This window comes from Cryptomeria japonica, chromosome 4, assembly GCF_030272615.1.
Source record: "Cryptomeria japonica chromosome 4, Sugi_1.0, whole genome shotgun sequence".
NCBI lineage: Eukaryota > Viridiplantae > Streptophyta > Pinopsida > Cupressales > Cupressaceae > Cryptomeria > Cryptomeria japonica.
The window spans coordinates 328,156,515-328,300,693 of NC_081408.1; the positions used below are offsets into that span (position 1 = coordinate 328,156,515).

At 36.6% G+C, this 144,179-nt stretch overlaps 1 protein-coding gene across 1 annotated transcript; it reads left to right on the top strand.

The window, feature by feature from the left end:
• The first annotated feature begins 3,886 nt into the window (after nt 1–3,886).
• Nucleotides 3,887–94,551, top strand: LOC131063568 (phosphoribosylamine--glycine ligase). Its single transcript, XM_057997421.2, has 4 exons — nt 3,887–4,494; nt 25,902–26,272; nt 55,679–56,209; nt 93,961–94,551. The coding sequence occupies exons 1-4, from the start codon at nt 4,128–4,130 to the stop codon at nt 94,369–94,371; spliced, it is 1,680 nt and encodes a 559-aa protein (XP_057853404.1). The 5' UTR covers nt 3,887–4,127; the 3' UTR covers nt 94,372–94,551.
• Nucleotides 94,552–144,179: the final 49,628 nt, after the last annotated feature.

Below are 144,179 nucleotides of genomic sequence, written 5' to 3' on the forward strand. Positions count from 1 at the left end.
GCCACACACCTAGATATGAGCATTGTAAGAGTGTTTAGATTTGTTCCAAGAAGGAGCTCTTGAAATGTCGAGACTAGAATGCCTGTCGCTCTGGTCCTTTGCACTTTTCACCATCCAAGGGGGAATTTATTCATCTCTGTAAATAAAGCCAATTCTGAATATTGTTGATTTGTACCTGTTCCTGCGCACACTAGAGAGAAGAGAAATAGGTTGGGAATAGGGGTTTGCCTTAGGTCAAACCCCGATTTTAGAATTAACCATGAAATAGAAATGAAATGTAATTGAATTGCAGTAATGGAAATGATCTTCTTTTGAGGGAGATGTTGAATAATATCTAAAACACTAGGTTTACCTTTTAATGGAGTTTTGTTTGTCTCCACAAGGAATTAGGATTTCATGAAGTCTTCAAAGACATAGAAAATGAATGCCAAATCCAATGCTTGAAAGAAGACTGATTGCTTGCTCACTTGAATTTGAATGCTTGTTTGCTTGAATTGATTGCATGAATATCATATGTGGCTATCAAAATGAGAGGGGTAGACCTCCTTTTATACATGCTTTCAAAAAATAATTTAATTTTCCAACATGAGCCCACACAGGATAAGTATCCCCACTCAAATGATGTTAACATCGAGGGGCCCCAAAATAGGTCCTAATTGGGAGGACCAGAGCGCTAGCATCCTGGTCTTGACCAATCAGGGGCACAAGAAATGGGGTAAGAAAGTGTGCATTCCATAAAAAATGAGTTATTTGCATGGTGTGAGTAGAATTAGGGCTCCGATGAGGCCTTAGGATAGGAACGCCAAGGTGAGGGCCTGAATGAGGACAAAATTGTAAGGGAGTACAATTTAGGACACTACACTATTAAAAGAGGGAAGCACTGGATTTTTGTTGTAAAAAAGAATTATATAAACAAGGGATTGACTGCCTGGACTGGAAAGCAAGTTACTTAGACTTATAGAGGCTTCTTGAGAATGTATATACTATCTTTTTTCGTAACAAAGAAGTTCCCATAGTAGTCCAATGTCTTTATCTTGAGGAGAGAATGATTGCAAAAAAGTATTTTTTTGACATCTATGTTTATTGGACTAACAAAAATTCTTTCTTTTGGACATATTATGCAAATCCATAAATATAGTGGGTTGTTGTGAATATCCATTCTTTATAAAATAACTCTTGCTTGAGGAAATAACATATAGATAACACTTTTGTTGCTAATGTTGCACGATGGATTTAAATTGTTCATTGCTAAAGCAATGCAAAATTAGAAGTTTTGAGCTCTTAGATTAGAATAGCTTATGAGTAAGTAAAAAATCAAGGATATTTACATTTAAAAATAAAATAAAAATTGGATATATAGATATGCTAACTGTATGAAATGGCTTGAGTAGGCTGCATGCCAAAGAGAAAACTAAACACTTTCAAATGATCAAGTTAATGCAACATATGGAAGTGTCAAAAACTTCATTAAGAATCTACAATGTTGTCAATGAAGACAAATAAAAGACAACCTTGAATTCCTATAAATGCATTTACGAAACCCTTAATATCAAAATCTCTAGTAAGATCTTATCAACTAAAGAAGTTGGGAAGCAAAGCATAAAAAAGAGAACCAATTCTTTAAGTGACATTTTTTTAAATTTTGAGATGTTGAGGGTAATGATTAGGGATCAAACACTAACCCCCACTTATTCAGATGAACAAGTTTAATGATCTTCTGTTCGAGAATTCTCTAGATGGATTATGCATTGGTTGCCAAAGGTCGGGTGATCCCAATAAACTGAAATTTACAACTAATTGTAGCAACAATCACCCTATCCCTTCAAAGGCTTAAAGTCTAACAGGAAAATTAAACAGCATAATGCTTAAATTTCATTCTAAAAGACAAAATTTTGTCCAAACTCACATAAAAAAAGTAGAACCACAATAAATAAACTTCAAAAGTCTTGCAAAAGCTCCAATCCTCATAATTTTTTTCACATACCTATCAAAAAGTTATGCCTTTTTGTCGACTAAAACACCTTATTGCTTTCAATTGAGTGCTATTTTTTTCTCTTGCAGAAAATGGGAGTTGACATTAAATTTAACATCAACTTACAGGGAACCTCAAATTGCCCAAATTAAGTTTAATTAGTAGGAGAAAGAGAACCTCTTAGTAAATTAGATAAAAGAGATACCATGACAACTTTGCTAAAAATTATTAAAATAAGTAAAAGAAAGAGAGCCTCTTTAGTGTAAAAATATCCTAAAGAGAGCATACTGTTGAGTCATAGAAATTATAGCACAAATTATAAGCAAAAAGAGAACATGCTTTCCAAGTTTAAGAAAGGAGAAGAAAAAAATAATGTTACTTACCCCCATTGTACAATGATAGAGTTGTAGTCCGAATAATCCTAAAGGTGGAAACATTAACTTAGAAGGCAGTTGGATCAACTTGCCAATTTTCTGCGCCAAATTTGTTGTTGCTACTACTGCTTTGGAAGACTTAGGATGGGGTCCTATGGAGGGGGGCAACCTATAAAATAGAGCTAGAGCTGCTAAGATTTTTTAGGAATATTTTGAAGTTGGCAGTCCCATGAATTTTGTATTGCATTTCGGCTTAAAATTTTAAGCTCCTAAATTTAAGGATGTTTGTAGTCCCATGAACTTTGTAGTGCAGAACAACTTAAGTTTAAACTCCTAAAATTAAGAAAGCTACTTGTAAATAAATTTAGTTTTCCCTCTAAAATTCATATGATTGACAAGTGGCATAAAATATTCTTAAGCTGGTGGGACAATTTCTAGCCCCGCCCCATTTTCACCTCCTTAAAATTTTTGGCCTAAAAAGTAGGGGCTCCTATTTTTTGGGAAAAGATTCCAAATAATCTCGTAGCAAAAAAATAATTTCTTCATGGGACCACCTCTCCCTTAAAAATAGAGCTTAAGCCCCCTCCACGGGTCCCTTGCCTTAAAAGGCACTATAGTGGTTGTGGTGTTGCCTGTGGTTGTAATGGGTTTGCAAAAGACCTTTGAGGATTGACATTTTCTTGGGTGGTGCGATGAGGCCGTGCAGACTTGAACCTCTGACAATAGGGCTATGACTAAACCCAAATGGCTATTTGGAATGGTGGCTTTGGATGGTGAAATATTGAAAAGTGTGTTAGGAAAAGTGGTATGTGAAGGAATGGAGTGTAGAGCGAGCTCTCCTCTTCTCTCAAGCAATGCATTTATGACGAAAAGCCCTAGCAATCTTCACAACCATCTGATCGAAAGAACAATAGCCGATCATTAATGTGACAAGAGATCCAACGACTGTTTGTTGATTGTGCTTCTTTCTAATTGAAAGTGTATGTGTTTCTTAGCTTTCGTTTTTATTATCGGTAAGTTTGAAATATCTCGTGCCAATATCTTTTATTTTTTAAATTATTATAGAACTTCTAATATGTTATATGATATCTCTATTATAGAACTTCTAATATGTTATGTAAATTTAATGTTTTGATTGACCAACAATATATTTTCTTATAACACCTACCAATCAGAAAAAATAGAAAAATCAATAAACAATAAATATAAAAAATAAACCACTGCCAACTATAACATATACTTAATTCTAATTTCCCAACCACTGCCAACTATAACATATACTTAATTCTAATTTCCCAACATAATTTCCAAATTATCTATTAACTGCAAAGAAGTGAATGAAAACATTAATTTGTGCCTTAAAAACATAGACAAAAAAAAAATCAAAGTGTCTCCAAAATAAATAAAGAGAGATTTCAAATACTTGAAATACTGTGTTATATTTTCTTAGAAAACCAAAACAAAATACCTTTCTTAGGCTCTTACTCGATACACCTAAAAATGATGTCTTCAATTTTTTTGGCTACTATATAGTCCTCACTCTCAATGGTGGTGATAAAGTTGATATTCTCTTTACTCCACTGCAACAAGCTTTATGTTTAACGACGGGGCAGCTCAGTGTTTAAAAAATGTGGGGGTCTCTGTCATTGCAACTACAACTGAGTTTATCATTTGCTCAGCGGGGGAAAACGCAGGAGCAAGGCCTGGAAGAACAGTTTTCCAGCTGCAGTACTTATAGATTTTCAGTGGAATAATCATATTTAGTTACATTTTATTGCAAAATGGAGTGCTTTGTTCTGCCCAACTTCAAGTGTCTCCAGAGCCGGCCATTATCTTCCTCTTCTGTCGCTTTTGGTAGGCATTGCATTTTGAAGCCTCCGATGGTCCCCAAAATAAAATATTGCTGTTATTTGCCATCTTTTGGAAGTAGGGTTTATGCCAGCAAAACATATAATTTTAGCGCAGCTTATTCAAAGAGCAACCAAGAAGGAGTAGGAAAAAAATGGAGCACTGGCAAAAATCCGTCGCAGAAAGCAGAGGATTTGTTCTCAGTAAACTCATCGAGCCCTTTCAATGTGGATTATTTAGGCGAAAGCACCAAGGGAGACATGAACCTCACGCAAGCCGATCGTCTTGAGACAGAGTCTGGTTTGTTCCTGTTTAAAACCTTATTCCCATGATAGTTTGTGTTAATGTTTTACCATTTGCAGCTGATCGAAAACTCCAAGAATCGAAACCTTGTTTTATTTTTTTGGGTTATATGTTAAAATTCTTAGAATTTTGTCTACTAAATGTATAACTTGCAATACAAAGACTTGACTTCTCTGTTTTCATTCGAAGACTAGAATATTTATTGTTGGCAGAGTTTTCATTTGGTAGAACGTACATGGACTCCGTTCGTTCCACCCCTGGGCTTAGAGCTACTTCGAGCAAAGGTCTTCAATTTTAATAGCAATTATTATTGATAAGAAGACTGAAGTCCATTGAGCATTTTGGAAAGCTGTTGCCCTGTGTACTCCCTACAAGTTGGGTGTGACTCACACTCAAACATCCTATTTTTCGGTGCCTCTGGTTGATTGAACATTCCGTGGGCAACCACTATTCTTTTTGACACCTGCTTTGGTTGGGATGCGATTGCTTTGCCCCTGCTTTGTTTGGAGTCTAGTCATTACAATTGTAGTTACATAGTTATCGAAATCAGACTCCGACTCTGCAAAATTGGTATTCCAAGCTGATTCTAATTCAACAAAAAGAACTCAGCCAAATCTTGGCAAAAGACTCTGTTGCTCCAAATAAAGTCATTGACCTGCTGACAGAAAAGGATTTTTGTTTCTCAGTTTTCTGGGGATGCCAAGTGCCATAATTGAATTTGGAGATTCTGGCTAAAACATATAGATATTTGCCGAAATTCAGAGACATTACAGCAAAATCTTTTGGGGTGAAAGCTGCAAACCAAAAGATTAAGACCTTTTTGAATAACGGTGATTCAATCGGGAAAAAAATGATGTAAAAAATTATAAAAAACACAAAAAAAGAGAGGAAAATAACCTGCTGCTTTTTAAGTTTAAACACATTTCATAGTATAGAGATATGGAGAACTAATAAAATTGAGGGTTTACCCCATGAATTATGGAATATAGATTTTTGTCATCTATATCAGTGATTACATTGCATTGCACAATGCATACTGCATAGTACATAATAATAATTAAATGGTAAGAGTTTTCAAAGTTTCAATTGTAATTTACTTTGTACAAAGTCAACTTACAAACTCAATACAAAGTTCCAATAAATCAAATGTAGTCAATGACTCTTTTTGCTACGAAGAGAGCTGCACTAGAGGGCGGCCAGTCTTTATGAAAAAGCTCTTGGGTTGGAGCTTCTCTTAAGTTGTTCAACTAGATCATTATCAAGGTTGGCCTTTGCTAGGATATCAAAATCATTAGGATCAAGAAAGACATCATCATTTGCAATACACTCAAAATCTTGTTGAGGTCTGTAGACATCTAAATTTGTCCACACCTAACCATGCCAAACTTTATTCTATACCAAGCATTAATTAATTTATCTCTTATCCTATCATTCACCTTAATTAAATAAATGTAAGTTTAGCCCTTAATTAATAAATGTAAATTTATATAATTAGGTTCAATCTTATTGTCATATCCCACAAGAATTAAATAAATGCAAATCATTTATTTGATTCCCCTTTTCCATCTCAAATTTAATTAGTCTATTAGTTAGTTAAAGTGAAGTAATTAACTAAGCGAATCCTTTGCACATACTTAGGTGTGATTAATTCAATTAATCACACTTATCTTAAAAAGTTACAGTGAAATCTTGACCATTCATTTGATCAAGAAAATCCTCAACCTTCATTTAGCACATTTGACTTTCACACGTGTGAGAAGTCACATGTTTCTATCTCCCTTCACCATGTGACCTTTCACACATGTGAGAACAAACCCTTGTCCAAAATTCTCTTTACAAGGTGGCCTAACATGTGTGAGATAACAATTGTCCAAAATTCTCTTTCCAAGGTGTCCTCACACGTGTGAGAGAACACTTGCCCAAATTTCTAATCCCAAAGTGTCCGTAGAGATTTGTGAGAAGACGATTGTCCTTGGTTTCTCTTCTCCTTATTTCCTTTCACACATGCATGAGAGGACTTTTCCTCCATATTTGGTTTTGGTCAAGCCAATCCTAACCCTTGATCTTTCCTCAATCCTGCCCACTCTCAAGTGCATCAATCAAGTGATGCCATTTGCCAATCCTTCATCAACCCTAACTTCTCATGAATCCTCTACCATTGATTTTTAAATCAAATCGCAATTGTCTATTCTTCATCTTCAACATCTATAAATCAAACCCTCTTCAAACCAAAATCAACAATCTTCATCACAAAGGCATGAGGTTGGTTCTCCAAGCAACCTACAGTCCTCTTTCTTTCATCCATTCTATTTAGAACACATCAAGAGGGTTAAGAGAGCCATCTCTTGACATTAGGCTGATAGACTTATAAAACACTGAGAGGGGGGGTGGGGGGGTGAATCAGTGATAGCAAAAACACTAACACTTTAAACACAGACCAGTAAAAACAATTAACCAGCTTACTGAAGATTATGCATGCAATCCAAAGTGTTATAAGAGCATTCACAACAAGTAAAACATTCACCATAACACAAGTGTTTATACGTGGAAAACCCAACTGGGAAAAACCACGGTGAGATGGGACTCACAAGTTAACTATCTGCAGAAATAGGTAATTGACCGGTTAAGGTCTACAAAGTGCTCTGTTGGGAGCGAATCCTGTTAAAGATCCCAAAAGCCTTGTTAGGAGCTATACCCGGTTAAAGGTAATACCCTGCTAGGAGTAACCTCGGTAGAGGATTTCAAACCCAAACTAATGGATTACCTAGTTAGAGAATTTGTACAATAAAGCTTGTTAGAGCTTACCCGGTTAGGGGATTTAACTGCTGTAGTGATTAGAAAACAACAGGTGGTATGATCTAGAAATAGCACATCTTGCTTGTATAGATCCTTTTCTGCTCAATCAATACTGCATCACCAACATACTCTGCAACTCCCTCAATAAATCGCATCAACTCATCACTTGTATCTTGTATCATGAAAATAACTAATCACAATGTCATTTTATAGACATTAGATTTCATGTCGGCTCAAGAACCTCATCACAATTTCCTAGGTTCAGTGTATCTAGACAATCTTCCATAACACATCACAAATCATCGCCAAAAATTTCGGTTAGAGATAACTCATCACGACCAGTGATAACTCATCACACAATCAGTGAAACTGGTTGGAACAACAATACCGGTTGAGAGTTAACTGCTTCCAATTCACAGACCGATTGTCCTTCATTCGCTTCCTTGCATCTCTTCGTTGAATCCCGAAATTGGTGTCAGTGGAATTGCCTTCTCTTCATATACCGGTTAGACACCTTCATACCGGTTGGACATCTCTATACATATGATACCGGTTTGTCTTAGCAATATGACAATATGAACATATGTGTGTGAGTATATATGTGTTCCATCAATGACAACACATAAACTCATCCAATACAAAAATCATTATCAAGCCAAAAACCAACAATCTTCATCACAAAGGCATGATGTTGGTTCTCCAAGCAACCTACAGTCCTCTTTCATTCATCCATTCTATTTAGAACACATCAAGAGGGTTAAGAGAGCCATCTCTTGACATTAGGCCACACTTCTCTTCATGCTTAATCCAAGGAACATTGATGGGCAAGGTAAAAGGTTATTTGCTTACATCTATCTTTGTTTCCTTCTTGTTCTCTATTATCTTCATTTTGCCATGTTTGGTGGGACCCTCACTTCAAGATCTAATCCATTTTCAAGTTTTTTTTTTGATCTAATCCTAATAAAAAATGTGCGATTTTCACAATTTTTTTGCCTTTTTGGATGGAAAATCAATTAAAGAACCATGGTTGCAATTTATTCAAAAGGTCATGACTTTTTATCGGAAAAAACTGCAAAACTTGGCAATTTGTGAATTTTACCATTAATTGTGATTTTTTGTGAATTTTGCTTCTATGATTTAAAACATGCATAAAATGTGGAAAACTAACGATGGATCAACATATGTTATGATTCTAGAATGGCAATCAAGCATTTGAAATGTTTATTTTAAAACATTTAAATTGTTTCAAAGATTGAGGACATATCTATTCATTCTTGGATTTTGGCTCTTCTCTTCTCTTGATGATTAGATACAAAGCCCTTAAGCCATAGTCACATATCAAGAGAAAAAAATGTCATTTATATGACCTATGCCCTTGTTAGGAACCATCTAGGGTATTCACTATATCCTTGGTTTGACATACATTGCATGCCCCATCTCCAATGCCCACTAGCTATCTTGATTTCTCACCAAAAGAATGCGCCATGCCAAATATCCAAGCTTACAAAGAACAAAATAATTTTTCAAGGGAGTTAATCAATCAGCATACCCTTTCAAATTCTTAATAACACCACTTAATATTTTAATAATATACATAGATGTTTTATTTAATAACTTTTGCCTTGTTTACATAAATCAAAGGAATATTAATCCTTGTACACATTTGGGTAAAAGTTACATAATAGCTTTTGTGTGTGCACTAGGAGCCTAAGGAGGGATTGCAACTAGTGGCATGAGCTATGGTTAATTGGGGGTGATCATGGGATATGCTAGCACGATAGCCTTGGGACTAGCTTCCTTGCGTGAATCAAGTTGTTTTTTTACTCTTGTTGAAAAAGAGAGTGCATTTGCTAGAGTACTTTTAAGTTTTACCTATGACTTCAATCATCATATCTATGTCGAAGTTTAGGGCCTAGAGATGGTACATTAAAGTGGTGCCATCATGGAGCTTGATCTTGGTGGGGATTGCTCATTCATTTTAGCTTGACCAAAAGTTGAAATAAATAGTTTTTCCATGGGGGCTTGCTTGATGTTGGTGAGCTGCTCTAGAATATAAATGCAATCATTGTGCTCTTTTAAACATTCATAAAATAACCTGCCCAATCTATCTTTGTTGGGAATGCTTCTTGCGAGAAGCCTTTTGAATTGGTCCAAATTTCTACCCTTGAAGGAAGTAGAGGGTAACCCGAGGACCACATTAGCCTATGTAATGTGGTGCAACACATATTTTTTATATTGTGAATATGCACTATTAGGGATAGAGTTGTTGCTCGAGAAAATGGGCTATGCTTTAAGTGTGGAAGGTGGGGAGTACCCCCAGTGAGTGAGGTTCAAAGAACTTTTGGCATTTCAATTGACAAAAGGAAAGTTCCTCACCATTGTGGGAGTTGAAATAGCATTGTGCCAAGCTGCCACAAAGTGAGAAGGAGAATGGGTTTTTTTTGGATGAGTGGAGTGGCAATTGTTTTACTTGCAAATAAAATCCAGCTTCTAATTGGGAGTTGATTGCTTTTGCATGGATTAAATTAGTCGAAAAAATTTGCAAAAATTTGTAATTAATAGGTGCTTTGCTTGGGTGCCAATTTCTTGATTTTAATTGGCTAACTTGTTTTTTGACCTTTTTTTTGGCAATTTTATCAAAAATTGAGGGTTTTTAGGGTTTTTTCCTGATTTCTATCACAATTTTTCTCTAACCCTAAATTTAATCTGATTTGTCCCTATTGATTGAAAACTATTGTCTTTCCAATTTATTCCCTAGAATAATTTTTGTTATGATGACTTGAATCATGAATGGTAATAAGGGAGTTCTTTCAATATCATTAGCTGATTTGATCCCATTTATTGAACTCATTATGTTGATCTATTTTTTGTGCTTTAGAGATTCATTATTAAATCTGCCTCAAATAGTGTTCCTTCATGGTTCCTATTCAATGATGCGCCCCTACTTTCCGATGATTTCCTTTTGAAGTCTTGGTGAAATTGAATTTTAAACTTTCTTGGGATAGGGGAAACCTGCTTAGCATGCTTCAAATTTATCTTAAAGCAACAATCCTCATTATTGGGGCAAACCCAAATCACTTACCTCTTTAAGAATGCAATTTAATTCCAATTCAATGTTGACCCACTTAATGTTCCTACTTTTTAGGCTCGGGTTAACCAGCTACCTCTTTGCCATACATTTTTCCCAACAATTGCTTTCTTTATAAAGATTTAGAGTTTCTCTTTAATGATAAAGATCATGTTAGCATGATAGGTGCAACTCTCTAGAACTTGTGAGGAAATACCAATGAGTTTGACAAGGCCTCAATAAAATGAACTCCTAGATGTTGCTAGGGATTATCCAATGCGTCCCCAATTTTCCAAGTAGCCAAACTCCATACTTGTAGTGCATAATCATTATGTAGAGGCAAATGGACCACTATTTTCTTGGAGATGCAATGCATGAGGTACCTTGATGGTTTGTGAAGCAACATTCTCCTAATCTGTTTTGAGCTAGAATCTCCTTCGAAGTAGTTTGGTAGAAGAATGTATAGGTCTTGGAAAGGCTATACATGTACCAAAATATTTGGGTTGACCAATTTAGAATGTTATCACTATAATTCAAAGGTTCCAAGTATCCTAGGTTCATGTTGTACCCACTAGATTTGCATCTTGGCCATTTAAGCAAATCTAGGTAGGAGGTTATAGGATTCTTGAAGACATAGTTCAAAAACTCAAATTGTGTTAAGCCTGTGTTCCATGGAGTCTTAGGATGAGGGAATAGGGGTTGGGTCTTGGGGATATGGGGACCAAGGGCCTAGATTTGGGGATGGTAGTGCAAATATATGTAGGACTTGAAAAATTAGTTATAAAAAATATGTATAAGGATTAATAAATGAAACTTTGAAGTACTAACACATTGCATTGAAAATTAAAAATGTCAAATATTAGTATAATATTATATTACATTCAAAACTCAAATACAATTGGCTGATGATTCAATGCCTCTAATCATCCCCAAAGTCTTTGCTGAACTCCTCATCACTCGAACTATTGGACTTGAGTTTGAGCTCCTTCAAACCAATACCAAACAACCTTGTCTTTGGCGCATCATCATCAACCTATGTTGGCTCCTCTCACCCTACATCCCATCAAGTTCTTGGACTCTCCTTGTATGCAAGTGTGTTGCTGTTAGTGAGACACAAAGCACTATATACAACTATAGGCCTCTTCGCCCTCCTAAAGGCAAGCCTGTTCCTCTTAATATAGTTGATGAAGCTATAAGTAGACTGGTTCCTCTCAACAAAAGAAGAACTAGAATATGCATAGCCCACCATAGAATCGAGTCTTCTTGTAGCATAGTCTTCTCTCCATCTAGCTTGGGCTTCTCTAAATATCTCCTAAAAGTTGCAAATCTTGCCCACTCAATATGAATTATGTTGACACTATTAGTATCACGCATATTCTGAATAGGCTTAATGAACCCCTCCTTTACTTAGCATCATGTATAGGGGTAAATTGTCCAAGCCTTTAAACATGCCACTTCGATTTGAATGCATAGGCAATCATGTGCAAGGGAGTGTTGAGCTTCTCTGAATATGTTCATTGTAGAACTACAAAGTGGGTTCTTTCTCTTGTATAATGACCTTCATTTGGCGAAGCATACTATTAGTGCACTCATACACCTCTCCAAGGTTAAGTGCATTTATGTCCGATATCTAATGACTTCGAAGATTAGAGTTTTAATGGAGACAATTTATTTCACATTGGTCCAAAAAGTGTCACTCTTCACTACCTCTTCACCCTCTTCTCTTGGTTTGACCTAGAATTGGGCCATTGATTCCACTCTTTTATCATGCTTATTAGTTGCAATGTCCCTTGCAACTAGAGCATTCTCATTAAGAGAATGAATTATGATGCATATCTAGTTTCCACAAGTTTCAGAAACTTTGTCTTGGAGAAGGACTTGAAGATTGCATGTGAAGTGTGGTGGTTGCTGTTAAACATTTGCACATCTCTAGCATCATTAACTACCATTTTGATCCAATCATTTTTGCTTGTGTCCGCGAGTGCATAATTCATGACATGCATGCATATAACAAAGAGTCCACCAAATATGCTTGTAGGTTGCCTCAATAAACTTCCTTGCAACTTTGCATACAGAGGCTGTATTTATCACTAATTGCACCGATTCTATGGCCCAACTTCCCCCATAACATCTCTAGGATTTGGAACATAAAGTTGACATTTTTGTAGTGCTCTAAACAATCGACAATAAGGAAGTAAGTGCACTTTGTACATGTGACCATGACAATGGTTCATGTCTATCCATCCATTTGGAATAATTTCATGTCCCCTTCTTTCCATCCTTAATCTGCCCAATTTTAAATAATAAAAAAAAAAATAAAATTAATAAATATAACATACAAAATAAAAATTAAGAGTTAAAATTCAAGTTTAAAAGTGGTGCTCAAATTGAGCCATGGGAGCTATTTCAAGTAAATAATAAATAAAAATAATAAATAAAGTGAAATTTTCAAATATAAAAGTTGGCACCCAATTTTGAGCCGTGGACTCATTCTGCCCAGCTGATTTAAGTTGATCAGCAAAGTCTTTTGGAGGACATGAACAGAATTTTGGTGAAGTTTCATCGAGTCGTGCAAGAAGGACAAAAACCCTTAATTGCACCTTCGAGGTTAGGACGAAAACCCATTAAATAATTTAATTAAAAAACCATTTATTTGACTCAAAAGTGCAAAACCCTTTGCTTAGGAAAAAAATAAATAATTTCATTGAAAAACACTAGTATAAACCAACAATAAACTTTCAAAAATTGAATTCACTGCAAGTAAAATTATATATAATGTTTAGAAATCTATTCTTAAAAAAATAACACGCTAGAGCTAACTTACATGCTTGGAGAAAAAAAACAAAGAAAAACCAAGAACAAAAAAAAACTGATAAACCTGGAAACCTGAAATCCATCAAATCTGTCTTTCAAATCTACTATAAAATCCTTTAGAGCTGGTCTCAAGGATGCATAACTGCCGTATGAGCTTCAGCTGTGAGTGTCTAGGGATAAATAGGTCAAAAACATGTAGTTTTTAGTGTTTTTCCCACATTTGCTGCACATCAGCAAATTTTCTGCATGGATTTGAGGAGTTTCAGCAAGTAGTCCCTGATTTTGTGTACTGTGGCTCGCCGAGTACTTGGCCAATTTAGATTGTGAATTTTTGCTAAGAGTACTTGGCTACTCACTGAGTTTGTATGCTATGCATTGATAATTGCCTTGTCTAGAAACAGCCACTTAAATCTTTTAGTAGGTCTCATGGCCAACTGGATAGAAATTCCTATGCAACAAATCTTTGAGATCCTCCCAACCAGTCACTACTGGGTTTTTAATTTTTCTTGTTTCTTTTGTGTAGATTTTAATAAGCTTTTCCTCCATACAAGAGTGCACCCAAACATTTTGAGACATGCAAAGAAAATTCTCTGTCTCACTCACATTGTGCACGCTAAAATATACATCAATTTTTTTTATCCATGTTTCTAAAATCTGTGCATCTTTGTGTCCCTCAAAAGATATGATTTCAATATTGGGTTCAAGTTTCAACTTTAAATGGATAAATCTTGGGATACAGATAACTTTATTGGACTTATTTTTCATTCCAAATTGTTTCTTGGTCATCTCCCTCTTCTCCATTGTCTCTAATTACAATTGTTGGACCATTAGAATTCGCTGCCGGATATTCTCTTGTTGTTGAGTAATACACGTTTTGTTTGTCATTACCCTTTTCAAGTTGCTTCTCAAGTCTGTCATTTAGGCAATTCAAGTCTTCCATTTTCACTTCTTTGTTCCACTTTCATGTCCCCACCTCCAGATTACCAGTTACCAATTCCTTGTCTTTTGAGGATATTGCCACTGTCATACAACTCTCAAATCGGTTACCCAAAGAGTAGCAACTCGACTTTGATACCAAAATGATTCATAATTTCATCAAACAAGTTGTAGAAGTGAAGGAATCACAGAATAAACTATTTGTCTACTTGATTAAACACAAATGATAGTTAAGTAAGGGAACAATGTTGTATTAGAACAAAGATACTTGCTGGAAAATTGCAAACTACAATATTAAACACAAAATTTATTCTGGAAGCATCCTGTTGTAACGTTTCCACACATCGCCCCATTGCAAATGGGGACGGTCACTTTTTTCTGCTTTCTAGGATAGTGGTAGAGTCTTTCGCTATTAGCCTTTGTGTTGAAGAAGCCAGTGAGTCAAAAGTTAATCAAGTCAGGATTGTCTCTTTAGGATAGAGTGAAGTCAGTCAGTTTTCAAGGCTTTTGGAATGGATGACTCATCTTTTGCTTGCAAGGCTAGGAATGAAATGCTTGGCTAAGGCACTGACAGTCACTTCCTTTGCCCTTCCTTGTTATTGACTGCCTTCCTTTGCCCTTCCTTGTTATTGACTGCCTTCCTTTGCCCTTCCTGTGAGATGTGAAGTGAGGTGATGTGAGATGAGGTGTCAAGTAAGGTCAATTCAAACAAGACTAGTGAGGAGGTTTGATAGATGAATCCCTTGGATGAAATTTCACCAATTATACAAAATTTCCTTACCATCCAAGAGGTCTGATTGTACTTTGTTGAGGGGCAGGTCGCATGGAAGAAATTTGGTTAAGTGCATAAAAATTTCCTTTGCTCCCTTGCTGGAGTGAACTTACTTCCATTGCCCCTTGGTAGTGTTGATGTGTTTTTTAGGCACATGCAAACACATAATAAAATACCATAAGTATCTTATCCTCTCTTGAACAAAATCTCTCTGATGCTGAAGATTAGCTTAAGGATCATTCGAGAAGACTCCAAGGTTCATGTATGTAGGATCACTACGTGTGGATAAACTTTGTTGGTCATTGTGATTGTTGTTTCATCTAGGGGCATTTATGGTTTGAAAAGATTTCATAAAGTGATTGTAGACGATATGCAATGAAGTTCTTTCCTAAAACTACTAAATGATTATAAAAAAAATGGCAAAAGATGAGGGTTTAGAGAAGTTCTAAGCTATTCTAAAATGAATGAATGAAGGATGACACAAGTGAAACTCAACTAGTTATAGCATCACCATACATGAACAACTCCACTAGAACTAGTGCAATCTTCTAAGGATGTTTGGGGATTTTCAAATCGCTACTAATCATAGACACCACTAGTTGAATGCATATCAATGATTGAGCAATAATTGAACTTAAACAATTTTAAGAGTTCTAGTTGACCACACAAGGCTCGCTTACAATCGGCAAGAAAGCTAGTGGTATGGATAACGAGCTTCACAATATATCAAGTGCAACATTCCATCATTAAATCTAATGCTTAAGCTAACATCAAAAGATTGACTTGAGAAGATAAAAAAACTACGCAATAGGCTTCAAGGATTGAGCAAAACACCATAGCTTCAATGTTTTATTGATCCAATAGCCAAACAACAACAATTTTTTAAGTCTTTCTCTTGCCACTATTCTACCACTATTACTCTCTCTTCTATTATTTTCTATTCTCTAATGCTATTGCTATTATATTGCTATCATTATTAACCATTACAAATGAAATGAGTGGAGTTTATATAAGACTCCCAAATACAATGAAGGGTCGAGATCAAATGAAGATCAAGGGCCAAGATTTTGCCGCCTAAACCCTAATTAGGGTTTGATACAAATGAAAACCCTATCTAGATAATCATTATCATGAATCAACCAATGAGAAGATAACATGTGCCGACATGGAAATTGAGGAAGCATCCTCCAATAGGAAAATGAAATGCCAAGTGGGATCATAACAAACTCTCTTCTAGAACTTTGTTCCCTTTCTCCTTTTCCTTTCTTGCATATTCAATGAATCTGGACGTCATACTTTCAACTTCAGAAATTGGAATCTCAGGTAGATTCTTCATTCGTTCTTCTAGTTGGATTACCTCATCAAAGGCTGCAAGAAGTGTTATCTCCCATCCATGCTCAAGTTCTTTTGTCTTATCAATAAGGAACATAATGGTATACATCTGATCCAACTGTTTTTTTATGATTTGTCCACCTTCTCCCTGAAAGATGACTTTTATCTTGTCCTCCAATTCTTGAATGTCCACATCTGTTTCAATTTCTGCCCTTTTGTCAAGAATGACACCCATCACCTCAATTATCTTGTCATGAATAGGATGGACGGTATCTTCAACTTGATTACATCTGTTACTAACGTCTTCAAAAAGGAGTTTCTTCATTTGAAGCAAAGTCGACCATTGTAACAGATTAGGAGTTGATTCTTTTCTAATTACCCCTTCTTGTGCCAGTATATGTCTAGGTGCCTTTCTTATTGCTTGCAATACTGGGATGGTGACACCTTTAGCATGAGTGAAGGCATCAACTGTCACCATGAGGTTATGAACTATCTCAAGGACACTAATGGCTCTACCAAGTATTTTCATCATATTTCTCACAAACTTATTAGCCATTGTGAAAGATTTATTGATCCATGCATCTAGAAGTTGTGCTGAGTTTGCTATCTTCTCCATATGATTTACCGATTCATGAGGAAGCATTAGTGGAGGTGTGTTTGTTGGGTCATATTGCCTTAGTGGTTCCTTGAACTGATGGAAATAGCTCCTCCATGCATTTATCTCTTTTTCTAACCTTTTGTTCTTCTCTATTTCAGCCTTTAGCTTCTCATTGACTGCCTTCACTGAATTGGTTGCTTCATCCATGGCTTGGTCAGAAGTAAGTGGACCTAAGTCAAATGTCTCCAAATCATATTCATCTGCCGTAATCTCATCCTCATACTTATCTACTGCCGGAGTAGTAATCTGTATCTTCCTGGAGCCCGTATCATCTCTTATTACTTTAGACATCTTTGAAGCTTTCTTCTTTTCAATGACTTCTTGAGGTCCATTTAGAAGACTCTCCAAATCAAATGCTTGTTCTTCTTCTTCCGCTATCACCTCCTTGGCAAGTCTTTCTTTGAGCCAGTCGGGGATAGAAGATCTTCCTTCTTTTACTTGCACTTCTTCGGGCAATGGCTCATTTCTGGGAGGGGAAGTTACTTCATTATTATCTCCTTGTTCACTGTCATCACAAATCTGGATATGAAGGGCCGGATTTGATGATTCTTGTGGCCTCTTTCCTTTATCTTGTCTATCATTCTTGTCATTTTGTATTATTGACAAAATTGATTCATCTACTTCATGAACCATGCCTTCATCTATCCTTTGATCCTTGCCTTGATTTATTTCTCTCTCATGCCTAGAAGAAGCACTAGGAGGCTGATCAGAATTTGTCTTTTGCTTCTTCTTGGATGTCTCTTTCTTTCCTTGTTCATTCTTCCTCTTCGATCCTTTAGAATGAGAAGTGCTCTCACTTACGCTTGCCCTTTCTTCTTCTTTTGTCCTTGTCTCCAAATTGACCCTCAATTTCTGATGCTGAATATCTACCCATTTGCGTGTGCAAGTTAAGACTTGATTCATCAATTCCCTCAAATCCGTGACTTACTTTTCATCCCAATTAATCTTTATTCCTTTTTCTTCCATCTCATAGGTAGATTGGATATATCTACCCCTATCTTGTGCTTGGTCAGCCACTCTATAGACTTTGCATTTCTTGATAAGATCAAGAGGCAGTTGAGAGTTCATCTTCTTCTTTATCTCCAAGTCATCTTGAGCATTCATCCAAAAGTCTTCTACTTGAAACACATGTTTATGCTTTCTTCGAGCCATTCTTCTATATTACCATAGGGATCAAAGTTATCTCTAGAAGCAAATGGTGTAAATGAATAGAGAGATAACTCTTGCTCGACACTTTCAGCTACTTGAAGGGAAGGACAAACGTCTATCAAATTTCCAAGTGAAATGGAATTAGTGATGACACCTCCATGTTTGTACCTTAATGACTTGGTACATGATAACAATTGTCTTGCCACTTCAAGTATTACTACCCTTTCTGCTGGATAACGCGACAACATATAAGGAGGAGAAGGACACCCTTGTATCCTTATGTATGTGAATTTGGGAAATTGAATGAACCATGCACCATATTGTTTGACAAGTGCTTGTGCCTTCGGAGACAATCTTTCATGGATTCCACCTTGTAGGATCCTAGTGATGTGCATTGTGAAAATATCATTGACTGTTCTATAGTGTTGCTTAGGTGGGTGATGCAATATTTCATAGGAATCACAAACCCTTATCTCTCTGGGCCTCCTTCCAACTTTGCCTCTATGTGGTAGTCCTGCATATTCATAATTCCTTGCTAGAGAATATATGACATATGAGCTCATGTGGAATGACTTGGTGGGAATTAACCTTCTGTACATCTAGGCTATTACTAATGATTCTTGCCCAATTGATCATTCCTTTCCCTTGGATGATTATTTGTATGAAGAAGAACATCCATTTGTCAAAACAAAAAGCTTGAGGAGCACCTATAACTCGGCTAAGCATGGTGATCAAATCCCCAAATTCCTCATGGAAGTCAATTCGGTGTGGGCCATTAGGTATCTTATTTAGGTGAGGTCTACTCTTTTGCAACCAATCCGTATTGATGACTGCTAGGCATGGATCAGGATCATCTTCATAAATTGACTTAGCTCCTTCCAAGCTTCTATAGATCATGTCCCTTTGTTCTGGTAGGTGGAAAGCTTCACTTATGGCTGTTTCTGATAGGTAAGCAAGAACGGTTCCATCCTCGGCCACAATTGTCCTTGAGTGTAAATCATAGTGTTTGGCACACTCAATCTTTAGTTCATGATATCTAACTGCAGGAGGGAAGCCGGCTGCCTTGATGATGCCGCTTTCTATTATCCTCTTGGCTATAGGTGATGGTTTGCCAATATATGGTGCCTCACGAAACTTCTTCACATTGAAGTTCCCAAGTTTTGTATCTCCAATGTTGCTCCACTGGGATGTGATTTTAGTCTCCAAGTCATCACTCCTTTGATCCTCTTTGATGAGAGCCTGTCGGGAGGTAGATCCACTTGCCTTGGGCGCTGCCATCATTTACCTATGAGATATGTTCAAGTTAGGATTTTGGTGAATTATCAATGCATTGAAGCCTATCTACTTGCGCATGAACTGAACCTTGCATCTAAAATATAAAATCAATTGCTAAATAAGACTGATTTAACTCTATACATGCATCCTAACTTGAATGAATTGTGATTTTCTGCCTTTAATCAGACCTGATTTTTGATCCTAAATGCAAGCCTTACCCCTGATTTTGATGATTTCCTTTCAATCAAAGGACTGACACTAATTAATGAATTCACTGTTTGAATTATTGATCGATATGTCTCCAGCTGAGTACAATTTGCTCCCTCTTTGATTAATTCAGGTGCTTTAAGGTGAATTCGACTTTCTAAAACATCAGATCTGTATCTTTAATGCTTAAATTTGTTTGTCTTGATCCTCAGGTCTGCACTTTTAATGTCCAAGTTCGCCTTTGTGCTGGAGCAATTCACTTATATTTTAGTGAAATTTGCTCATGAATAGATAAAATTCGCTTCCTTGCTGAAGAAGTTCACTCAGCCTTCTCTCAAATTCGCACTTGAAAATAAGAAAATGCTTGAATTGATGGTTAAAATGAATATCTTGATCCTTCTTTTATAGGCACTTAGGGTAAAAGAGGTGTCTTTTGGAGTGGAAGGCTGACTTAATCTAGCAAAAATTAAACAACGAATTATCTTCCTCATGCTGGCCGACTTAACACATTAGAGTTCTCCCTTTTAGCAATTCAAATTTTCAAATGGAATTTTGGCGCCAAAATGCTTGCCTTTGAGAATTTCGCTTTGGTACCTTGGCAAGGTACATGCAATGATAAGAAAATTCGCTCTTGTACCTTTGCAAGGTACGTCACCTTGATAAAAAATTTGCTCTATGTCCTTTCTAAGGTACATGACCTTATATTGCAATTCGCTCCAAGACCTCTCCAAGGACATGACTTGATAAAAATTTCGCTCTATGTCCTTCGCAAGGACAAGACTCAAAAATGAAAATCACTCTTGGACCTTTCCAAGGACATCACTTGAAAATCGCTCTTGGACCTTTCCAAGGACATCACTTGAAAATCGCTCTTAGACCTTAGCAAGGACATAATCTTGAATTTTTTTTTTTGCTCTAGGATCTTGGTAGGGTACACATGATTCACTTTTGTCCTTCGGAAGGTACATGACCTTAATCAAAAATTTGCTCCATGACCCTTGGAAGGTACACGGCCTTGGTCAAAAAAAAAAATAATCACTCTAAGATCTTTCTAAGGTACGTGACTCATTAGGGAAGTTCAAACTCTAATCTTAACAAGGTACATGACTTCAACAAATTTGCTCAAAACCCACTCTTAAGACTTCAAAATTCACTTCAATTTTTACTTGGATAAATTCGCCCTTGATCCTCAGCAAGGTACTCCAGTTAGCAAAATTTCGCTCTGGACCCTTAGGAAGGTACACCGATAAGTCAAAGTTCGCTCTGTGTCCTTCGGAAGGTGCACACATGCTCGCTCTAAGACTTCTCCAAGGTACACATCTTCAAATTCGCTTTGGACCCTTAGCAAGGACATGAAAATTTCGCTTTGGATCCTTTGGAAGGACATGACTCAAAAATGAAATTCGCTCCTTGACCTTTCTAAGGATATGACTTGAAAATAGCTCTTTCACTTGGTTGATTTTGACCTTGAGTTTTCCAATCTGTCCATATGAAAGCATTATCAATTCGACCCTTAAGAACACCTATGGAGGAAATTCGCTCTTTGACCTTTGGAAGGTACATGCCCTTGGTGAAATTTTCGCTCTAGGACCCTGGCAAGGACATGACTTGTTGAAAGAATTTCGCTCTAGGACCTCAGCAAGGTACAAGGTCAAGGGACTAAGGCAAATTCGCTCCAATGAGGGAGCAAGGTACACGGTCTTGATGAAAATTTTGCTCTCAAGTTAGGACAAGGTACGTAACTTCATGAATGACTCTTCACTTAGCTCTTTCACCTGACTTTACTTGGTTTGTTCAATCCTCAAGTCCTTCATCTTCGAATCATCCTTGTGACACTTGATGACCTACTCCAGTCCATTCACTAGAAGAGAGCAAAGAGAGACTACTCCTAGACAAGGCAAAACCTTAAAAAAAGGGGGGCGGTCCCCATCTTGATGGGGCAATGTGTGATGTGGTCACAACAGGTAGGAGCGGCTTTACTTCCATTGTTCCTTCATAGGATTGATATGACTTCCATTGCTCCTTAAAAGAAGCGAACTTCCTTCCCTTGTCACCTAGGAGGCCCAAGATGTCTTGAATTGCAATATGGGACCTTGGTCAACCAACGAATTTGATTTTCAACCAGCAACCTGAGAATTTGACAAAGTATGTGAAAACTTCCTTTGCGAACTTCCTTTGCGAACTTCCTTTGGCCTTTAGGAGGAGCGAACTTTTGATGCACTTCCATTTCTCCTCAATTGGAGTGAACTTCATTTGCTCCCCAATTGGAGCGAACTTCCATTGCCCCTTGAGAGGAGAGAACCTACTTCCATTACTCCTTCATAGAAGCGAAATGACTTCCATTGCTCTCTTGTGAGAGCGACATGGTTTTCAAGGCGTTATTTGAAGATAAATTGATGAACCTAGACACATGGAGAGTAAAACCTCAAGACATGAATTGATGAAGAGGTGATGGAATGATGCTAAAAGTTTGAAGGAACTTCCTTTGCTCATCAATTGGAGCAAACTTACTTTGCTTATCCATAGGAGCGAACTTCCTTTGCTCATTCATTGGAGCGAACTTCCATTGCCCAAGCATAGGAGCAAACTTCCATTGCTCCCTTGAAGGAGTGAACTTCTTAGTTTGCTCATTATAAGAATAAGTATTTTGGCGCCAAGGTTTGCATTTGAATGAAAAATGTTTAAAAAGCAACCAAGTCAGCCCTATAGGAAATAACGTTTTTTGTGCTAAACATTATCAAGTCGGCCTAGGAATAAAAAGTCACACCCCCCACGCTTGATGTATATAAATATTAATTCAAAAGGTTCATTTCAATCACCATTTCAAAGCGAATTCCTTCTTCAAGAAGAGCAGAGCAGCGAGTTTGATCATTAGAGCAGCGAGTTTGATCCTTAGAGCAGTGAATCTAATCACAAGAGCAGCGAATTCAATCATAAGGGAGGCGAATTTGATAATAAGAATGGAGAATTCAATCAGAGGTGCAGCGAATTGGATCAAGTATAAAGCAAATTTGCTCATCCACCTTCAGCATCAGTGAACCTCTTGAATATTATCAGTCACATCTTTTGATTAGGTGCATCAATTCAAGGTCAGGATCAGACTTGAAAGAGGCATAATTAAACTTGATTCCTTGTATTTGCCAGTAACCAAATGCATTTCCAGATTTGTTAATGAGTTTTGATGTGATAAGGGTGTGTTAGATTAAGTTTATTCTATTCCATCATTATGATTCAATATGTTTTCTTTTTCAGGTTTGATGGGAAAATGATGATGAACATTCAGGACTACATCAATAATGATGAAGGATTTTAGCCCCAACACGCATCAACATCAAGATAAGGATCATAGCACAAAGTCTACTTTCCAAAGGGAAAACTTCACAAGACCACACAACGAGATTGCACCAGAGGGAAGTCAACACGCATACACTTCACTCTCTTAACGATATACTTCAAGCTAGAGAGACATATCAGCATGAATATCCAGATGGAGAAAATGCACAAGGAAGGATCATTCAATCATACCAAGGCAAATCAGCATTGTGAAGAGTTCATCATATTCAAGGGTTAATAAAAAATCAAAGCTCAACAGTTAAGATGGAGGTGAACAACATCAGCAAAGCAAGGGAAAATCAGCATCAAGGCAAGATAGGCAAGCAAGGGTAGAAGGTTGACTTGATTATGATAGTGCCATCATTATCACACCAAGCATTGAGATGTTAAGTATCAAGAGATATTTCTAGAGGCATCAACACTCATTGTGATGAGTCTACAAGTGTAAGTTGAGGTGGCATCTTAGTCGTCATTCCACCAACTAGAGGAGTTCCACATCAGCATGTCTAGATGCAATGCACTTGATTCATCTTATGAAGACACAAACTCCAATGTACCTACCCTCACTATCTATTGGTCAAATATTCAAGAGAAGACATGTGTCCAAAGATTGTAATTATTTCATTGGCCGAGAAGAGTTTGTTGTAACAAACCCTAATTAGGGTTTCTATCATGTTATCTCGGCCATTGATTGTGAATCAATTTGAGCCACCTATTGTAAAGAGCTATCTATAAAAGGCTCACTCTCCTCATTTGTAAAAAAAAATGGTTAATAGTGAATAGTGAATAGTAGATAGCAGCTAGAGTAGAGTAGGAGAAGGCAGAAATTGTCGCCAAAGTTGTAAATAAACTTCCTTTTCATTGAAGTTATGGTGGAATGTGTTGTTTCTTTACAAGTGCATGGTTTCTTGTTGGATCTTCATGTTTGATGAATAATTAGATGAATATAAGGAGTTGTGAATGATTAATGATGAAATTCATATATCCATACCATTAGCGATTTACTGATTGTAAGTTTGCCTTGCGTGGTCAATTGGAATTCTTAATGAGCTTAACTTCAATTGCTACTTGCCTCATTGATATGCATCGTCTTGATGGTGTCTATGTTGTTGGTAGTGATTTGAACATCATTTTGCTCTCCTTAGAAGGTCACGCTAGCTTTGTGGAGTTGTTCCTTGATGGCGCACCGGAGCTTAGTTGAATTTCACTCAATCATTCATTGTCTTTTGCATTCTTAGGAGTAGTGTAGTTTTCCTAAACCCATCTCTTTTGCTCTTTTTTATTTTCCAAGCAAGTAGTTAGAATCTAAGTTCCAGCAATTCAAGCATTCAAGTATTCAATGTAAGTCCCCTTGGATTAACAACAATCACAACGACCAATTGAGCTTATCCACAAGTCGTGACCTGACATTAGGAACCTTGGAGTCTTCCATTTGATCACATAGTTTAGCATTTGGGAGGACTTTCCTCAAGAGAGGATAAGATACTTTTGGGTATTTTATTCTGTGTTTGATTGTGCCTAAAACACACATCAACACATCCCATGCCCCTCCCATTACCCACCTCTCCGTGCCTGAGGGAAAAACCAGCTGGTAATAGCTAAGCATTGATTATTAATCTTAATGAACTACAATGAGGGGATCCAATCAAATTTCTGTTCCTAATGCTCACTGTCCTGTCGTCTACAGCTGAATTCTCCTTTCTCTCATGAACACAGCAATCTAGAAATTCTCCAAACCCTTGCACCATCTTTATGACAGCTTCTTATAGATAGATGTTTTGACCCTTTTGCATGCATTAGAAGACTTCAATTGGGAATTGGAAGTGCCAAATATCAGTTCATTTAAAATTTTCTGTTCCCTGCATCATGACAAATCTGCTGGTTGTCATAAGGCAATGGTTACAAAACCACTTGTTTTCTGGAGTTCTCAACTTCTGGATTTCGTTGAAGTGGTGAAAATGATTGAATAGTTTGCATCCATATGGATCAGTAAGATTCTAATGTAGAAGAAGAATTATGCAAGAGAGAGGCTAAGCATTTGGAAGCAATCGGCAAAGATGGACTTTCAAGAAGGATTTTAAAAGTCAATATAGTACAAATTGGGACACAAGAAATTACCATTAGAATGTATTCAAAGAGGCAAATGTAAAAAAGGAAGCAAAGAAATAGATGAGATGATTCTTTTATACGGGTAAAGACATTATACATAAATCATTAATGGGATGCTTGGAGTGGTTCTAATGGGTTCTGAAACCTGCTTTGCAATGCTGAAGCTAAAATTACAGGTAACAGCTGTATTATCAGTTAGAATTGATTGTGAAAATGGTGTTCTATAAGGTAGACCACAATTGCTCTCAATATATTCTCTTCACTCAAGTATGTGGACGATGAGTTTCTTAAAACTTCTGACATCATTGAGTATGCTAACTTCTTCCACTTGTATTTATGTTATGATTTTGATGGATAGAATACTGTAATTTCATGATGTTTACTTTGACAACAATTATTAATTACTGTATTTGCATGGTATTGAAATAACTTACAAAATGTTACAAATGCAAACATTAGCATTGCTTTATTTAGGAATTTATCGACCTGAAAAAACTTAGTTCTGTAAACTAACAAGTAACAAGCGTACATGTATTTAATGAATGTACAGTAACATGGATGAATTTGTGTAGCTACTGACAAGAGTCTACTATACTACTAATTTTTTCTAATTTTATCTTGCTATTGACTATAATTCAAACTGATCTAAAAAATCGCTTATTATCAAAATTATTTCTGTTCTCGTTCTGCTGCAAACCTCGCCTATTAATTGATTGGCACAGTTTTAGCTATGCAATATCAAGCATTCATGTTTGAAAGTTAAATATGAATTCTCAATAACCCAAGAAGCCACTGATAAAACATTGAATACCAGTCATGCATATTTTAAAGAATGCTTTCTTGCCAGTGATTCTGATTTGGAACTGCTTTAAACTTCTCCCATTATCGCATGGTTTTTCTTATTCTTTTTCTATGTTGTGATAAGATTTAAATTTTAAAGATATATTTTTGTGCAGGAGGGGTGGTCGTATTAGTCATTGGAGGGGGAGGTCGAGAGCATGCACTTTGCTATGCATTGCAACGGTCACCTTCTTGTGATGCAGTGTTTTGTGCGCCTGGAAATGCTGGCATAGCTGATTCAGGAGATGCGACTTGCATATCAGATTTGGACATTCTTAATGCTTCAGCAGTTATATCATTTTGTCAAGAGTGGGGAGTTGGATTGGTTGTAGTAGGTCCAGAAGCACCTTTGGTTGCTGGACTTGTCAATGCTCTTGATAAAGTAGGTATCCCTACTTTTGGTCCTTCTTCACAAGCAGCAGCTTTGGAGGGGTCAAAGGATTTTATGAAGAAGCTGTGTGACAAGTATTCCATTCCTACAGCCAAGGTTCTCTTACTAATTAATATTTTAATCTAGCCATTGTTCACTTTTTAATTTCGAATTTAATCTTACTAAATGGAATGTTGTGTATGGTTTTGAGATCAGATTTACTTTCATTTTATTGATGAGAAACTATCAGGATTTAGTATACTTGTTTTGGAGTTTGATTATGAATTTCAATATTAATGTTGATAGCTATGAAGCTTAAAAGTGATAGTAGGATCTCAGTAAAATTGAAAGATTTTTCTTTACTATTACTGTGCACTCACTAGAGTTATAAACTTGTAGTTATAATTTGCAGATGAGATAAAGCTCCTAAAATCCTCTAACTTAAGAAGTTCTTCTTGACTGTCATTGCAAGTCTAACATGATATAGCTTGCAGCAGTTGTGATGTTTCACTGTTCATCAACTAGCAGTATAGTGTAAAGTTTAAACTATTGTTTTGACATATTTAATGCTATAAAATGGGAATTTCTACCTTTCATTTGTAATGGTAATGGGGCCAACTTAAATCCAAGGAATCAACTGTTTTCTATGTTATTTCCTTCGAATCTTGTTTGCAGTGGGTCACTGGTCTCCGTTTTATCCAATAGTGGGTTTGTGTTTAGATAGTTTCTTTCCTTTGATATCTAAAATTCTTGCTTGCAAGGTACTACCATTAATAGTTTACTACTTGTATCTGAGGCAAAAACACCAGCAAATAGTTATTTCCTTATTGCAAACCCCCCTTAAAATTTTGTATGGTGAGAATATCTGTATATCTTGTCCATAGTTGGGTGTCTTGGGTCAGTTTAATTTAGGTTTAGGTTTAGTTTAGATTATAAGTTGCTTCCCCTCCAAATTTGAAGAGAAGTTTGTCTTCACACATTGTTCTGTTTTGTGATGTCTCGAAAGAAACAAATTAAAACATTGATAGTTTTTTGTGACTATATTATGGAATGAAGTGTATCTTGCTGTGGGAAAGTCAATTTCATTACCTTGAGTTGAAGTGATTTCATCTTGGTTGATATGGTTATGCTAGATCACAGAGGGAGACATGTTTTCATAATTCTGTTTTTGGACTCTCGATCATGTTTATTCAAACAAAGGAAGTTCTTGACCAACAGTCCAAAACTCATCAAGATATTTTCAGCGTTGGACAAAGGAGCCTTGCCAGACAATGGGTGACAATACTCATAAGAGCAATTGTCAACCGTCGCTTCCTTTGTTACAGGGAGCCAACATTGATACATTGGCACTTGTAGAGCATAACAATTTTTTGCATGGTTCAGGGAAGTGTTTTCTAAAGTTTCATGCTCATGTCACTTAGCATCTTGATTCGCATATTGCCACCTCCACCACAACATGCAGTACTCTGGGAGTGACACATAAAGATGTTACAGTGTGACTTTTTGTTGAAACCTTGGTTTTAAGTATATTGGAATGTTTCCACCATCTTGTTCTCAGTTCAATCACCGGTTGGAAGATCATGTGTGAGATCTTGTCATGTTTTAAGCTTGTTGAATAGGTCTATATTTCTTTTTGGCCAATTATAAAATACAAAGAGGGAAAGAGAGATAGCAATGAGACCATGAGAGAGTTTATTGTATGATTTGATCTTGTTGGTAGAAGAGAGCTACTTAGAAGCCTTCTCTGAAAATTCTCCTAAGTTGTTTTATAAATGCACTTCTATTGGAAGTTGCCTTGATGATTAAATCTAGTCAGATTGATGAACTAGACGAAGCTCAGGTGTGAGCAACTAAGCTTGAGGATGACATGATTGCTATTGGGAAGATCAGGAAAGGTTCAATTTGACCATTGTTCCAAAGTTCCGTTGATCCTCTTTTACATAGGGTGGTGACTAACGGGACAAACATGAAAAGACAACTTCAACAGAATTTTCCATTTCAACAACGTCAGGGACATCATCACAGATATGTTGGTCCTTCCAACATGAATGACAGATTCAGGTTGCCTTCTCTTCCTACAAGGCTCACGTTAGAGGCATCTCCTAAGGGCAACTTGAGAAATTTTGAAATCCCTAGAAAGAAAAGAAGTAAAACCAACAAACATAATCTTAGCAGATTTGAAATCCATCCTACAAGAAAAGGGAAACCTAACCTATCAGATTATTGCTATGGAAAGAAATACACTCTCTTTAGTTGGAACTCCAAACTAATTAACAAATTCTAAACAGATAATCCAAAAGACAACAATACTATCTTAAAGGATTTGATCAACAGATCCCTTGTACTCTTAGTAGAGGATTCTTTGAATTGGCCACATGCCATAAAAGGTGTGCATGCATTAACTACAACTTATGGCCTAGAATAGATACATTCTTGTAGCTGCTCCTACATGGAGAAAATTTGATGGCTAAAAATATGCAGAGGATGGATACGCCCAACAAGAGTTCCCAACTGTCAAAAAACTGCAAAATCCATTCATCATCATTTCTTTGTTGTCCATTGGCCAAAACAAAATAAAGGAAACGACATAGTTGTTTGATCATCATTCCAATATCTGCTTCAGCGAGTACAAATAATCACATGCAAAGAATTTTTCTTCAACATAAATATTCTTCAACAAATGGATAAGATGGCACCTAGATTTATATTGTGACAACCATATAAAGAATGAAATGCTGGAATAGTTGACAATGATGCTTAACCCAATAATCAAATTATTTGTAAAATAAAAAATCTAATGTGCAGCTTAATAATTCTATAGCATTCATACCTCCAAAAGAATGTATGATTCAACAAATATGATGGAATACCAATTCGCTTAAATGTTGAGTATCCAATTCCACTACATATTAACTTGGATAAGTATTCAATCACCACAAGATTGAATACTAATCCCAATGAGATACTACAAATTAAATTATGATGGAGCATTTAAAAATAAGTCGGGTTGACTGAGATAGGGGGCACAGTAAGAATTAGAGATGGGGAACCAATGATTTGGCTCTCCTAGAGTACAGGAAAGCAAACACATAATTATGCAGAGCTGTCTGCCGCTTAGGTGAGTCTCAGTTGTCCTTCCAACATAAAGTTTTTTGATACAAATTGAAGGAGATTCCAAAATGATAATTGATATCATTAAATACTTGAATTGGGAAATTAAATTCTCTTTCAGAAAAATCAATATTCACAAGTTCACTAGAGCATTCATAATGCCATCTACTAGATATTAATACAATTGGACAAAAATACAAAATTTCCAGTTGATGTGAAAGAAGAGACCTCACAATTGTTTTGTAGATGTTCTTTCCAATGAGACAACTATTCCGTAGCGAGAATAGTCATCTATAGATAAAAGCATGGAAAAAGATAGAATGCCAACATAACTAGACATGTGGTGGACATTGAAAAACTACTTCATGAACTGCTTGACCATGAATAAGTGACAATGAAAGGGATGGACAAGGTTTACAAATGTTAGGGGTTAATTAAACTTATCATTAAAATCGTTGTTCATTGGCAACTTTAACATGTAATTAACATCACACAAATGTCACACATGTAGTTGCCACTAGAATGGTATTTTGCCCAAAAGACATCAAGGTTGGTATAAGTGCCCATTTACCACAACATGATGGCTGCTTGAGTTAGCTTGGAAAGATAACATGGTTTCTGTAATTTACGGTGCATTTTTTACACATTTCACTCTTAAGTACAGGTCCTTAGTTGGTCTTGAACTTTTACCAAGGTCATTCTTTATTTTCCAAATAAATGGAAACTAAACTTTTCTAGCTTATTATGATTAGGCTTCTTGATCCCTCCTAACACTGTATTTGTTAGAATGTGAATGTACTAGATGAAACTCAAGATCTCAAATTTTAAGGTAAAAATAATAATATAGCCTTCCCATAGGTAAAACTAACAATTACATAGCCTTACTTTTCTATTAATGCTAAGGGCCCCACACAAATATTTTCGTGGGTTGGTTAAAAATCCATATCGATGTTACATATTTTTGCTGTAACTAACTTCAATGCCATCGCTTTATCATGAGAAAAGATACATTCAACTCCAAGCCATTGGTTCTATAAAGTTTATTTCTTCGCTGTTGCTTTCTATGTTAACCACTTCCTGATGATGAATCTTTTCCATCATTTTACCCACACATACAATAATCTAATTTCATTCAGAGATCATCGATGTAACCTAATGTACGCTATAGCCCTCCCATTATTCACCCATAGAAACTGAAGCCATATACAGATTTTTATGTTCCCTTCCATGCATTGGTCATAGATAGACTAATAGACACTTGATATCATTATTTATACATGGAAACTATAACCAGTCATAAAACTTAACCAATTTATTTTGTTATGTTCTACTTATTATTTATTAAAGAATGTTGATTGAAAGAGCAAGGCACAACAGTAGTGGTGATCTATGTAAATGTTATTCAATTTACAATTCAAGATGGAAGTTATATTCAAGGTTATTTTTCTATTCAAGTATATGTTAATTCACAATATGATAAATCTGATTATTATCCGGTATGTTGCAGATGGAGAAGGAGCATTTATTAATTTCGATGTCCTTCCTTCATTTTACCGATCGATATATATATGCAAACATAGGAGATCAAGCAATACCTTGACCGACATGACCGATCAAGATATTACTTGATTGTGCCTCTTCAAACCATAATCGAATTAAACCGATAATCAGTGTGTATGCATTTAATATTAAACCCGATACCAATCGGTGTGTTAGCATTAACAATAAACCTGATACCAACCGGTGTCCTGTGCATTACGATTAGTAACCGATGTTAATTGGTATACAAACATTAGTTAAGAACCCGATTTGTTAATCGGGATTTATATGCCAGATTATATATATGAATTGAGGGATACGATCATAGCTAGATCGTATATCATGCATACAATCGATGATAAATATATAATGATTGAATCATGATCATAATCTCATGTGTATATATAAGATAACTGAAGTCTTATCATAGTCTATCGATGAGATAGATGATTGAATGAGAGACTTCATTTATCTCTCATTCAATCATTTATCTTACCGAGGCTATCATGTATCAACACTCCCTCTTAGCTAGGGAAGATAAATGGAAGACAACATATCTAGTATCATATTTCTCATTATGGTCTTATAATCTTACTCTTTAAGGAATCATATCACCTAGACATGTGACATGAAGTATCATCAATCATATGATACAGAAAATCACATCACCTAAGCACGTGACATGAAGTATCACCTAAATGCGTGATACAAACATTCATCACATCAACTTGTGATGACAAGATATCACCCAAGCACGTGATATTAGTATTGCCTAAACACGCAATACTTTAAGAATAGCACATGAGAATAGTTAAATTCTCAACTTATCCAAGTTGTGGTATGTGCACTAACATTTTATCCAAATGTTTTACCACAACACAATCATGGCACATCCATGGCATACTAGAGATCCAACATGATAACTGGTTTGAACATTATAAGATCATCACCTTATAACGTCTACATACAAGTGTTCATTATCTGAGAGATTGTCACCTCTTAGACATGAACACAGGGGGTTAAACCCATAAAAGTCCTAACATGACAAAGAAGTTTACACATAAAACATTTTAATAAGTATAGGAGTACAAAGCAAATTAAATTTCAATCATACCAAGACCTTTTCTGAAGTGCTCAACTTTCACCCTTGAAAGTGGTTTGGTAAGAATATCTGTTGTTTGATCTCCTGTACAAATGTATTCCAACTGGATCACATTCCTATCTACCATGTCTCGTACATAATGATATGGAATCTCAATATGTTTGGATCTGTCATGAAACACCGGATTCACTGAAAGTGTTATACAACTTTGGTTGTCGCAATGAATAATTGTAGGCTTCATTGGTTCACCAAATAACCCCACAAGCAGCTTCCTAAGCCATACTGCCTCTCAAGCAGCCATGGAGGTTGCAATGTATTCGGCCTCAGTGGAACTCTGAGCTACTGATGACCGCTTTCTGCTAATCCAGGATATCGTGGCTGAACCTAAACTGAAATAGCATCCTGAGGTGCTTTTCCTGTCAGTTACACTTCCAGCCCAATCTGAATCTGTGAATCCGTGTAGATCTAGATCAACTCTCTCATATTTGAGACCAAGTTTTAGGGTACCTTGTAGATATCTCATGATATGTTTTACTGCTACCAGGTGTATCTCCTTTGGTTCACACATAAACTGACTCAAGGCATTAACTGCATAACAAATATCTGGTCTCATATTTACAAGATACATCAGGTACCCAATCATTTGCTTGTATAGAGTAGGATCTGAGGGTTGTGATTCTACTGCTGCTTCCTTAAGTTTATGAAGGTTTGTTTCCATTGGAGAGGTCATGGGTCTGCAGTTTAGCATTCCAAATCTCTTCAAAATGTCCAAGGTATACTTGCCTTGGTTTAGTATAATGTTATCAAAATTCTGCCATACTTCCAAGCCTAGGAAGTAATGAAGGAGTCCCAAGTCTTTCATATCAAATTCTTTAGATAGATCTTTCTTGCATTGATCAATAAGGTGATCTTCTCCTGTGATTAATAAATCATCAACACATAAAATCAATATTAGCATATCACCTTTGTTTTGCTTGTAGTAGAGATTAGGATTTGTATCATTTTTAGAGAAGCCTAGTTTTGAGAGAAAAGTGTCAATTCTTTCATACCAGGCCTTGGGAGCTTGTTTAAGCCCATAGAGAGCTTTCTTGAGTCTACACACATGAGACTCTGCATCATAAATTTCAAACCCTTAATGTTGCTCTAGGTATACTTCTTCTGAGATCTCACCATTAAGGAATGCTGTCTTAACATCCATGTGATGTACTTTCCATCCCTTTGCTGCTGCAATGGCTAGTATAGCTCTTACTGAGGTATATCTGGCTACAGGTGCAAATGTCTCTTCATAATCTATTCCTTCCTTTTGAGAGAACCCTCTAGCTACAAATCTGGCCTTATGTTTTTCAATACTGCCATCTGTAGCATGTTTGATCTTAAAATGCCATTTAGAAGAAACAACAGATTTTCTAGTTGGCCTAGGAACAATCTCCCAAACATCATTCTTAATTATGGATTGATACTCCTCAGACATAGCATTCTTCCATACTTGATGTTTAAGTGCATCTGATACATTGTTGGGTTCATTTTTAGAAAGATCATTCATCATAGCTAGTGAATTTGTTAGGCCTTTTGCTTTCTCTGAAGGTTCCTGAAGGAGCAGCAAACCTCTGAGCTTCTTCTACAATTTTGGTGGCCCATAGTGGGCTTTTCTTGAGATTTTCTCTAGGTGGGTTTTGAGTTTTACCTTCAGTTTCCTCAAGATTCTCCCTTTGAAGCTCAGGAGCAGGATCTTCATCTATGTTAGGGGTATAGGCTTCAGGTTCTATTGAGCTTTGGGCTCTTTTGAAGGCTAAGTCTTCTTCAAAGATTACATCCCTACTTAGTTCAATATTCCTTTGACCAAATATATAGATTCTGTAGGCCTTGGAGGTTTCACTATATCCTACAAGTATTCCCCTTTTTTCAGAAGGCTCTAGTTTTAGTCTTTTCTTTTTAGGTATATGAATATAGACAGGACACCCAAATATCCTAAGGTGGCTGATATCTTGCTTTATTTTAGTAAAGACTTCCTCAGGAGTTTTGTCTTCAAGGTGGGAGTGAGGACATCTATTTTGTATATATACATCAGTGCTTGTTGCATCTGCCCAAAGATTGGTATTTAGATTTTGATCAAGAATCATGGCTTTGGCACCTTCTACAATTGTCCTATTTTTCCTTTCAGCTACCCCATTTTGTTGAGGGTTATAAGGTATTGTAAGCTCCCTCTTAATCTCAGTGTTTTTACAAAAATCTTTAAACAAATATGAGGTGTATTCCCCCCCATTGTCAGTTCTTAAAGTTTTAATTTTGTTTCCTGAGTAGGTTTTTGTTAGTGATTAAATTCTTTAAACCTATTGAGGATCTCTTCTGATTCTTTACACTTCAGAAAGTAGATCCAAGTTTTCCTAGAGTAGTCATCAACAAATATTACATGATACAAAAATCCTCCTAGAGAGGGTACGGACATAGTTCCACATATATCAGAATGAACTAACTCTAAAACTTTGTTTGTTTTCCTAGTACTATTCTGGAAGGCACTCTTAGTATTTTTACCTAGGGCACATCCCTTGCATGCCCCTGAATGATATTGCTTTAATTTGGGTAGACCTGTGACAAGGTTTCCCATTGAAGATAAAACTCTAAAATTCAGGTGGTCTAGTCTTCTATGCCAAACTTCATTAGCACATGTGGCTTCATGGATTAGGGCTAGGTTGGGTTTTGTGCACAACTCATACAAATAGCCTTGTCTTTGACCAATGGTTTTAGCTTTCTTGATAGATGAATTCTTTGGCCAAGCCAACACTCTGTTGTCCATGAAGGTCACTATGTACCCATTATCCTCTAGTGCTGATATGGAGACTAGATTTCTCTTGATGCCTGGGACATATAGTACTCCTTTAAGTTGCAATGATACGCCTGACTTCAGTTTGATGGTGCATGTTCCAATTCCTTTGACCGGATGTGTGGAGTCATCTCCGATAGTCACTTCCTCATCATTCTCTTCTATCATGGATTCTAGTACTTCTTTAGACCCTGTAATGTGTCTGGATGAGCCATTGTCAATCACCCAAGAGTTAACCTTGTTTGATGCTTGGTTTGTAAGTGTTGAGTAGAGTACATACTTCTCGGAGTCATCTTCTCCTTTAGATTTTCCTGTTTTGGCAAATGTGGCTTGTTGTTTGGCTCTTTCCGAACATTTGGCAACATAGTGTCCGAATTTGTCACATCTGTAACATTGAATCTGTGAAAGATCCTTCTTGAAGGTGTTCTTGCCATGACGACCTTTCCTCTTCCTAAATTGTTTCTTCTTGCTTTTCTTATTGGAGTTTGTATTTAGGACTTGAAGATCTTCATCTATATTCTTTTGTTTGATCCCTTTCTTATTTAACCTTGATTCTTCTTGGAGATAGTCTGCCTTTAGCCTTTCAAACTTTGGAAATTTATCCTTTGCACTGATGCCTTGGACGAATGTTTCCCATATACTAGGCAACCCATCTAGAGCAATGAGTGTTAATTCTTTGCTTTGGATCTCATATCCAAGGGTTGCTAGCTCATCCCTTAGGGCTGATATCCGCATGAAGTAAGCATTGAATGACTCCCCTTTGATCATAGCTATATGATTTATTTCTCTCTTTAAAGCCAAGGTTCTACTAGCATTGGATATCTCAAATGCATCTTCAAGTGCTTTGAACATGTTGTAGGCCGTTTCATGTTTCCTTATGATGGGCGTAATATTATTCCTCACCCCATCAACTATGATTTTGATGGCCTTTTCAATTCCCTCTATCCAAGTTGCTTTGTCAGGTTCAGTCTCAGGTTCTGTAGTTTCAGTTTTTACAAATGATTCGACTTTATTTTCTCTTAGAATCATCTTAATTCTGAACTTCCATGCTGAGAAGTCATCTCCTCCTCCGATTCTATCTTCGTATTTGATGGTGCTAGCCATTTGGAGAAATGTGATGTTGAATATATGTTTGTCTTGAATTTTCCACAAAATTGAATAGCCTTAGGTTCGATTTAACTATAGCTCTGATACCATGTAAATGTTATTCAATTTACAATTCAAGATGCAAGTTATATTCAAGGTTATTTTTCTATTCAAGTATATGTTAATTCACAATATGATAAATCTGATTATTATCTGGTATGTTGCAGATGGAGAAGGAGCATTTATTAATTTTGATGTCCTTCCTTCATTTTACCGATCGATATATATATATATATATATATATATATATATATATATATATATGCAAACATAGGAGATCAAGCAATACCTTGACCGGTCATGTCTATTAGACATGACCGATCAAGATATTACTTGATCGTGCCTCTTCAAACCATAATCGAATTAAACCGATAATCAGTGTGTATGCATTTAATATTAAACCCGATACCAATCGGTGTGTTAGCATTAACAATAAACCCGATATTAACCGGTGTCCTGTGCATTACGATTAGTAACCGATGTTAATCGGTATATAGACATTAGTTAAGAACCCAATTTGTTAATTGGGATTTATATGCCAGATTATATATATGAATTGAGGGATCGATCATAGCTAGATCGTATATCATGCATACAATCAATGATAAATATATGATGACTGAATCGAGATCATAATCTCATGTGTATATATAAGATAACTGAAGTCTTATCATAGTCTATTGATGAGATAGATGATTGAATGAGAGACTTCATTTATCTCTCATTCAATCATTTATCTTACCAAGGCTATCATGTATCAACAATCTACACCATTGACATTTTCATTCTATTCTTGTTTATTTTGTTAGAAGGAAAATGTAGCATTTGTATAATCTCTTCACTTACTATGGTGAAATTCTCACTATCTTAATTAATGCTTAATTTCTCTAGTTCTAGGTTCTTTCTACCTTCGACATTCTTGAATGGAATTTTTTTAATTTTTGCATTAAGATATGCTATGTTAAAAGCCAAATGCTTTTGCATATAGTTTTTGAAATCATTTGCAATAAAAGAAAAATATCACTTCCAAATTCCTAATGAAACCCCAACCTTTTTGGCTTTTGGTTCAGCCAATGGAGACAAATGCACTTTGGCTGGCTTTAGCAATGGCCATGGCAATATAGGACAAGGTGCACATGGAAAAGGGGGTTGTGATGGCCAAATTACTGGTAGATCAGTTCGTTGTGGGAGGCTTGGAATGGGGGACTAAAGGATTGAAATTGGCGGCCCTCAATATTGGTGTGAAGACTAGAATCAAACCATGCAAAGAATCCCACAATTTTGTGAATAGGATGCTGTGGGTGTGGTAGATGGAGTCTCCTTTTCTCTTGAAAATTCTTCCTAGAAAAATTTCAAGTTGGCCATGCCTAGTTTTTTCATGGAGGTTATGGCTCATCCAATATTGCTGCCACAAGATAATTAAATCAAAGTTGTAGAGGATCTGAAGGGAAATTTGTCAAGTGGAGTTTCAAATCAAGGATTGTGGATCAACAATTTTGTGGAAGGATGTGACCATAGCTTTGAAGTTCATTTTCATGCAAATTTGAGGTCAAAATCATATAAAAGTTTTTGATTCACTAGGCTAGGCAAATTTCAAGGATTTTGGCCTAGTTTGAAAGGGCTGCACACTTGGGCAACAAAAGAATGGGAACAACTGATGAAAGCTCAATTCAAATTTTTTCCTCGTGCTAAAGGATTCTTCATTATCTATTGCAAGATTGAAGAAGATATAAATGCCATTTTAGAATTTGGGCTAAAGTTTAGGAATAAACTTTTCCTATGCCTAAAACTATGGTGGCCCTCTTTTGATCACAATTGCAATGCTTGCCACAATTCCAGTTTGGGTGCATTGCCCTTATCTTCTATTACAATTTTGGCGAGATGCAGCGCTGAGGGCAATTGGGAGTTCGTTGGCAAAATCTTTGCATACTTCAATGGATACTAAAGATCAAGTTCATACTACTTTTATTGATATTCGTGTTGAAATGGATTTGAACAAGAGCCATCCCAAGTCAATCATGTTAACAAAAATGGATGGAGCTTCTCTTAGAAGCTAGATTGTACCAACATCCCCTTAAAATGTCACATGTGCTTTGAATATGGACATCTTGCCATACATTTTTCAAAAAGGATTCAAAATGACAACACAAGAAGCAAGCTACATGGTAGTAGGATTCAGAGTTCCATCACTATTGGATTCATCTAGCCCTTACAGAAAGAGTGCCCTTGCCACTTGATGGAAAGGTCGCCTCCTTTGATGGGGGGCCAAGTGTCCATGCATTAGCAATAAGTGTTCTACAAATCAATCATCCCTCTTTTGGTCACACAATGGTTGATGAGGATGACAACAATCTTGAGGATGACTTCTTCTTCATCAAATTCCTCTTTTTTTGGGTGAGTATCCCTCTTTTGTATTCATCACCATGAACTCGCTCTTTGAGGCTCTTGGAATGACTAAAAGGAATCCTTCAGAATCCACATGTTGGCACCATTTCTTACTACCCTAAAATGCAATTTTTTTGTAAGTCTGGTGCCCCCTTTGTTGCCTTGGCCTTGCTTTGCCTTGCTTTGCCCATCATTTATAACTGATTAGAGTGCTCTTTAAATGGGCAACTGTAGTCAAATTGGTGCTTAGTGTTGTGTTTTGCCTCCCTTACATCCTTTTCATGTGCCTAAAAGGCTCAAAATCAGCAATTTACTATTTATTTGTTATTAAAATTTAGATTTGTAGCTAGTGTGTGCATATTTTGTTCTTTTGGGGGTAATCACACACAATTTTGGTGCATCACCATTTCCTTTATTCCTTCATTTTTTAGTATTTTCATTTCCCTCCCCTTCCCCCAAGAATTTTTAGACAGTGTTAATATAGGGATGCCAACCCAAATTTGGAGGTTTGAATGTAGGAGAATTATGCTCAAGCCTCTGATCTTTATGCTCTAATTGGTATTTGTTGTGACCATTTCACACATCGCCCCATTAGAATGGGGACCCCCTCTTTTTCTTTGGTTCTGCCTTTCTCTTAGTTAGGTTTTCTCTCTACTTGCTAGGTTTGGAGTGAGTGAGTGGTCGCCTGGGCTGGGTAGATTAGGGTTTCTCTTCGAGAGCTCGTCTTAGGGTTTCTTTCAAGCTGAGTCTAGCCTGGTTTTGGGAGGTCATTAATTGTTTGCGTGGAACCCTAGGTTTGCCTTAGTAGAGCTTTTCCTTTCAGGGGAATGAAGATGGATAGACTGAGGAAAAGAGATGGTAGGTCTTAGGTTGGGGTAGGTCTGGAGTGATGGTTTTCTTGTCATAGTCTTGTTTTCCTCCAGGTCCGAGTCGATTAAGCCAAGTCAGTGGTCAGGGAGAGATGGAAGTGGCGATTTCAAAAGTGGATGAGCAAATGCGCTTGATGATGACTGAAGGAGTTTTGAAAGGATATCTAAGGTTTGAAGTATCAGAATAATGGAAGTTAGCCTGGAAAAGGAAATTAGCTCCTGACCCTTCCAAAGGGTCCAGAGCGAAAATCTATCTTAGACCTCATTCCCTTCCTTGTTTGACCAAATTTTGATTTGCAAGGTATCTTGAAAGGAAGAATGGACATGTTTGACCTTTGGAAATGTTTGAAAGCATTGAAAAAGGAAGGATTTTAGCCAAGAGGGTGAATTTCGCTCCTGACCCTTCCAAAGGGTCCAGAGTGAAATTCTTGGAAACTCATATTTTCTTCTTGGAGATGGTCAAATTATTGAGTTTTATGGCATGGTTAGAAGGGCTTTGATGTGTTCTTGCCTTTGAATATGGTTGAGGTAATGGAGTCGTCAAAACAAGCCCAAAATAGGAAATTCGCTCTTGACCCTTCCAAAGGGTCCAGAGCGAAAATCCTAAAACCCATCATTTTCTCCAAAATTTGTGCCAAGCCATGCCTAGACTAAGGTGAGGGATGCCCTTGAATGGATTGTTGTCTCCAAAAATGATGATTTTGGGCTAGAGGAAGAAATTCGCTCCTGACCCTTCCAAAGGGTCTAGGGCGAAATTGTGCAAAACCTATCTTTTCCCGTAGTTTCATGCCAAATCTAGTGTGGATCATGATTAAAGAAGGCCTTAGGAATGACTCCAAATTGCCAATGATTATCAAGATTGAAAGAATTGAGCCAAATGATGAAAATCGCTTCTGACCCTTCCAAAGGGTCCAAAGCGAAAATCCTAAAACACATCCTATTTTCAAAGAGTTTGTGCGAAGTCAGGCCTAGATCAAGTCAGGGATGCTCCTAGGATTGCCCTTGACTAGTTTGTTGCCTTCAAATATACTAGTTTCAAGCTAAAAAGTGAATTTCGCTCCTGACCCTTCCAAAGGGTCCAGAGCGAAATTCTTCCAACCATCCTTTTATCCAAATTTTGAATGAAGTCAGGCCTAGACTAGGGTGAGAAAAACTATTTGGAATGCCTTGGAAAGATGTTTGACCATCCAAAGATGCATATTTTGAGCTAAAATTGGAATTTTGCTCCTGACCCTTCCAAAGGGTCCAGAGCGAAATTCTGGATAGGTCCTGTCCCTGGCTAGGTTTTTGAGCCAATTTGACCTTTTAGGCCTTGTGAAGATCAAACCAATGTTGCCAAGTTGGGAAATGGGTTCAATGTGAGGGAGTCCAGATGAAGTGAAGTGAAGGAAGTGAAATTGGGTGTGAATAGGCAAGCAAAAGGTGAATTTCGCTCTTGACCCTTCCAAAGGGTCCAGAGCGTAATTCATCAAAATCACTATTTCCCCATTGTGTCAAGGCAAGATTTTGAGTCCTAAGGCATGAAAAGACTAGAGGGAGGTTATTCAAGCCTTCCAAGGTGAGTTGAAGTGAAGGAATACAAGCAAAGAGAGAAATTCGCTCCTGACCCTTCCAAAGGGTCCAAGGCGAAATTCTCCAAATCAACCATTTTCCCCTTGAATGACGCTAAAACGTTGATACCTATGGCATGGTTGAGGCTGGAGAGAGATATTCTTGCCTTGAAGGGTGAATTGAGGTAAAGGAAGTGTAAAATGAAGCCTAAAGAAGGAATTTCGCTCCTGACCCTTCCAAAGGGTCCAGAGCGAAATTCCCATCATCACCTAATTTGCTCATGTGAGAAGCTAAAAAGATGGATCCCTAGACTTTGTTGAACTAAAACAAGCATATGCTCACCTTCCGGAGGATTTTGGAGTAAAAAGCGGGGTAATTGAGGCCTAATCAAGAAAATCGCTCCTGACCCTTCCAAAGGGTCCAGGGCGAATTCTTCACCTTGTTTAGACTGTGACAAAGGCAAGTTGTAAAGAAATAATGACAAGGTTGTGAAGATGTTGATTAATGGAATAAATACAAGCGAGAATAATCAAACAAGCCTCCTTGGGATGACCTAAACCATGGACATTCTAGTGTCTAAGGGAAGCATCTTCTACATTTACCTTGTCTCTTCAAATAATTCACATGAGAATCTCTTCAAGGCACATTTTTTCCCATTTTTTCACTAAGCCTTGTCCTTGATTAAATAAAGCAAATATACCTTGATTAAGCAATTCCTAAAATTGGCAAAATAAAAAAAAAATCAACCTTTAGGCTTTTGAAATTATCCTAAAATTTAAAAAATCCACATTTTTGGCGCTCAACACCTTTTTTTTGCTTTAATAATCAAGTCGGCCAGCTTGTAGAGGGATTTTTATTTTATTTATTTATATATTTATCAAGTCGGCCTAGGGGTAAAGTGAGGTGAGCGCCCTATATAAGAGAGGTGTGTTTTGAAATTTTTAAATCATTCATTCACTTTCATGCGAATTTAGAGAGCAGACCTGAAGGTGCGAATTCCAGCAGATTTAGGGATGCAAAATTGAGTAGATTGAATGTTAATTTCCAGATTTTGGAGAATACTTGAAGGCTGGTTGAAGGCGAACTCCTTGCTGGAAGCTGATTGAAGGTTGAAGCCATCATCAAGGAGGACTTGAAATCCAAATCAAACACCTTTGTCCAGCAGATCTCCATTTTCTTCTATTCATTTTTCAAGGTTGATTGCTAAAAATCAAAAGGAAGGTATGTATAATCAGATTTTGAAAGCATGTTGAAGATTTGATTTAATTTGCTATATCAATCCTTTGTAAGGTTAAATCTTTTACAATCTGATTCAATTCACAATTAATATTAACTTGAAAATTCATAATTCTAAGGATTTATCACATTATTTTCAAATTAATATTTATTCATTTCCTTGAAAGGTCTTAAATCTCCTACCTTAAGGTATTATGCTCAAACCTAACTTTAAGCTTGTTGTGTAGGTATCAAATGACGACCCCCAAGGCCAGTGGATCCACTACCCGACAGGCTCTCATCAAGGAGGATCAGAAGAACGATGAATTGGAGACTAGGATCGTGTCCAAGTGGAGCAATATTGGAGACACCAATCTAGGAAACTTCAATGTGAAGAAGTTTCGGGAAGTGCCCTACATCGACAAGCCGTCACTTGTTGCGAAGAGGATAATTGAGAGTGGCATCATCAAGGCTGCAGGTTTCCCTCCTGCAGTCAAGTGTCACAAGTTGATGATCGAATGCGCCCGACATTATGATTCGCATTCAAGGACGATCGTAGCTGAGGATGGAACTGTCTTAGCCTACCTTTCAGAGGAAGCTATAAGTGAAGCCTTTCATCTCCCAGAGCAGAGAGACATGATCTACAAAAGTCTAGAAGGAGCTAGGTCTGTGTACGAGGATGATCCTGATTCCTGTCTGAACTTCATCGATAAGAATTGGTTGCTCAAAAGTCGGCCTCGCCTAAACAAGATTCCCAATACACCGCACAGAATTGATTTCCAGGAAGAATTCAAAGACTTGATAACCATGCTCAATTGGGTTACTGGTGCCTCTCAAGCCTTCTTCTTCGACAAATGGATGTTCTTCTTCATACAAGTGATTATGCAAGGACAAGGAAAGTTCAATTGGGCTAGAATCATTAGTAATAACCTGGACGTGCAGTTGAGGAGGCTAGCTCCTACCAAGTCATTTCACATGAGTTCATATATTATATATTCCTTAGTCAGAAGTTTTGAGTACGTAGGGCTACCACACAGAGGAGTTGTGGGAAGAGGACCTGGAGAAATAAGGGCTTGTGATTCTTATATTCAACTACATCATCCACCAAAGAATGATTACAAGCTAATCAATGATACCTTCACGATGTATATCACCAGGACATTGCAAGGAGGGATTCACAATCGATTGTCTTTGGAAGCACAGGAGCTTGTGAGGAAGCATGGCGCATGGTTCATTCAGTTTCCAAAATTCACATACATCAGAGTTCATGGATGTCCTACACCTCCCTACATGTTGTCGAGATATCCTACAGATAGAATAATACTACTTGAAGTAACTAGACAATTGGCAGCTTATGCTAGAGCATCAAGGCACAAGCATGGAAATGGAATTCCTGTGCCCATCCTGCTAGGAAATTCAATTGAAACATGTCCTAATTCTCAAGCCGCGGAAGACGCAGAGAAGGAATTATCTCTATATTCATTCACATCCTTTGCTAGAATATTTCAATTTGCAATATAAAATCTAAAACTCAAAATATGGTGTTGCAAACTTCCAAGATATATCGCCAATAGCATAAAGGAGGTTTGAGCCAGTACCCATAATGACCAGTCGCTCAGGCAGAGAGGTATGATCGAAAACTTGCTTTAGCCACAGGGAAACCAACAACTCCAGAAAACACACCACACTTCGAAAATATTGAAATAAGCATTGGAAATGTCACAAGAATACACCACTCAGCTAGGTACTATATCTCAAGTACGAAACTGGTAATACTAGGGAGCCGCACTCCAAAGCTTCAAAGTTCATACGCCAATCCAACAACATAACGATGCAATTTTTTCAAGATGCCAAAATGAGAGCCCAAGGCTCATATTTATAACTTCATGCTTCCCCAAATTCAAATGCAAATGGCCCCCAAACTCAACTCAAACTCCTTCCATTTCATTTCAAGTCTTCACCCAACATGGCGCCCACTTCCCTTCTTCCTAGGCAAAGTTCAAACTTTACCTTTGGTGGCGTTTTTTGCAACATAAAAAATATAAAACATGAGATGCTTTATCGTCCCAAATTGCCACCAAGAATTTCGTCATTGACTTAGGAAAATAACACATTGATATCAGATAATTATTTTTCCCTAAGTCATCCTCAATACATTTAATTAGTAAATACGTATATTTAAATATTAAACCTTAGAACAAGGAAATAATATTTAATAAAGTCACTTATGACTCCCATAGTGATCATCAACAAAACCAGGATGAAGCGGAGTAAAGAAGACAAAGAACTGCTGTAGGATCAGGACCTTGTCCACTGCGAAAAATAGAAATGCTCCATACTGCCACTTACTAAAAATAGTAAGTCATGAATTACCCCTCCAAAAAACATGATCTTCGCACCTAGGTACAGAGCATGGAAAGCTCAGTAAGACATCATCCAAACAACCAAACCCTAACTTACTAAAAATAGTAAGTTCTCGCTTCACCAGCGTTTGGAACCCTAATTCTCCATTCCACATAGCCTACGGGTCTCCGGAATAGGCCAATGGACCACTGAAAGCACATCATTGAGAAGGGACATTACACTCTCCAACCATCTTTCACTCACAAACATCCTCTTCAGGTTGGGCAATGCATGTAATATGCTTTGTAAGTTGAGGAAATTAGTGGAAAAACGTGTGAGTCCTCAACGCACAAGATCCTTACCTTCAGTGTGTTGTCTCATAAGCTCCAAGACCCATGTGTGGTGTTAGATGTACTTTGTGATTTCCCTTCCATCTTCAACCACATTCTTCACCCAACTAAGTTTCCCTATGTCTTCAAGGAGCAAATCAACCCAATGAGTAGCACGAGGGCTCCAAAATAATGTTAGATGCCTAGCCTATAGAAGTTTACCGACTGCCACATATGCAACTGCATTATCGGTCACAACTTGAACAACATTTTGCACTCTTACTTCGGTCACCACCTCATCCAACATGTTGCACAAGGTTTCTACATTCTTCACTTCATTTCAGGCATCAATTGATTTTAAAAATACCTCCTGTCCCCTTGAAGCAACTAGAAAGTTGATGAGTGTCGTATTCCTACTATCCATCCACCCATCAGATAAAATGTTGCAGCCATTCCTTTCCCAAATCCTCCTTTGTTGTTCCACTAGCTAATGTGTGCTTTGGACCTCAATCTGCAATAATGGTCCACTCAACTTATAACGACTTGGGGACTTGAACCCCTTACCTGCCATGGTCAATCCATTGACCAATTGCTCCCAATATGGAATATCAACAATACTAAATGGAATATTGTTGTAATACCAAAATCTAGCCAATGCCACCTTTGTCTGCTGATGCACTTCCTTATTCCATGAAGTACCTAACAATCCAGGTTGAGCACCAGGAGTGTTATGAGGAACTAAAAAGACTAGATGTATTGCTGCCTACCCCAATATGTTCTGACCCTATAGATCTAATATCTCTCATTGGGGCTGCCATTGCCTCTGCTGTCCTCTTTTTTTCTACCTTCTTTTTCTCAAATTCTGAAAGCCTTGCTTTTGCCTCCCTTTGAACCTCTTCAGGAACATTTTCAGATATCGTAATATTCTGTCTAGTGATCTTTGCAAGGTGATATTTGAGTCGGTGTATGCCACCGGTTATAGTTTTTGTGCAATGGTTACAAATAACCTCTCTTGCCACTGCACTTGGTGTGCCATGTTTCCACAAAGGATCCCTCTTTCTACCACCACCTCTAGTTGCACCACCTCTAGTTGTAGAAGCCATTGTCTTTTATAAAAGTTCGAAAGAAACCTAGCAAAAGAGACCAAACATGGATCAATAAATATAAATTGAAGCTGAACACAAACTACAATTTGAACACTAAATGGTCACAGCCAAAGCACTAAATCAAAAAAGGTAATTATAAATTGATGATAATGCAGGTTTTATAATTTTCTTCCTTATTTTGATTTTGATTCTAATGAAGTACACATAGTTCAACTTCATATTAACATTCTAATTAACATTCAAATTCTGATGATAATGCAGGTTTTTTAGTAGTTCATATTAACATTCTAATCAGAATCTGAACTATGTAATCTTAATATGAACTATGAACTATGAACAATTAATCAGAATTTGCTTTTTGCATTAGAACAGATTTTAATTGTTCATACTTCATACTTCAAGTTCATATTAGTAATTTATGGAAACTTATATTATATCATAAGAAGCTTATATTACTGTGCAACTAAAATGTGTAAGCCGTAAGGTACTATTTTTGGTTGCAACTAAATATATATTCTGCAGTTATATACTTATATTTATTTGTGAAACTATATTTATTTCATTCCGTCTTAATTTATATGTTCAAATATAATTATATAAGTATTTTAATCATGTTTGTGAAACTAAATATTAAAAGCATGTGTGTATCATTCGGTCTTAATTTTCAAACTATATTTGTGAATCGAATAAATACAGTTTAGCTTGTGACAGTGAAAATATAAATTAAGAAATACTTATATTTGAGAAACTATATTTGTGAATGAAATAAATATAGTTTAGTTTGCGAGTGGATACTAAGCATGTTTGTGAAACTATATTTATTTCATTCGGTCTTAATTTAGTTATTTGTGAAATACTAAGCATGTTTGAGAAGTACTTATATTTGTGCAACTATAATTATAACTTTATTTCATTCGGTCTTAGTTGCAACCAGCAATCGATTTCATTAAATTACAGAGAGGAAAAAGAGACAAACCTGGAGGTTGGAGGCAGAGCTATATGAATGTGGTCGGGTGTTAGTGGTGAAGGAAGTTGTCGCATGCTTTGGCCGAAATCGCGTTTTTATTTTCGCGCGTCCTTTTTACCAAAGTTGCATTTAGGGTTGCGACTTTTTTTTTTCCCGCCTTTTTTAAAATGCGATTTTTCACGATTTTTTTCGCTTGAAAGTCACGATTTTTTTTGACTGCCAAAGTTGATGCATATTAACTTAGCAGCACGATTTGAAAAATTCTATATAAGCATGGAGATACATTTCATTTCTCACGTGTGAGTTTCAAGCAAGAAGAGTTGGAAAACAAGTAAAGTCATACTTAGTGAATTTTTCATCATTTTCATGAAGCTTTTCAGGATGGTGGAGTCAAACAAGGCGGCTACCATCACCAGGCAGGCACAGATTAAGGCGGAGATGAAGGGCTTTCTTCCGGTTTCCTAGATAAATTCTAGGTGGAAGGAGATCAGCAATACAAATTTGGGCACATTCAATCTGGCTGCCTTCAAGACCAGAATGTTTGGAACAACAGGATATAATCCATCCCCAACAACTATCAAGTTTGTCTAGAGTGGGATTGTTGCGGCAACTGGTTTTCCTCCTGCTATTCAGTGTCCAGATTTGATTATAGAATGTGCAAAGCATTCAATCTAGAGCGAAAGACAATTTCAACGTGAGATGGCAGGCTGCTGGCAACATTGACTCCGAAGTCAATTGGTGAAGCTTTCGGAATTCCTTCACACCATTCCATGACATATAGGACCATTAGCGAAGCTCAAGCAGTGTATGATGTCCTGCCAGGTGTGCTGATATAATCAACAAATAGTTGTTGCTGAAGCTTAGGCCACATGTCTCCGAAATGCCAAAGACTCTTACTATCTTCGAATTCAAACAAGAATGTGTGGACCTAATAAAAATGTTGAGCAGAGTCATGGGATGTTCACATACTGTGAACTTTGAAACGTGGATGTTCTTTTACATTGGCGAGATCATGAATGCCAATGGGCTATTAGATTGGGCCAGATTCATCAGTCATTACTTGCACGAACAGTTGAGGGATTTGAAAGAAAGGAAGTCCTAATCCTTCTTCATGAGCTCCTACGTAATTTATATGCTTGATGGTTTGCCAACAAAAGGAATCATGGGTTGCGGACCAACATAGCTGAAAGTACATGAGTGTTATCCTCAGCTGCATCTTCACAATGTTAGTTCTTACAAGCTCGCAAATAACACCTTCACTATGTACTTGACAAGACTTATGCAAAAGGAATTGCACACAAGGGTGTCGCCGCAAGCTAGGGCCTTGGTTCAGAAGTATGGAGCCACGTTCTTTCAATTTCAGAAATTCACCTATATTAAGACGTAGGGATTCTCATTCCAGTCATACAAATTGCCAAGGTATCCATCCGACAAGCTGGTACTGCTAGAACTCATGAGGCTATTGACAACTTATGATCAATTACAGAAGAAGAAGAAGAAGAAGAAGAAGAAGAAGTCTATTTAATTCCTAGTTGTCCTAGGTGATTTCGTGGAGGTGTGCCCATGTTTGGAAGTAGCTGAGAAAGCAGTGGAGGAATTAGCATTCTATTGCCTAGCATCTTATACATCTAGACTTGAGTATGATCCTTATCGCCAAATCAGAAAGGTTGCTAGATTGAAATTCATACACAGATTTCACTTAGAGGATTATTGGGCAAGTGCCAAGGATGACCTTGAAGTCTGGAAGAAAATGTATTCCAGACTGCCTCTTGACACCATCTGGATAAGTGAAATTTTCCAAGTGCCGGATCAAGTGAAAGAGGATTTGGACTTGACCCAACTTGAATTTGAGAAAGTGAAAGATCAACCCATTTAGCTGTTAGACTGGTCGGAGCTCGAAATTGATGTTTTGAATATCCTGGCTAGAACTATGGTGAAATTCACTAAACACTGGGTTAATCGACAGATAAGGAAGTTGAAGGAAGGAAATGTTCCCTTGACCTGTCAATTGATGGGAAGTCTAGATTCCCATAGTGAAACAACTGAAGGATATTTGTAGATCCAAGTAGAAGGAGAAGTCCGACTTGATAAAGGGAAAAGTGCTCCAAAGAGGCCAAGGGCGGCAAGGAAGAAGGATGTCCAAGAAGTGAAAGATCAGCCCATTTAGCTGCCAGATTGGTCGGAGCTCGAAATTGATGATTTGAATATCCTGGTTAGAACTGTGTTGAAATTCACAGATAAGGAAGTTGAAGGAAGGAAATGTTCCCTTGACCTATCAATTAATGGGAAGTCTAGATTCCCATAGTGAAACAACTGAAGGATATTTGCAGGCCCAAGTAGAAGGAGAAGTCTGACTTGATAAAGGGAAAAGTGCTCCAAAGAGGCCAAGGGCGGCAAGGAAGAAGGATGTCCAACAGGGAGTTTAGCAGGAAGATCATCATGAAACCCATCAGGAAATCAATCAAGAAGTTCAACAAGAAATACAATAGGAAGAACCTCTGCCAAAGAGAGCAAGGATAGAAAGGGTGCAGTCACCAACAAGTTCTTCCAGTGTACGACAGGTAGAGATGTTCGTGCAGGAAAATCCAGCGGATCCACCTCCAGGCAATACTCCAACACCGAATATATTGAGCATCAGTGCTTCACACAGAACCAATCAGCCAAGAAGTCAAAGACAAGAAAGTCTTCCACACCAGGAAGAAACTTGTCAGGATAGTTTCGTAGAAGCCATCCTTGGCAAAATGGAGGAAGAATCACAGGAGCAAGAGCAGATGGAAATCCATAGTCACTCCATTCCTGCTCCTGATTGGTTGATGGATAGACTAAGAAGGGAGCCTGAAAAAGAAATTGATTCAGCCTGGGAACTAGAAGAGTTGTTGAAAAGGATGGATCAGCCGACAGAAAAGAAGGCTCCTCAGAAATTTTCCAAGGTTGTGAGGGATGAATTTGGATCCCAGACCTTGCACATAGCTGAGCCTGCGATAGATAAGAATAGGAATGAAATTAGGCCGGAAGATTATGAAATCAGATAGGTTGATCTTTGTCATGCTTCCACGGGGCAAGTAATTGAAGACTTCGATGGATCTTCCTTAGCCATGAAAGAAAAGATGCTGGAAACGAAGGCAAAATGTAAGATGCTGAAGGAAGAAAATAGAGCCTTATGTGAATACATTAGAATTTTGAAGCAGCTGCTTAGGGAAGGAAGTCCCTCATTCATTCCTCCTTCTTCCCTCCCTAAGGAAGTTGTTGATGACACAGAGGTGATCAGAGCAATGGCACAAAATTCTAGGGAATGGGTAAAGGATGTCTACACTGTAGCAGGAAAATTCATTGAAGACTTGGCTTAACTTCATTCTAGGTTCGTAGCCCTTCTGAATAGATTGGAGGTAGCAGAGGGATTGTGGGAAGATGTTCACATATATCAAGACTTAACCATTCCGCGGCTCAGGGCTCTAATGAAGACTTTGAAGCAAATACTGGTTGATGGGAAAGTAATTCAGGAGAACGAGGTTTATGACTTTCCTCGATGGTTCTGTATAGTTTGCTCAGGAAAGAATGCCTTTGACAAATTCAACATGGAGTCTTTAACTATGAAAGACTCAATCAGAAGGGTGCAGGAAGAAGTCATCAGTGCAATTGAAGCACTGTTCGCAAAGAAGCTAAACGAGGATGGAGTAATAGTGAACTACTTGAAAGCTCAGTTGCACGAGTTCTTCTTTGTAGGTTCATTCACTAAGGAACATTTTGCAAATGTTTCTTTATTTTCCAGTACGATGAAGAAGACATAGGAAATCATGATGGAGTGGGAGAGCTTCTTTTCCAAGAGCGAGGAGGAAATTACCTTGATGGAGTTTGATATTGAAAATGTGCCAAGTGTCTCCATCGAAGAGCTGGAAGCCGTCATCAGTAAATTCATTGCGTATGCAATTAATGAACGGGATAATGGTCCTCCATTCTTGGACAAGAATCTTTTGACTGAGTAGTGGCGTTGCATTTACTATTGGAATATTTTTGGCTTAGTGGCGGCCCGGTCAATGCATGTTGAATGCATGAGGAATCTTTTTGCATGCATGCGTCTTATTAATGGTTTTATGACAGATTTTTTTTGCATGCAGCCGTCGCATGAAGAATGATGGGCATTTATTTCTTGCATGGGAATATTTGTTGTATTTTGGGCAAGTTTGATGTAATGGGGTGCATTTAATACACAAATGGATGCCATTTTTGGGCTTATTGAATTAATTGTGTATGGGCTTAATGGGTATTAAATGTTGATTCCCACCTTGTTGCATCTTGAGTGGAGAATCTTTTATGGAAAAACCTAATTAGGGTTTGCATGTAGCCAGGGCCAAAAGCCTATATAAAGGGGTGACCCCCCTCATTTGTAAAGGAGGAGAGATTGTTGTCGGAGATTGTTGCTAGGAGTTTTTGAAGCAAACACTTAATACATTGTTCTATTGTTGGTGTGTTCTTGTGTTGTTTTGAAGCTCGCATGGTCTCACTGTCTTCGTATAGATTAAATTTGCTTTCATGCTGGTAGATGAACTGGATTTGATAGGATTGCTTGTTGCAAAGTTTGTGCTCATACTTTTGGTGTGCAGTTGATTGTTGCATACTATGCAAAGTTAGCTTGAGCCTCTGTTATATGTGTATGCTTAACTTCAATTATCAATGGAGATTGTTCGATTTGATGGTTTCCATTGGTGATTTCAAAATCTTTAATACACCCTTTGAAGATTGCACCACCTTTGTGTAGTTGTGCTCTGCTTGCAAAGCAAAGCGTGGTTGGATTTTGCATAGGTGATCTCGTCTCCTTGTTCGTAGGATTAGATTAGTCTTAGCTTAGTTTTCTAAACCCTTCACCCATTTACTTTTCCGCACATTTCAAACTCAAAAATCCAAAAAATAAAGCTTCATTGCAAATCTTTCACATAGAAATCCTTGGACCCGTAAGTTTGCTGAGATATTATGTGAGCATATGTAAGGCCCCTTGGGTTAACAACAAACCCATCAACTAACTGAGTCACGTCCATGCGCAAACGGAACCTTGAGATTAGCCGTTTGATCTTTTTTTGCAATCTTAGCATACGACCTGATTTTAAACAAGAGAGAGTGAAGTGACCGTTGGAAACTTTATTTTTGTATACGGCATAGTCCTAAAAAACATGTGAACTGGAACAAGTGATAACAATTAAAACAATAGGAAGATTTAAAAATAATGGAAATTTCAAATATTTATATGATAAGGCATTCACCATGTTTAGTATATAACCATATTATGAAATATTAGAGCTGAATTGAGAATTCAAAAGTTGAAGTACAACATATCAATGTCTAATCATTTGGGTTTTCATTGTCAATTTGTATATACAACAAACCAAAAGCCTAAAGGATACAACTAAAATATGAAAAAATGGAGACAAATAGATTTTCTGTTCTGATGCCTCTACCTCATCTTGGCCTAAATAAAAAATAGAGTTCGAATCTAAGTCAATGGCAATATGAGGGATTGCCTTGCCCAATGGAACCCCAACCAGTCCCTCTAGTGCCTCATCAATATATATGGCATCTTTAGGATCCACATCTTGATCAATCTTTTTGTCGATACCAAGGAGTGCGTTAATCCTAAAGTTGCAAAATACGATGCACAACTACCAATTTCTTAGCTTATTGAGAGATAAACCTATTCCTTTTGATTGAATGAATGAAGTGGTATGTGGACCAATACCTCTTTGTAGTAGTTGAATTAGGAACCTATAAAAGGAGGTGAGTGGCAAGAATCCTCAACTCTAGTGCATTCTTGCCATCCCATGTACCCCATCCAATATGGTCAGATTCAGCTAATGTGGTCCAATTTCTGCACACCTTTCATTTGGTACTAGAAGATTGACAAAGTTAAACCAGTACATTCAAATCACAATTGCTTCTTCATAGCTATAATCTTTTGAATGACCTTCATGTGCCCTTTTCTCACCTCTTCATCATTATTAGGAGGCCCTTTTCTAGGCTTTAGCGCATACCATTTGATATTTATAGCATAGGCTAACATAGAAAAGTGGGGTGTTCATACAATGGGTTTGATATGCTCCTCATATAATCCCAAATTAGGATCCCTATTGTGAATTGCTTGCTTCATCTGCCCAATCATGTTATGTCATTCAGTGAGATGAAGGAGCAAACATATTTATAAAGGAGAATTCAGAAAAGAATAAGATTCAAATGAGAAAATGGAATGCCCAAAATCTTCAGTTAATGTGCATATGCCTCATATATCTCTTAAAGACTAGGAGAGTTTGTATCAACATATCATATGAGCCTCACAACATGTGAGATAAAGGAGCAAACACATTTATAAACACAAATTTCAAAAAGAATAGGACTCAAATGACAAAGTGTACCGCCCAAAATCTTCGGTTAATGTGTATATGTCTCATATATCTCTCAAAGACTAGGAGAGTTTGTATCAACATATCTTATGAGCCACACGACATGTGAGATGAACGAGCAAACACATTTATAAACACAAATTTTAAAAAGAATAAGACTCAAATGACAGTGTACTGCCCAAAACCTTCTGTTGATATGCAACATTCTCTAGTTGTGTAAAATGAGGGAGTTTTTTGCTCTTAGGTGTAGGTTTAGAGTTGTTGTAAAGGGGTGTGGGGGTCTTTCTGATGCCTCCTCCGCCTGCCCCCTCCACCTTTTTTTTTTCATTTTTGTGTTTTAATTTTTTGAAGAATTTTTTTAGGATAGGTTGTAGCTGTCCTTGGGACAGTTAGGGATGTCTAGGCAGCCCTTGGTCATCCTAGGTACTGCTAGCTATTCCTCATTGTTTCTTGCCATCGCTTGTGATTTTTTCAGCATATTGGAATTTATTTATTTATTTTGTTTGGGAGGGGATGGCCCTAGGGACATTTCCTACCCATTGATGTCTCAAAAATGTTGCTAGTGCGAATTCCCTTCCCATGGAAAATAGTTTGCAGCACATTCTGTTGCTTCTTTATCATTGAGCTTGACCACAATAAATCTATTTACAAGATCATCTTTCTCATAATTTAGGTTACTCAAGAAATATTTTCATGGTCATTGTAAGTTTCTTAAATCCCACACTACCCCATTGCAAACTACAAGTTGCAAATGGACTCAAGATGGATCTACATGGACTAATCTTCCTATAATTGAGAGGTATTTTGCCATGTGTGTTATAGAGCCTTGTTTCTATATATTTGGAAGATGTGATCTCATGCTTGTTCTTTGTCACCTTCATGATCCTTTGAGGGTTGTATCCCTCATAGGTTTATCTATAATTGAACTTAGTTCTGATGGTTCAGGTTTTAACTACTTTAGGCGTTTCTTGTTATGTTTGTATTCTTTAGTTCCTAGTATTTATTTCTATGTTACCAGTTCAGGTATGGGTATGCCGATACAGCAAAGGTTTATTGGGGGTCAGGTACATTTGTGGAAAAAACATATAAAATAAAAATTAAACACATATTTTAGCCTAAAAACAGAGATTAAGTTAAGATAATTACATTACATTCATATAATAAACAAAACAACCATAAATTTTTTACAAGATTGTATGTACCTTAATATTGAAAGCTGTAAACCCTTTTGTGAGTACACTTAAAAGCGCTAAAAAGAAAAAGATTTGTTGTTTTTTAATAATGTGAAGCCAATAATAATTGCTTTTTAGAGAAAAATGCAGCAGACAATATTCTCCAAGATTTGCTGTAAAAGTACAAGCCATAAAGTCTCCCAAGAGCTGTACAGTGAAAGAGCAGCATATGAACTTAAAACAGCAGCAGCTTTTACGATAATAACACCAACACCAAAACACCATTGTTTTTACTGAAAGACTCATCAGCTTCTTAACTGTAACTACAAATACGATGCTTGGTTACTTTTTATTCTTTTTGTGAAATGTGATAACAAGATAAAAAATTAGAGTGTGAAGAAAGAGAGAAAAAGAAAGGAACAAAAAGAAAGAAAAACAAAGAAAGAAAAAATAAAAATAAAAATAAAATAAAAGAAGTCCCTGTTTGCACCCACCAGAGTGGACCACGAACCCAGATTGTGAATGAACAGGACTTGGAGCTGGGATTTTTTTGAGTAAACCGTTAGCATTGGTTTATTTACTTTTCATAACCTTGGATGTGTACTTCTCTAATGTAGCTGATGTGCTTGTGTCATTTTTTGACATTAACATACTTTCTTTATTTCTGTTGTTCTTAGGCATTTGGCAAGGGTATTACTAATTACATTCTTCTCCATCTACGTTTTTTTAATTGCCTCCAAGTTGCCATCCAAAGTTCATTAAGCTTCTCCTTTATGATGATTTCTATTGAAAGCCTATGCATTTTCACTTGCAGTGGTTATTGTGATATTGAATAATCCTTCTTATTCATTAGCATAATTGATCAAGAACTATCCAATTCTATGGGCAGACTTCCAAGCATATATAAATTTTGTACGTTGGGGTATGTCAGTGGACTTAGTTTACGGATCCTGGAATTCCAAATAGCCCATTCATCATTCAGGGTGTCCTTTAGGTTATAAAGAATAGTTGTCTTCTGTTATGCTTATTAATGCTTTGAATGCTGAATACAATATTTAGAGCAGTTGATAATTTTTAAAATTTTACACCACAGTCCTCCCTTGAGGACTTGCAAACACATTTCCATGAGTACTAGGTCTTCTGTATTGGGTAAAATATAAGTAATGTAATTTGGTATGCATTTTCATGCTTGCAACTTTAACAAGGCCTCAATGGAAATTCATTAATAGCATTTGTAATCGAATCTGACTTTTACCTTAAATGTATTATGGACAGTGATCTATAACAATCCCTAAAACAGGTTTTGATATACTTGTTCAATCTGAACTTTGAATGCCATGAGATTCAGTATTGACTTGTTATTTAGTTTCAATCACAAAACTCTTCGTTGGTGAGCCTATGCAATAATTTTCAAGTACAAAGCATATTTAAGTCTTGCATATCTGAAATTTATTACTAACTTATACAGCATTTATTTGCAGTACAAAACTTTTACAGATCCTTCAGAAGCAAAAAAATATATACACCAAGAAGGGGCCCCAATTGTTGTTAAAGTCGATGGTTTGGCTGCTGGGAAGGGGGTAGTTGTTGCTGAGACTCTTGAAGAAGCATATGATGCAGTTGATACCATGCTTGTAAAAAAACATTTTGGGTCAGCAGGTTGCCAAATTATTGTTGAGGAGTTTCTTGAGGGTGAGGAAGTTTCATTTTTTGCTCTTGTTGATGGTAAAGATGCTCTTCCTCTAGCTTCTGCACAGGACCATAAACGTGTTGGTGATGGAGATACAGGTCCAAATACAGGAGGAATGGGGGCATATTCTCCAGCTCCTGTTTTGACAAAGGAACTTGAGTCAGTGGTGATGAAATCTATTATTCTTCCCACTGTTAAGGGAATGGATGCAGAAGGTTGTAAGTTTATTGGAGTACTCTATGCTGGGCTTATTATTGACTCCAAATCTGGGTTGCCAAAGCTGCTAGAGTACAATGTTAGATTTGGGGATCCTGAATGTCAGGTTAGTGCATGTTCTACATCGGTTTGTTCTACCATGGGTTCCATGATAGAGTTTTCTGTGAGAAGTTATTTTATTGACTCTGTTTGTTTGCAGTTGCACAGGGATTTGAGATCTGTGGTCTATTCTATGCTTTTGTATTGAAAACATTGATATTAGATTTTGGATATAAAAAGTTCATGACATATATCTTTGTCTTTGACGTGGGAATTATACCCCATTAGAGGATATGAAAGACCAATGGTGGCTTTTTATGTTATTGACTTTGCAACCTTTTAAAGAATGGTGTATAAAGATTGATTTTTTCCTGATTCCACAACTATAATCACACCTTGGGTACTGCAACTCTATCACGGAAAGCCTGATGCTCCCCATATTTAATTTGTTTACATGATTGTACTTTCCATGATATTTTATTAGTTCATCATAGACCACATGTTAAGAAGTACACTCTTATATACCAAAAATGGCTGTGTGTTGTCATCAAATGATATATGTCAATAGAATTTGAGAGATGCATTTGGTCTTAAATTCTCAACATCTTGACAGATTTTTGAATTCAAATCACTATGAATGGCTGTAAAGACTCTTAGTTTCATTCCTTCTGTGGGTTCAAAGGGATTCTCTCAGTTCGCTTCTCTTCATCATTATGATGGAAACTTGTTTGAGGTCGATTCAGCATGCTAAAAGACAAGGACAATGGCATGGACAGCCTGCAGCTGACGGAGGACAAATATATAATGGCTTTCAGTTTTGTTGATGACATTGTTCTTTGCTCTATTTACCTCAACACAGAACTCAAAAATCTATAAAATATCCTAGAGAAATATTAAGTGGCCTCAGGCCAACTGATTATTAAGGAAAAATAAAAACATTCAGTGTATTCTTTTGCAATATATCCCCAGCAAAAAAGGTGGGAGATCTTAAGATTTCGAGGCTTTAAGGAAGACAAGCCTCACTCTTATCTTGGCTTCTTTATTCATTCCAATTATCAATCTTCCTAATGGGAATGTTTGAAAGCAAAAATATCATCTAGTTTGAATAAATGTATACATAGATGGTTGCCATTTTTTAGGGCATTCCCAACTCACAAGAAGTATTCTCTAAGCTATTTGAGTTTATCTTATGCAGCTTCTACCCCTCTCTGATAGTCCCTCAAAAGCTAGAGCATTAAAGTTCTAATATGACACAAATGGGAGAGTGTATATTTTAGAGCTGTTCTTAACTTAGAAGGGGAAGCTTCTTGTAACACGAAGTAACCTAAAACCCTAATCTGAAAACATGTGCTTGCTTTCAATAATCTGTACAAGTGTGTTTTATGGGGTTATTCATGCATAGCACACAAAAGTGTGTCTTTAAGCATGCAATACAAACAAACCTAAAATAAAACTTATTTTTTTTTGTTCTTAAGCAAGGGCACAAGTTGATTCAACACTTTACTCAAGGTGAGAGGTTTTTATCAGTGCTATTCAGGGACGTGTTCCCTACCTTGGTACCCCTATTTCATACAGGGGACGTTTCAGGGATGCCTAGGAAACATACCCCTTGTCCCCTTTAATCACCAATCATTAGGTACGTTTTAGAAAAGTCCTGAAAACCTCAAGGTATGCTAGGGGATGGATAGCCATCTCCCAAACAGTTGGGGAACATCTAGGTGTCCTTTGACCATCCTAAGGATGGTTAGCTGCCTCTTATGACCCAACAAGTTTTAAGTTGATTTTTTTTTAAACACATTTTAAAATTAATTAAAAAGCAATGCTCCCATAAGTTTTGGAGACAACAAGGGGTGACAAGACGTGTTTCTGGTACGAGGGTACTTTTGGGCCATATTTTACGGGATGGCAAGGGATGACTATTAAAAAATAGGGAAAATTTTAAAACTATAGAGAAATTTCAAATATTCATATCATAACATTGATAGGGCATTCGTCATAGACATTATAGAAGCTTAATACATAATATTAGATTTGAATTGAGATTTTACATGAAAATTGGCAAACAAATTTACATAATTGAAATGCTTTTATTGTCAATGTGCATACATATTATAAAAGAATAATAACAAAATGCCCAAAGTCTTCAAGTTTCAACTTAATATGACAAAAAAGATAGAGAATATATGGCTGTCCCTAATCTAAATGAGCAGATGCAACTTGTAGGTATCGGAGATCAAGTCTGAGTCACTGCCATATAAGGGGCTGGCTCAAGCAATGGAGTCCCAACCAATCTCTCCTGTGGCTCCTTCTCATCGATTTGTATAGCGTCTTTGGGATCAACATCGCAACATAAGGCTGTCTGATGATACCCAGGATTTTGTCGATCTTGTAGCCGCAAAGCACTATATGTGACCACCAAATTCTCCAATTGTCTAGAGGTAAGGTTGTTCCTCTTGACTGATTGGATGAAGCTATAAGTGGACCAATTCCTCTTTGTAATAGAGGAACTGACACTGTGAAAAAGACAAATGGCAAGTAACCTCAACTCTGGTGCATCCTTGCCATCCCACATCCACCATCCAATAGGGTCTTTTTGAGCTAATGTAGCTCTATCTGACCTTGCCTCTTGTTTGCTGAAGGTTGGACCATGAAGATTGATAAATGCAAGCCATTTTGTGCAAAATAATGAAGATTTGTCTTCAATATACATTTTTCAAAGGGACTTCATGAGCCCTTCTTCCACCTCTTCATGAGATGGAGGCACTCTATTAGAATTAGCTGCATACCATTTGTGATTTAGAGGATAGGCTTCCATATAAAGTGGGGTGTTCATAGTGTTCCACTATCGTGTCGCAATGGGCTTAAGATGCTCCTTGTAAAATTCCAAAGTAGGGTCCCTACTATGAATTGCTCTCTTCATTTTCCCAAGCATGCTATCAAAGGTCTTATAAATCTCTCCAAGGCTATGAGAGTTAGTACCGGTGTATCTAATTACTCACACAATAGGCTCAATGAAGGAGAAAACATATCTGCAAGTGCAAACAAGTCACAAAAATAGAAATCTTCAAAAATAATGAAATCATTTTACAAGTTAGAAACGCTAATAAATTATTGACATTTTAAAAATTAAATAATAAAACCAGCAATTTTGTTACCTCATTGTGGACCATTAATCATCATCAAGGATTATTTGTTTCACACTTCTTCCTTTTGGTGTGCTTGCCTTTGACCATCTACCCCATTCTGCATTAACCACCATTGATTGCAAAGCCTCTTGGACCTCAAGCATTGTCCCTAACAAAATGAAGTAGCTGGTATATCTAGGGTCCACAGGCTTAAGGAATTTTTCTCTAGACAATATCTTGAACAAAGCAAGTGATGTGTGATGGTTGCAAATGAACATCTGCATGTCTCTAGTCTTTGACACCACTTTCTTCACCCAATCTATCTTCCTAATGTCCTTTGAGGTATTGTTCAATCCATCAACACGACATGGGGTCCAAACAATGTGCTTATAAGCACCCTCCTTAATCAAGTTAGTTAACTTACACACAAGGGCTGAATTGGTCACTACTTGCACAACATTAGAGGCTCCAACCTCTTGGATGGCATCTTTCAAAACTTGAAATTGGAAGTTTGCATCCTTCATTTTCCTCGTACAATCAATAGCTCTTAAAAAATAAGAGCAAACTGAACTTGTGACAATAAAATTGATGAGTGACCGATGTTTGATATCGGCCCACCCATCCATGATGATGGAGCATCCATTTTTTATCCATTTTTGTTTCATATCTTCTATTAACACACCTTGGAATATTCTCTATCAAGGAGAGTGGTGCATAGCTTATATTCTTCATGTGGAACAAATGAAGGACCAACAACTACCACATCTTTGAACATTTGTTTAAAATATGGTGAATGTGCCACCTGAAATGGTATGGCATGAGCATAAAAAAACTTAGCATAGAGGAATCAACCACATCTTGTAATCCAACATCGTCGGATCTTGTAGGCAATGACATATTAGGCTGCAAACTCTCGAATGGAATTCCTTTTTTTTCACCTCTCCCTCCAAATGCAATCTAGTTGCCTCAATCTTCTCAGGAGTTATTTATTCACAACCTTTCACCCCTTTACCACCATCCACAAAAAATGACAATAAACTCTTGTATAGCTGCTCCAATATTCTTTTTTGCACAAATGGGAAAGTTTTTCTCTACTCCCCACTGATTTTTTTTTTATCCTTATCAACTCGTGATGCAAATTGTAATAGAAGTTTCTTGGGGTCAAATGGGCCTTTTGCATATTTTTTGAGGAATTCAGGAGGACATTCAAATGGGTTTGAACTTGCTGGCCCTGCTATACTCCCACTCCCTAAAGAACCCCCAGTGGCTGCCATAATTCTATGAGTTCTACTTCTAGGTCTACTTTCTTGCATTTGAACCTCAACCTTCTCATTGTTACTACTCTCATTGCTGCCTAATTTTTTTCTGGTTAAGAATTGAAAAGAGAGTTGCAAGTTTAAATAAAAGAAAAAATAAACTCACAATGCCTTTCTTATGTGGTAAATTTTTTTAAAAAAACTTGAAAAAATGTAAAACAAATTGAAAAACAAATGTAAAATGAATAACTTACCTCTAATTTAGTGGTTTTGATGCCCTAGTCTCCTCCTTCAACTACTGCTCTTCAACACAAGTTTGCAAATGCCAAAATGAGAAAGTTGTTTTGATGAATGAATTGATTCTGTTGATGTGAACATCATTCTCCTTGCAGCCAGAAATGACTTAGTCACCATATCCCTAGGTGAATTCAGAATAGTGATGGGAAACCATGTTAAGGACCTGCATGCTTACAATCTGAAACAAATTAGAATTGCTAATAATGTTATTTTCTTCCTTCTATGTAACACAACTGTGCAAAACAAGGCTAAGGAAAAGGAAATGAAAAAGATGGCGGTGCAAGAACAAAGCTCTAGTGACAGTAATTAAGAAATCTAGTTGTCTTTTTCTTTTCGCTTAGTAAATGTGACCTTAGGGGTCACTATCTTTCTTAAATATATGGAAATATGAACAATAGTTTTGATTGGTCATAACAGTTAGGCATATAGTTTAAAAATGAATGATAGTTTTGATTGTTCATAACAACTAGGCATATAGTTTAAAATTTACCAACCTAGTAGCAAAATGATAGAGCTGAAGTTTATTGTACTATACACAAAAACCCTAGTATTCTTTAACATCTATAAGACTACATTTGCCAGTAAACCATTTGTTGGACTGCCCAGAAACCCTAGAGTCAAATACATTGTTATACATTTATAGGCCTAGTATCGAAATGGCTGCTCAAAGACATGTCTATATTAGTAGTATTTACTTCTTTACCCGTCGTTATGCGAGTTGTTTGTTAGGAAAGACACCATCCAATCAAGCCCTTGTTACACCTTAATCTTGTCACTTTCTTGAAGATGTCAAGATCCATCTTTGCCTTGTACTTCCTTTGGCCTTCCTTAGCTGGCAACATAGTCAAAATGAATGGATTCCATGCAACGGAGGTAGAACCTAGAGAGGAGGAAGTACCACAAACAATAGGTAGACCTTGACTTGGAATCACAGTCAACAAGATATTCTCCAAACATCTCAAAATATTCCTTTACACTAGCACCTTCCCCATTTTTCTAGCCATGTCAATGTCTTCCCCCAAATCCAACCAAATTGCAATAAACGTAGAGAAAGTTTCCAAATTTACCTTGTAGTGATGATCAACAATTAGAATTTCTTCATTGAGGGCTCATTGTAGCATGCAAAGAAGCAACCTTGACTTTGTTTTGAATATTTTCATCAAACTTAGCTTAGAAATGTGGCCCAGGAAAGACATCGGTTGATTTGGGCATGTTAGCCTCACATTGGTTTCCATGATGAAATAGGTGGTGGGGCTACATTAAAATTCAATATTAATTAAAATGGCTTCTCAATTCATCCAAATTCGAAAGACATTGAAGTGAGGCCCCATTTGACTTGTGCTAGGAAATCATGAATCTATGAAGCTTGAGCTTGACAACAATAGCAATGATGGATCGTATCATTCGCCTTAGGCAATCTTTTGGTTTAGTCGGGCTCCATCTAGTAATAATTGGGAGTTAAATATTTGAAAAGATATGCCCAATCCTCGATATTCATGTTTAACTTCCTTATCACATTACATTCTATAAAACGGAGTGGGCCCATAGTACACATGCACGCACGCACAGGTATTTTTGCAAATATGTACACGCATGTGTGTGTGTGTGTGTGCGCGCGTGCGTGTATTAGTGTTTATATGTATATATGTATATATTAGTGTTCCACAAGGACATGTCCCCCCCAATAAAACACACATTTCTAAGATGGAGATGTTTTGGAGACTTGGGGGAAATATCCTCTCACTGCACCACCTCAGAGATGTCGTTGGGATGTTGGGGACGTTGGGATGTCCTTGAAACGTTTGGGGGACTCCCAAGAGTCTCCCAACAATCTTGGTGATGCCTGGGAGTCTCCCATGGCTGGATGGCCAAAAAGGCATTTAAAAAAAACTCAAATGTTTTTTGATCCCTATGTCCAAGGCCGAACACTAATGACCTATGGGCCCCACTTGAACCCCACAAACTCTATAAAACACCCTCAAATCCTCATTTCAATTCACATAAACAAATCAACAAACTGATTGTGTAGTGTGAGAGTGAGAGCTGCAAGTGCAAGGTGAAAGGCTTAGGGTGAAGTGTAAGAGGGTTGAGGAGGAGCAAGAAGAGTTTGGGGACAATTAGGGGCCTCACTTCACTCCATTTTGTTATTTTGAACATTTGTAATCATAATTTTACTCATTGAAATTATCATTATGAAATCTTAAATATAATATAAATTTCAAATTTGACATTTTCGTTGTTCAATGTTGAAATGTTAATGTTCACTTCAAAGTTTAGTAGTTTCTAAGTTCTAGTTTGCAAAAGTTTCATTTTTAATTCTTATACTTATACATCTTTTAATAACTATTTTTCAAGTACTATATGCATTTTAGTGCCGCCACTTTGCCACTGTTCCCCCACCATTCCACCGCTGTCCCCAAACTTAGGCACTTGGTCCCCCCATCCCCCAAAACCTGTTCCTGCGTCCCCACATTGGGAGCTTCATGGAACTATGGTGTATATACACACACACACACATACAAACTTTTATATATGTATAAATATACATATATACATATACAAATGTGTGTGTGTGTGTGTACACACAAACTCACAAGTCTAAAACTTAAGAGGGGAGCTCTTGTGGGGCCCATGCAACAAAACCACTTACATACAACACATTGAATACACAATTTTAAACACATAAGAGACATGTGACAAAATATGGTTCTAACTAGGTGGTGTCAATGTTTACAAGTTTCAACATAACTCTAGAATCTCTTTCAATGGTATTGAGAGAATGTGTGGCGAATGTGTGGCTTGGCACATGGTAACACCTCTCACTTCTTACTTTACAAAACCTGTATCTTGCACACTTGATCCCACATCAAATACATCCAAGGGAAACATATAGCCAAAGCAAAAAATATCAACATGTTACTCAATCGTTTTACAAACATGGTGTAGACAGACATCTCAATTCCTGAACAATGCTTAATTTGTTAGTCCGATGGTAAGCACAGTATTCAATATGATTTAATCTGATAGAATAATCAACTATCACAATCTGATAGAATCATTAGCATAATCTATCAATCCCTATAAACATAAAAATACCGGTGTTTCTCATAATGTTAATTAGCATACAAGATTGAGTTAATGCTTGGCATAAAAATTATATACAATAAGTGTAATTTGGGTTGCAAAATAATTTGGCCTCACACTTTCATTATTGATTCCAATACCTCTAGATTCAATCCGCAGAAAGTTTGTACCCCATTCCTGTCATAATTATAAAATTAATTTTGATGGTGCTTCATACCAAAATCATATGGATGCTGGTATTGGTAGCATAATTTGTGACTCAAGGAAGACTTTTGATTTACTTTCATAAATATATTGAACCCCAAACAAACAACATCGCAGAATTGTATGCAACTCCATTGGGAATACTCTTCATTCCGAATAATCTTTCCACAAAATTAGAGGTCGAGAGGGGTTCAGTAGTTATTGACAAATTCTGTGCATTAATGAATGGTCATTTTATGGCATTAAACTGGAAAATGCATTCTTTCCTAATTGCAATTTTAGACAATTTGGTTCACTTTATAGATGGTTATTTGCCAATTCAAGTCAGTGTATAAAGTAGCCGATTCTCTACCAAATGAAGCCATTCAGGATTTTGGAGGGGGTTATCTTCACTTTTTGTGACACATAACTCTTGTTTCATTCTCTAAAGTATTAAAATTCTCCCTAATCCGTATCATTATGGTACTCTTACTCTTGATTTCACTTTCCACCACTATCACATATATTGGCCATTAAATCTTTGCTTAACCTTGAAGCTTTACCTGAAATCCTTTTGTCAGTTTTTGTTTTTTCATTTCCTTATGAAATCTTGCCATCTCACACATTTGTATTGCACACACTATAGGACAAAGGCAGATGGGCTCACCACAAAACTACAATATTTTTTGTTTGTATGTGTCAGTGTTTGATCTTCCTCTATGTCCCGCCTTCCATTAGCTTAGTCATGACCAAGCTATACCAAATATTCTTTCCTCCACCTAAAATTATTTTATTCCTGTTGGGAATAGACTTCAGCTTATATTTTGGAACCATCTCTTTTTGTTACTGGCCACCATCTGGACCTTTTTGACTCTCCCACTCCATCATTTCTGTCACCTAGAACCATAAAGTAAGGCATGTTCTCACCCACATTGTGTCCTTACTATTGCTAAAGTTGTATCCTGTGACATCCTCCCTAACAACCAAAACACCTTATGGTATGTGGGAGTTTTTTCTATCATCATGAATTTCACTTAACATCCTACCTCCAACTCTATTGACAATAGCTGTCTCATCAATTCTGCTGTCTTCATTCTCTAAATGACATCTGCCTGAAGAGGCATTTAAGCATCAATCCGTTGGCATTCAACATCTATCTCAAGGGACACTTATTGGATGCATGTCGGCAGACAGATATGGAGCATTAATGGAACACTGTGTAGTAGGAATGACTCAATCATGCTAGTTCATCCTTAACATGATGATTAGTTCATCTATATTGTCCAAACATGCCCTTCTTAACCACAATAGAAGGACACTTCTCTTCTAAGGAGCATAGAGTGAGCAAATACTCTAAAGAATGCTTTTAAATTATCTCATATTTTGCCAAGTTTCTTCAGAAAAAAATTGTAAAAATATAAGTGGATATCTTGTGGAAGCTTTCTTAGGTTATTTCAAACTGATTTTCTTTCTCTAGCCATCCAAATTGCAAAGAGAGGATTGATAAGAAGACATAATAGGCTCTTAGCAAAGTCTATAAATGCGGACTTGCACCTCTGTAAATGTCAATACATCAATGTAAGTAGACTTGCCATGAATCATGATTGCTATCTGTTGATCGTGTTTTTGTGCACTATGCAACACAAAATAAAATACTAAGTATTCTATCCTCTCTTGAAAAAAATCCTCCCAAGTGCTAAACTGCATGATCAAATGGGATGATTCCAAGGTTCTGAATGTCAAGTCTTGACATGCTCATGGATAGACTCAGTGATATGATGTGATTTTGCTGGAATCACAAGGGGACTTATGTTGAATCTTGAATGCTTGAATATCGTTGGAACATGGGGTTTTACTTAACTAAAAAAGAGCAAAAGGATAAAGGGTTTAGAAAGCTGATCTAATCCTAGGAATGCAAGAGTGTTGGACAATCTTTGGTGAAAGTCAACTAGGCTTTGCTTTACCATGCAAAGCAACAACTCCACAAAGTTTAGTACGATCTCCTAAGGTAAGCATATGATGTTCAAATCACTACCACGAACATAGACACCATTAAGACGATGCATATCAATGAAGAAGTAGCAATTGAAGTTAAGCTTGGCTAAGATGGATCCCGTTGACTATGCAAGACACCTTACAATCAGCAAAGTGTTAGTAGTATGGATGTACGAATTTCACCATTGATCATGCACAAAGTTCTTCAATTCATCTAAACAACATGAAAATTAAATGAGAAGTAGAGACCATGCAAATTTGCTGAATCAACATATGAAGTTCGCCATATCTTCAATGAAATTTACATGTTTCTTACAACAATGCCTTGACAACAATCTCCCTTTTCTCCTACTCTACTCTAGCTATCTGCTACTCTCTACTAACTATCAACTATTATCCTTTACAAATGAAGAAGTGGAGCCTTATATAGTGCTCTCATTACCATGAATTGCCAGGATTGAATCCACAATCAATGGTCAAGATTGAAAGATAGAGACCCTAATTAGGGTTTATTACACCCATTACAAAGCATTTAATGCTTGACCAATGATAAAATTACGTTTCATAGGACATGCCCACTTTTGGTAGTTATCCTCCTCGATGAATGAGTTAGGTACATCGAACCTAGACGCCTCAACTTGGAATGATGTGATTGGTTTTGTGATAACTAGGTACCACCTCAACCACTTGATTCTTGTAAATCATCACAAAGGTAGGTGATTGAGACATATCTCTTGATACTCAAAATTTCCAATTTCAATCATGAATGAGACGAAGGTAGGAGATATTCCCAATTGCCTCAGCTTCTAACTTTGATTAACTCTTTTGGAACTATCTCCCTGATGTACTGGCAATAATTTTTGGATTTCCGAAGGAAATTCAAGATTGGGAAAATATTTTTCCTTTAGCACTTGCTCTTGTGCTTCCTTGAATTTGGAATACCACCTTTCATTCAACAGCACTTTTGAGGGTGTTAACCATTGCATATGCATTTTGCCGGGAATAATCATTATGTTATGTTGTAGTATTATGTTATGTTGTTGTATTATGTTATGTTGTCGTATTATGTTATGTTGTCGTCGGTAATAATCGGTTACGGCAGTCAGTTAGTCGTCCCGAAGGGCAGTTGGACATGACGATTGGTCGCACCCCTTCGGGTATTATATATTGCATACCATTCCTTCTTGGTATCATCATGATAGTCGTGTCTAATGTAATGTTATAAGAACTTGATGTACATGGACTGTTGAATTAATACAGAGACTGGTTATTTAATATATTTCCATTATGTTCTGTGCATTTACTTTCTGCGTTTAATTGTTTACCCGTATGCGGCAAACAATGCATGGGATGAGGTTATGACAACTCCCTCTAGCAAGGTTACAATGTTCCTTGTTTTTGCTTTGAACATACTGATGTTGATGTGTGAGTCCCCCACACCCTGGTGAATTTGATGTTGTGAAGCAACTTATCTTGGATACTTAATTTTTCTAATGTTGTAAAGCCTTCTTTGTCTTCTCATGTCCTTAGGCTTGAACACCATAAGCTGATCCTCAGCATGTCCTTATCTCCCTCAAGCGATGAAGTCCCTCCTTCCTTGCTTCTATAACCTGGAAATAAACACATCTTGATCAAGCTATGGAAGAAAACAATGTCACTCTTTAAATCAGAAATGAATTCTCTTTGTTTAATCTCTAATTTCTTCATATTTCAAGATCTGATTCACTGGTGTTTTAAAGCTTGATTTGTCATACTTCAGTCTGAGACCTCACTTTTCAGGTCTGATTTGTATCTCAGGTCTGAGACATGTCTAATTTTCTTGTGTTTGACACCTGATCCTTATCTATGTGTCCCTGGGAATGGATTTTAGGAGCAATTGGAAGTCACCTAAAGACTGATAGGAGATTATAAGTAGCACTGGCAGTGTTTTCTCAAGAAGTTTGGGCATTTAGGTGGTCACAGGAAGTGACACTGGGCAGGTCGGAGATCTAAGGGGTCACTGACAATGACAATTTGGATCTTTGATAAGGCATTGACAATCATCATAAGGAAATCAGACATTTGGAGGAGCACTGACAGTCATGGTTTTGGAGGTGAACTTGCCCTCATCAAAAGTGATTGGGCTTTTCAATAAGCATTGAGAATGGTTTTAGAGGTGAACTTGCCCTCATCAAAAGTGATTGGGCTTTTCAATAAGCATTGAGAATGCTTGCAAGACGATCATGTATTTAGCCCATAGTTGGAAGTAAAAGCTTCCAACCCTGCTTTCTACACCAGTTGATTATTACCCTTGATCATTCATTCAATCAATTTTGAAAATTGCTCTGTCTTCACCTACTTGATCAGATTTTTCAAGGTAAACTAGGGCTTCAGTCAGCATGGCCGGAGGTTTTGTGCCCCATGGACTGGGTATGAGGCATTGGAAGTTAGGACTTTTCAATGAGCATTGACTGAGAAAGTTCGGGGTTTTGGGTAGGCATTGACAATGACGTCTTCCTCCTTTTCTCTTTTCATCTCCTTCAACATTTGATCACTTGCATGATACACTTGATCTTCGAAATCATTCATCTCCTAACAGCATGAAAGAGCATTTAAGTGTTCATTGGAAGTCTCCAAAGAAGTTCGGTGTTTTCAAGGGTCAATGACAGTAAGTGCAAGCTGATCGGGTATTTGCTAGGTCATTGACAATACCTTCAATTTCGCTTGATGATTGACCTTAATCCTTCCTTCATCATACTTGACACATTGAATTGATCTTTCCTTGACCGCTAGCATGATCATTGACTTAGACACCTTCATCTATCCTTGGGCAGGGATTGTACCAAGCACTGACAGTCATTGAAGGAGGTCATGGATTTGAGAAGGCATTGACTTTGAGAGGTCGGGCTTTTGAAAGGGCATTGACTGGAAGTGCTCGAGGTTTTCACCCCTGATTGATAGTGACTAAAAGATGTTAGCCTTGCTTGCTCAATCACCTCAATCTCATCAAACATCAAGCATTTACCCTCAAAAATGTTTATCTTGTGAAGTAAAAGGGGTTCTTCATCTAGATCGAACTTTCAGGGGCCACTGATTGTACAAGGAGGAGATCGTAATAGTCGGTTCCTAATTAAATCTAAGTAAATTTTTATTTAGATAAATGCAAGTCTTAAGTTAACTATTATGCATTCAAACAAATTGCCATTTATATGAGTGCAAAGATGCTACATTCAATATAAGGTAAGATATAAATATGATCCACAAGTTATGAAAAAGAATGACAAAATGGATAAATGTTCTAACCAATTAGTTAGCGAATATATGAATAACCATAAATTAGTGTGTATTAAGAACTATGAATGCTTATGCTAATTTAACGACTTTTACAAACTAAGGATAACTTAAATTAGCACCAATATAACTATTCAACATGAGCGTCAAGCAAAAGACAACGTATATGTAATGGTTCATGCGTATGGTTAAAGTAAACTTAGAAAAACTTAAAGTAAGCATCAATTTAACCAAGCATTCATGAAATGAAGGAAAACTAAGCATGAAAGCGCACAATCCACAAATCATGCACAAGGACACACGTTAGTAGGTTAGTGCTTAGTAGTTTTCCTTACTTTTTTGTTAGTTACATTCTCTTGGCGATTTCCTGTCACATTTTTTGACAGTAGGCCCATAGGCCCTTTACATATCTTACATAGCTTACATAGCTTATATCATGAGACCACAGTTGGTCTTATTACAATGATTAAATAATACAACATACTTTTAATACATAAGATTTTACAATGATATACATGAATCTTTGTCTTCGGATGTAGCCTCTTCCTTGCCATTGGACTCGCCTCCATCTGCAATCTGGAAGACGAACATATGACCCAGGTGTTTTATCCGCCCAACCAATCAAAGTTTACGTTTCTCTGTGCTCATGACAAGCTCCTGTCCCTCACGACGGAGTATCCTAGCAAATTGGCATCAACCTTCGTGAATGGAACCCGTGCGTGCATGTAGTATCTAACAACCAACCTGTTGAACTTAACTACATGTGTTATGGCAGGGGGTTAATAAATTATGTTATTTGGCCAAATTAACCCTATTGGGGTAGGTGTAATCACCCTTCCCTGTTTACCCCATAATTAAGCACATCTTTCCGGAATACATCCATCTTTGACAAAGAAATTTACCCTTCTTGATTAGCTACTTTCCTTATTATTGTTTTGATCATACCCCAATTTATAAAATTTTACAAACACAACCTACTTATTTATCTATAAATATACATATAATTCGGCTATATAGTTATGGTAGAAACACTAGTCCTATCAACCAAAATAAATCAAGGCTAATCAATCAAATATCAAAAAGGTGGTAGGAGGATTATCAAAGAAAATCGGCCAAGGTAAGCATGAGAGGGGGATGATAATCTCTTCTACCTGAAAGGCAGTCTTGCAAAAACTAATCATTAAAACTCCAAGAGAAGGAATCGAATAAGCAAAGTATATCAGCAAATAATGATTTGAAACCCACTGTTAGTGCAGGTCAATCCAAATCAGCAAATGAAACAACAAACAATCAAATCAATCATGATAAACTTGCAGAATTTAGAAGGTAATGACGACCAACAGTTTAGATTTGTAGCTCATATTCTGCAGATCACTTTAATGTCAAAAGATTATCTCAGATGCAAAAGATGAAACAAAGGGGGGCGATAAGTCTATACTATCTGGAATCGATTTGGCTTTGCTACATCGATTTCCCCCTCAAATTGCAAAAACCAAACCCTTCAAAGTAAAGGAAGACGCCTAAACCAGCACAGTCAATCAAATCAACAAGGTTGAAATCTGCAGAATGAGGAAAAATAAGAGGGCGATAGAACAGTTAAATCAATTTACCTTGCTGTTACGTGGAAGGAAGAGGAGGTGAGGCGTTAGAAACCCAGCAAAACGACCTTTCTTTCAGCCCTCCGCACAGTCGATATCCTCTGTAGCACGTGGGAAGGAAGGGAAGGCGTTAGAAACTTGTTTCCAAACTGCTCCTTACTGTTCGATTTCCTCTTCTTGACAAATCGACCCCCTTCCAAGCTAACATGCAAACCAAAAACAACCACAGGAGAATAGCGAAAATAAAAAGCAAAATAAAAGATTTAGAGCCAGATTTTTTTGGACGTACATATTGTTGATGTGTTTTTCATGCACATGCGAACACAAAATAAAATACCCAAAAATATCTTATCGTCTCTTGATCAAAGCTACTCAAATGCTGAAGATTGGTTTAAGGATCACTTGAGGCAACTCCAAGGTTCTTTAATGTTGGGTCACGATGTGTGGATAAGCTCAATGGTTTGATGTGATTCTGTTGGAATCACAAGGGGACTTACCTTGAATTGTTGAATGCTTGAATCGTTGGAACTTAAATCCTAATTACTTGCTTGAAGTAAAGAAAGAGCAAAAGGCATTGGATTTAGGCAGTCTATTCTAATCCTAAGAATGCAAGAGAATAGGTGAATGATTCAATGGAATCATACTGGGCGAGGTCTCACCATTAACTTGATTAATTTGACACAAGCTCAATGCAATCTTCTAAGGTGCAATTCAAAGATGTTCAAATCGTTACCATCAAACATTGATTGCCATTCAAGTCAATTCATAAACAATGGACGTATAACAACTTGAAGTTAAGCTTATATAATTCTAATTGACCACGCAAGGCACTCTTACAATCAACAAGAGGCTAGTGGTATGGACTAAACAGATTCCACATAAATGCATTCAACAAATTCTTCCATTCAATCTAATTATCATCTAACATGAAGATCCAACAAGAAACCATGCACTTTGTAAAGAAACAATACATTCCACCGTAACTTCAATGGAAAGGGAGTTTATTTACAACTTTTGGCAACAATTTCTGCCTTCTCCTACTCTACTCTAGCTATTATCTACTATTGAACTATTCTTGAACTACTAACTATTCTATTATTCTCTTCACTATTCTTCTAAACTATCTATTCTTCTATTAACCTTTACAAATGAAGAACTTGAGCCTTTTATAATGCTCTCAATACAATTCAATGGCTTAGTTCAATTTGAGATCAATGGCCTAGATTTTACAATGAAAACCCTAATTAGGGTTTGTTACAACAAACTCAATTTTGGCTAATGAAATAATTACAACATTTTGACACATGTCATCTTTGGAATATTCCACCAATAAATAATAGGGGTGGGTGTCTCGGAGTTTGTGCCATCATGGACGAGTCAGGTACATTGCATCTAGACATGCTGATGTGAAACTTATCTGATTGGCAGAGTAGTGACTGGGATGACACCTCGACTTTGCACTTGTGGACTTGATTCGTCATTATGAAGGGATGTTGAGAGATATCTCTTGATACTCAACCTTTCAAGTTTGTTCAAAGTAGTGGTGATGGGAAGCATTGATGTAGCTGAGTCATTCCTCCATCCTCGCCCGCTTGCCTTGGGGTGATTGTGTGACTTGTTCTTCACACTCCTTTGATCTCTTCATGTCTCCATGGTGCGGTGAGAGTTGAGATTTCTCTTGGGTATTCTGTGCTTGTAAATGAAGTTTCCTCCTTTGCATAGTGGTGTAGATCTTACAATCTTCCTCCTTTTGCTTTGCAATCACCATCATTGATGTTTTTTGTATTTGCTGTTGAAGTTTTCCTCTTGAGGACGTCCTCTTGACCCTGACATTGAAATTTCCTCCTTAGAACACTTGTTTTGATCCTCCTCTAATGTGATCCCCTTGATTTCTTTCTTCATCTCTTGCAAAAAAAACAAATGAACATCAAACACACATGACATATAGCCTCTATAATCTCTTAATTTGATATGATTTCTGATTTTATGTGATTTGCAGGTTTGATAAGTGCATTTAGAGACAATTCGCTCTCATGAAGGAGCAATTGAAGTGTTTTTCGCTCCTAGAGAGGAGCACTTGAAGTAGATTTCGCTCCAAGGAAGGAGCACTTGAAGTTTGCTCCAACCTTGATGCACTTGAAGTTCGCTCCAATCTTGATGCACTTGAAGTGATCTTCAAACTTGTCATTGAACTTGCTTTCACTCATTTCTCTTCATTCTATGAGCTCAGCCTTAAAGCTTTTAGCCATTCATTGATGAAAACATGACAAACTAACCTTAGGGAAGGCCTCTAGAGGAATTTCGCTCTGAGAGTGGAGCACATGAAGTAAAATTTGCTTCATCTGGGATGCACTTGAAGTTCGCCCCAATTCACATGCACCTGAAGTTCGCTCCAAATCTCATGCACCTGAAGTTCGCTCCAAATCACATGCACTTGAAGTGATCTTCAAACTTGCCTTTCATCATCTAAAACTCAAAATTGTTCTTTTCCAAGCATATGAAGACATCAAATCGGCTCAAGGAAATGATCTATAAGCTGTTTCGTATCTTATCTTGAGCAAATGAGGCAAATTTGCTCCAAAGTTCATGTACTTGAAGTTCACTCCAAAGCTCATGCCTTGAAGTTCGCTCCAAAGCTCATGCACTTGACGTTCATTTAAAATCAGCACTCTAACTCCCCTTTGCTCACTTACACTCACTTTCCCAACTTCAATACGTCATAGCATGCTCAAGATGAGGTCTTAGGAGGAACTTCGCTTTGAGTCTTGAGCACATGAATTCGCCTCACAAGGTGTGCACTTGAAGTTTGCTCTAATACTGGTGCACCCGAAGTGAAGTGAAACTTGACACTTAGTGATTTATCGCTCACTCTCCATTCCATCCATTCGTGTTTGTTGAAACTAGGCTCACGGTGTGTTCTAGGAACAACTTCCCTCTCAACTAAGGGCACTTGGATAGCTTGAAAATGCACTTTTGAGTTGAGTCTTATTACTGTATGCCTTAGTTTATGCCTCTATATACTATAAGACCTCAAAACTCACCTTGCTTATGATTTCACCTTCAACTTGAGGCAAAAGGAGTGAAATTCGCTTTGAGAGGGGCACTTGAAATTTTGGCAGACTTAGTTAAATTTTGCCTCTAGAAGTCACCTCTCATTGAAATACATTTGAGTCACTTGGATGATGAAGGAGATATTGGAATTGTTGACTATGCTTGATATAAAGGGTCCCTTCATTTATTCACCACTTCATTTCACCCCTCATAACAAGGGCTATTCACCTGACTCTTGGCTTCTTGACCATCTATATCTCTCCAATGCAAAGGTTAATAGCTAAGGACTCTAACACTATCTCGGAAAGCAGAAATAAAAGTGGGGGTCCCCATTTGCAATGGGGCGATCTGTGAATACCTCACAACACGTACTTGATAAGTGGCTCTATATTTATAATTGTCTTTGGCATATTTGCTAGTTAAGAAAGTTGATTGAGAGTAGGACTGGATTGATTAGCCAGTCAGGGAGAGGAAATTTGAGAGTTGACAGGAAGTTGCTAAGAGTTAACTCCATCAAAATTTGAAACTCAAGAGTTAAATTTAAAACATGCTTGAATTTAAATGTCATTAAATTAATATTTTTAATTCATTTACTTATAATCTCTTATTTAACATTTTAATTTAAATTTAATATTTTATGCTTCAATTATATCATAATATTATTTGTTATCGGCTTCCTAAATCAAAATTAATTTGTTTAATTTTTACATGTGTGTGTGTGTGAATGCATAGGCCACATTCCTTGGGTTATTGCTGACGAGCTAGGAGACCCCTCCTCGGTCATATGTCTGCCTTCGACAGTCAATCCTGCATACAGCTCGCGCTCAATAGAGTCGTCATATAATTTTTTTATTATCATCACATAATTATCATTAAATGTCATCAATAATATCAACTAGCATGATCAATAATCATCACATTAACATAATGTCGTTAAGCACCAAATATAATTAATGTCATCTAGCATTATAATGTGGAAAATAGTGTCATCAAACATCATAATGTCAAATAATATCAATTCCTAACTAAATAACTTAGTCTAAAACTTATTTGTCTAAAATGGGTTGTGACACTGATTGAATGAGGTTGGGCTTTTGAAGGGGCACTGACTGTGGGATGAAGTAGGTCAGACTTTTAGGGGGTCATTGACTGTGTCGTCACTTATGCAATTTCATTGATAGAGACACTTATTTCATCAATCTTAGGGCCCTTTGTCATCAACACACCCTCATCCTAGTTGCCTATGCTTTGACTATCCTCATCTTAAGCTTCCTTGAACTTTCTTTGACAACCCTCCATGCTTAGACTCAATTTCATCTTTGATTTTGGAGGCATATAACATTGATGATTAAATGAAATGATCATCCCAAATCGCTTATCTCCTAAGCCCTGAGAGCTAACTAACCTCACTCCAACTCAAAGAGAGAGACTTGACTTGATTAGCACTAGACAACCTGAGAGCTACACTACCTCAAGTAAAAGGTTAATAGCAAAAGACACTACAACTGACCTAGAAAGCAAAAAAAATTGGGGGTCCCTATTTGCAATGGGTCGATGTGTGAAAACGTCACAACATCTAGTGCCAACTCGAATAAATGTCCTTGAACATTTCAAAGATAAAGACCCAATCGACACCTAGAACTTTCGGAAAATTAAACCCAACCTATCAAGAGACTAGGAAACATACGCAAGGTGGATGAAGAATCCCAAACTTGATCAAGGCACTTATTCTTTGATTACCCATGTGTGTACACATGTTTTCATTCCGACTCACAAGGACACCGTGAGTGTTAGAATCCGTTGTGACTAGCTATGTGGTTTGTCGTAACTTAAAAAGTATCCTAGATAGAGCCTCATTGCTAGTGAATGTCTGTAGCCCCGACGAGGTTATTGCTGTAATCTCACGAATATTGCTCCATTGTCAATCGGGCGTCCATAACCCCGATGGAGTTACTCGCATATTCCCAAAGCGAAATATTTTGATATTTCATTTTTATTTCCATCTTTCTTCTCATTTAGCTTGATTTTTCTTTCTTGCTAATTTTTCTTTCTTTTGTTATTGACTTTCTTTTCTTTCTATTTTTTTGACACTAGGCTCGTAAGCAATGAAGCTCACTTGGTTTTGGGAATTACAATGTCGTTGAAGTAGGATTTGAGATTTTTCACTAGCTACGACCTCACCTATGAAACCACAATGACTTAGAGCAATTTGATTAAGTGTGTAAAATATAGTAATTAAAAGATGTCGGTATCACGACACAATAAGTGCTTTCCTTCCGAATCAAGCGCAAGTCACCAAATGATAAAGCTGGAGAGGAACAACCTCGGATTCAAAAGCACTTCATAAGTAGATATCCAAGAAATGGACTGAACATAGGATCCAAAATATGCCAGTGTATGAGAAAACAATGCAAACGCCTTCTCACAAACAAATGTTCCCACTCAGGACACTTAAACTAAGCAACGACTGACCAAAGCAAACTAAACTAATGGAAACCAAACTAAGCTACTTGAGCCACCTAAGAATCTTGAACCAACTGACTCAAGGAAAACTAAGAACAAGGCTCAACAAAACGACTAAGCTAAAGCACACGAAAGGAAACCTACTCTAAGACTAAACTAAGCTATGTACAAGGCTCTTAGAATGGAGACGACTCACAAAAGCGACATATATACATGACATGATTTCTCAGGATATATAGCAAGACCATAACAACAGTGATGGTTTGAAGCTGAGCAAATTCATCGTTAAACACGGAACAACAGGTTTTCACAATGCAAGTTTCATATTCAATCAACACCTCATGCAAGATAATCAATTGAGGCAACTCATAGGGACCGTGATTTATCCAAATGCAAGTTGTTTTTTCTAACCCCCTATAATCAAATTCATAGTAACTTTCAAAAATAGGATCAAGGAAAGAGACAACCTGACGCTGTTTGTGTTCAAATGGAAACTCTTGCTTGCCATCCATTAGTGCATCGTAAGAAGAGAGATTATCATTTGCTTTAGGAGACTGCCTTTGGCGGTGGATCATTCCACTTGCATCCATGGCATGTTGATTCTCACTTGCAAGTTCCTTTGGAATCCTTAGGACCGGAGCTAGCTCAAATTGCTCATCACTCTTCACTTCCTTGGTGACAACTAGTTCAATATCTTGCATAAACCAAGCGTCCTTATGAAAATCCATAAGCATATCTTTGAAAATGAGGGTCTCCTTGATTAGCTGATCTTCAAAAATTTCCTCTAGTGGTTTCTGATATACAATCTCAAGTGATAGCGCCCCTTCGAATTGTCCATAGTTTTTGGCCCTCTTACTTCAATAAAGCTTGTAATTTCTTCCTTCGGGATGGCTTGAAGCTCCTCAATTGTCTCTTTTTCTTGTACCAAGATTGGATGCTCACCAAGGGTGTCGTCATCTTGAATAGCAGAACACTCAATTCCTTGTTCTTGAAATGGTGAAGCGTCAAGTGTGTGGTAATCTTTCAAGTCACCTATGCTTCCCCGTTACATCTTCCTTCTCAATCTCTTTATGATCTTCACAAGTGTTGATGGCTTGTAGCACTTCATGCCTTGATGTCTCCCAGCATTGATCTTCACTTAACACAATCTTGCTGGTTTGAACATTTTCAATTATTTCCTTAACTTCCTTGGATATAAGGTTGCCCTCAACTGTGATGCATTGACTACTTATCTCATTGTTTCCATCATCTTGTAATTCATCCAATAATGCTTAAGGAGGTCAGAGTTGATGATGAATCATGCCTCTTGCAGCAATTCGTTTGTCTTGGAATGACGTTGACAGTGACTCCTCTTTTACTTTCTGCATGAGATCTTTCAACGCCCCTTCGGATATCATGATGGTGATGATGTCTTTCAGTGCCCCCTCAAATTGTTCTTCATGCTTGGACTCACTTGTGGTAACTTGTAGTTCTCTACTCAACATCTCCATATGATTGTTTTCCTCTCCAAGGACACCTAATATTTCCTGTAATTCATTCTCAAGGATCTCCTTTTGTAATATGAATGAAAATTCCTCAAGGAATTCCTCCTCTTGTGATGGATGTGAATCACCGTCTTCCTTGATTGCCGGATTGACACCTTGATCATCGCTTGTTACTACTTTTGTTTCAACTGGCTCACTTACACTATCTTCTTGTGGTTCTTCCTCTTGGGATGAAGTTGTCACGTACTCCTCTTTAGGTGCAAGGTATGGAAAGCTATCCACTGCAATACATTGATCATTAAGTAGACTTGTGCCATCGACTTGCAGCTGGCTTCCTTTACTGTTGGGTGATGTAGCAGTGCCTTGTTCTTGTGTTCTTCTATGCTTGTTAGCTGCACGGTATACACTCCAAGCCCTATTCATGATACACTCGTCCTCAGATAGGATTGGCAATCCGAGCTGGCATTTGGCTTGATTGATAATTTTTGCACCATGAGCAAGTGAATTCGGAGTGGGGTGCATTGTGAATCCTACAACATGATGGTAGCAACATGCATTCTAAACAGAGTTCACCTTTCAGAACGATCTGATTTTCGATCATCGATATGAATCGTGAAAGAGGATCATTGCTCTTTGGGACACTAAAATTGTTTGATTCCACCTCTAGCTGGGGGACATCCCAAAAGAAGATCTTTCATTGTATTTCCGATTTCATCCTTGACGAGAATGTCAAGCAATGTATTTCATCATGTTCACTTGTCTCATGGATTCTACATTGCCTAGGCGATGCAAACTCGGGCAAACGACGTGGACGAAGCTATGCATTCAGTCTCCACCAAAGTTGAAGAACATCGACTTGCTGATCATCTTGGCGATGGTGCTGCCCTTCCATTGAGAAATCTTTTATTTTGAATTTTCTGGTTTTTTGAAAATTTTTACTTTTTTTTTGATTTTTGAATAAGAGAGATCTATCAAATCTCAAATTTGTCTTGGAAGCTCAACTAGTTTCAGCTGCGTGAATTGCTTCCTTTCTTTTGCAAGTTCGATTGACAACCCAACATTCTTTCCTTCCTCTTATGATAACCCTATAGAGCGTTGAGGATGACTCCACTGATCTTCCCCTGGATTCACCTGCTCAAAAGTTTGCATTTATGTATTCACTGTCATGCCCTCATTTGACACCAATTCTATTGATGGTGTTTTTTATGCACTATGCAACATAGAATAAAATACTAAGTATTCTATCCTATCTTGAACAAAATTCTCCCAAGTGCTAAATTACTTGATCAAATGGGATGACTCCAAGGTTCCAAATGTCAAGTTTTCACGTGCTCTTGGATAGACTTAGTGTTATGATGTGATTTTGCTGGAATCACAAGGGGGCTTGCATTGAATCTTGAATGCTTGAATATTGCTGGAACATGGGGTTTTACTTAACTAAAAAAGAACAAAAGGATAAAGGGTTTAAAAAGCTGATCTAATCCTAGGAATGCAAGAGCGTTGGACAATCTTTGGTGAAAGTCAACTAGACTTTGCTTTGCCATGCAAAGCAAGAACTACACAAAGTTTAGTGCGATCTACTAAGGTAAGCATATGATGTTCAAATCACTACCACAAACATAGACACTATCAAGACGATGCATATCAATGAAGAAGTAGCAATTGAAGTTAAGCTTTTGTGTTAAAATAGGATTAAATTTATATCAGACTAATATTATTTGTTCAATGTGCAGATTTAATATCGAGAATTCTAATCCTTCAAGATGAAAGTCAACAATATGTTAATGGTGCTGGAGTTTAATTTCAAACACTGTATTTGCTGATTCAATGGAGAGAGCATAATTTTCGATTTCTATTATTTTCTCCTTTGAAATCGGTTTGTACTTATATCTTCAATAGGGGCACATTATGTGGGGACATGTCTCCACAATGTGGAGGCATGTCCACACACAATGTGTCCCAAGGGATGCGTTTGCCTAAAGATTTGTTAACTATCATTTAACTAATTCAAAAACACAACCGCCGATTTATTTATAAGTTCGATATTAATAAATGCGAACATGAATGTTTGATCAATCAATACGATCATGCAACCTTGAACTCGTTGGATGTATTAAGCCTTGGATATCCTTCGACGATTCAAGGCCAGGAGAAAAGACAAGGATCTGATCACATACAGATCAGAATGGAGATTCGTTCAGGCATAGAAAGACGGCATGAAATATGATTATGTTTTATTCAAACAAGAATGAAGTATGTGTGTATGTATGTCAGTTCACATGGTGGACTGACATACATACATACGTACATGTTTATGTAGGATTCATATTAATTTGTCATTCCAACGTCTGACCGATGCTATCATTCATCAACACTCCCTCTTAGCTAGGGAAGATGATTAAGTATGGAGATATCACCTAACTCGTGATATTGAAGGATGAATTAAGAACATCAAGTCACATGACATTCTTCACATAAACATCCTAGTTATGATATGTGCACTGACATCACGTCTCATGATGTCTATCATAACAGGTCATGGCATTTCCATGGATATTACGTCACATAATACCCACCATGATCATCTCATAAGAAGCATAATGATATTCAACTGATATCAAATCTCATGATATCTATCACTAAGCCCAAGAGATATAAACTATCATGATATGTCCATGAATATCAAGTCACATGATATTCATCATGATAGTGGATAGATCCTTGTAAAGTCGTCACCTTACAATGATCAATACAGGTGTTCATTATTTGAAAGATTGTCACCTTTCAATAATGTACACAGGGCAGGCCCATAAGTCATAGAGTCACACATATGACAAAAGAGTTTACACTTTAAACATCTTTATTTATATTAATACAATAGAAATTTAGAAATTATTTCAATAACTTACATTTCAATCATACCAAGTTTCTTCCTGAAGTATTCAACTTTTACTCTGGGGAGAGGTTTGGTAAGAATGTCAACTGTTTGATCACTTGTATTAATATACTCCATCTGGATCACATTCCTTTCTACCATGTCTCTCACATAGTGGTAAGGAATCTCTATATGCTTCGATCTATCATGGAACACTGGATTTACAGACAATTTGATGCAACTTTGATTGTCACAGTGGATGATAGTAGGCTTTAGAGGCTCTCCAAATAATCCCACAATTAGTTTTCGGAGCCATACTGCTTTTCTAGCTCCCAAAGATGTTGCAATGTATTCGGCTTCTGTTGAGCTTTGTGCTACTGAAGACTATTTTCTGCATATCCAAGAAATCATAGTTGATCCCAAACTGAAGCAACATCCTGTTGATGTGTTTTTCATGCACATGCGAACACAGAATAAAATACCAAGGTATCTTATCCTCTCTTGAACAAAGTTTCCCAACTGCTGAAGATCTCGCCGAAGGATCAATCGAGGCAACTCCAAGGTTCTTGTATGTAGGGTCTCTACGTGTGGATAAGCTTCTCACGGTATGATGTGATTTTTGTTGGAATCACAAGGGGACTTACATTCGACTGCCTGAGCGTCTGATTTACTTTGGATACCACTGGAACGTGGGTCTTTACTTGATCCCAGATTTTGAAAAAGGGAAAAAAGATAAGGGTTAGACGGGATCTATTTCTAATGCTAAGAATGTAAGAGCAATGAATGACCTTTGATGAAACTCTAACTAAGTCTTGCTTTGACGTGCTAGGATCATCGCCACCAGGTTAGTGCGATCTTCTAAGGATGGCTTTATGATGTTCAGATCATTGCCACAAGCATAGACACCGTCAGGTTGATTTATATCAATGAAGAAGTGATAATTGAAGTTAAGCTTAAGTTGAATGATTCCAGTTGACTATGCAAGGCAAGTCTGCAATCAACAAACCGCTAGTAGTATGGATATACGAATTTCATCGTTGATCATACAAATTTCTTCCATTCATCTAATAACATGAAATCAAATTTGAGAAGTATAAAGACCATGCAAATTGTTGAATCGACACATAGAATTCATCATTTCTTCAATGAAGTTTACATGTCTTTTGCAACAATGTTTTGGCAACAATCTTTGCCTTCTCTTTCTACTCTACTCTAAAATGCTACTAATTATTGACTATTATCTCTAACTATTTCCTATTCTCTGACTATTAACCGTTTTCTATTAACCTTTACAAATGAGGAGCCAGGGCTTTATATAGAGAGTCCCTTACAAATTGATGGCTCTGATTGATTTAGAATCAATGGCTCGGATTAAAGGATAGAAACCCTAATTAGGGTTTGTTACAACAAACTTCCTTAGCCAATTAGAAAATTACATTCCAAGGGTGAGGACCGATAGGAAGCAGGGTTAGGTACATCAAAGTTTGTGCCGCCTCCAGTAAATTAGGTACATTGAATTTGGTCATGCTGAGGTGGACCAATCTGACTGGAGGAATGATGACTGGGATGCCACCTTGTCTAGTACTTGCTCGTTCCTCTTTTGATTTTCAATTTGATGATGCTGAGAAGTTAACTTTGATTAACTCTTCTGAAACTATCTGCTTCTTCAACGTACCCTTGCATTGACCTTGGTTGATCCTCCTTTGTCTTTAATGTGCTTGATGAACGGTGTGCCTTTCTTTGACTCCCATGTGTCTGATGAGGTTTCCTGACTGTCAAGTCGTCCTTCTCTGGAAGTACACTTTGCCTTGAAGTGTTGGCAAAGCCTTTCTTTGTTATCTTGTGGTAGAATGAGGTCTTGAGGGTAACTTGAACTCCTTGAACACTCCCAGTCATCCAATGCTTCAAAGCACCTTGAGTCTTCCCCTTTTGCCTGTGGAATGTCCTTGATGATGATGGACTGGAAGTGGTCGTCCATGCCCTGGCTTGGTCTTCTTTCATCTACAAAATAAACCAAGGATGATTAAGGACACATAATAAATTCATTCAACATAGCATTTTCTACCTTAAAACATCAACAAGAGTTATCAAAATGAAGTTCGCTTGAGATCCTTCCCAGGGACAGGCCCCATAAAATTTCGCTCTAGACCCTAGCCAAGGACAGGACCTATAAGGGATTTCGCCCTAGACCCTTTGGAAGGGTCAGGAGCGAAATTTGCATTCCAGGACAATTCTATCACTTCTTTACTCCAAAATTCCTCCCAAGGCAAGCTTATGCTTAGTTTTCTCTTCTCCAAAGCCTAGGGATCCATGTCCTGACCTTGGTTATGGGCAAGTTAGGTGAAATTGAGAATTTCGCTATGGACCCTTTGGAAGGGTCAGGAGCGAAATTCAAGCTTTAGACTTATTTCTTGACTTCCTTCACTTCAATTCACCTTACAAGGCAAGAATACCTCACTCCACCTTCAACCATGCCATAGGAATCAATGTTTTGGCTTCACTCAAGGAGAAAATGGTTGATTTGGAGAATTTTGCTCTGGACCCTTTGGAAGGGTCAGGAGCGAATTTCTCTCTTTGCTTGTTTTCCCTCACTCAACTCCATTTCTCTCACTTTGTTATTACTTGATTCTCCATTTGAATCCTTCTCTCAACTTGACAACACTTACTTGGCCTCAAAAATGGCTAAAAGGAGAATTTCGCCAAAAACCATGGCCAGGGACAGGACCTATTTAGGATTTCGCTCTGGACCCTTTAGAAAGGTCAGGAGCGAAATCCTTGTCCAAGCTTAAAATCTTCATTTCTGGAGGCGACAATCCATTCAAGGGCAATCCTAGGGGCATCTCCCAACTTCTCCCACCTTGGTCTAGGCTTAGCTTGGCATAAAAATGAAAGGAAAAGGTAGTTTTAAGGAATTTCGCTCTAGACCCTTTGGAAGGGTCAGGAGCGAAATTCATATTTTGAGCTTATTCTTTCATTCCTCTCACTTCCATTCACCTTCAAAGGCAAGGTCACGCCACTTCACACCCATCCAAGCCATAAAAACCAAGGATTTGACTTGCTTTGAAGGGAAAATAGGTGATTTTAGGAATTTCGCTCTGGACCCTTTGGAAGGGTCAGGAGCGAAATTCATGATTTGGCTCAATTCCTTCAAATTTGATAATCACTAGAAAGTCAAAGTCACACCTAAGGACACTTCCAATCCTAATTCACCTTGAACCACCCTACACTTGGCATACAATTGAGGGAAAAGAGTGGTTTTGTGAAATTTCGCTTTGGATCCTTTGGAAGGGTCAGGAGCGAATTTCTCATTCTAGACTTGACTCTTCATCTTTTCAATCCCAATCTTCTTTGCAAGGTAAAATTTCATCACTCTTCACCCAAGGAACAAGGTTTGAAGCCCAAGCATGGAAGCAAATGAGGTTAATAAAGAATTTCGCTCTAGACCCTTTGGAAGGGTCAGGAGTGAAATTCATGTTTTAGGCAAAATCTTCATCTCTCAAAGCGTCCAACTACCTCTCAAGGCAAGAAAATACCAATCCACCCTCCAACATGCCAACGCCTAGCCAAAACAAGGAAGCAAATGAGAGTTATAAGGATTTTCGCTCTGGACCCTTTGGAAGGGTCAGGAGCGAAATTCCTATTTTGGGTTGATTTTGACTACTCCATCGCCTCAATCCAATTTTCAAAGGTAAGAACACATCAAAGTCTTTCCAACCATGCATTAGAAGTTCTAAACTTGGTCAAGTTAAAGGGCAAAGTAGCGGAAATATGAATTTCGCTCTAGACCCTTTGGAAGGGTCAAGAGCAAAATTCATCTTTTAGGCTCATTTTCACTCTATTTTCTCCCTTCTCTGGCTTGGATGTGACTTCTTAGGCCTCCCCTGATCTTTATCAAGCCTAACTTGGCATTCATTTGGAAACTTTGTGAAGAAAATAGGGTTTTACAAGAATGTCGCTCTGGACCCTTTGGAAGGGTCAGGAGCGAAATTCACCCTTAGGCTCAAATTTTGACTTCATTTTCTACATTTCTTCATCCAAACAAGTGAATTGCCTTCAATAATACCTGGGACATGGGTTAGCTCCTAGCTTGGGTCAAGGTAGAACGACTTATGAAGGAATTCGCTCTGGACCCTTTGGAAGGGTCAGGAGCGAAATTGCTCTTCTAGGCTCAAATTGACTTCTTTTCCACTTGGCTTTGCCTTAGACTCAACTCTTAATCTCTTTCCTTGCCATAACCTTCGCCAATTTTCTCAACCACTCATTGACTTGAACTCAAACGAGACACAATTAGCAAAACTAAGCCCAAGGAAGACCTTGAAAGAAACCCTAACTCGGAGCATCCACTGACTCGCCCTAGTTCAAACAGACCCAGCTACCTTAGTGATCCCCCTGACCGCGCTCAAAATGCAAAGGCTAACAGACAAAACCCTAAAAGACCTAGGAAACAAACCCTAGAAAGCAAAAAGTATGGGTTCCCATTTGCAATGGGGCGATGTGTGAATACGTCACAACACATCCTGATGTGCTTTTCCGATCAGTCACACTTCCAACCCAATCGGGATCAGAGTAACCATGTAGATTTAGATTATCATTTTTATATTTGAGTCCAAGTCCAACAGTACCTTGAAGGTACCTTAGTATATGCTTAGCAGCAACAAGATGTATTTCTTGAGGTTCACATATAAATTTTCTCAAGGCATTCATTGCATAACAAATATCCGGTCGAGTGTTAACCAGGTACATCAATGACCCAATTGCCTGTCTATAAAGAGTGGGGTTAGCAAGTCTGGATTCTGCTGCCGCTTCTTTTAGTTTATGTAAGTTGGTTTCCATGGGTGTTGACATAGGTCTGCAGTCCCACATTCCAAATCTTTTCAGAATATCTATGGTGTATTTCCCTTGATTTAGAAAAATACCATCTGGTTTCTGCCAAACCTCCAATCCAAGGAAGTAGTGTAAATTGCCCAAGTCTTTCATATCAAATTCTGATGCTAGGTGCTTCTTACATTGAATAATAAGATGATCTTCTCCTGTAATTAGCAGATCATCAACATATCACCATTAATTACTTTAAATAAAGATTTGGATCTGCATCATTTTTGGTGAACCATAGACCCAACAAATAGCCGTCGATCCTCTCATACCAAGCTTGGGGAGCCTGTTTAAGTCCGTATAAAGCTTTCTTTAATTTGCACACATGTGAAGCTGCATTATGAATCACAAAGCCCTCAGGTTGTTCTAGATAGACTTCCTCATCAATAGCCCCATTCAAGAATGCAGTTTTCATGTCCATCTGATGGAACTTCCATCCTTTAGCAGCTGCAATAGCTATGATTGCTCTAACAGAAGTATACCGGGCAACAGGTGCAAATGTCTCTTCATAATCAATACCTTCTTTCTGTGAGAATCCTCTGGCAACAAAACGTGCTTTATGTTTCTTTATACTGCCATCTGCAACATGTTTGATCTTGAAAAGCCCTTTGGAGGAGACAACAAATTTCTCTTTTGGTCTAGGAACTATATCCCAAACATTATTCTTTACAATGGATTGGTACTCTTCTATCATAGCATCCTTCCAAACTTGATGCTTGAGGGCCTCTATAACACCAGTAGGTTCATAATTTATGATTTCACTCATTAATGCATCATATGTCGATTTCCGAGGAACCTTGCTCTCTCTTAATGTTCCTTTGGGTGCTGCAAGGATTTCTGCTTCCTATATCATCTTTTTGGCCCAAAGTGGTCTCTTGTGATTATTTTCTGGTTCCTCTTCTTGAGTCTCAGGTGGAATCTGACTTTCATTTGTAGTGTCATCTGTATACTCCCTCTGAAACTCAGGGGAAATATCTTCTTCCATCCTTTTATGTGAATCAGGTGTTTCTACCCCATCTGATCTCCTGGCCTCCTGAAAGGCAATGTCTTCTTCAAAGATGACATCTCTACTTAGCTCAATTTGTCTTTGTCCAGGTATATATATTTTGTAAGCTTTTGAGGTTTCACTGTAGCCTACAAAAATTCCTTTTCTCCCAGGAGGTTCTAGTTTCAGTCTCTTCTCTTTGGGCACATGAATGTATACTGGGCACCCAAATATTCTTAAGTGATTAATATCTGGTTTTACATCAGTAAAGGCTTCTTCAGGAGTTTTATTTTCCAAATGTGAGTGAGGACATCTGTTTTGAATGTATACGCTTGCATTTGAAGCTTCGGCCTAGAATGAAGTTCCTAGGTTTTGATCATAAAGCATAGCTCTGGCTGCTTCTACTATGGTCCTGTTTTGCCTCTCAACAACTCCATTTTGTTGGGGATTATAGGGTACAGTAAACTCCCTCATAATCCCTGCATGTACACAAAACTCTTTAAAAATTTCAGAAGTCTATTCTTTTCCATTGTCAGTTCTAAGTATTTTAACTTTCTTTCCGGAAGAATTCTCAGTGATAGCTTTGAATTCTTTAAACCTATTAAGGATCTCTTCTGATTCTTTGCACTTTAGAAAGTATATCCAGGTCTTCTTGGAGAAATCATCAATGAAAATTACATAATACAAAAATCCCCCTATGGAGGGTACGGACATGGGTCCACATAAGTCAGAATGAACTAATTCTAACACAGCTTTAGTTTTACTCAAACTATTAGGAAAAATACTTTTAGTATTTTTTACCCAAGGCACATCCTTTACATGCCCCATTGTGAGTTTGATTCATTTTAGGTAGTTCGGTTACAAATTTATCCATGGAAGTTAGGGCATGAAAGTGAATATGGCCTAATCTTCGATGCTAGATCTCGTTAGAGTCAGAAGTCTCATGTATGAGAGCTTGATTCGACTTAGTGCAAAGTTTGTAGAGGTGTCCTTGCCTTATGCCTATAGTTTGAGTCTTTTTTATGGTTGAGTTCTTTGCCCATGCTAGGACTTTTCCTTCCGTGAATGTAATTCTGTATCCGTCATCTTCAAGGGCTGATATAGATATTAAATTTCTCTTAATACCTGGCACATATAGTACTCCAGTGAGTTGAATAGTGACCCCGGATTTCAATTTGATGGTACAGGTTCCAACTCCTTTTACTGGATGTGCCGAATCGTCCCCAATTGTAACTTCTTTGTCAGATTCTTCCATCATGGTCTCTAGGTGATCTCGGTATCCTGTAATGTGCCTAGATGATCCGCTGTCAATTACCCATGTATTTAATTTGTTTGAAACTTGATTGGATAATGCTAAGTGGAAGGCAAATTTCTCAAAATCATGGTCTATATTTGTCTTCCCTGTTTTAGCAAATGAGGCTTGTTGTTTTGTCCTGTCAGGGCACTTGACTGCATAGTGTCCATATTGGTCACACCTAAAACATTGAATTTGTGATAGGTCCTTATGCTTGGATTAACCTTTTCCATGATAATTTCTCTTCCTTTTAAAGTTCTTCTTCTTCCCTTTCTTATGAGAATTTGTGTTGAGTACATGGATATCCTCATCTATGGATTTCTGCTTTCCCTTTGTTATTTGCCTTGACTCTTCTTGTAGACAGTCAGATCTTAATCGATCAAACTTGGGGAGCTTGGATCTTGCGCTTATTCCTTGAACAAAAGATTCCCATGAGTTTGGAAGACCGCCTAAGGTTATTAGAGTCAATTCCTTGCTATCAATTTCATAACCAACTGTTGATAGCTGATCCCTTAGTTCAGTGATTCTTATGAAGTATGCATTGACAGATTCTCCCTTGTTCATACTTATATTGTTGATTTGTCTTTTTAGGGAAAAGGTTCTGCCTGTATTGTTTATTTCAAATGCACTTTCAAGAGATTTGAACATAAGGTATGCAGTTTCATGTTTTGCCAATATAGGTACAATATGATCTCTGACTACATCCACTATAAGTTTCATGGCTTTCTCATTGCTTTCAATCCATTGAGTTTTCTCAGGTTCATTTTCAGGCTCAGTTTTCTTTTCTTTCACGAAGGAGTCTAATTTATTCTCCTTTAGAAGCATCATGATTCTTAGCTTCCAAGAGATGAAATTGTTGGCTCCTTCAAGTCAATCTTCAAATCTGATCATGCTTGACATTTTGAAGAATGAAGTGTGACTGTAATATTGAATAAATAATGGTCTCATATCTCAAACTTAATCTTGGATCTTCCTTTACCAAGGCTCTGATACCATGTTAAAATAGGATTATATTAATATCAGACTAATATTATTTGTTCAATGTGCAGATTTAATATCGAGAATTCTAATCCTTCAAGATGAAAGTCAACAATATGTTAATGGTGCTGTAGTTTAATTTCTAACACTGTATTTGCTGATTCAATGGAGAGAGCATAATTTTCGATTTCTATTATTTTCTCCTTTGAAATCGGTTTGTATTTATATCTTCAATAGGGGCACGTTATGTGGGGACATGTCTCCACAATGTGGAGGCATGTCCACACACAACGTGTCCCAAGGGATGCATTTGCCTAAAGATTTGTTAACTATCATTTAACTAATTCACAAACACAACCGCCGATTTATTTATAAGTTCGATATTAATAAATGCGAACATGAATGTTTGATCAATCAATACGATCATGCAACCTTGAACTCGTTGGATGTATTAAGCCTTGGATATCCTTCGACGATTCAAGGCAGGAGAAAAGACAAGGATCTGATCACATACAGATCAGAATGGAGAATCGTTCAGGCATAGAAAGACAGCATGAAATATGATTATGTTTTATTCACACAAGAATGAAGTATGTGTGTATGTATGTCAGTTCACATGGTGGACTGACATACATACATACATATATGTTTATGTAGGATTCATATTAATTCATCATTCCAACGTCTGACCGATGCTATCATTCATCAACATTTTGGCTAAGATGGGTCCAGTTGACTACGCAAGACACTTTACAATCAGCAAAGTGTTAGTAGTATGGATGTATGAGTTTCACCATTGATCATGCACAAAGTTCTTCCATTCATCTAAACAACATGAAAATTAAATGAGAAGTAGAGACCATGCAAATTGCTGGATCAACATATGAAGTTTGCCATATCTTCAATGAAATTTACATGCTTCTTATAGCAATGTCTTGACAACAATCTCCCTTTTCTCCTACTCTACTCTAGCTATCTGTTACTCTCTACTAACTATCAACTATTATCCTTTACAAATGAAGAAGTGGAGCCTTATATAGTGCTCTCATTACAATAAATGGCTAGGATCGAATCCACAATCAATGGTCAATATTGAAAGATAGAAACCCTAATTAGGGTTTATTACACCCATTACAGCACCCATTACAAAGTATTTAATGATTGACCAATGATAAAATTACATTTCATAGGACACATGTCCTTCCTTGAATATTTGACCAATGAATGACGAGGGTAGGTAAATCGAACTCTGTGTCCACATGTCGTAGTTATCCTCCTTGATGAATGAGTCAGGTACATCGAACCTAGATGCCTCAACTTGGAATGATCCGTACTCCCTTCCCTTTGTGGGCAGCAACGTATATAATGCAGTTGTCCTTCGCCCGTGATTGGTTAGTGATGACTAGGCGCCACCTCAGCCACTTGATTCGTGTAACTCATCACAAATGTAGGTGATTGAGACATATCTCTTGATACTCAACATTTCCAAGCTCAATCATGAATGAGACGAAGGTAGGAGATATTCCCAATTGCCTCATCTTCTAACTCTGATTAACTCTTCTAGAACTATCTCCTTGATGTACTGGCAATAATTCTTGGATTTCCGGAGGAAATTCAAGATTGTGAAAATCTTCTTTCTTTAGCACTTTTTCTTGTGTTCCCTTGAACTTGGAACACCTCCTTTCATTCAACGACACTCTGGGATGAGGTTATGATGCCTCCCTCTAGCAAGGTTACAATGTTCCTTGTCTTTGCTTTGAGCTTGCTCATGTTAATGTGTGAGTCCCCCACACACTGGCAAATTTGATGTTGTGAAGCAACTTATCTTGGATACTTAATCTTCCTAATGTTGCAAAGCCTTCTTTGTCTTCTCACATCCTTAGGCCTTAACACCATAAACTGATCCTCAGCATGTCCTTATCTCCCTCAAGCGATGAAGTCCCTCCTTCCTTGCTTCTATAACCTGGAAAATAAACACATCTTGATCAAGATATGTAAGAAACCAATGTCACTCTTTAAATCAGAAATGAATTATCTTTATTTAATCTCTAATTTCTTCATATTTCAAGATCTGATTCACTGGTGTTTTAAAGCTTGATTTGTCATACTTCAGTCCGAGACCTCGCTTTTCAGGTCTATTTTGTATCTCAGGTCTGAGAAATGTCTAATTTTCTTGTGTTTGACACCTGATCCTTATCTATCTGCCCCCGGGCATGGATTTTAGGAGCAATTGAAAGTCACCTAAAGACTGATTGGATATTTAAGTTAGCACTGGCAGTGTTTTGTCAAGAAGTTCGGGCATTTAGGGGGTCACAAGAATTGACACTGGGCAGGTCGGAGATATAAGGGGTCACTGACAATGACAGTTCAGACTTTTGATAAGGCATTGACAATCATCATAAGGAAATCAGACATTTGGAGGAGCACCGACAGTCATGGTTTCGGAGGTGAACTTGCTATCGTGAAAAGTGATTGGGCTTTTCAATAAGCATTGACAATGCTTGCGAGATGATCATAGATTTAGCCCTTAGGTGGAAGTAAAAGCTTCAAACCCTGCCTTCTACACCAGTTTATTATTACCCTTGATCATTCATTCAATCAATTTTGAAAATTGCTCTCTTCACCTACTTGATCAGATTTCTCAAGGCAAACTAGGACTTCACTCAGCATGGTCGGAGATTTTGGACTCCACTGATTGGGTACGAGTCATAGGAAGTTCGGACTTTTCAATGAGCACTGACTGAGAAAGTTCGGGGTTTTGGGTAGGCATTGACAATGATGTCTTCCTCCCTTTCTCCTTTGCATCTCCTTCAACATTTGATCACTTGCATGATATGCTTGATCTTTGAAATCATTCATCTCCTAACAGCATGAAAAAGCATTCAAGTGTTCACTGGAAGTCTCCAAAGAAGTTTGGGGTTTTCAAGGGTTAATGACAACAAGTGCAAGCTGATCGGGGATTTGCTAGGTCATTGACAATACCTTCAATTTTGTTTGATGATCGACCTTAATCTTTCCTTCATCATACTTGACACATTGAATTGATCTTTCCTTGACCACTAGCATGATCATTGGCTTAGACACCTTCATATCCTTGGGCGGGGATTTTACCAAGCACTGAGAGTCATTAAAGGAGGTCGTGGATTTGAGGTGGCACTGACTGTGAGAGGTCAGGCATTTGATAGGGTACTGACTGGAAGTTGTTGGGGTTTCACCCCTCACTGACAGTGACTAAAAGATGTTAGCCTGCCTTGCTCAATCACCTCAATTTCATCAAACATTAAGCATTTACCCTTAGAAATGTTTATTTTGTTAAGCAAAAGGGGTTCCTCATCTAGATCAGACTTTCAGGGGGTTACTGATTGTGCAAGGTGGAGATCAGACTTTTCATACCCCACTTACTGAATGAGGTCGGACTTTTCAAGGGTCACTGACTGTGGGATGAAGTAGGCTGGATTTTTAGGGGGTCACTGACTGTGACCTCACTTATGCAATTTCACTGATAGAGACACTTACTTCATCCATCTCAGGGCCCTTTGTCATCAACACAACCTCATCCTGATTGCCTATGCTTTGACTATCCTTATCTCAAGCATCCTTGAACTTTCTTTGACAGCTCTCCATGCTTAGACTCAATTACATCTCTGATTTTTGAGGCATATAATGTTGATGATCAAATGAAATGATCATCTCAAATTGCTCATCTTATAAGCCCTGAGAGCTAACTGATCTCACTCCAACTCAAAGAGAGAGACTTGACTTGATCAGCACTTGACAACCTGAGAGCTACACTACCTCAAGTAAAAGGTTAATAGCAAAAGACACTACAAGTGACCTAGAAAGCAGAAAAAAGTAGGGGTCCCTATTTGCAATGAGGCGATGTATGAAAACGTCACAATACTATCCACACCTTATGAGATTGAATAAAAGATTTTCATTTTATCACTCAAAATGAATTACAAAAACCAACATGTGCTATGTTATTCTGTTTTATCTAACATTCAGTTTTCTATTCCTTTGGAAAACTGTCTTTTAGTTGGTCAAAAGACTACTTGAATGAATTCCTTACAGTCTTCTATTTTGCTCTTTATCTTATATTATGTAGTTGAAAATTTAATATTCTAAAAATATCATTCTTATCTCATGCAGGAGATGACGTGAAAGAACTCTAAATCAGTAGTGCTTAGCTGCACTTTATGAGACTTAACTAAATAAAATATTTTCGCTCTTATCACTTAAATGAACTACAAAATAGAAATAACTGGAACTACTTGCATGTTCACACTGAACTCGTCCAAATTGAGCTAAAAACTCAATAGTAACTGACTACAAACTTGACTGCAGGCAAACTTTCGCATGGGTACCAACAAGAGTCATCTTGGATGTTTCTTTCTTGGTACCTTAAGATCTTAAATAACTACCTTCTTAGTTGCTTTTTACCCGTTAACCATTGAAAGTTTTTATAATTGTTTTTTATATTAATGCAATTGTCTTTTATTAAAAAAATAAATCACATGCTCCCTTAGTTGCATAGTCCTTGGGCATGGAAATTGTGAAATATTCTTTCCAAAGAGAAATGCTTTGGTTGGATACTGAAGTTTTTGGGAAATATATTTGAAAATTTGGCTCAGTGATAAAACAAACTATGTAGTTAAAATACTGATAAACATCACAACATAAGCTTTTCTGCAAGATTAATGAGAAAGATGCAATCGATAACAGGTTGTAATGTCCATTCAAACATGTGCTGCTTAACAGATGTCACTGATTGTTTTATGGATTACAGTGCTGTAAATTTTATCAAATAAAACATGATTGTGTTGATCTGAGACACTAAAATGAATCAATCTTTATAATATATAGTGCCATTTTATAAACACAACTATAACCTCCATGCATACACCCTCTTCACAGAAATTTTTTACGTTTCTTACTTGTGCCCTTCTTTCTTACTTATTTGCTAAAATTGAAATAGGTTGTAATTCATCCCTGCAATTTTGTTTTGTAGGTTTTAATGGTTCGCTTGGAATCAGATTTGGTTAAGATTCTACTTGCAGCTTGCAAGGGGCAATTGAGAGGTGTAACATTGGATTGGGCAGAAGAATCTGCTTTGGTGGTTGTCCTTGCAAGTAAAGGATACCCGGGGAACTATACAAAGGGCACTATTATTAAGAACCTTGAGGAGGCTGAGCTCTCAGCCCCACAAGTTAAAATTTTTCATGCAGGAACTACATTGGACTCAGATGGGAATCTGATTGCTGTGGGAGGACGTGTGCTGGGTGTCACGGCCATGGGTAGTGATATTGCAGAGGCTCAAGAAAGGGCATATCAAGCAATTGATGAAATTATTTGGCCTGAAGGGTTCTGTCGCAGGGATATTGGTTGGAGAGCTATTTCTCGATTGCCATTAGTGAGATAAAAGATTTTTTAATGTTAGTTATAATTTATATAATAGCCTTTGCAGTTTCCTGAAGGTAGAGCGAAATTGGTTTCTTTTTCTTTAAGCCTGATAACACACCATGCTGAGTTTCCTTTTTTAGCAATGTATCAGAAAGCTTTATGAATTTGATTAAGGCTAGATTTGATTGCGCCTATAAAATGGTTTCTATGCTTGATTTGCTATGGCCTGATCTCACTTTGTAGCATTCCTTTTTGCACAAGGCATTGTAAATTTATTCTCCAAATGAGTCAAAAACCGTAATTTTGTAGTACCACATTCAAAAAAATTGCTCACACAGTTCTCTGCAATTTACATTTGTCAATTTTCTATCCATATCAACATGATCTGTCTGTAGTGCCAAGGGGGCTTTACTGTAGGGTTTTCTTGTAGTTAAAATCTCTCATATTGAATATTATATGAAATATTTTACTCTTCAAAACAATTTTGATATTTGAAGAAATGAATTGAGATAGAGTTGCTAATTAAATGAAGACGTTAATTGTTGGTATTACCAGTTTTGATGCTCTATTGCTATATTCTATTTAACAATTCGTTCCAAGTTTATCAGATTCTCAATTTTATTATTTATCGGAGATTATTTATATGTTTGGTCCAATTTCACAGCCTTGAGAGGAACTTCCTTAAGACAACACGATACGAATTTTAATCATCAATTGACGAGAAGACTCCTCTATTGTTCATCTTTTCCATCATTTCGCCTATGAACCCCACAAATACTTTGACATCCATGTTAAACTTTTTCAGTTTTAGGAAATTGGGAAAACTTGCATATTAACTTGCTAACTCTGAATAAAGACAGGGAAACAGGAGATGAGAAACAATATAGACCATTCATTACCTAAACTAAGATGGGTTCAATTTAGATTAAGGAAATTTCAAACTTTCTCTCTGAGAACAAGGACCTGCACGAAACCCACTCGGTATATTCAAGAAGAAACATGACAAAGACAATAATCTAAATTTAAAGTATTATGCAATGTTAGTCTCATTTGAATTAGTATTTCTCCATGTTTTGTAGTACTCAAACGATTTTGCAAGAAAAAAGGCATAGTGGTCAACATTTGAAGGAAAATTATTCCTGCACACAACCATAGTAATCAAAATAATGGTTTTTGCAGCATGTAACTGTCACAGCCAATTTAGGAGAATTGGCGTTTATGAAAGCATACTTTCAAACTCAGTACTTGCTAGATAAAATCACAGCTGAGAAAATCGCTTGTTTGCTCACAGTTGAGTACTCCACGAGTTCGCAAGAGAAACTCAGGTTTTACTGTGTTTTTAATTCAAGATTTTTTGTAATTTGCTGAGTCATTGGGCCTGAATCAAAATTGGGTCTGGCAAGTTTTGCCAAGTCATGAGTTAAAACAATGTAATCAAGTATTCTTTGTGATTGTTTGATTGGGTTCGTTCACAGATCTACTGATATATCGATGAGGCACAGTAGCTTACCTAATCATATTGTGTTGGTTGAGCTCTATCAGTTACTAAAGTTGTTTATTTGATTAAACCATCAAAACTTGAGATAGTTTTGATTTAAATCAAGCTGAATTTAAGGGATGATGAATTAGTTGATAAATTTAAACAATAAGATATAAATTAAATACAATCAATAAAAAAATTTAATATTATATTTAGTAAGGGTAATATGCCAAATTTTTTTAAGGTATTTTTTGCAATCTAAATACAAGTGCAAGTCTAAGTTGTTATCTCTTCAACTAAGAGTTAACGATAGAGGAGTACATTTTTCATCAAAATCACATGGAGGATCTTGGTCTCATTTAGGGATTTGAACCTTTATTATTAGAAATTGATTTTTTTAAAGTGTTACTTTTGGTATATCCACTTATGAGGCTTATGATTCGTAGTACAATGCTTGAAGTTCAAAATCATATGGTACTAATCGATTAACCTATCTTAAAGCATAAGTAGAAGACATCCATTTTAAAATTTCACTCCAGAAAAGCTCAAAAATGTCAAATACACAAACATAGAAATATAAAAACTAGCCTTTTAGAAATTTTAATATATTTTTCTTAATTTCTATCTACGTGACCGAAGATATTCTTTTTATCATGTGTCCCTCATCAAGGAGCAATGGTATTTACATGGGATGGGCTTTTGTTGAATTTGGTTCTTGGCAAACCACTAAATTTGATTAAAAAATAAGTGTGGAATTTATTAATTCATCTTATTAATGAATGCATCCATGATTTGATTTTTAGGAACTTGAGTGGCGGTCTCAAAAGTCCAAATTTATGCTATGTAGTTTAACAACAATTGATGTTCAATTTTAGTGGAAAATATAGTTGAAATTGTAGACAAAAATAATTTTTCTTTTATCCCATTATATTAATTACCATCTTATTCATTAATATTCATCAACATTCATTATTATTATATTATTTATCATTACTTATTATTTAATTATAGTAAGAACATTATCTATTAAATTAATAAATTAATTCTTATTGTGTACCTATTATCCTTCAATTATTAAATTATTCAATGTTAAATTCTACTTAATATGCAACAATTATCCATTTAATTTTTTTTACATGTAACATCCCTCTTGTTCTCTGATACTTCAATATGTTTTAATACACTGATATATGATGTTTAATATCGTTGAACAATGGTTTAGAATGCATATGTGAATGATTTCGTTTGAAAAATCATTGTTTTAATGAGCTATTTAATCATGTTTGTACTTGTTAGAGTCAATGATGAGATTTTAGACTAACTACATTGTTTTGACATAGTGGATGTAGGGAATTCATCATCCTCCAAGAAGGGAGACAAAGTATCATTGGGAATGGGAGGTAAGCAATTGATAGGTCAAGTTGCCATCTAAGTTTCCAAATCTTGTAAGTGTTGGTCATGCCATCTTTTGTTGATAGAGCCCAGAGATGAATAGTTGTGTACTAGGTACCTATTTGATTAACTCAAGTTAGTCAGTCGAGTTTTTAGGGTTCCATCTTATCTTGAACTCTTGGTGTTGACTTTAGCCATCAAATAACTAAGCTGATGCATCTAATAATGGTATTGGTAAGTCATTTTAGATTTTAACCTTTTTTTTTGGTCAATAATAATGATTGATTTTATTAAGAGATTGGGTTTTTGAACTGGCCTGAACCAGGTGGGGCTACATCTAGGGAGCCTTCTCCCCAAATAAGAACACACAAAGGTGTTTGACCACAAAGTAGGTCAATGGTTCCATTATTGACTTAACTCTACCCTTCTCATGAGAGCAAAGACTCACACTGAACCCTTCTACCTTAGATTTTTTTCCTTCTTCCTTTTTACTTTTGTCTATCCTCCCTCCTGCCCCACATCTTTCAACAACTTCAAATCGAAATCTCCGAACATATTCTTCCCCCTTACCTCTGCACTTTGAAAAAAGAGTTGAACCCCATTAATCTTCGCTGTGTTGCAAATCTCTTTCTTCGAACAAGAAAGGGCCCCCAATTTTTGAGGACAATCATTGCCTACTATATCAACACAACTAGCAATATAACCATTATCCATCACCACAATTCTAGAGCCTCTTGAATTCAATTTAATAATCGCCAAGCACTTCGATGGGCCAGAGCTCTCCGGGGTCCCCATCTCTTCTTCACTATCTCTAATCTCTTCACTCAAGATTGGACAGATTACATGCTTTTTATTTACTTTCCCACCATATAATGAAGAGGGGTCACTTCCTTCCACCAAGTAGCTGATTTCTCCACTCTACTCCTGGCACAAAGGGCAGTAATATGACTTGTTTTGAAGCATCGCTTACATCTAAAAATACTCATTCAAAGTCCAAGAGTTGCACCCAACTTCCCTTTGAAGTTTCAATAGAAATTTCTAGTGGAAGACCTTCTAAAATTGTTGGCAACAAGGTAAAAAACTGAGAAGGGGGGGTGGGGGGGTGAATCAGTTTTCACAAAATCTTTACTTAACTCACACAATTTCAAATCTAATAAATAACAGAGAAAGGATAAATCAACACATCAATAACACACAACACCGAGATTTTTGACGTTGAAAACCCGGTTGAGGGAAAAACCATGGTGGGAACCTACCCACAATATGATGATACCCTGTTAGAAGTATATGAAATATTACTATGGGGAATGCACATGCATTCAGGCACACTGCCTAGAGCTCACTCAAAAACAACAAAGGGCTATAACCCAAGGAAGACTCACTGTCTTACAACAATATTCGGATTACATCCGGAAGATCATGAACTGAGAAAATAATATCTCCTAATGCCTGGTTACGATTCTGGTTAAGCACATATTCTGTTCTTTCACACTTCTCTGCACTTCTTCGCACTTCTTTGCACTAATTCACTGCTTTCATAAGATCAAAGCATTATTCACACACATGGATACATCTGCAACATGATATTACATTAATTTATACATATCATCAACCTATCTTTCAAGGTAGTCTCAACCCACATCACAAATTACAAAATACAACCATACACACTACAATAACATATGCAGACCAAAACAATGTCGGCTAAGACATAGTATGGACCTAAATCAACACCTCGAACATGGAACACCTCCAAGAATTATACCTCAAACATCCACATCACGCTACAATCATCATGTCGACCAAAAACATGGATAACATCACCAAATCAAGGAAAATCGTCAATAACGCACACAACGATCAATGCAGACCACCAACACAAATAGGACACGATGTAGGAACATCCACAAGCATCATGAATTACCACAAAAACAATCACACCAACACCACTTACTAGAATGTCCATCATCATTATACCGAACTTCAAGAACACTAACTGCAATGACTGACAAACTCAAAGATTCACTTGTGGAACTCCAAATCATGAACCATTTGAATTGAGGACACACTAGAACATCCCAAACACTCTGCCAAATCCACAAACCGAGATATTGCAACGCGGAGCAAAATCCAGATCACTGATCAACATCGAACAACTGAAAAACCAACTGCAATACCGGATCTCATAACTCGATCAAATTCCCATGCGAACCACTAAAACTTGAGCTGAATCAACTAGAGATGCTTATCTCAAAACCCTTTAATCCGCAACAACTGATGCTTGATCTGATATCTCAAAACCCTTTAATCTGCAACAACACACTGGCCAAACCAACTCACTTAATTTGACTGCATCATTGCAACACACAAAGGAATATGTTGACAACAATGACAACACATCACTCGGCCAATCCAAACACACATTTGCACATTATCCCAACAAAAACATCCATTTCCATTAGGATCCAAGCATAAGTAGTATGCAATAAATTTAGAGAGCCTTCATCAACCAAAAAAAATCTACCCAACATGTTCCCAACAACTTCAAAATAGGAGTTAAACCATAACTACAAGGGGAGGTTTGGAAGCCTAACCCACAAAGGAATCCGGTCAAAAGATTTAGAAATGGGGTTAAAAGTCGGATGCCATGGTTTCAACATCAAGGGTCAATTGTCTTCTCAACACCACTGACTATTGCAAAGGATCTTACTTATGTCCTCATTTTCAAAAACAACAACAAAAAACCCTTGAGCATGAGGGTAAATTTGAACACAACCTTTTAAAATAGGTTCCCAATGAGTCGAGATCCATTTGTGGAGGTCACTTAAACTCAGCCAAATCCCTCTAAAACGCCCAATAAGCCCTAAGCCTGAAAAAACCCTTTCATTATGATCCACTTCTTTCTCCACCTCCTTAGATAGACACACAATGATAAGTTTAGCTAACGAAGGCTCAATATTCGTTGAATCATTGCCCTTCAACCAAAGCCCTGCCGAAAGAACTTACCTTACCCCCTGCTCACAACCCTTCCCATTCGATTTTGAGCACCCTTCACCCACCCTAAACCCACTAGAGGGCCAAAAACCATGCCCTTTCCGCCCCACATATCTACCCCTGCCCGCATCGTTGAGGATGCCACGATCCTTTCATCCTCGCTTGGGAGCCATAACACACTCTCTCCTGTTGCCCTACCGCATCATAGGATGCCCACGAACCACACCCACCACAAGGAAGACCATCTGCAGAATACCCCCAACCATGGTGAGCCCTAACCGCCGAAGTATCCCACCATGACGAAGCACGCCTAGCATGAGGAAAGCCACCTAGCCCCAGAAGCATCCCGCAGTCTCATCGCAGAATATTTTGGATTTTAACCTTATTTTAATTAAAATATATTTGATATATAAATGATTATAATCATTTATATATCAAACATGTTTTAATTAAAATAAAATAAAAATCCAAAATGAATATATATGTATACATGTGTGACATATTAATGTGGCACAAATATACATGTACATGTACATATATCCCGTATAGTATACATCATGATCATATAATATCTTCAAGAACTTATTAATGAATTAATACTTGAACATAATGGCCGAAGCAATGCTCACTTGTGCGAGCAACTTCATCATATTGGTCATATATCTTATGAAGAGTAAACTCAAAGTGGCAATAGACTAAAGTGATCAGCCACATTCTATATCAAAAAGTAATTGCGAGGCATGCCACATGGATTATAAAATCCAAGGCAGCGATATCATTATGATCTGTAGTTAATTTGCAAGCATGACAAGGCAACGCCTATACTTTTGGAATTTGTCCATTAACAAAGTGAATATATTAAGAGTTTAATTTCATCGCATATAGCAACCAAGGTTGTCGCCACTAAGATATAAATAAAAGTGAAGGAAATGCTATGCTCTACAAGGAAACTAGTTACTAAGTTGAGGAGAAGGATTGAGAAGCACACAACTCAACCTTGGTCTGGGAACAAGCTCACTGCCAGGTTACGCACTGTGGTTTCATCCTTTTGCTTTTGAAATTTGAAAGCAAGTGGTTGAAAATTAATGTTTTAATTAAAGTACTATCCTGAAAAGAGGCCATAGCTTCAATAAGCACAACATTTATTTATTGCTATGAATGTTAATGATTAGCTGTGAATACTGTAGCATGCTGTTAATTTATAAGGTCATAGCAACATAACATACCTCGTAGAGTCTTCTATGAAATAGAAGAAAGTAAAGAACAAAAGTAAATAAATATGACTCTAAATTTTATATTTTCAAATACTGCATTGAGTACGTATGTATTCTAAAATTTCTCTTCAGAGGAAAGTTTATCGTAGTAATTATATCGAAACCTTCTCTATACTGAGTGAACAACCAAGGCTCTTGGTAGCTTGTGAAACTTAAACAGAAACTCACCTGAAAATGAAAACATTGTTAGAATCAAACTTATATTTACTTGAATTAGTTTATTAAGAAGAAATATTCATGAAGTGAATCTTATATACCAAAGAGAGAATAAATACAGAGTATCATAACAGATGTAAACATATATTCAACTCTTTCTCACATATTGTAAGACATGGTACACTATCTCAAAGCAAATATAATGGAAGTGAGTCATTGATTGAAGACTCATACTCGTAATCATGAGGGGGCAAGTAGTATGCCACTCATGATTACAAGTATGGAGCCATTAGTGCATAAACAACAAAAAATCAAGTTAATTATTGTGACCTTAATTTAAAGAAAAAACATTGTAAATCTTGTCACTAGAAGTTTGCACCTAGAATGGTAATTAAACTTAGTGCCAGTGAGTCTCTAGGTCATGTCAGTATGCAGTTAGCATAAGAGACATCCTTATTGGTCAGCAAGACTAAACCCATGTGTTGGTTCTAACCGAGTAGGGTGGTGAACATAGACTACATGTTTATTTGTGTTTGCAAATGAACCTTTGGCCAAAGTGACACTACGCTAAGTGAACGCCTGTCAGTTCACATGGTCTAGATACACCACCTAGCCAGAGGTCATGCTAGTTAGGAGGTTCCTATGGTGTGTGATTGACTAGAGTTGTGCAGGGTCAAAACACCGGTCTCATATGACATTAGACCTTTGTGAAGGGCAAGGCTACTTCAGTAGAAAGTTGAGCGGGAGATCGCTAGGTCTATGGTTGGGTGGTAAATCAATTTAATAATACTTTCCCTCTTGTTAGACAATTCACAAGCTTTTAAAAACACGTTGGACTGCCAAATGTAGTAAAATCTAAAGTTCTTTTATATTATGCACTCAAGTTAGAATAGTTTTTAATTAGATATATGCTTTTTACTCGTTCTAGAATATTATTGTTCATACTGCTATCTTGTAGAAAAGTTAAATATTTCTATCGTCTTTGTTTTTTTTCTTAAAGTTATATATCAAGAATGATTTGTCTTTTCCTTCTGTTATTATTGTTCAATTGTTTATTTCTTTAAGCTCAATAGTTGAAGCATGCTACATTATATCTTAAAAGACCACTTCATCTAGTTAACTGTCTAATATATTCAATCTTTTCAGTCCACTCATTAATTATTCAATTCTCTTATCCTTGTACTCGGTCAATTATTTCATGAAAGTAGTCAACTCTCCCTAACTTCTTCCATGTATTTAGTTAAGTGTTTCATGTAAGTAGTAAACTCATCAATCAACCTTGTTAAATATCCAATCATTTTAATTAAAAATTAAAATAATTTCAAACCCATGCTTGGCACCTCTCCTTATCAACTCCATCAATCTTGGAACAAACTTGTAATCCAAGATTAAATTTAAACCATTCAACATTTCTCATGAATATTTAATAAATTTAAACATTATATCCATCATTTGGGTCACTTTTTTTTTTTTTTTTTTCGGTAAAAGGCCAAGGCCAAGAATTTATTAACATTTAGAATTATACACTACTCCACTCATGCGAGCGCCGGTAGGAAAGAGTGGAGGCGAGAAAACCTCCGGCCTTGCCCGGGACCATAGTCCTGCAAAATAACTAGTTTTAGATTTAATACATTGTCACCCCGGGCTAGGGTGATCAGGTGGGGAGTATTTTATTTTCTCCCCTTACAAGCCCAAAATTATAACTTTGAGAAACAGTTGATCTTCCATCAGCTTCTGTCGGTTAGGTACAAAGGTTGATCCTTGATTGTTTATGCTCTCTCCTTGATCATCCCAGGTATCCTGCATTGTTATAGCTCAAACACTTGGCATATCTGTTAGTGTAAATCAATCTTTTATATCATATGAAAATTCGACTGTGAAGTTAGACTCTGCCTAACATGCGATTTCCTTGTGGAAACCAATCTTTCCAGACCATAAAATAAAAGGGTTTTAATAAAAGCATAATGTATATTCTGATTTCGGTTAGATTGGAGCATGATTTGACCAAATAATCTTAATGCTACCACCTTTTGTTTATGCTCCTAGATTTGGCCTTCGTGAAGGATCAGACCCAGGCTACACAAATCAAGAGTAGGTGCAGGATATTTAGGCAAACCTATCCTCTCAGACTAGTAACATAAGTCAAATTTCATAGTGCAGAATTGTTGAATTATTCTTCAGACAATTATTGTAGCCCTGTATATCTCTTATTTTGAAATCCCATTGTTATGACTATACCAAGGTAAGAGACTATCCAGGCTACAATAAATGAAGTTAAGCCACTTCCGGACTGGGATTTTGAATATAAGGATACAGGAAAACATTTCAAAATCTTACCATGTTTGCGGTGTCCCAATTTACCTGGTTGATGAAGTATTAGTGCTACCGACGCTGCATTTGCCACTTCTGAATTTTTAACCTACAAACCTAAACTTCATGTTACCTTTTCCACGGGCCATTACAGCCGTGGAAATCTCAAAGGGAGTGTTAGCCGATCAAAGAAAACAAATACAAAAAATGTCATTCATAAGCCCTTGCTCTTTTTACCACGCCATTTCGGACAGCTCATAAGTAGTATGTAAATCCTCCTTATGCTACTTATATGTATATGCCTATATATCTGAAGAAATAGGTAAGCGTTCGAACAAAAATTACAGCCATATAATGTAGAAAGTCAATAGAGTGTATTACAGCCTAGCCTATTCTAATTTAAGTCTTAACTTAGGACTATATTTGCATACCTATTCACATAATAATTGTCTTTTAGATATGTTAGAGCGTGATTGCCTAAGTTCAGCCTTAACCCATATTAGCAGGGGCCACTGGTTCCGCAAATACAGTGATGTTTTCTGCTAACAGATAATTCTCAAACCAATCCTCCTTTGTTGGAGTCTTGACATGCGTTAAGCAACATAGAAATTCCATGCTTCGCTTGATCTCTTCTTGTCGAGATCCAAAATTGTCTTCCTCCCCTAATGTTAAGATTGGAAACCTCGATGGTGGTCTGTTATTTCTTATGAGAACGTCATAGTGTCTGGGCCGAGGGATTGTGAGATTGTCATCAATATTGAACAAAACCATGTCTAGTTCTCCCATAATGGATGGAATAAAGACATTCCTACATAAATTCCTTATATTGTCTCTGCTGTTGTCGAAATGCATGGCTACTGCAAGGAACATTGCAGCGATGTCACTGTTTGCCCTGGTTCTGTCTTCATTTTGAAGGAAATCCTTTCCTAGCACCTTCTTTACTGCATAAATGACTACTTTATGCGGGAGTAAGATAATCTCATTTAGGCGTTTTTTGGAGATTTCCCTGCAGAAGGCCATTTGCCTCTTATCACTTCTGAGTCTGATGATTGTATCCATTTTCCAGTTTGAATTTGAGGGATATGGAGTTATGTTTCAATATAAACGCGAGCCAGACTAGGTATCCGGTTGTCATCATTATTCAGAATGGCAACATGTGTTATCGTGCCATTTCAGCTATTAATAATCCAAGTTAATTTTTTGTTAGTTGTGAAGATCTAGGTCATATCAATAAAACTCTTGATGTCGTATTTTCTTTTAATGACTATCAGATGTTCCGTAGGTTGAGATCAAGCTTAATTTATCATTAATTGATTCACTTGAGACGACATGCTTCAGGGGTTATATCAGTCCTATCCTTCACATGATTCAATAATGATATTGGATATCGCAATCATCGGAGCTAATGCATAAGCTTCCTTCTTAATTATGCTATTAAGTCTGTATAGAGGATCGAGCCTTTCAAGGAGCATCCGTGTCGATCTCCATAAATTCGGCCAGGCTGGATCAATGCTTTATCGCTCAGCAGTCATAAATTCTACTAGAGCATGAGTTAGGTATATAAATGTATATATATGCATTTCTATAAGTATTCGAATATATAACAACATATGTATACTCAAATGTTTATGAAAATATATATCTATCTATATATATATGTGTATGTGTAAAGGTATACACAAATATATATATATATATATATATATATGATTATGATAAATATATACATATATACATATACATATATATATATATATATATATATATATATATATATATATATATGCATATATAAAAGGATGGTACGGATAAGTATATTTGTATGTATATAGGTATATACAAATATATAAATGTCTATATATATGACCAAGATAAATATATACATTGTATATATATATTTATATGTATATATATATACAAATGTATATATATATAGATGGGCTATAAAAAGATGGTTAGGGTATGTATATTTGTACTTATATATGTAAATCTAGGTAAATTACAAAGATAAATATATACATATGTATATGTATATATCTATATGTATATATATATAGATATGTATATATATATATATATATATAGATGGGTAGGATATAATATACATATATAGTCGAATTTACTTAAAATACACACACACACACACACACACACACACACACACACACATATATATATACATACGTACATATATATATATATATATATATACATACGTACATATATATATATATATACATACGTACATATATATATATACATACGTACATATATATATATATATACCTATATATATATACATATATACATACATATACATACATATACATATATATATATATACATATATATACATACATATATATATATATATATATATATATATATATATATATAAGATGTACATATATAGTATACATATATATAAATATACATATATAGATGTAAATATATATATCTGTGGGCATCTCTGAATGTGTGTATATTGACTGAGTCTAAGCAAGTATGTAAAGCTATATAAGGTTTATTTATCCATCTTGTTACTAGACGGTAGAGTCTGATATATTAATTGTTGTCTTAGTTATCCCGTCTGCCCCTAAATTGGCTAGAGCATCAGCAGCCAGGTTTGCTTCTCTGTATGTGTGATTGATAGTGAAATCTGTGAAACAATTGAGTAATTCTAATGTTTTATCAATCAGACCTTTGAGTTTCCAATTCGACATTCCTTTAGTCCTAATTGCATTGATTATTAATGCCGAGTCACCCTCAATTTCTAATTTACTTATCCTTAGTTCTTTGCACATCTTCAATCCTTCTATGAGGCTTAGGAATTCAGCAGTGTTATTGGTGGTTTTTCCTAAGTGAATGGATTTATATCCAATACTCCTCCCTATATCTGAATGTATTATACATCCCGCCCCTGCAGTACTAGGGTTTCCTCTGGATGCTCCATCAAAATTTAATTTGAACCATCCATGCTTTGGTGGTTGCCATTTGCATGATTTCCTTATTTCTTCTTTGTCTGTTCCTGTTTTCCCAGTTAAAGGAGGGATTTTTAATCCGCTCCATTGCTTTCTAATAAAGTTGTCCCATTCTGTGAATGACTTTCCATGTAGTGGAATGTTCATATTCCTATTATTGGAGGTTTCAGTTATAGCCACTTCTATTTTAATTGAGAGTTTTTCTACTTGCATTTCCTTTTCTTGAAATATTCTTCTATTTCTTTCTTTCCAGATTTCCCATATTACTATGGATGGGCTGCAGATCCATAAATTATGAAATAAATTTTTTTGCTTAATAATTGGCCAGTGTGAACACCATTCTATCAAGGAGGAGCTAATAGCCCCTGACCATCCTAGCTGTGCCATTAACCAGTACCAACATTTCTAGGTATATTTGCATGTCATGAAAATATGGTCACTTGTTTCTTCGTCTTCCTTACATAATAGGTAGATTGATGGTCCTTCATATCCTCTACGTCTGAATTGATTGGCAGTAAGTACTTTCCTTTGAATTGCCGCCCAGGCAAAGAAGCCTGCCTTTGGAAGACACAATTTATTCCAGCATAGTTCGACTGGGATGTGATCCTTGGAGACTTTTGCCTTATTGTATATGCTCCTGAAGCCATCTCTGCAGTTATAGTGCCCATCTTTAGATTTTGCCCATACTAAGGCATCATCCCCTTCTCTAAATGAAATCATTCGATGATTAAGTATCTTTTGTATTTCTTGGAATTTGATTTTAGGCATAAATGGGAGCATGTTTTTCCATTTCCATCCGAGTGCCGAATTTGGGTCAGGAATTGTGTAGTCCTTTACATAATTACCCTAAAGGTTTTTTATTTGATGCTTGATGTTGGATGTATCCATCAATACATCAATTGGAGGTTGATCCCCCCAGGAGTCCTCCCAAAACAATGCCGATTTCCCATTGTGGATGTCCCAAGCCAGATGATCTGTTATGATGGGGCGACAATCTTTCATAAAATTCCAGATTCTTGAACCCTTCTGCAAGTGTTTTTCCCTGAATATTGCCTCCTTATGGCCACCTGCCAGATACTTATTTCTTAGGATTCTAGCCCGTTTGGCATCGGAGGAGATATATGTTCTCCAGATTAATTTATCCCCTAAGGCCTTGTTTTGCCATATTAAGTTCCTTATATCAGTGCCCCCATCGCTTATGTCTCAGCAAATTTTGTCCCAAGATATCAGTTTTAATTTATTTTTGTCTTCTATTCCTTCCCAATAAAAATTTCTAATAATCTGTGATATGTTCTTATAAACTCCTATTGATATTAGAATGCATGACAAAAGGTAAACGGGTAGTGTCGATAAGACTGATTTTATCAATGTTATTCTACCTACCCCTTCAACCAAAGGCCTTTCCAAGGCGTGAGTCTTTTCTTGATGCGCTCGATTAGGTGATCCCAAAGCTTGCTGGATCTTGTTCCTTTATCAATTGGTATTCCTAAATATGTGCATGGTAATTGTCCAATTCTATACCCAAGCCAGCTAGCTATTTTCTTTTCCTCATGTGTGGACATATTAAAGCAAAATATTTCTAATTTTTGGTTATTTACTAATCCTCCCGATGCTTTCCCATATGTGGTTAGGATTCTTTTGATTTCCTTAGCCTCTTGAAGATTGCCCTTTCCCAATATCATTGTATCATCTACAAATTGTTTATGTGTACAAGGTTCTACCCCTGTTGTTATCTGAATACCTTGTAGGCTACCTCCTATTCTTGATGCATTGAAGGCTCTACCTAAGGCTTCAGACATTATAATAAATAAGAAGGGAGAGAGCAGATCTCCCTGTCTTAAGCCTCTTGTTGCTTCAAAATATCCTTTTGGTTTTCCATTTATCAAGACCGAGTAGCTGGGGCTTGAGATACATCTATATACCCAATTAATCCATTGTCTATTAAAGCCGAAGGCTTTCATATAGCTACACATGAAATACCAGTCTACTTTATCATATGCTTTCATGATATCAAGTTTTATTAACATATTTGGTTGTCTTTGGTTTTGTATGGAGTGAATAGCCTCTTGTACAATAATTATCCCATCCAGGATTGATCTGTTAGGAACAAATCCTGTTTGTTCTTCAGAGATGATAGCTGGTATTAGCTTTTTTAATCTATTAGCCATGATTTTAGTTAGTAATTTATATGTCATGTTGCATAAGGATATGGGTCCGAATTCTTCCCATTTTGAGGGATTTTCTTTTTTTGGTATAAGTGCTAAGAATGTGCTGTTTATCTCCTTCGGAAAATTTCCTGCATTTCTGGCTGCTTCTAAGGCATTTGACACTTTGTCACCTATAATATGCCAGCATTTCTGATAAAAGCTAGCAGGGTATCCATCTGGTCCATGGGCCTTGTCCCCTGAAAATTGAAATAGAGCCTGTTTTACTTCTTCCTTGGTGATTTTAGCATTGAGCATCTTATTATCCTCTTCTGTTAGTATTTTGGGAATGTTTTTAATCAAATCCTGATTATGTGGAAGATCCGAGCATTCCCAATTATTCAACAAGTTTCTAAAGTATTGGGTTGCATCTTTCACAATCATCTTTTGGTCTATGATAATCTGGTTTTCCTTATTAGTGATTTGTGAAATCCTATTTTTGGCTCTCCTCTCCTTAACACTATTATGAAAAAACTTAGTATTTTTATCTCCATCACTCAGCCACACTTCTCTAGATTTTTGATTCTAGAAGATTTCTTCCTTGGCTAGAGTGTCCTCATACTCACCTAGGAGCCTTTTCTCTGACTCGTATAAGATTTGATCCATCCCATGTTGAATTACTTCTGTGTTTACATTTTCCAATTCTTTTTCGATACGTAATTTTTCTTTGAAGATGTTCTTAAAACTTTCCTTGTTCCAATCTAGTAATTTATGCTTAAGTTCTTTCAATTTTGAATTTAGACAAAACATTTTGGAACCCTAAAAATTACATTCTGTCCACCATTTTTGTATGTTGGGAAAAAAATCCTCATGCTTAAACCACATGAGTTCAAACTTGAATGGTCTCCCACAGGTTCTTAGTTCTCCCATCAATTCCAGCATTACTGGAAAGTGATCGGATCCTGACCATGGCAGAACAGAGGCTTTCATATCGGTTTGGAATGAGGCTAGGTCCCCTTTGAAGAAGAACCTGTCCAGTACTTCGGATATGTTAGAGAAGCTCGATCTCCTGTTATTCCATGTGTGTGATTCTTTGTCAGTTTTTATTTCTAAAAGGTAGTTATTATTAATCCATTCCATAAAATCTTTTTGAGGTTGCCTTATGATTTTTGATCCTCCACGTTTTTCTGATTAGTGTAGAATGGTGTTGAAATCTCCACCTATAATGTAGTGTGGAGCCGTTTGAGTTGTTAAGAATTGACTAATTTCTAGCCAAACTGATTTTTTCTTCTCCGTAGCAATCGGGCCATAGATATTTATGATGATAAATTCTGTATCTCTATTAAGTGCTTTAATTTTACCCACCATCTAGTGTTGCATCTTGATATATCCTGTATAATTTATTGTGTTTTTCTTCCATAATACTGCCAATCCGCCTGATGCCCCAATGGATTCTGATGCCTCTATTTGCCATTGGTAGAGGCTTTACAGAATTTGGACATATCTTCCTTGTTTAGTTTGGTTTCTTGTATCATGACTATATCCATATCAGTTCTTTTTAAGCTACGCTTAATCAAGCGCTACTTACTAGGGGAGTCTAGTCCCCTTACATTCCATGTTAATATTTTTATACCAGCTTGGGGGCTGGTGGGCTCTTTCCTGGGAAAAATAGGGTTGTTATTTTGGTTTGCCCCTCCGCCTGCCCGTCCAATTTCATTTTGTCTAAAAAAGACTTTCGACCTCTCTTATTGTTGCCAGGTTTGCCACAATCTGGGTTTTCTTTGTTTCCTTCTATCAATATTATTCCCATGTTGGTTATGTCCTCGAGATTGGAATCCCGGTCTCTTTCCTCCTCCTTCATATTAATTAATTCCTTGATTATAAAGTTTCTTTCTTCTAATTCATTCATCCCTTTGACCACCGGAGAGGGGTTATCCATGTATTGAGTCTCAGGAACCACTTCTTCTTGTTCGTTATTTCCTGAGGCATATCTGCAATGTGATCATAGTCTTTTGAGGGGATGTTGTTTTTTGTTATCTTGGCCTCCTGAAACATTTCCTCTACTAATTCTTTTGCAAATTTTCCCATTAGGTTGTTAATGATATCACCCAATTCTTTTTGAATTTTGCCCTCATCCTGCGTTGTAAGGTTCTCATTGTTGTTGGCAATTTTTGGTGTATTATTTCTAGTCTAGGTGTTAGGTGGTGACCCCTATTTATCCCCAATCTGTGATTCCGTAATGGTAAAGCCACCAATGTCATTGTTGAATTGGATGTTAACCTTGTTAGTTGGTTTCATCAGGTTCCCTGTATTTCTATTCTGGGTCTTTCTACCATTAGGGTTTAAACCACATATTTCCTCCATAATCTCACCATTAAACCATTTGGGAATTACGTTATAATTCCCATCCATCGTGTTGATGGATATATTCCTTAAGTAATCGGTACTTCTTTCTACATCTATTAATATTTTGATGTCGGATTTGTTCAACCAGTTTTTTTCTACGGCAACAAATTTACCTATGCTGTTGGCAATGTCAATAAGAATCTTGACATGCATCAGTTCTATAGGTAGACTGTGAATAATTATCCGTCTAGATTTTGTGCTAAATTCATGTCTACTCGGGTCGAATTTAGGTTTCCAATCAAGAAATTTAAAATTCATTCCTTTGTAAAACACCTGTTCACCCTCTAGCAATCTAGATTTTAACGATTCCTTAACGCATTCAATGAAGATGAAATTATTGGTTAAAGAAATTATACTTACCTGGCCGTGGAACATTTCTCTCCACCAGTTCGCTATTTCTGATGAGGATTGTCCACTGCCTTCCCATTTTGCAAATAAGCCATGCTTAACACAGTAATTTCTTAACTCCATGGCGACATTTGGGGCTGAGATTTGGATGGGCTCCAGCCTAGGGTTTTTTGAATTTGTGGATATTTATTTTCTAACAGGGATTTTCAGCTCCTTCCATGTTTTTTGCATTACATGAGTGTTATTAATATTGGTATGATGTGTGGGTTTTCCAAATCTGGATGGTTTTATAAAACCCTCTGCCTGTATTCTTTGAGGTTCAGGTTGAGACCATTTCGGTTCTGCCTTTGAACCTAATGGCACCTTGTTTGCTTTGGTAGCGAAGGAGGGAATTTGTGCGGTGATGGGGACTGCCCAAATATGGGCTATGTCCAATGTAGCCCTAGCCATGCTTTTTTCCGCATTAATGGTTCTCCTACTTCGAACCACTTGCCATGGTTGGTCCTGCAGAGGGGGAGCCCTTCCAGATGTCGTCGGAACCCCACTATCATGCATATTGCTGTCTCTGTTTCGAAGATTCGCACTATTGAGGATTTGCAAAGCCATTTTTCGATTCATTTGGGTCACTTTTTAATGCAATAATATACTTTAAATTTTATTATCCAAGAAATAAAACTATTATCTTGGTAAAATATGCACCCACATCCATCAGAATCATCTCTACATAATACTCAAGCTAAGGTTTGTGCGTTAAGATAAGAGTTTAAAAATTGTTAGATTTTAATGTTTATTTTCTTTATTCTATTTTGATTGCTTACATTTTGGTGAACTCAATTTGAAATTGCATTTTTCATCATACATTTAATCATGTTCCTTGTGAGTTTTGGGGGGTTTAATCTCGTAGCTGTGTGTTACTTTAAGGTGCTCTTTGGAGTCAAGTATTTTTGGGAATCTCTTGGTGTAAAATAGATGATGTGATTATCCCTGACAAGGTCGAGAGAGACAAATTTACACAAATAATTTAATATATTTTGGCTGCAAGAAAATTTTAGATTTTTTTGAGGTGCTACAATATCTTCATTGTATAGAATCCATGCAACTAGATATGCTGTATCCTTCTGCATAAGGAAGCTTGTGCAAATTTCAAGTTTATAACATTCATTTTTGTTTGATAGATACTCATAAGTTTGTAAGGCATATATAAGGGTTTGGCGTATACCAAGAAAAAACCACATGATATACATAAAGGCATTGAGGGTTTTAAGTACATATATAATCCACAACTTACAACGTACAAAATAATACATAGGCATATATAGAGATTTAAATAGAAATCATGCAATATATATAATGAATGAAATCACTGGGTATATGCACATACATACATACATACATACATATATATTTCATGATGCAAATATACACCATACACGTATATACTCATAGTCTGTAATACAAGCATACTCATCATGTAATATAGGTATAATCGCCATTTAGGTATATATACAATATCGAGCATACGCCCATAACATCTTGTGTGTATACACAATCACATATATATTCATAGGCATCTTGAGATTCACATGTTTGTGGACAAATGAACAAGCATATGTGCATTGGGATGATGAATATACACATAACAAAATACATAGAATGAACAGGGTTTTATTTTTTTATTTTATTTTTTGTATGGTGTAGCTATTGGTCATATGGGTGACCAAGAGCTATATTAGGCTGAACCGTTTGGTCATGTCTTTAAGCCACTAATTATAAGGGGCACAAATTTAGCACGCGACCCTTTTCAAGCCAATTACCTAGTCCCTAGCGGTATTTGCAACCAAGAGCTAGACTACGAGGGTTAGACCTCACATCTGTGTTGGCATTGAGTTGTCATTGATGTTAACATACACAGATGTAAAGTTGATTTAGGTTCAAGATGCAAACGGAGAAGTGTTGGTTCAGATTTGGCACTAATGCATGGAAGCTTTTTCATGTCAATTACACAGTGTGTTTGTCACCACTCATTGCACGCTTGAGTTTATTGATGAGAGATATTATTTCTGCAAGATACTTTGACTGCCTGGAAGATCAATCGAGTCTTGTTGATAAAGTTTCTATAAATAGGTTGTGGCAAACCCAACGTGTTTATCACCACATGCACAAACATAGAATAGGGGGTGGTTGTTGTCTCATAGGTCAACATGTTTGTGTTGACCAAAGGTGGCTGGCTAAAAGATGTGTAGATATCACGTTGTGTTTATCACCATAGGCTTTCCAACTATCTCGCAACAAGCTGGGCGTGAGAAAAATAACCCTGCAAGGTAACACAAAAGTGAAGCAAATGAAGTTCCTTGCTATCCCCGACAAGTTGGATCAAAGAAAAATGACCGTGTGGGGAAATTATCACAGTGTTAAAACTAGCGCCCCGCTATCTCGCGTCAGGGAAAATTGGAGAAAAGTAATCCCGCGGGGTAATCGGTTGGAAGAAGTGTTTAATGCATGATATAAATGGCGTGTTTTGCAACATACCTCGCTAGCCCGCGACAAGGAAAATGTAAGTGAACTAACCTTGTGGGGTAAAAAGAACGAAAAAGTGAGAAGCGCCTTGCCATCCCACGGTAAGAAAGACCAAAAAAAAAGGGCACTGTAGGGTAATCACAACATGGAAACATGTAATTTGCTAGCCCACAGGGAGGAAGATTGATGAAAAATGGACTCACGAGGTAATTAAGAGGAAGAAGGTGTGTAGTCCTGCCATCTTGCATGTGATGATTGAGCGGTTGAGAACATGATGTGTTTTCTACAAATTGCTGACATAAAAGTGGTCCACATGGGCGTTTGACCAAGCTTGACCCGACGACATAAAAGGAGATGTGGAGGATGTGGGATGTATGTGACAAATCAAAGATTGCTGTTAAGATATGGGTGTTGAGCGAATGACAACTAGATTTTTCATTTCCGAGAATGAGTGTTGCATGCAAAGATCATGCTAGAACATTGAGTTAATTGGATGAAATTAGAAAGATAGTATGAGAAAGGAAAAAGTCAAAAAGCTAAAATTAAGGTAGATCATTTTCTTGATTTCGAGAAGTGTTTTTGAAATTCCCTTTGGAGGGAAAATCCATTTTGGAGGGAAAATTCTAAGAAGTAAAAGGATAGAGATCAATTTGAAGTATGCAGATGAAGAAATTGCTGTGTGTTGAGTGTGTTGTTCAAGGCGAACTGAAGTGCGTTGTTGTAGATGAAAGAGAAGTAAGAAAAAAAAGAGTAAGAAATGCAACATGTATTTCACACCATGTGGAGCAGAGTAAGAAATAAGAAAAGAGAAGAGATCTGATCAAAACAAAGATAAGAAGAGTTGGTGAAAATAAAAAATAGAGCGCAGAGAGATATTGCAAAGATCAAAAGAATTGGTGAAAAGATAAAATAGAGTACATAGAGCTATTGCAGAGATCAGAGAGTAGAAGACAAAGCCTGTAAGCAGAAAAGAGCAGATTCAATTTCAAGTGTAGAAAACACGTGTTACAAAACATCATTTGTAAAAAGGTATTCAATCTATAACTGTTATTAATTTATTGTAATCATCTGAGTGGGTGCTCAAATCAAGGGTTGGTGCCCATAAACTTTGTAATGAGACTATTTCCATTGTGAGGTTGGATTAGAGCAGTAGACTCTGGCAACATTTCTCATCGAGGTTTTTTCCATCTTGGATTTCCTTGTATATCTTGTGTTGTGGGCTTGCCTTCTATGTGTGTGCAGATTGGTTTAATATCTTTTCTTATTGTTGCTTGACCTCTGTTATTAGAGCTTTGATCTTTTAGATAGTTCAATTTTTAAGTAACGACTGATTCACCCCCCCTCTCAGTGGTCCATTTGTGTTCCTTCAATCTCTTCAATTTTTTTATAACAATCACCTTTCACTTAATTGCTCATAAATTTTGTGTCACTAATCAAATTCTCAATTTTTTGTAGGCATTGGAAAGGTGGTCTAGAGATTTACAAAATGGATTAAGTAATTTTTTTATATTGTATGCCAATAATCAGGTAAAATTATTTGAAACTCATACTTCATTTTTAAACTTCAAATAGTTATAACTTTTGAATATGAAGTCCTTTTTAAGTGAATTTTGAAAAAATACTCATAAGAAAATCACAAGAAATCTAGTGGTGTTATCTATTTTTACTTTGAGCTAGTTTATTTTATGCTTTGTGACTAATCATTTGAATGCAATATCTCTCTCATTAGATAAAGAACAAACTTTGAAACTACTTATTTGTGGCTTTATAGGATGATTTGTAGAAGGCATTGATTATATATATATATTTTAAATATTTTTGTTTATGTCTTCATGTTTTTTACATTAATAATTGGGATTAAAACTAACTTGTATACTTTGATTTGGGCTCTAATAATTAAGAAGAGTCTTAATCTCGAAGAACTATGTGCATGTTTTCCTGCCTTGGATGCTTGTGTGATCTTGAGAATTTAAAACACTTTCCTAGATTTTACTTTAGAAGGTTTGTTTAGGGATTTCATCATCTTACATGACTACCTCAACCATGTGTTCCTATAAGGTATATAAAGGAGGTAGAAAAAAAAGTATGTCAAAAGAGTCATCATTGTGTTTGAAACAATCTTGGGGCTCTAGTTTGCTAGAACACAAAGTGATGTGACATTTGCTTGATTTATGTTACATGTTCATGGATGAGCTTTGCTTCACAAATGTAACCCACATGAACTTCTAGGTATATTGAGGATTCCCTTAAATAACTTGTATATCCTAGTTCAAGACCTTTTGGTTGTGTTTGATTGTAATGCTTTGGTGTTAGTGAATAGATTTTGTCACTAGTTTTGTGTATACAACTCGCCTAATAGTGATGAAAAATACTAACAAATAAAGAGGTTGCAATGAAATAACAATCTTCTTCTTCGTTTGAAAGGGGTGATTTCTTTTAAAATAAAACTTGCAATGAATATGAGGGTACAATTTTAACCTAAAATGAGGAAAAATATTCTCTGAAAGTAAATTTGACTTATAGTGAGCACAAATTTTCACAATAAACTACATATTGTATTAAGAAACTAAACATTTTAAAATCACCACTAAGATTCTCTAATCATAAGAATAGAAAAACTTGAATAATGGGCCAGTATATACATACAAGTTATCAATATTCTACATAAAAAGAATTCCAAAAGATAAATAATTGCAAATCCAACATAAGAACACAACTCCAAAAAAAATGACGTACAGTTCAATAGTCTTCTAGATTCATCTTCGAAAAATGGAGCTCAAAGTCTCATACATCAAATACATGCAAAATTTGTATGGAAATATAGAAAAATTCCCTTAAACAATGATCAATCACAAATATTTATTGCCAATAGCCTGTATATAAGATACAAAAATGAAATCATCTTTTTTGTAACTATTTCTTGAAGAAAATATCAAATGACTTTACATCATGGCAAGTGTTAACATGAAATTAAAGATTGCTTTACAACAATAGATTATACTAGGAAAAAGATAAATTTAAGTTAGAATGCCTCCTTCATCATTGCCTTGGGTGAGTGTAGGATCATGGGGGTCCAGAACGTGGCAATGAGACAAAACAAATGTTTTTCATTTGCCAAAAAAATGAAATTTCTACTTTTTACTTAGGTCGGGTAAAAAGTACATGTTGCCATGGTAAGAACCAAAAAAGAATGAATATTTGTTTAAACATCAAATTCAAAATGAATGATCAAATCAGATAAACAAATTAAAATAAATAAATATAAAATAATATATATTATACTATATAATATATTGTATTATATTATTAATATAATATAATATAATATAATATAATATATATTGGAGTGGAATGTTGCGATGAAGCCACAAGGTTTTTTGTCGTCGTCTAGGGTTTCTGTCGACACTACTTTTGTCTTCCCCATTCAGGTTAATAGTTTTGGGCATGCATCTAAATGTTCGGATGGAGCTTTCCTCGTCGATAGTAGCAGTTTGTTGGGAGACACTATAAATTTTGCCTCTCTGTTTAAGGAGAGTAATCAATGCAGGAGTTCATTGTCTCAAAAGGGCATACAATCAATACAGGGTAATGGGGCGAGAAAGGGTTTTGTTAGTTCTGGATGTAGTAACAGAGGGGCTTCTATGTTTCCCCTTTTTCAGGATGGTCTAGCTCCTAATAGGCCAATGGTGGGTTTTGATGTCAAAATATCTGATGAAGTGAAGGAGAACAAACTTTATTTCGTAGAGATGGGGTTGATTGGGCATTTTCAAGATTTTTGGCCAAGTTTGACTGGATTTCACAAATGGATTATAGATTGTTGGAAGCCCATTTTGAAAGGAGATATGCAGATTTACCCTTGTGCTCGAGTTTTTTGTGGTGGTTTTCGACAATGAGTTGGATAGGAAGAAATTATTTTGTGAACAATTATGGTGTTGGGATGAGAAGCATATGTTGTTATTAAAACCCTAGTATCTTGCCTTTAATCTTGCAACAGAGTCTTTTGATAGAATCCCAGTTTGGCTAAGGTTACCTAATTTGCCTTTAAAGTTTTGGTTTGACGCTTGTTTTAAAGCTATAGGCAACATTGTAGGTAAGTTTTGGGGGATGGATGAAGGCTCTTTGGATTTTTTACATACCACTTATGCATGCATTTTAGTTGAGATGGATTTTTCAATTGCCCCTCCTGCTGAGCTGTCTTTGAAGCTTGCAAATGGGATGTGGGTGTAGTCGGTAGATTATGAGAATATCCCATTTAGATGTAGAAGGTGTTACCAAACTGGTCATATGACAGTTAATTGTATCAAGCATAAATCAAAGGATGTGGCTTCCTGGTGGAGGGAGGCCTCCCCCCACCATTATTCTGTGGAGAAGAAAGATGCCATCATTCAAAAAGGGAATTTTGGGATGGAAGCTGGAAAAAGAGTTAAGGATAAGCCAATCCAAGCTACACCCAAGATAGTAGTTGATAAACCCAAGAAGAAAAAGTCATGTAGGGTGGCTAAGGTTCTAGGAGAGCTGGTGCCTGTAACTAAAAACAATGAACCTATTGGTGTTTTTGCTGAGGGTGGTAGTCTTGGTGTTTCACTTTGTGAGACGAAGGGAAAAGTGGCCTCTTCTTGCGAATCTATCAAGGTGCCTCAGGGTGTTTTGGAGGAGGAGGTTGGGTGGATAGAGGTGTTGGAGAAGAGGAACAAGAGAGCAATGAAGGATGATTCGGTCATTCAATCTATTCGCCCCCTTGTTTTTTGTGGAGTTAGTGGATGATCTAGTTTTTTGACTTGTTGATGGGTTTTGGATCTTTGGTACTTTGTAATTTGGGGAGGTGGTTCCCTGGTTGTAGCTCTACCTGGTTCGGGTCAGGTTTAAAATCCGACTTATTATAAATAAAATAATTTTTATCGATAAAAAAAAAATATATATATTGTACTATATATATGTGTTGAAATTGATTTTAAAATAAACATATGTCACAAAATGGATATTCATTGTTTACTAAATCAAATAAAAAATAAAAATGAAAATCCTCATTTTTTCCCACGACACCAACAAGAAGAGTGAGCATGAGGAACAAATATCAATTTGTTAAATCCATCAATTTGTCAATTTTCTTGCAAGGCATTGCCCATTTCATTTTTTTTGTTTTTTTGTTTTAGCATTCTTTTTTAACAATTGCATAAATTAGGTTTTTGTATATAAATTTTAGGTTTGAGTTAATTTTTAATTTTTTTTTTTTTTAACTTCAATTAGGCATATCAATGGCTAAAAATCCAAACCCTACCTAGCCAAATCCTCCACCACAAAATCCTCCCCTACAAAATTCTACTTCAATTCATTAGTAAATTAATAGCAATTTGATTGAATTGAAGAACACTACCAATTATACAGTAGGCATCCTCAATTGTCCTCAATGACAACCACTTTAGAGGTAATCATTTCTAACGTTAAATCCCTCACAAATCAACATTGTTCCTTTTTAGAGTGGCGAGAGGGAAAGAGGCAACAATATGTCGATGAGTTATTGTATGATCAAGTGAAGGAACTAGATATTTCCAAAGACCAATTATCCCAACTTTTCGTCAATCCTAGAAGTAGACAGCTTTTCGTCAAGTTTTTATGTCACAATACCATATGTAGAAAAAGTTGTTAGGGTTTGAACTCTGAATCATAATCTATCAGTATAAGGTGTTCTTGTTGGATCACTAGAATGCTTAGTATGGCTACGAGGTTTTGGGAAGATGTTGAGGATGGTGTATTACACCAGTGATATGAGTTTCAGGGTTGTTGGTGCTTTTGTGTATGATATTTGTCATTTTGATGTCACACAGTCTATCCAATCTACACTATCATTATTAGTTCTGTAAATTACTTTCTTTGCATTAGTACTTGATGATTAGTCACGTAAGGATATTTTTGTAGAAAGGTTGTATATAGTCTTTAGTGCCTTCATCTTGGTACGCACAATGTTTTGTATCTCTCTGATAATAAGAAGACAAACAATTAGCAATTTTGACACCGTTGTTGATGTTTGAGACGATTAGGTACGTTCTTAATTGTGGTTAAAACTGACCTATTTCATTTGCTTTAAAGGATGTGGTATGACACATTGAAGTTTTAGATTGAGTTTTATTTGATTTGCAACCTATTTTATTTTTATGGTGAATACATTTAAGGTCACCTATGTAGTGTCACATGTTTCATTTATTAGGTCCAATTGAGTTGACCTAATTGGAGTTTTGGGGTATTATGGAGGATATAAATAGAAGAATAATTCATTTTTAAAGATGTGATAGTTGACGTGAAGTATTTTAATGTGATAAATCAATTGGTGATCTATTTGATGATGATGAAGTGTCTAAGTCAGTGTGATAGATAATTTGTACTACAAAGAGGATTGCACTATCAACATTTGTCAGATGCTTCTTCAATAGCAATACACATTATGTTTTTCATTGAATCTCATTGTATCTTCAATTTGATAAGTGATATTTAGTTTGTATATCCATTGTATCTTGACCTAGGGTAGTGTGCCTTAGCTTGTAAGTCTATTTAGGGAGTAGTGAGCTTCCTTGGCACTAAGCCTAAAATAAACTTTATAAAAACTTGTTTCATATATTGTGAGTTGATCCTCACCGTGGTTTTTCCCTCCTTGGATTTTCCATGTAAAAATATTGGCGTTCTTGTGTGGTGCATGTTGCATTCATATTCTTTATTTCTACACATCTAATTTAATGCTTTAAATGTGAATGTATGATTAAAGTTTAATTTATGCTAATTCACCCCCTCTCTCAGCAACCAAGTGTGTTCGAAAATTGGTATTAGAGAAAGGTTCCTAAGGAATCAATCTAACAACTAAGGTAGATCTTTCATTATAACACATAGGATTTTGGAGTGATACTGAATAGTGATATTCTTTTGGAAGAAGACTTAGAAGCAATGAAACCTGAAGGATGGGATATTGACCCTACTGATTTTCAAGTTGATCTTAAAGGTTAAATTCAATCCGCCCTTGATGATTTGGATGATGTAAGAGAAGAATGTGAAGATTATAAAACCAAATTCAATAAGGCAACAATGACGAGTTTTCAGAAATAAAGGAATGCAAAAAGAAACTCAAGATGACAGAAGAATAAATTATCAAACTGAAGAATGAAGTAAGCAGAGCCTATGATGATAAAATCAAGAAGGCCAAAAGTGATATAGTAAATTTGAAAGCTTAGGTTGAAGAAGGAAATAAATTGCAAATTGTCTGGAGATCAAACTTCATGATAAAAAAGTTGAACGTACCAAACTTGAAGAAGAGAATATTGTTGCGTTGAAAAGGGAATTGAGGGATACAAAAGAGAAAAATAAATAAAGGCTTGTAGCTCAAAGGTGGTAGTAACTTGCTTGATGACTTACTCGATTATCAAAAACCATAGAAGAACAAGGGTGGCTTTAGTTTTGAAAATCTAGGAAGCTGTAAGGAAAATGACATGAATAAGAAAGGTAAATAAAAGATGTAAGATGAATCAAAGAAGACAGAAGGAGATCAAAACAAATTTACTCACATCCAAAACAAGATGAAGAAATTCAAAAGGACACTTCATTATCAAGTTGCTTGAACTAGTTACTCTCAACCTTTTTTTAGTAATTATTTTTCTTGCAATAAGATTGGACATAATGTTGCATAATGTAGGAGTAGGATGGACATGAGTACATTTAGGCCCTCTAGGCCTCAACCATTTAATGGTTAGTGCTATTCTTGCAACAAATTTGGTCATAATGATAATGAATGCAGAAGTAGAGTAATGAGGAATGGTTTCATGAATGTGAACAATGCTAGGAATGCTCAATCTTTCAATTGTTATTGTTATGCATGCAAAATGTTTTACCATAAGGTCGTTGACAACAAATGTAATGTGAGGGGTGGAAATGCTCCACAACATGGCATTGCATGTTATAATTGCAACAAATAAGGACATAGTTCTAAGTTTTGCAAAATAAAGAATATTAGGTCTTTTGTTCCACAAAAGAAGGTTGATCCGACTCAAATGAAGAAGGAGATGGAAAAGACATGGGTTAATAAATCAGAAGAAAATAAAGATAATGAGTTGAAGGATGGATTTGTACATCAAGATGGTGCAAATGGTTTTTCTGGAGATTAAATTGAAAAGGTAATAGTTCAGGGGGAGTTATATTTGTAGTTTTTTAGACCCCTATGAAGCATATATGATGAAATATTTAACATATTGGTGTAAGAGGATGTGGATATGATGATTTAGTGATACTGATTCGATTGATTTGACTTCCAGAGAAAATTATTTCATTGCAGAGGATTGTGAAGTGCTCGACAAACCACTATTATGACATAAGGGTAAAAAGCTACTAAGTATGAGGAACATTTAATACAAAAATGTTAGGGTAGATATGAGAAATATATATGCAATACTTAATCAATTATGACCTTATTCAAAGCATTTAAGAGCAATTGAGGAGTGAAGAGAGCTTGCAAACGTGATCGTGTGCAAACCCTAGCCATTGATTTTCTAGATATTTCTTAGTATTTCTGCAAATTTTAAGTTCAAAGGTTGATAATGGTTACTTGTAGGTCATAGTCATTGTTGACAAACCATGACATATTTTCAAGAATAATAAACACAAATCCAATGTTAATGACACTACCAATGCATTTTTTCATGTACCCATCATTGTTATCCACACCAAGGATGTCTACATTTATATTCATGCTCGCATGGATGAGTACAATTATAGGAAGCTGAAGGATTTTAGAGACAGAAATCTAATGGATGATCAATTCATGTTGAAACCTAAGTACACTATCCTATAAGAAAGAAAATTGGAAGTCTGGAATGATTTCCCCATATTATATTAAGAGGAGATGATCAAGATTGTACTTTGTCGAATTCATGAGGAATTTATTTGGATAGACCAAACCTACATGATAACAAAGGAGGATATAAGGGAGGTTATTGGAGAAGTCCTTGGACTAAAAAATGTGAATAATGATGTGGTTACAAGGTTAACCAAAGTAAAGTTTAACATAGCACTTACAATTGATGGCATTATTGATTTCAGAGTTAGGTATACCTCTATGGGCATTGTATACAAAGTTTTGTTTACCAACATAGAGGGTTTTGCCTCTGCAATCACCATACATACATCATATCAGATGGTGAAAGAGGGGAAAGACGTTGATCTATGCGAGCTTTTGCGACTACACCTAATGAAGAATCTAAACGAGACTAAGGAGACAAAATACCGATTTTGGTATGGTTCATTGATTATCTATTTAATATTTTATTTCATGAGAGAATTGCCAAGAGTCAAAAATATTGTTTGGAGAAAAGATATATTAGTATGTACATAGATTAGAGAACATATTCATAGCTTTTTAGATGGAAAAGTTAGTGATGTATCCTATTGGGCCCTTTTCAAAATATTTCAAGAAGAAATGAATAGCAGATACAAGATACTGACAAAATATATAGACATATAAAGAGGTGATCACAATTATGGTAGACAAAGACAAGTATTATATGGAGGCTATTGAGACTAGGAAATCATGGATTCCCAAGTTACCATATGAGGAATTCGTACTTGAATGTGTGACATATTCAGATTTGTTGGTCGAGAAACCAATTGACCTTAATGGAGAAATATTTGACACCTATGAAGATATAACAAAAAATTTGATTAAGAAGAGATCAAATGAGAAATTTTTGAAGATGAAGGGTCATTTGGAGAATCTAGGTGTACAGTTTAGGAGTTTTGTTGAGACATACCAATATATTATTGACGCCCCACAATCACCCCAGGTGCCAAGGAGAATTGGAAGGTCTACAATAGCTACTGTCACTCTTCCTACACCCTCTACATCTAGATAATCACCACCTAGCAGAAAGATGTCTGCTATGACTATTTTGGAGCAATATGAGGCTCCTACAAAGAAGAAGAAACGAAGGAAGAAACAACAAGACAAAAGGGAGAAGATAAAAGTAGATAACATTGACAAAAAAGAAGAAGATATTGGTGAAGAAGAATAAGCGAAAGAAGAAATGAAGGCCTTAGAGTTGAAAATAAGAGAGAAGAAAACCAAACAAGATGAAGTAGAAGGATGTTTGAAGAGGAAGGACAAGGGGAAATAAAAATTAAAGAGATAGACAGAGAATTCAAAGAAGATTCCTTCTGATTCTTCTAAGAAAGATCAATTTAGTCTAGATACAAATTTGAAAACAATTGAATGCCATGGAGCTTTGGAAAAAACAATTGAATTATATTTGAATGTGCCTTTGTACAATCAAGAGATTATTGAGCAAGCCATCATAATGTACATGATGAAATGTAATTTCTTTGTGATATTTCTAATCAACTTTTAGAGAGCCTTACAAATGCTTGGATAGAGAAGATAAATGAAGTTGTAAAGCTTAATGATGTTATTAGAAGTTATTAGAAGTTATACTTGTTGTTTTACAACGAAGGCATATGTGAGATAGTTCCTTTTTGTTGTACATTTTTGTAGTTGTTTACACTATATAATTCAGGATTCTAATACATATTATTAGTTTTATTGAGGGATCTCCATCCAAGAGAGAGAATTTTGAAATGAATGCACATTGTTAGAGGGAGTATATGTAGTACTATTTTGGATAATGTAGATATTATGCCCTTTTTCCTTCATGTCAAAAGGGGAGAGACCAGATTAATTCTATGCAGGAGATATATTTGTGAAAAGAGGAGAGTATGTACAATGTAGATGTGTAGACACACATTGTGGTGTTGTCTTCAATGATAGAGGGGATGATTGTTTGCAATATGTGTTGTCATTAAAGAGTAATGTTGATCGATTGTTGTCATTGATTTGCATGAATGGAGCATGAATTATGATCATTGGTGAGCCAGATGATGAATTTCATTGGTGAACCAAATGATGCATATTTGAGAGCAATTGTGTCATTTCATATTGGTTAGTGACATAGAGGGCAGTCCAAAGAATAATTAGATGGTAGTATATCAGTCTAAAATAGATGGAAAGTATTGATGCACATGATTCATGGTGCGTTTATATGATATAGTCACTATGGTTAGTATATACAAGCTCAAGAAGCTGATTGTATGATTTTTAGGTTCACTCCATAGTTGGTTGATTAAGAAAATTGTCTAAGTGTTAAAACAATACATTTTTCCCATGTTTGTGAACTAGTATTTTCCTCTACATTTTATCACATTGAATCTTATGGTTGTGTGATTTTGGAATTAGGATTTGTTGTGTGTCAGGGGCCTACTATCAAGTTTTCATGTCATAGTACCTTCTTGAAAAGAAGTTATAAGGGTTTGAAATTCATATCATAGTTTGTCAGTATAAGGCATTCCTGTTGTCTCATTAGAATGCTCCACATTCTATCTTAGTGACTAGTATGGCTATGAAGTTTTGGTAGGATGTTGAGGATGGTGTATTGGACTAGTGATATGAGTTCTAGGGTTGTTTGTGCTTTAGTGCATGATATTCATAATTTTGATGTCACACAGTCTATCTATTCTGCACTGCAATTGCTAGTTTAGTGAATGACTTTTTTAGCACTAGATTTTGATGATTATTCACTTTAGGAGCTGTTTGTAGAAATGTTGTAAATAGTCTCCAATGGATTAAACTTGGTTTGAAATTTTTTTTGTTTCTTTCTCCAATAATAAAAGGACAAACACTTAGCAATTTTGACAATAGTGTTGATATCCGAGACGACTAGGTATGTTCTTTCATTTGTAGTTAACCCTGACCTATTTCATTCGCTTTGAAGAATGTGGTATGACATGTTTAAATTTTATATTTCATGTTCCTTGATCTACAACCTATTTTGTGTTGATGGTGAATACATCTAAGGTTGACCTATGTATTGTCACACATTTCATTTATTAGTTGTAATTGAATTGACCTAATTGAAGTTTTTGGTTATCATGGAGGATATATATAGAAGGATAATTCATTTTTGAAGATGTGAGAGTTGATGTGAAGAACTAAAAAATCAATTAGTGATCTATCTAATGACTATGAAGTGTGCAAAATAAATGTGATAAAAACATTGGGCTACAAAGAGGACTACACTATCAATTTTTATCAGTTGCTTCTTCAACAACAATTCACATTATGTTTTTTATTATAATCTCATTGTATCTTGCCCTAGAGAAGTGATCTTCATTTTGTAAGTCCATTATATCTTTCCTTAGGATAGTGTGCCTTAGCATTCAAGTCCATTTTGTTGGTAATATGAAGGAATTGATTATGTGTTGCATTGATGTTTTTTCATTCATGTCAACACTAGCTGTTATGGTTTTTTACCGGCTTCCAGTAGAAGGATTGGATTGGTAAGATTATAAGTTGATTGTCACTAGTATAATTTGAATGATGAAATATCTTTGTATGAATGGTTCATATGCTTCTGAAGTATGTTTTAGTCAGTTGGTATTGACTTGATGATTGGATGTTGTCTTATGTTCTATTAAGCCTGCTTGGTAGGTCCCGTAAGGGTTTCACCAACAAAGATTTATTGAAGATCTTTGATGTAATGCTGAGTGGTGTTGGTGCATCTTCTAGAAGGGATTCATGATGCTGATGGTCATTGTGTTCATGCCTCGATTGATTGGTGTCATTTCTTTGGTGTGTGTGGATCTAATTTAGGTCCGGTGTTATCTAGGTTATGGATTGGTTTCATGAAAGTTTCATGAAACGTGTCAGTGGATACTTTTGATGCGCTTCCAGGATATTTTATTGATTGGATGATGTTTGTTTGGCCTTAGGCCAACATGTTTTATGATTTTATTTCAGGATTATGTAATGGATCTATTGAATTATTATTTGGGTGGCCGACCTAATTGTTTAGGTCTAGGGCTTGTATACATATTTGTAAGATCTCATTATAGATCATATGAAAGGAGAAAATTATGTAATAATCATTTCTGCAGAGGGTTTGGTTGATCATACCTGATCGAGTTGGGTTTATGTAAGATATTTTAGACCTCCGGTATTGAGCTTAACTGGAACTGTAATCTGGCATGTTTGAAGCTATCATAGGCAGTTCTTCTTTATAGATTGTTGTCCAAATATTTTGAGGTGGTTGACCACTTTTGTAGTTAGTGAGACTCCATTGTGATGAGAAGTTCACTCTAGGAAGTGTGCCTTCCTGCATGTGTAGGCCCCTATTGTAATCATATACTTTCTGCAAAAGTATCATCTGACTGTGGGTAGTGTTTCCCATCATGGTTTTCCACGTAAAAATCATGGTATTATGTGTTATGGTTGCATGGTATTGATTCTCTAGTTTTCAATTATGGTTTAATGCTTTATCAGTTATTTCGGTATTTGTTTTCTTATATTTCGGTAAAAGGTTTTAAGTGCTTTAATTTAGATAATGTGTTGACAACTGATTCACCCCCCTCTTAGTTTCCACTGGTTATCCTAACAATTGGTATCAGAGCCTGGTCCTCTTTTTGCAGAAGCCTAACCACTAGAGGAAGATCCTATGGCAACTAATAGTTCAACTACCGTTTACCAGGAGGACAACCCTAGGCTTGATGGAACAAACTATGCAGTATAGAAAATTCGAATGGAGACTCATTTAAGATGCACTGGAAAGGAAATTTGGGAAATAACTCAGAAAGGTTACATTCCTCATGATCCGACAATTGGAAATCCTGCACCAGAAAACTTGGAAAAGAACATTGAAAATGACTGTAGAACTAGGGAAGCCCTCTTAAGCACCTTATTAGATAAATCATCAACAAAAGCTATATGGGACAAGTTGGAGACTCTTAATGAAGGTGATCCCACAGTAAAATTACAAAAATTGAATGTTACAGGGTAAGATATGAAAACTTGAAGATGAAGGAAGATGAAAGAATTTATGCATTCATGGAAAGGGTAAATGAAATTGTATTAGGAATTCAATGTTGTGGTGGATTTCTAAGAGAGGAAGAGATTGTTTCAAAAGTATTAAGGGTTTTGCCATTGACATATAAGATGAAGTTAACCGCAATTAATGAGCTAAGAACCGTGCCTAATGATTCTATCAATAGAGATACTCTTGTTGGGAAGATATCTTCTTTTGAGCTTGAAGAATTTGGTCCTCCAGGAGCTGCAAAGATTGATACTGCATTTAAGGCATCTACATCATCAACCAACAAGTAAGATTGGAGATTTTTGTATGCAAAGGAATTGGAAGAGATTAGGAAAGAAGATGAAGAGCTTGAGCAACTTGAAGCCCTATTTTCTAGAGGGATACCTAAAGGTACAACAAGAAGTAAGTATGAAGGATAATCTCCTTTCAAATGTTTTGCATGTAATAAGATAGGTCATTTTGCATCTAGATGTCCTGGAAGGAATTCAAAACTAGAAGAAAGAGCAAGAAGATATTTTAAGCCTAACCCTGAATATCAGATCAAGTATAAGTATAGGAGAAACAAAAAAAATCATGCTACTATGCTTATGAGGAAGGAGTAATTAATGAATCAGAGGAAGAACCGATAGGAGATTCAGCTAGTGGATCAGACAATAGAAGAGACTAGGTATTTTATGCTATGAAGGAAGATGATCCGGAACCAGTTATCAAAAATGAGGAAAAGCTCGTTCAACAAAATTTGAAGACAAGATGAATGGGTAAGAGACAGTGGATGTTCTCATCATATGATAAGAGAAAAAATAAAGTTTCTAACCCTGCATGAATTTGATGGTGGTCAAGTCAGATTTGGTAATAACAAAGCATGCATGATCAAAGGAAGAGGAACCATTTCATTGGATGGTAAACATAACACTGAAAATGTCTATTATGTTGAAGGTCTAAAGCATAATCTTTTGAGTGTAGGATGGTTGGTAGTCAGAGGATTTCAATTATAATTCAAGGATGGAAAGTGCAAAATCATCAGCAAATCAAGATTGGAGATTGCAACCGGTACGCAGACAAAAGGTAACATCTTTGATTTGAACTTTGGTGAAAAAACATGTTTGATTGCACATATTGATGAAAGTTGGCTATGTCATAAGAGGTTGTGTCATGTAAATTTTGATTGCATTGTAAAGATCATTTCAACTAAGGAAGTTAAAGATTTAGCTAATATTGTGAAGCATCATAATCCGATATGTAAGGAATGTCAAATGGGTAAGCAAATCAGAACTTCTTTAAAGGGCATACCTGATAAATATAATGATATTCTTGATTTGATTCATATTGACCTATGTGGTCCTGCTAATACAAGAAGCTGTTAGTCCCAACCGGTGCTGAGAGGGGAGGAGTGAATCAACACTTTACCAGTTTTAATCAATTGAAACTTTTACTTTTAAGTTTGAACTAATTTACCATTCATCAATGCAAACATTTATTGCAGAAAATTAAGCATACATGAAAAGATACATAGTGACACACAGATTTATCTCGTGGAAATCCAATAGGGAGAAAACCATGGTGTGAGTAGGAACTCACAAAATTTGTACTCTTCTAGAATACGCCCGGTTAAGAGCCATCCCTGTTAGGAGATTACAAAGACACTGTTAGGTGCCATCCTGTTAAGGGATTTTGAGCAAGGCTGGTTAGTGCCTTTACCTTGTTAAAGGTAGCCTAGTTAAAGGACTTGGAACATCAATCAAGATGTCGCCCTATTAAGGGATTTTTACAATGGGACCTGTTAAAGTCCACCTAGTTAAGGGATTTATGTTGCAGTTGTTAGAAAGTAATAGATGAATGATCTGCTAAAATTGCTACTCACTAGCCTGATCAGATCACTCTAAAGAATCACACTAGATCTGCATTGGTTGTGTCTGTTCTACATAATTCTGGTTCCTGAATGCACTATCAACTCTACCTACTGCTGATTTTCCGATCTTTCAATATCACACTGCCGATACTCTGTCACTTGAGTCACCACTTTGTGAAACTTCACTGTACTCGTCTTCTGTCATTCTGCTCTGCAGCCTCTTAAACTCCCCCTGTGTTCACTTTCACATTATCTTCTCTCACCTTGACAACAACCATCTCAAGAATGAGATATGTGTATTTATAGACCCTTTAGTCTATCGCCAACTTTCCCTCCAAAACATACCTTTTAAAATTCCATAATTAGGCCTTAAATTACGCCTCTTAAATCATGCAGGAATCTTTGTCAATATAGTCAAACATGCCAGCTAAATCGAGAGTCTTCTCCAGTCAACCGACAGTTTTATCGACATGTTCAACTATATTGACAAAGATTCCTGCATGATTTCAAAGGCATAATTTAAGGCCTAATAATGGAATTTTAAAAGGTATGTTTTGGAGGGAAAGTTGGCGATAGATTAAAGGGTCTATAAATACACATTTCTCATTCTTGAGATGGTTGTTGTCAAGGTGAATGAAGATAATATGAAAGTGAACACAGGGGGAGTTTAAGAGGCTGTAGAGCCGAATGACAAAAGACCGGTACAATGAAGTTTCACAGAGTGGTGACTCAAGTGATAGAGGACCGGCAGTGTGATATTGAAAGATCAGAAAATCAGCAGTAGGTAGAGTTGATAGTGCATTTAGGAACCAGAATTATGTAGAGCATACACAACCGATGCAGATCTAGTGTGATTCTTCAATGTGATCTGATCAGGCTAGTGAGTAGCAGTTTTAGCAGATCGTTCATCTATTACTTTCTAACAACTGCAACATAAATCCCTTAACTGGGTGGACTTTAACAGGTCCCATTGTAAAAATCCCTTAACCGGGTGACATCTTGATTGATGTTCCAAGTCCTTTAACTAGGCTACCTTTAACAAGGTAAAGGCACTAACCGACCTTCCTCAAAATCCCTTAACAGGATGGAACCTAACAGTGTCTTTGTAATCTCCTAACAGGGATGGCTCTTAACCGGGCGTACTCTAGAAGAGTACAAATTTTGTGAGTTCCTACTCACACCATGGTTTTCTCCCTATTGGGTTTCCACGAGATAAATTTGTGTGTCACTATGTATCTTTTCATGTATGCTTAATTTTCTGCAATAAATGTTTGCATTGATGAATGGTAAATTAGATCAAACTTAAAAGTAAAAGTTTCAATTGGTTAAAAATGGTAAAGTTTTGATTCACCCCTCCCCTCTCAACACCGGTTGGGACTAACAGCTTCTTGTATTAGTAGGACCACATAGGTCAATATGAATCAAATCAAGAATATCATTATATTTATCAGGTACGCTCTTAAAAGAAGTTCTGATTTGCTTACCCATTTGACATTCCTTACATACTAGATTATGATACGTCACAATCTTAGCTAAATCTTTAAATTCCTTAGTTGAACCGATCTTTACAATGCAATCAAAATTTACATGACACAACCTCTTATGACATAGCCAACTTTCATCAATATGTGCAATCAAACATGTTTTTTCACCAAAGTTCAAATCAAAGATGTTACCTTTTGTCTGCATACCGGTTGCAATCTCCAATCTTGATTTGCTAATGGTTTTGCACTTTCCATCCTTGAATTATAATTGAAATCCTCTGACTACCAACCCTCCTACACTCAAAAGATTATGCTTTAGACCTTCAACATAATAGACATTTTCAGTGTTATGTTTACCATCCAATGAAATGGTTCCTCTTCCTTTGATCATGCATGCTTTGTTATTACCAAATCTAACTTGACCACCATCAAATTCATGCAGGGTTAGAAACTTTATTTTGTCTCTTATCATATGATGAGAACATTCACTGTCTCTTACCCATTCATCTTGTCTTCAAATTTTGTTGAAGGGCCTTTTCCTCATGTTTGATAACTGGTTCCGGATCATCTTCCTTCATAGCATAAAATACCCAGCCTCTTTCGTTGTCGGATCCACTAGCTGAATCTCCTATTAGTTCTTCCTCTGATTCATTAATTACTCCTTCCTCATTAGCATAGTAGCATGATTTTTTTTTGTTTCTCCTATACTTATGCTTGATCTAATATTTAGGGTTAGGCTTAAAATATCTTCTTTCTCTTTCTTCCAATTTTGAATTCCTTCTAGGACATCTAGATGCAAAATGACCTATCTTATTACATGCAAAACATTTGAAAGGAGATTATCCTTCATACTTACTTCTTGTTGTACCTTTAGGTATCTTTCTAGAAAATAGGGCTTCAAGTTGCTCAAGCTCTTCATCTTCTTTCCTAATCTCTTCCAATTCCTTTGCATACAAAAATCTCCAATCTTACTTGTTGGTTGATGATGTAGATGCCTTAAATGCAGTATCAGTCTTTGCAGCTCCTGGAGCACCAAATTCTTCAAGCTCAAAAGAAGATATCTTCCTAACAAGAGTATCTCTATTGACAAAATATTTAGGCATGGTTCTTAGCTCATTAATTGCAGTTACCTTCATCTTATATGTCGATGGAAAAACCCTTAATACTTTTGAAACAATCTCTTCCTCTCTTAGAGATCCACCACAAAATTGAATTCCTAATATAATTTCATTTACCCTTTCCATGAATGCATAAATTCTTTCATCTTCCTTCATCTTCAAGTTTTCATATCTTACCCTATAACATTCAATTTTTGTAATTTTACATTGGGATCACCTTCATTCAGAGTCTCCAAATTGTCCCATATAGCTTTTGTCAATGAATTATCTAATAAGGTGCTTAAGAGGGCTTCCCTAGCTCTGCAGTCATTTTCAATGTTCTTTTCCAAGTTTTCTGGTGGAGGATTTCCAATTGTCGGATCATGAGGAATGTAACCTTTCTAAGTTATTTCCCAAATTTCCTTTCCAATGCATCTTAAATGAGTCTCCATTCGAATTTTCTATACTACATAGTTTGTTCCATCAAGCCTAGGGTTGTCCTCTTGGTAAACGGTAGTTGAACTATTAGTTGCCATAGGATATTCCTCCAGCGGTTAGGCTTCTGCAAAAAGAGGACCAGGCTCTGATACCAATTGTTAGGATAACCAGTGGAAACTGAGAGGGGGGGTGAATCAGTTGTCAACACTTTATCTAAATTAAAGCACTTAAAACCTTTTACCGAAATATAAGAAAACAAATACCGAAATAACTGATAAAGCATTAAACCATAATTGAAAACTAGAGAATCAATACCATGCAACCATAACACATAATACCATGATTTTTACGTGGAAAACCATGATGGGAAACACTACCCACAGTTAGATGATACTTCTGCAGAAAGTATATGATTACAATAGGGGCCTTCACATGCAGGAAGGCACACTTCCTAGAGTGAACTTCTCATCACAATGGAGTCTCACTGACTACAAAAGTGGTCAACCACCTCAAAATATTTGGACAACAATCTGTAAAGAAGAAGTGCCTATGATAGCTTCAAACATGCCAGATTACAGTTCCAGTTAAGCTCAATATCGGAGGTCTAAAATATCTTACATAAACCCAGCTCGATCACCTATGATCAACCAAACCCTATGCAGAAATGATTATTACATAATTTTCTCCTTTCATATGATCTATAATGAGATCTTACAAATATGTATACAAGCCCTAGACCTAAACAATTAGGTCGGCCACCCAAATAATAATTCAATAGATCCATTACATAATCCTGAAATAAAATCATAAAACATGTTGGCCTAAGGCCAAACAAACATCATCCAATCAATAAAATATCCTGGGAGCACATCAAAAGGATCCAGCAACACGTTTCATGAAACTTTCATGAAAATGATCCATAACCTAGATAACACCGGACCTAAATTAGATCCACACACGCCAAAGAAATGACACCAATTAGTCAAGGCATGAACACAATGATGATCAACATCATGAATCCCTTCTAGAAGATGCACCAACAACACTTAGCATGACATCAAAGATCTTCAATAAATCTTTGTTGGTGAAACCCTTACCAGACCTACCAAGCAGGCTTACTAGAACATAAGACAGAATCCAATCATCAAGTCAATACCAACTGACTGAAACATACTTCAGAAGCATATGAACCATTCATACAAAGATATTCGATCATTCAGATTATATTGGTGACAATCAACTTATAATCTTACCAATCCAATCCTTCTACTGGAAGCCGGTAAAAAACCATAACAGCTAGTGTTGACATGAATGAAAAAACATCAATGCAACACATAATCAATTCCTTCATATTTCCAACAAAATGGACTTGAACGCTGAGGCACACTATCCTAAGGAAAGATATAATGGACTTACAAAATGAAGATCACTTCTCTAGGGCATGATTGTCTGGAATGATTTAATTAATTAAATAAATATTTAATTAATATAAAATAATTCACTTGCCATGTGATATTTAATGATTGAAGAATTAATTAATTATGTGCTCAAAGTTGATTTAACTACCTTTGGTTAGGACCTTGGTGATGTTGTCGAGATTAGGGGCCCATGGTTTAGATGACCAATTTTAGGGTATTACATTTGCCCCTCTTTGAATTAATGTGCGAGTAGTGGATTGGTTCAAAGAATAGTTGATGTCTAGGAGATACTAGTTCTGAACTTGATTGATCATGAACTAGATGCAGAGCGAGGTGTTTAGCTTTATTTGGAGTGATGAAACTGAATAGAGTTGATTGAAGAGAAACCAATCCTGAACTTGATTGAACTAGGACCGATGAAGAGAAAAGATACCGAACTTGAACTTGATTGATCAAGAAGTGGATCTTACTGATCTAGAACTTTATTGAACTAGACACAGTGAGTGAAGATAAAATCAATCTTGAACTTGATGGATCAAGATACGATGAGAGAAGATAAAATGTTTAGCTTGATTTGATGCGATGAAACTGAACACCTGCTTAGATTGAGTGTGTGATCAAAGATACTCTTTAAACCCTTGATTGAGTTTAAACGAATAATTAGCTTGATGAAAAGCGATGAAACTGATTAACATTAAGAGACTGATTCAGATGAAGACAATATCAACTTGATTTGAAGCTTTAAAACCGATATGCCCCTAGCAATTGATTCGATTTAGATGATCGAGAGATCTCAACTTGATATGAAGCGATGAAGCTAAGATGCCCCTAGTGACAAGGTTTTGTTAATTTTCTTTTATTGAAAATATGTTTGCTCGACTTTTGATGAAGATTTGAAAATTTTCTCGACATTGAAGATGTGAGGTCATGAGGTGATGAGTATGCCCCCTTGGGAGAGAAATTGAAAGATAGCGTGGGTACATGATTTTAGGCAATTGTTGGTGATGATAATTATTTGAGCACGAAGAAATGAGTTAGAGGAATTTTTGAAGATTTAGCATTGATTAATGAGAAATTGAGCACAAATTGAAGAAAAAAATGAGAATATGATAAAAGCGCTAAGTGGTCTAAGTTATGCGAAATTGACTAGAAGAACGATCTTAGATTTCAATTTTGATTCCGAAAATGGAATCAGAACGGGCAAATTAGCTTAGGGTACAATTTTCATGTCCATCAGAGGAAGTTGAAAAATTATGGTTTTGGCTATATAAGGGGTCCAAGTGTCATTTTCAATTCATTTTAACCTCTCCAAGTTTGAAATTTGAAAAGCCTTCTACGAAGAAAAATGGTCATTCCGATCCAGGAGCACCGATTTGAGCGCCAGAGACGTCACAATCATCCGCAGAACTACGAGCTAGTGGTAAAAGACTAATCTTATGCCTTTTTATTTCATCAATTTTGATTTTTGATTGAATTTTTTGCTTTTTATGGCATCTAAAACTGGTCACTGTCTTTTTGTCGTGCGAGACCATACTGTGTCTCATATGACAAACTGTCTTTTTTTTGTTTTGTCATTTTTGGCCATTAGATTTGTCATCTGAGACCTCCCCTTGAATCGTACGAAATTTTGCTTGAAAGACCATTTTATCGTGCAAATGCATGTAGTTTATCGTATGGGAGTCTTTTGTCGTGCTGGGTGCATTCCTGACTCATACGAGTTTCTGCTTATACTGTGAAATGTCGTATGAAAAATAGAGCATTTTTAAGGGTGCAATCATGAAAATTTGATTTTGCAATTGATATATTTGGATTTGCATGATGTTGAATTTGTTGTATAGCAAAATTTGAATGACTCTCTGATGCTCTGTTGTTTGATTCTTGTAGGTTGGGTTGCTACATGTCCTATTTCGGTGTGTCTGTCCTCCTACAATGGGGCTAGTCCATGAGTTATTTGATATAGATAGAGCACATATTGACGTGTGTAGCTTTACTCACCTTTTACAGATGCCGGATATCCGTGTGAATCACAGGATACTTACTGCACTTGTTGAGCAATTCCATTCTAAGCATAACACCTTCCATTTACCAGTTGGGGAGATGACCATCACTCTAGAGGATTTTTATAGGATATTGAGGATTCCCTTTGCTGGTGATAAGGTTGATTACAATTCTACTTGACGTCTTGGTATATTAGCTTTGAGACACATTTTTCATGATGAGGACATCTTTACGCGGGCTATCAGTTGGGATGATATGATGGTTAGGTACAGTGAGAAGTTTCGCTTGGCATATGTCTCGGCAAGATTCATTGGTTGCTTCATTATGCTGGACAGAGGACAACAAGGTTTCTTATGTGGCTGGGCTAGGATGCTGGAGAGACTTTTGGATCATCTTGAGAGATTAGGGTGGGGTTCTTGTCTATTATCCCACATGTATCGTGAGATGCATGAGGTTGTATACAAGGAGAGGAAGAGCATGGAAATAGGTGTCCTGATTTTACAGATATGGGCCTAGGAGAATATCCTAGTTTGCAGACCTATTGTGGATGATGCCAGAGATCCACAACAACCGATAGTTTATAGATATTCTGGATACGTTACTCAGCCCCATTTGGGTAAGATAGAGTATTGGCGATGACAACTTGATGATATGATTGTTGTTGTATACAGACCGTACAAGGGTCTTGAGCTTTGGGATGACTGGAGAGTTGTGTGGTGTGACATGTTCATGCATCGTCCTCTGATCGAAAGATTTGTGATGGTTATTGAGTGATTTGTTGTATCTCAGGTCATGAGGAAGTATGGTAGGCCGCATGCGATAACACATAATTTCACCACCTACGCTCGTTATGTAGATGAGGAGAAATGAGGATGGGCCCCTAGGTTATCCTACACATTGAGCATGCAGGAGTTGACAGGGTTACAACAACTTCGGTGGGTCTACCTGGATGACATTGCATTTGTGGGGGTATTGCCCCAATACAAAGATTGGCTCCAGCAACATCTGTTCCCTAGGTTTACAGATCCAACTGAGCAAGCACCTCTCATAGAGGAGGTTGAGGATGATGCCCCTGCATAGGCACAGGGACAGGCATAGGGAGAGGGAGAGGGATGGAGAGAAGAGGCTCCTAGGAGGGTAGGTGGTGATCTTAATGCTAGCAACAATAGGGTACCAGCTAGGGGGAGACAACAATAGAGAGGAGAGGGCGGATCCCTTGGAGCTGTTGGTGTGAGGATGAGTGGTGCTAGGACGATAGAGGGTAGAGGAGAGGAGGAGTGAGCAACTCCTTGACAGGTGCAGTAGCAGAGGGATGAGCAGGGTGGAGATGGAGGTGGAGATGGAGGTGGAGAGCCTATGAGGGAGTAGGGGGCAGCTGATGTAGCATGGTTGATGAGAGCCAGATTAGCAGGTTTGCAGTCGCAGTTGACAGTGGCTTAGACACAGCTTGCAGAGCGAGACCGATAGCTGATGGAGTTCAGAATTGAGTGTGATCTTCAGTTCGTTGAGATGAGGGCAGAGAGAGATCTACAGTTGGATGAGGTCAGAGCAGAGAGAGATCAATAGCTGGCTGAGGCCAGGGTAGAGCGAGATCGACGACTAGCGGAGGTCAGAGCTGAGCAAGATGCTCTTCAGCGGGAGGTGTTGCATCAGACTAGTCGTGCATCATATTATGTTGAAACTTATAGTGTAGTTGTTCTAGTAGCGCAATAGGTTGTTCCATATTCTCAGTATATGGCTTGATCTGAGGGAGCTCGGGCACCTAGGCAGGATGCTAGTCAGCAGGCTCCACCTCCCCCACCACCTGACGATGAGGGAGAGGTAGAGAGCTATATTTTTTTTAGCTCTTAGATTTTGTTATATACCCCATTTTTTTTGTAGCCCATACGATTCTTGCTCCGATGGGAGATTGTAGATGACAATTGATATCATTTGTACCGTGAGACTTTTATTTGTACTCCGAGATATTTATGATGATATATACGAGATCTTGGTTTGATTTCATCGTACTTGTGTTGATTGATTATGAGATGTTTTTCTATATGCTTTATTCTATATGCATGCATATCTTTTCAATATGGATGTATGTAATGCAGTTGAATATGGATGTTTGTTTTTGTTTCTTTTCATATGCAAATAAATGATGAAAATGAGTAACTAGTAATGCAAATTTTATTTTTCTATGCAATAATATGAATGCAAATGAATGTGTATAATGAAATATATGGATCTATATAAGATGCTTATGTATGCAACTAACATCTCAATACATAATTACTCGATCAGAGAAATGATGAAAAAGAAACCACTTAGCTGAGAAATGATGATACTTCAAACTCTCATTCAGAAGATAAAGAGATCATTGTTATCATACAAAAATCACTCAAAATGCAGAAAATGCCGAATGAATGCAACCTAAACTAGTCACTAGATTTGGAATGCTTAATTTTCATCACTGAGCGTTTATAAACATAGCAGGCAGAATAAAGATCCTTTCTTTTCATGTGCAATATTAATTATCTTGTCCATAATGACCCTTTTTTCGTTCATATCCTTGGACAGATTACACATGCATTCAGATTGCACATTTAAAGAAATTTCCTCAAAATAGACAAAGAAATGATGCCAACCTCCCTGTAGCATACAAAGAAGCGAAGTCGAGGTATGTGTGGTGATTTCACCTTAATGTGAAGGTACTTATCACAGACACCTAGCTGATTAGATGTTTCCAGATCATCAAAATCATTCCTACAAATAGAAAACAAAGAAAATATTATGCCCCCAATCCTTTCTCCTCTTAGTCAAGATAGAATTCCTTGAGTTACTTAGAGGGAATAATAATCGAAAGCCAATGTAAAAGACAACATACAAAGAAAATTTCATGCATATCTCAAACTGTTTAGTGATTGTTTTTAGTAATGTTGTTTTGCTTGTGTACTTAGTGATAAAACTCTTTAGTAGTTAGGAGATAGGTGACTAACTCAGATTGGACGACTGGGTATCACTGACAGAAAGATGACTTGGTTGATACTTCTTAGGACACGTAAATTGCTCAGTCGATCACCCTAAGACTAGGACATTGATTAGTTTCAAGCCATGGAGGTTCCAAAAAGAACCAAGCTGTCACAAAAGCGACTAAAAGATATGTACAAGCAGAATCAAAGATGCAAGAAATTGGGAAATTCCAATGTTAAGTTGATAGATGGAGCGCTTGAGTACAAGAGGCACCTATTTACTAGGTTTTCACTTGCTTGGCAAAAATTCTTTTTTCTTTTTTTTTTTCAAGACATTTTATGACTTTAAGGATTTTGTTCAAGACATTTTATGATTTTTAGAATTTATTTAGCTATGCCCCCCGTATGTAGACCTATATGACAGGATGATCTACAAAATGCATGTGGAGACAATGATTTTTTGATATGATCTATATTAATGCAATATGCATGATGAAGATGCATTTCCTATTTGAACAAGGATGACTGTGTTTATTTAGCACTTTGTAATACACCAATTGAATTGGAGGTACAAAACATTTCATAGATAAGCGGTCAATCGATCCTTAAGGTCCCTTGGAACATCCAAATTAACAAATGGAGTGACTAGGATTTACAAATGGAGATGCATAAAACTTCCCCATAGATTCTTGAAACTTTGATCTTCTTTTGCCCATGTGAGTGCAAATGAGTTAATTCCCACTCTTGTGTTCACTAAAGATCCTTAGCATCCTATATGACTAGCTACATGGATTATTCTAACTTCAAAAGCATCATGAATAGAGCCTCACTGCCAGCAAGCTTTTAGAGCTTCGACGAGGTTATAGACTGTAATTTCTCAAATATTGCTCCATTGCCAGTAGGCGTCCATAGCCCTAATGGAGTTACTCGCATCTTCCCATAGTCAATATTTTTTGTCGCACTTTGTATGCGTGATATTTCAGTTATATATCATTACTCTTTTGCCTTGAGATGAATATTTGGCATAGCACTTTTTGTTTTTTACTTTCTTTCCTTGATGTGTAAGTAATGAAACCTACTTGGGTGTGACAATTACAACGACGCTGAAGTAGAATTTTAGATTTTTCACCAGCCATATGATCAACTAGGTGTCTAGAATGAATTAGAGATTTTGTTAATGTGTTTGAGATATAGCAATTGATAGATTTTGGGTTAACAAGTCTCAAATAGTGAAATCACTACCAAACCATAAGTAAAGCATCGTCACAGGGTAATGTTGAAAATGAATGACCTTATGACCTTATGACCTTAAAGACTTCAAGTCTGAATATCTAAGAAAGGAGATGACCCTTGTTTGTCTTGAATGCAAACAAATGATAAACATGGATAGTTTCCTTGTTTTATTAATGCTTCTATATGCAAATGTAGAAACTTTATGAATGTGATGTATTTAAAAACTATATGTGATGCAGTGCTTTGAATAAAATGATATGCAATGCAAAAGCAAAACATAAACTAACCCAACCCTTAGATATAGTATTGTTTAAGGTGCATGTTGTTCATAAGGTCAGGGAGTTTTATGTAGGTAGTTTATTGGTCCAGCATAAAGATGTCTTTCCAAGAAAGACTCAACTAAGTGTATATGTCCACCATCTCCAATGTTGATTTCCTTAGTATTTTGGATTTTGTGATGAAACTAGGGTAAATTCTTATGAAAAGGATTGGATAAGAGGTATGGAAGGATGAAAGGGAGGTATTGGATAATGGACCAGATATTGAAAGTTTGGTGCATGAGTGAATGGACACGTTTGTGGGATCACCATTGGCACACATCTTGAGGGATGGTGGATTGATAGAGGAAAAGTGGATCTTAGATTTTGAGATGTGGATGGAGGAACAACTAGGGATTTTGGGATATAAGGATCCAAAATGGATAAAAGAGGTGATGGAGAAATAGATTTGGAAGGTTTCGATGGAGGAACAACAATCTTGGCTGTTGAATTGGATTTTTCTTTAGATAGTTGTGCGTCAAGGAGATGCTTAGGGATCCACATGGTTTTTTTTTTTTAATGCTTTTGCAGTTTCTTGGAACACATTGCTTCTACAAGTGCCTTAGGAACCCATATAGCTTTCAATTTTTCTTTCTTTTTCTCAGTGGGCCTTTGTGTCCTTCTATATGGATGAAAGGTATGTGAAGATTTACGCCATTGTTGATCCTGCACAAGGGATGGAGGAATAGAGGGTCCTAAAATGGATGGAAGAGATGAAGGGGATGGCATGTACCTGGATTTTGGTATAGTAGTATTGGTATTATGGATGTGTTGCATTAGTTTTATCATTGATGTCAAAACTTATCCTTCTAGAGATCTATGATATGTTAAACCAGCACATTGTGTTCACCGACAAGTTCAGTGACTTATGCACAGTCACCAGTATATTGTTCACCTACAGGTTATATGGTTCACCAACACTGACAATGATCTATTATCATCTAGAGATTACTTGATTATGTCAAAGACATGGTTTTGATATTTGGTTATTGGTCTAATCAGGTTGAAATGTTTGCTGTTACCAGAAAATTGGTCTAGGATATGGACCGATATGTGTTATCTATTCCAGATCGACACGACACATTATGGAGATGATTTACTGATTGGATATTGTTGTAAATGTATTGAGCTGACATGTTGTATCACATCAAGACTTATTTGTATTTTATTTAATTGTAATATTCTTAGTGAGCCGACCTACACATTTGGTCTTAGGTTTTGTATATATGTAAGGTCTCATTTGTGAGATGAAACATAAGTGAAAGGGATATGGTATTGTAACATGGTATGTGCGAATATTGAAGATCATATGAGCAGACCATAGAGAAGGTTCAAGGAAGGTTTGAAGGTCTTTATCAGAGCTTAACTGGTACTGAATCCAACACTGCAGATGCTATTTTGAGTAGTACATTATCATTGGATTTAAACATCCATTTGTAGTCAGCGTGACTCCTATTTTGTGATTGAGTAGTGAGCTCTAGGCAGTTGGCTTCTGTACATGTGCAGACTCCATTTGCATACACATACCATCTGCAATAGTATCATATGATTGTGGGTAAGGTTTCCCACCGTGTTTTTCCCCTTACAGGGTTTCCACATATAGATATCTATGTTATGTGTTGTGGATGTTGTTTCTCTTTCTGTTTCATAAATTAAGTTCCACCAATATTGATATTAACTGTTAATCTGTTAATTGACATTAAGTTTGGTTTACCGGTATTAAGTATTAAGTATTAAGTTTGATTAAGTTATAATTGGGTTAAAATTATTGACAACTGATTAACAAATGATTCACCCCCCCTCTCAGTTGTTCTTCTGGTTCCTAACAATTGGTATTAGAGCCAAGTCCTCTTTTTACATAAGTCTAACAACTTGAGGAGATCCTATGGCAACAAACATTTTCAGGAAGGACAATCCTAAACTTGATGGAGCTAACTATGGTATATGGAAGATCAGAATGGAGACACATCTGAATTGCATTAGAAGAGACATATGGGAAGTTACAAAGAATGGCTATGTTGGTCCAACTTTGAATCAACCTAATCCACCAACTTTGGGTAAAAATCAAGATGATGATTGCAAAGCAAGAGAAGCATTTTCAAGCACATTATCAGATCAGCAAATTATGGGATTATCAGACTGATCTACTGCTAAAGCTATTTGGGATAAATTGGAAACATTGAATGAAGGAGATACCACTGTCAAAATTGCAAAACTGGAATGTTACTGGGTCAGGTATGAAAATTTGAAAATGGAAGAAGATGAAAGAATTTATGCTTTTATGGAAAGAGTTAATGAAATTGTTTTAGGAATACAATGTTGTGGAGGTTTCTTAATTGAAGATGAAATTGTTTCTAAAGTTTTAAGAGATTTTCCACCGTCATACAAAATGAAAGTAACTGCTATTAATGAGTTGAGAACTTTGGTTGGAAAACTTACAACATTTGAGCTTGAGGAATTTGGTCCTGTTGCTACAATCAAGACAAATTTAGCCTTCAGAGCATCATCATCTACAACATCATCATCATCATCTGACAAATCTGATTGGAAAGCACTTTATGCAAAAGAACTTGAAGATATCAGGAGGGAAAATGAAGAACTGAAAGAACTTGAAGCACTATTTGCAAGGAAGATGCCTAAAGGTCCAAATGGAAGTAAGTATGAAGGTAAAGCAACATTTAAATGTTTTAATTACAATAAAATTGTTCATATAGAATCTAGATGTCCTGATAGACATGCAAGATTGAGAGAGGAAGCTAGAAGAACATATAAGCCTAACCCTGAATATCATAAATACATATTTAAGAAGAACAAAGATAAATCATGTTACTATGCTGATGAAGGAGTTACTGATGATTCTGATGAAGAATCGACAGACAATGGATGGGCATTTGTTGCAATAAAAGAAGATCAACCGGCACCTACTGTCCCACTGATAAAGCAGGCCTTGGTAGCTAACATTGAAGAAAAAGATGAATGGATCATTGATAGTGGATTTTCACATCATATGACTGGTGATAAAAGTAAATTATTATCTTTTCAGGAATATAATGGAGGTCTAGTAAGATTTGGCGATGATAAAGCTTTTTTAATCAAAGGAAAAGGTACTATATCTTTGGATGGTAAACACAATACTGACAATGTTTATTAT

Bases quoted from the DNA above. Each gene is read 5' to 3' on its own strand.
- LOC131063568 (XM_057997421.2), top strand. From the start codon at position 4,128: ATGGAGTGCTTTGTTCTGCCCAACTTCAAGTGTCTCCAGAGCCGGCCA. The intron at 4,495-25,901 runs GTTTGTTCCTGT...ATTTTTGTGCAG, and splicing joins TCGTCTTGAGACAGAGTCTG to GAGGGGTGGTCGTATTAGTC. The intron at 56,210-93,960 runs GTTAGTGCATGT...TTTGTTTTGTAG, and splicing joins TTGGGGATCCTGAATGTCAG to GTTTTAATGGTTCGCTTGGA.